The sequence below is a fragment of the Pongo abelii genome, chromosome 7, assembly GCF_028885655.2.
Source record: "Pongo abelii isolate AG06213 chromosome 7, NHGRI_mPonAbe1-v2.0_pri, whole genome shotgun sequence".
NCBI lineage: Eukaryota > Metazoa > Chordata > Mammalia > Primates > Hominidae > Pongo > Pongo abelii.
In genome coordinates, this window is record NC_071992.2 from 22020266 (window position 1) to 22163754 (window position 143489).

The 143489-nt window shown below is 46.2% G+C and overlaps 2 protein-coding genes, 1 long non-coding RNA gene and 1 pseudogene across 6 annotated transcripts; 3 read left to right on the plus strand and 1 right to left on the minus strand.

The window, feature by feature from the left end:
- The first annotated feature begins 3948 nt into the window (after positions 1-3948).
- Positions 3949-28463, plus strand: ATP6V1B2 (ATPase H+ transporting V1 subunit B2). Its single transcript, NM_001133201.1, is given in 14 exon segments — positions 3949-4109; positions 11456-11511; positions 16213-16311; positions 17078-17171; positions 17301-17378; positions 17908-18047; positions 18382-18483; positions 18852-18949; positions 19520-19643; positions 21554-21704; positions 23156-23238; positions 24004-24108; positions 24936-25065; positions 27034-28463. Coding segments are annotated over 14 exon segments (1536 nt in total). The 5' UTR covers positions 3949-3973; the 3' UTR covers positions 27174-28463.
- Positions 28464-36551: 8088 nt separating this feature from the next.
- On the plus strand, positions 36552-36649 carry LOC112134745 (U6 spliceosomal RNA; annotated as a pseudogene).
- A 16343-nt stretch (positions 36650-52992) lies between these two features.
- On the minus strand, positions 52993-110691 carry LZTS1 (leucine zipper tumor suppressor 1). 4 transcript variants are annotated; one of them, XM_063726567.1, is made up of 9 exons: positions 82124-82319; positions 81936-82033; positions 81658-81724; positions 77916-78034; positions 74979-77236; positions 73937-74753; positions 61650-62128; positions 59595-60398; positions 52993-57231 (listed from the first exon to the last, which is right to left on the minus strand). In XM_063726567.1, the coding sequence occupies exons 7-9, from the start codon at positions 61992-61994 to the stop codon at positions 56590-56592; spliced, it is 1791 nt and encodes a 596-aa protein (XP_063582637.1). In that variant the 5' UTR covers positions 61995-62128; positions 73937-74753; positions 74979-77236; positions 77916-78034; positions 81658-81724; positions 81936-82033; positions 82124-82319; the 3' UTR covers positions 52993-56589. The 4 variants fall into 4 exon arrangements, with proteins under 4 accessions (XP_063582637.1, XP_054417280.1, XP_003780679.2 ...); XM_054561305.2 differs by lacking the exons at positions 74979-77236; positions 77916-78034; positions 81658-81724; positions 81936-82033; positions 82124-82319 and adding an exon at positions 110449-110668; XM_003780631.5 differs by lacking the exons at positions 73937-74753; positions 74979-77236; positions 77916-78034; ... (1 more) ...; positions 81936-82033; positions 82124-82319 and adding an exon at positions 110449-110691.
- LOC103891287 (uncharacterized) lies at positions 82397-88532 on the plus strand. The gene is made up of 3 exons (XR_008527797.2): positions 82397-82572; positions 87687-87822; positions 88146-88532. It is a non-coding gene; the product is annotated as an uncharacterized LOC103891287 (long non-coding RNA).
- Positions 110692-143489: the final 32798 nt, after the last annotated feature.

Here is a 143489-nt window from a genome sequence, read left to right on the forward strand (position 1 = left end):
TCAAGTTAGGTTGCAGTTCATCCACAAGGACTCAAATATGGAAGTAGAGAGTCCTTCTCGGGCCATATTTAGTTTGTTTTAGCACCTCTTACCCTTAATATTGTGCAAGCCCCCCCCCCCGCCCCACCTCCAGGTGATACTCTCTCTGTGTGAGTATATGTGACTTTTGGATATTTAATACACATTTCAGAAGAGAAAAAGATTTTTCTCTCCAAATTGCAGCACCAATCATTGACATCAATGCACAATTTCCTGCTTTTTGCCAATGTACAAACATGTTCTACACTATTGCAACTGGTCTATATCTGTGCTAAGCTTTCACTCAATATTATTTTATATAAATAGTTTCAAATACTTGAATTCCACCAGCTATATATCATATTCATGTCAGTATCTATTAAATATACACTACTGGTGCAGTTTACTATTATGGGATGTTTAGGTTACTATTTCATTTTCACTCTGATGAATAGCATTGCCATAACAAGCTATAAACATTTATTCCTTTGGTTAATAATCATATCATTGAGATCATGGAATCAAATTATTGGATCCAAACTGTGTGAACAAGTTTATGATCCCTAACCTATACCAGGTTGCTTTCCAGAAGGCCTGGCCAATTTCCAAAGCCATCAGAAATGAGCTGGTGCAACACTTAGCCCTGAATCCTGCCAACACTTAAAAAAATCATTTAGTTTTCTTAATTTAACAGATAAGGTGGAACAGTGATGCTTAGTTTGAATTTCTTCATTACTAGAGAAACTAAAACTTTTCTATATTTTCCTAAATGTATTTTTCTATGTATATAACACTTCATTTATCCTTTTCCTTCTTACATATTAAGGGGATAATTTTTTTAAACCCAAGGAAAAGCGTTTATATAATATTGCTGTAAATAATTCTAAGAAACTCTCAATTTCAGTTGACTAACAGTTTTGGGTTACCTGCACTTTGCACAGGTACCATCATAAGATCCAAATAAATTACACAATTTTTAAAAATGCAGTTGTCTGAGAAGTTAGAGACGGTGTCAAGTAATACCAACTATCTGGTACAACCATGTGGCAATTTGATTAAACACTTGTGATTCCATAAATGGCAATACCACTCTCCCAATTTGTCAGTGATGCTTACTTGGTGGTTTTCTTTAAGAGTTTCAGGCTCCTTTGACAATCTGATAGAAATCTGTGGGTTATTTCCACGGAAAATATCCATATGCACACATTTTGCACAAGGTTTCACAGACTTCCAAGGGTGCCAAGTTAATAATTCCTGTTTTACAGCAATCTTGGACTTATTTCTATCATTGTTTTTTTCATTTGACATGTTTCTCCCAGCTGCACTGTGCTCCACATCCTCCTTGCCAATCCCCCATTCCATATCTGAGGTTACAGAACAGAAAAGTGGAGGAGAAAGATATAAATGGCCACTTTTTAATGATATCATTATTGCGATGAGTTCTGTGACAGAGCTAAGGCCAGAGTGCTATGTAGGAAAGCCATCATCTGGTTTCAGTCTGTGTTGCTCACCCGGACAATCACAATAGCTTCCTAACTGGTCTCTCCATTTTTCTCTTGCCTTCTTCACCAGTTCATATTTTGCCCAGTAGAACATGTCTCTTTAAAGCCTAATCAGATCATATTCCTCCTTCATAAAATTCTACAATCACTCTAAGAATATAATTCGAACTCCTATCTGCATAGCCTCCAAAGCTGTACATGACCTGGCTCTGCCCTCTCTCCTGCTGCTCTCTGCTTAGCTGTGTCCATTCTAGCCCCACTTTCCTTCTTGTGCCTCAGGACCTTCGCGCTTGCAAAACCCTCTGCCTGCGCCACACATCTCTTAGAGCTTCCCATGATATGCTTTCTCTCTCCATTCAGATCTCAGATGACTGAGAAGTGCATTCCCCGATCACATCATCTAAAATCTTATCTTCATCTTGATCACTCTTTTCTCTTTATCTTGTTTTATTATTTTTCATCATACTTGTCACTACCAGGCACTTTATTTACATGTTTGTTTTCTGACTTTCTCCCTGCAACAGGTATCATGATGACAGTCTTTGTTTATTTACAAATATATCTCCAGGACTTAGATCAGCACCCAATACACATGTGCATTTTCTCAACAGATGTTTGTTAAATAAATGTTGGGGTTACCACTCTCCTTATACACATTAGACCACAACTAATTTCTATTACCAGAGTAAAAAGTTAAAAAAAGTTTTTTTTAAAGTAAAAGCCATGAACTACTCCTAAAATAATAACATAAAAATTGTAATAACAGTCTGATATTCACCTATGAAATTTACCTACCATTGTGAAAAACTGGCATGAGAAGACTAGATTTGTAATTTTTATTAAAAAAGTTGTCATGCATTGTATTTGAAAAAATCAGTACAAACACATGTTAAAGGAGTGAAACTACACAGAAAGATTATTAAATTAAAAATAAAATTTCTCCTACCGTTAACATATTAATCTACTTTACATGGCATTTTGCAATTGCTTTTTTATTTTAAACCTAATAATGTGTCCTGGACTTTTTTTAAAAAAAAACTCAACACTTGAGGCTCCACTGAATTATTTTCAAAAGTTTGAGAAATACCTTTGACTTAATAGGCTATAATTTATGAATGGGCATTTAGACTGTTTCTAGGTTTATGCTATTACAAAATTTTTTTAAAAATCTGTGTATGTATATATACATGTATAAGTCTGTAGACCATATATAATAATATATACCATATGGTGTATGATGTAATGTATTATATATAATGGAAAATATTTGTCACATATGCTGAGTGGATAGATAGATACAGATATATCTACAGAGAGAGAGAATTATAAGTTGCTAGTACCAAAATATTTGAATGAGATATCACCAAATTGTTCTTCTAAATATCACACCAATTGTGCTCCTATCAGTAAAGTATTACAATTCCTGTTTAATTTTACTCGTGCCAACTTTGGATATTAGTTAAACTTAAAAATTATAATCTTCTGGGTGCAGTGGCTAACGCCTGTAATCCCAACATTTTGGGATGCCAAGACGGCAGGATCACTTGATGTCAGGAGTTCGCGACCAGCCTGGCCAACATGGTAGAACCCCGTCTCTACTAAAAACAAAAATTAGCTGGGCGTGGTGGCGGGCACCTGTAATCCCAGCTACTTATGAGGCTGAAGCAGGAGAATCGCTTGAACCCGGGAGGCGGAAGTTGCAGTAAGCCGTGATTACGCCACTGCACTCCAGCCCGGACGACAGAATGAGACTCCCTCTCAAAATAATAATAATAATGATAATAATAATAATAATAATAATAATAATAATCCATTCCGTTGCTCCGGCCTACAGCCTGGGCTGTCATCCAGCACTAGTCCCACTCCTTAGACAGCTTCCAAATCTGCTCTTATTTTTCACACCGCTACGCACATCCTATAACAAGCCAATATATGTTTGTTGAATGGATACATGCGTGAACGAATTGGGTAGGGAGTAAAGTGAACTAAATGATGCCACATGTGTTAACAATCACTGAAACATATTTTCCATTGCTTCTGTTTTTCAAAGTGGTTTTCACAGCTTGAGTTCTCTCCATTCAGCGTCATGAAAGCCCATTCGAAAGGGATATCAGCTGACCTTGGCCTGCACGCGTTTGCCTTCCTCCCCTCACCCCGCTCGTGCGCCTCTCTTTCGGCTGGTTTTCCTCTCTCCTTCCATCTCCCCTCTTTCGCTTGCCTTCCCTCTGCGCCCGCGCCCGCCTCCCAGCACGCTGGTCAGCTCCTCTTGCTCGCAAGCCTGCCTGGCCCCAGCGACGCGAAGTCACGAGCCTGGGGGCGGCCGGCCGCGAAGGGGGCGGGGCGAGGCCGGGGCGCCGCAGCGCGCATGGGCGGAGCCTCGGGCCGCGGGCCGCCTTGCTATATCTGCGCGTGCGCGGCGTCGCTGCTGGGCCAGTCGGGACCGAGGAGACAAGATGGCGCTGCGGGCGATGCGGGGGATTGTCAACGGGGCCGCACCCGAGCTACCCGTGCCCACCGGTGGGCCGACGGTGGGAGCTCGGGAGCAGGCGCTGGCAGTCAGTCGGAACTACCTCTCCCAGCCTCGCCTCAGTGAGTATCAGAGAGTAATACGTCTCCGGTCTTTGCTCCTTAGCCTAGCCCTTTGCTCCCAGTCACCTGCTTACCCAGCGGGTAGGGGTAGGATTTGTTTTTCCCTCCCGCGTCTCCCCTCCGACCCAGACCCACTTGTCTCTTTAGAAGAAGATTTGTCTGTACCTAATATTTCCAGGAGATGGGCTGAGGGCAAGAGCACCAGCGGGAACTTTTTCCTGGGGTTGGTGGGCTCCTGGCTGTTGCCCTACCCCCTCCCCTCCCCAGCTTCCCTAGACTGGAGCCTTCTTAGGCACTTGCTTCCCGTCCCCGAGGGCCACTTCTTGTCGCTCCGATCTTAATCTTACCCTGACTTCATTTGGATATCTAGGGGTCGGGGGAACGCCCCTTCTTCCCTTCCCCTGGTGAGGACCTCAATGGGGTCTTCAACTCCTGCGGAGGGCAGACGGTAGAGCCATCGCTGACGAGGTCAGGCCTTTCGTGGATGGAGGTCAGGCCAGTAGCCAGAGGGAGATGTGGCTTGGTGTTTGGTGGAGGGGCTGCTCCACAGAACGACACCTAGATATCAGAGAACGCTAGAGCTGAAAAGTACCTTGCAGGTCATCCAGTCCAGCCCTATCATTTTACGGGTGAGAAGCCTAAGGTCCTGGAAGGGGTAGGATTGCCATGCTTCAGACACTTAATTATTGGCAGAGCGGGGACTAAAAATCCAGGTTCTTAAATTCCCGCTGGGCCTGTTTCTACCGTTGCCTCTTCATTTACTGACCAGTTAACCAAACTTGGTTGAGTGCAGGGTTCTTTGGGGAAGCCAAGTGGCTTTGCCCATAGGTGGTGTGTGTGCATAGGCTTGTTTAAGTGTTGTGATTATTTAAATAAAAAGACCTTAATGAACTAGGTTTAAGTGGATAGCTCAGCAATTCCAAAAGAAATGATTCTTGATTACTAGGGAATGCAGTTGTGTAGCATCTAACTTCTTCACAGCTTTCTTCGGAACTGGCAATGAGCCCTCGAAATAGACTTTTTAAAAAACTGGGAAAAGCACATGATGTTTCCCCGGGTGGTGAGACTGCATTTTCACTGGTTAATTGCCAGAGTGTCTCTAGGTGGCCGACTGGTTAAAAAGGATTTCAGATGAAGGGTGTTAGTCTGGGCGATCTGAAGCCTGACTAATCCACATCCTGATCTGTCACTGGATCATGTGATAGCACTGCAGTGTGAAGAAAAAGGAAAACATTTGATTCGGTGGATTGCTGAGATGTGCCTTTTACACTGGGAATTGTTCGAATTAGAAAATGTATGTTGGGGCTTATCTGAGCTGAAGTAGCTACTTCAGGAAATCGGCAGATGTTGCATTCTTACGCAAACCTTGGCAATAAATTTATACCTACGAATTACAAATTCTCTTTTATTAATTGCGTTTGTATGCATTGCCTTTCTTTGGGTAGAACAGATAGACATTAGTGGTGCCTCTCAAAAAAGGTTATAAAGGTGCAGTAGTCAGTTTCCATATAATTAATCATTCAGTGTCAATTCAGAGAATATCAACTGAAATAATGTTATTCAAAGTACTCCATGATTAAGATTGTAAACCTTTGAGAGAGATGAATATGATTTCTCCATGGTTTGTACGTACTTAGCCAGTTGCTGAAGGATTTTTCCAGACGTTATTCTTGACAAAACTGTTGTAGCATAGGGCTTCACACCGAACTGTTAGAGGTCAGGGATCCTTTTTATGTCCACGCTGCCTAGCACAGTGCCTGACACATAGAATGTGTCTTGTAATTGTGTAACTTGCAGCTAAACTCCTTGCTTGAATAATTCAGTGGATAGATTGTGAACATGGGTGGAATCAGAGCAGGGAGTTGAAATGCCCGGTTGAGTTGAGTTTCACTTATATATCCGTGTTATTCTAAAAAGCATAAATGATATCATACTTAGGCTAACAACTAACAGCATTTGAATATCTTCTTATTTTGCCATATTTTTTATTCTACTCAAAAGTTTTAATTGCTTCTGAGTAAATATTGATTAACCTCTTAATTTTTGTGGGTTTTTTTTTTTTTTTTTTGAGATGGAGTCTCGCTCTGTCACCCGGGCTGCAGTGCAGAGTGGCGCAATCTAGGTTCGCTGCAACCTCCGCCTTCCAGATTTGAGCAGTTCTCCTGCCTCAGCCTTCCGAGTAGCTGGGACTACAGGCGCACGCCGCCATGCCCGGCTAATTTTTTGTACTTTAGTGGAGACGGGGTTTCACCGTGTTGCCCAGGCTGGTGGCGAACTCCTGAGCTCAGGCAATCCGCCTACCTAGGCCTTCCAAAGTGCTGGGATAACAGGTATGAGCCACCGCGCCCAGCCAACCTCTTAATTTTTGTAAATTGATTGTAAATTTTTGTAAATTGATTGATGTTATCATTTAAGGGGATATGTAATTATAGTTATTTTGTGTGTGTGTGTGTGTGTGTGTGTGTGTGTGTGTTGAGACAGGGTCTCACTGTGTTGCCTAGGCTGGAGTGCAGTGGTGTGAGCTCAGGTCACTGCAACCTCCACATTCCAGGCTCAAGCGATCCTCCCACCTCAGCCTCTCGAGTATCTGGGACTACAGACGGACCCCACTACCTCCAGCTAATTTTTTTTTAATTTTTATTTTTTGTTTTTGGTAGAGATGGGATTTCCCCATGTTGCCCAGGCTGGTCTGCAACTCCTAAGCTCAAGAGATCCGCCCACCATGGCCTCTCAAAGTGCTGGGATTACAGGTGTGAGCCACTGCGCCCAGCCTAAAGCTTCACACTGAACCTTTAGAAGTCAGAGATCCTTTTTGTGTCCCCACTGCCTAGCACAGTGCCTGACACATAGAATGTGCCTTGTAATTGTGTAACTTGCATTTAAACTCAAAAAGTCGTTTTTTGAATGAAGAAATGGAGTAATGTTGACAGTTCCACTGTACAAATTAGATCCTTTTTAAAAATAGCTTCAAGATTATAGGACTTTTAAAAGAAATGGAAAACATATTCAGGCTTGAAATTAGGAAATTATCTTGAGCATTTTAGTTGAATTTCTGAAGTCACAAGGAATGAAAACTTGATTTTCTCTTAAAAGAAAAGATTCAACAACATACATAGAGCTTTCGGGTGCTATATATTTTGAATTTGGTCATCTCCATTTTTCTTGAGACCCTAGATCAACTGGCCTTAAGTTTCTTATATCATAAAGCAGAGCTAGCCCTGCAAAAAGTCAAAATAGGAATCTTCTTGCTTTTTTCCTAGAACCTCTTCTTCAGGTGCTCACTGCTTGTCATGTAGATCTCTACTCTTCTTGTACAAGAGAAGATGATTGCTCTGGGTTTTTGTTTTGCTAATAAGGCGGAGGCTAAAAGACTAGGACACTTATTATTGCAATGGCTGTCAGCTTTTTTTCTGAGTATTTCATAATCATTAAATGGTGTTAGTAGTGTTGAGCAATCTCCTATCCTGCAGGAGGAAGAGGATGTCATCTGATAAAATATGTGCTCCTTAAAACCTGTGTAGATTTTGGGTTTTAGATGTTACTTCATAAATACTTGTCTGGCTCATATGATAGTTCAGAATCAAAGCCAAGACATTTTGGTTGTAAAATATGTTAAGAAGTTAATATAAGCGTGTATCTTCTGTGTTGTCAGAAGTTCTGATTATCCCCCATTCACACACCTACGGACTCAAATTCTTGTTCATTTGGAGAGGAGTGGTCAATATGTAGGTAAATAGAAATATTTAGGTAATTTGCAACTGGGTTTTTGCCTTTTTTGAAGGGCAACTTAATGTCTTTGACAGCCATACTTTAAACTGGTATCTCTGCTTTGGGCTGTTAATGGTAATGGCGAGGAAAGCTGGGTAAATCTAGAGATAAAAGGTAGTGTTTGTTATCATTCTGCTTGGTTTTCTTTGCAGATAGTTTTAGTACCATGGAAAAGAGCTGTAGTTTTATACAAATTGTCTTTTTGTCCCCACTTGTAGTCCAAGTGCTAGAAGCTGTATGATCTCCATACTTTTTAATTGTACTGAAGACTAAGGCCAGAAATATTATAAGGGTCATAGAGTACCAATCCTAAGATTAAAGAGAAACAAAACAGTTAGAAGCCTGGCTCCTCCATTTAAAAACCAACTTATCGGGGCCTTAGTTTCCTTAGGGTGCATCAGCCTTGCCTACTGTGTTAGCCATTTTCTGCTCCTTTTAACAGAAATCCTGAAACTGGGTAATTTATAAAGAAAGGGAATTTGTTTCTTAAAGTTCTGGAGTCTGGGAAGTCCAAAGTGGAGGGGCCGCATCTGGTGAGAGCCTTCTTTCTGGTGGGACTTGAAAGAGTCCCAGGGTGGTTCAGGGCATCACATGGTGAGGGGGCTGAGAATGCGGAGGCACTAGCTCAGGTCTCTCTTCCTTTTGTAAAGCCACCAGTTCCCTTCACATGATAATTCATTAACCCATGAATGGATTCATCCATTCATGAGAGCAGAGCCCTCATGACCCAGTCCCCTCTTGGAGGCCTCACCTGTCAGCACTGCCACATCGGGGATGAAGTTTCAACTTGTTTTGGAGTTTCCGAGGGGATATTCAAACCCTAGCACCCACCTCGTTGTGTTCTGTGAAGACGAAATCAGATAGCCTATCTGAGGATGCTCTGTAAAAGCATGAAGCTCTTTCCAACTATAAAGCTGGGTCCCATTTTTATCTTATTTGGACTATAACATGTCTTAGCTTAGTTTTTATATGTCAGTTGAATTTAAACCAAGCACGTTTAACCTCTGGTTTGTATCGGAAGTGTCTCCTCATTGCCTCATGTTTTTCATGATTATCAATGCAGGAAAACTGCTGAAACACCTCCACCAGATACTCCGTTCTCTACTTAAACTCTTCCAGTAGCTACGACTCCATTGGAAAAAGATTGTTTTGCGATAATGACAAAACATAGACACAGGGAAATATTGCCTGGTGCGTTAAACAGTAAAAACCTGTTTTGCATGGCTAAAATTGCAGGCTTGTGAAATTGTTTTGGGTGGTATCGCTTCATAATTCTTATAAGATACCATACCACAAAAAATGAACCAGTTCAGTTTTAGAATTTGGGCTGTAGTAGAGTCAAAGAATAAGTGGCTTTGGAGCTAGAGTGTACACATTCAGATCCTTGGGCTGGTTACTTGTGTCCTTGGCCAAGACACAATAATTTCTCTGAGAATAATTTTTCTCTTCTAAAACTTAGGATAATGATAGCTAACTAATATGTCTGTTATGGAGATTAAATGAGAATTCCTGAAAAGTACTTACTAAATGTATGTTGGTGTTATCAATTAACTTGCAAGGTTACCTACTGACTTTTTAAAAGGCTGGGTACGTTGTTGCAAATTTAGAGACTTTTGATGAAATAGAATCTTGTCTTCTGTAGTAGAAGTCAACTTGATTCACTGTTTCCAGGAAAAGCTATGACTAGTGTTTCTTTTTCTTGGTCATACTTTTGCTCGTGACTGGCAAAATTTCATAGTTTGGAATGAGCTTGAATTTTAAACATGAGAGTCTAAAGCATTATTGTTGTAGAAATTAGACATATAAAGGAGATACAATCTTGTTGAAAAAATAAAGAGAATTTTAAGAACCCGATGTATTTTACTGATGTTGCATTTTATTCAAAACTGTTTATCATAAATCTCCATACCATATCCCCTCCCTCACCCCAGCTGTTTGGTAAAGGTTTTGGAAAGGTCTACGTTTCTGCATTTCTGAAAACTGATTTCAAGAAAACATATTTTTAATGTAGCTCACTTTCCATTTCTACTTGGCAATTTTAGAAAGCCATTGAAAAAAATGCTGGGAGTCTTTTTAAAATGAGAACAGTGAAGAAATCTTTTAAAGGGTTGGAATTATGTTTTTAAAGAGTATTCAATCATTTTAAAACGGTAGGGATAGTTTTCATAAAAGTGTCAGAAAATGTGGCAAATGGGGTCTTTCTAGTAATCTAGGGGAATGATTAATCCTTTCACATGACCATCCATCCAAGTCGCTTGCTTTTTATCTAAAGTGGAAAAAAAAATACACTTCAGTTGGGGGGGCCTCTTTTGATGCAGTTACAGTACAATTACTGATGTATTCAAGCAAATATGTGGTGTCTGGATTTAAACGTCCTGTTAGCAGGAAAGATGGAAGCCCTGACAGCGCTGTCTGCTCTGTCCCAGCATTTGTACCAGGGCTCTGGCTTCCCAGCCTGAGGCTGAAGGAATTGTAATTTTAAATTCCAAAGCCCCTTGAGTGGACAGACTGGTTAGTAAATGGTTTCCTCATTCTTGGGAGTCCACATCTGTGCCAGGAATCTCTGTGCAAGCTCATTATAAGACCTCCAAAGAAATCAAGCAAGTGAAAAATTCCCAGTTGCTAGACAGCTTCATGTTAATTATTTTAGGCCTTATAGTAAATTTTCTTCAAAACTTTAGTTCATGTATTTTTTTTTCTGTTGTTCTGCTTATGAAATTTAGTGAATTTTGTAGGTGTCTGGTAGAATTACTGTCCCCTGAGTGTTCTTATACCTGATCCCCATTTCACTTGCCATGCAGGTGTGATAGGTGAGGGCTTTGGGTAGGACCTGCTGGGGTAGAGTAGCAGTTTATTCCTAGGGCACACTTTGCAGTGGAAAACAACAGTCTCTAACCTGGCAGTAACGTTTGACTTTTTTTTAAAAGGATACTTTTCTTATCTTGTTTGACCCCCTGGCCTTTCTTTCCATTGCCTACTCCCTCCTTCAAAAGCTCTTTTCCCCTAGTTTTTATGACACCATTTAATTGTGGCTTTTTACCTTGCAGGCTATACAATTTCTCCGATTTCCTTTGTGACTTTGTCACTTCTGCTTAACATTAAGGATTCCCTTTCCTCATCTACTTAGCTAAATGCCGCCTCCTCTATAAAGTTTTTACTTTTCTCCCTGAGGTGAGAATTACTCCCCTGTTTCTGCTGTGCTCCCACAAACCTTGTGCAGGCCATAGTTAGATCCCTTATCTCATCACATTCTAACTCCACCCCCTCGCATAAGACTGAACTTTTGAAGACAAGCAGAGTCTGTCCCTCTGTGTCTTGTTTTTGTATGCTGGGTGCTTACAACAATGACTTACTCTTACTAAGGATTCAAAATATTTTTGGTTAGATGACAGTGGATTATAAAAAGTTGTATAGGCACAGATGTATTTTATAAATGCATTGAAAAATTTTGTAGCTATTTGAGTGTACCGTATTCTAATAGATATGATAACGTAGAAAGGATTTTTGGTAATGCCAGAGAGCTAATTTAAGCTTTTGTGCTATTTGACTAAAACTGACTCTTGTGTATTTCTTTCCAGCATACAAGACAGTATCTGGAGTCAATGGTCCACTAGTGATCTTAGATCATGTTAAGGTAATACCACTATCTGTTTTGGTCTATTTATATAGTTAAAAATGTGGCATTAAGTCCTATTTAGTATACTTTAAATTTTTGTTATGATTTTTAAGCCATACTTTAGACTGAGTGTCAGTCAGTCTGAAGCCCAGATACCCTGATACCCTGGGCTATCAGATACCCTGGGCTAAGCTTTTTACCTGAGCTGTTTGACCAAAATATCCAAGAAAATAATTTCCATAGTATGTTTTCTAGAACAGTGATTGTACATTGGTTATGGGGCTGGGTCAGGGAGAGGCATACAATTACTAGTTTGTTAAGAGAGGTTAATGATGCATTTGTGCTTGGCATGTTACCCCTCTGGAAGCAGAAAATACATTGAGAAACACTTCTTAAAAGAAAGGGTAAAGTGCATTGCCTCTTCTGCTTTATCACTAAGGTAATATCTTTGTGTATGATAAGGTACCTGTAGAAACTAATCTCAAGATGAAACCTAGCGAGTTTACCTCCTGACTACAGTTTGATATGTGCTGCAGATTGATTCAAAGCCATAATCAAACTGAAGTTGTACAAGATTTAGGCAGGTGCCCGTTAACGTTTTGTGAAAGAATGCAGCCTCCTCTTTTGTTTTCTGAGGAAAATATTAGGAAGCTTTGTTTGTTTCTTTATATTTTAATTATTTTCTATATTCTTTGTTAAATAAACTTTTGGACTCATTTTTAAAATATACATTTTTTTAATATTAGTAAGTATATTATTGAAACAGCTCAAAAAATATTTGGGCTCAATTGTGTTAAGTGCTGAGCCCAGTACAGAAAATATAATGGTGGACAAGGAGAATGGGGTCTCCCCTAGTTGAGCATAGTATAGTGGAGATGCAGATATAGTATCAATGTCTAACTGGTACGCGCTGTGAAGAGTCAGTTAGGGTGCTGTGAAAGATGATACTGGGAAGGACTTAGAAACCGTCTCTGAGGAAGTAATTTTAAGAGACCTAAAAAAGTTTCATTGAATGTTACATTGGGTTGTAGTTATAGGTGAGGGAAGACTGGTAAATCACTTTTATGTAGTTGTAGAAAAATCTATTTAGACCATGAGATTTATAGTGATTCATTTTGATTTTAGATTTTGGCTTTTGTTTTTAACATAAAACATACAGGATCAAGGAACAGATAATCTCAGGCAAATTATATCAGAATAGAAGAAGATGTAGCCCTGCTGCCAACTGATTTTGTGAAGTTAGCATATCTTTGACTCCAAACCAGAAAAAGGGTAGTATTAGAAAAGAAAAATAGCTGTTCTCACTTATAAACACAGATTCCAAAATTCTTAATACATTCATGTTAGATATTAGCAAAATACCTATGTAAAATATCAGCAAAAGTAGATAATTTGATACTAGAAAATCTAACAATGTAATTCAACACATTCATGGATTAAACTAGAAAAAGCTTATATTCTTCTCAATAAATACAGAAAAAATATTTGATGAAATTACTCATTTTTTAAAAAGCCTCTTCGAAAATAAGGAATATAACAAACTTTTAAGCTCTTAGTGAGTATCTACCACAACCTGCAGCAAACCATGTACTTAGAAGATTCTATAAACATTCCCATTGAACTCAGTGAAAGGAAAACAACTGTTTCCTCTCTACTGCTGTTCTCAGTATGTACTTCACTTCTGACACCAGATGTGTGTGTTTTTTCCTATAACAATTCAGTTCTTTGGCGAACACCTATTGGATGCCCTGCAATTTAATTCAGTTCTGACACTGCAAAGAGTTGTGAGTACCCCATAGGTTAAGGGCTTAGTCCCACAAGACTGTAGTCCACTTCAGATGCCAATCAAAAGTAGTGGGTCCCCAGGTTACCCACAGCTACTGTCCAACTTGGCTACAGATTGAAGATTCCCTTCTGAAGTTCGATAATTTGCTAGAATAGGTTACAGAACTCAGGAAAACCATTTACTTACTATTACTGATTTAGGGTATATTAATATATTAATATTACTATTACTGAATAAGGGTATATTAAAGGATACAAATGAATAGCCAGCTGAAGAGACGATCATAGAGTGAGGCCGTGAAGAGTCCCGAGCACAGAAGCTTCTGTCCCCATGGAGCCGGGGTGGACCACCTTCCTGGCACTTGGATGTATTCTTGCTGCCCAACCCAGAAACTCTCCAAACACCCTCAGTTAGGATTTTTTTTGAAGACCTAAGCATGACTGGTCAAGTCCTTAGCAGCGGTGATTAGTCAGTTTCCAGTACCACTACTCTGTCAGGAAGTCAGGGGATGGGGCTGAAATTTCCAATCCTCACTCAGCATCACTATCCATCTTTCTGCTAAAAACTTACCCAGTGCTATGGGGAAAAGAATTTAGGGCCATCATCATTTCTTGATAATCTGATTAATGAATCAGAAAACCCAAGTCATCCAGTGGCAGACAATTAGAAACAATGGTAGCAAACAAAGTAGTGGATACAGGATCAGTTTACAAAAATTTTTAGTGTTCTGTATGCCGGAGTAACTATTTACAGAAAACTATAAAACACTGTGAAAGACCATAAAAGAAGACCTAAAATAAGTGAAGATTCCATGTTCATGAAGGAGAAGACTCAATTCTCCCCAATTAACACAATCAGGGAAGAGTAATTAAAAATGAGGATTTTGTTCAGTAATAAGCAGATATAACAGTGGAACAAGATTTAGAGCCCTGAAATCAACTCTTCACACATGAGAATCCGACTGGGTAAATCAACATTACAAGGCCATGGGGGACACTGTGCTGCTCAGAATATTGTTAGGGCAATTGGTTTCCCATATAAAAATGAGAAACATAAAATTAGTTACCAAAAGTTGAGATGAATTAAAGATCTAAATATAGAAAAGGAAACATAAGTCTAATAGAAGACAATACAGAAGACCGTGTTTATGACTTCAGGCTGTTTTCCAAACAAGAAACAAGAGACATAAATTTGTAAAGGACCGCAGTATGTTTTATTATGTAAAAAGTGTTGTGCACATGTATCCTAAAACTTAAAGTATAAAAAAAAAAAAAGAGTGTTAAAACTTTTGTATGAAAAGATACCATAAGCAAAGTTAAAAGACAGGAAGGGGACTAAGAGAAGATATTTGTACAAGGATTAATATAGAGAATCTATAAAACTTCTGTAAATGAATAAGAAGGATTTACTTGATAAGTAAGAAAAGGATATTAATAAGCAATTCATAGGAAATGAAGTCTGACTTATCAGTAATATGAATGAATAATTGACAGTGTTAAGCATGGGAAGTTCCTCAGTATTGGTAGAAGTCAGGAAAATGCAAATTAAAACGATGCCGTTTTTATTAAAATGGCAAAAATTACGTTTAAAAGCATAGATTGGCAAAGATGGAGGGAAAGGATACTTTTTTATATAGCCAGGGAGACTAAATTAATAAGGTTCCTTTGCAGAGTTAATTTGGCAGAAAATGGGCATGGCCTGTATGTGGCCCACCAAATGGCTTTGGGAAATTCTGGCATACTTGTATGAGGAGCCCCATACAAGAATGCTCATTGTAACATTTTTGTGCTAGTGTAAATTTGGAACAACCTAGAACTCCACTGGTAGAAGAACAGCTGAATGAAATGTAGTGTAGTTATCTGCTCTGTTTTAACATTAATTCTAAGGTGCCCATATCTCCAAAGGGTCTTAAACCAATGGCACATCATAGTTTAATTGGCAGGTTTCTCTTTTCACATCACACAAAATAATGATGCATCTTTCAATAAATTATGTTGATAAAATAAGTATTAACATGACAGAATGTCATGTTAATATCAGGTCAAGTGAAAAACAAATTGCAGAAAGATTAGTACATTGCCATTTATGTAAATCACCGAACTTCATTTTTTGGAGACATGTCTTTTTAAAGAGTAAAAATGGATTAGAGGAATATATATCTTGTTAGGAGAACTAGATTGAGGAGGAGACTTAAGCATTATCTTATTATAATAGTAATTATTATTTAGTAACTTTTTTTTTTGAGACAGAGTCTTGCTCTGTCAGCCAGGCTGGAGTACAGTGGCACGATCTTGGCTCACTGCAACCTCCGTCTCCCCAGCTCAAGCAGTTCTGCCCCAGACTCCTGAGTAGCTGGGATTACAGGCCTGTGCCACTGTGCCTCGCTAATTTTTTATTTTTAAAAAATTAAAAATAAAATTACACCATGTTGGCCAGGGTGGTCTCGAACTCCTGACTTCAGATAATCAGCCCATCTCAGCTTCCCAAAGTGCTGGGATTACAGGTGTGAGCCACCGCGCCTAGCCTATTTAGTAACATTTTATTCTTCCCCTATCAATCACATCTGGAGCACACAGTTGATTACACACACAGCCTAGAAAGCAATCATCAGTTCTAGGTGGTGGGAACGTGTTTATCTGTACTTTTCTGTAGCCTCAAAACTATAAAATATGCATGCAGAGGAAAAGCAATACATTTAATTCTCATGTTTTCATGGATTTAAGACCCTTCGTCTGTACCTTATGCTTTGTTTGCTAGTGTATGTGACAGTGATGTTTGTTGTAAGGACTTAAACTACCCGAGGATATTGAAAGCTCTCAGCAAAAACCTGTGTCTGTGAAGAGTAGAGGGTTGCACATTCAGACACAACATGGGAGAGACAGAGCATGTGTCATAAAATGTTGGTTATTGATCCTTTATTTTTTTCTCTTTAGTTTCCCAGGTATGCTGAAATTGTCCATTTGACCTTACCAGATGGCACAAAGAGAAGTGGGCAAGTTCTGGAAGTTAGTGGTTCCAAGGCAGTAGTTCAGGTAAGTTTCAGCTGGCCAGCTGAACTGTTGCCGACACATGCGGAACACTGCTTGTTTCTTTCTGTGATGATCGTTGCATAAGTGTTTTTAGAGTCTTTACAGATTGGTTACCGGCTGCAGGGAAAAAAAATTATTATTGCATGTTTTTTTGCTCAGTGTCACTTAGTCCGATAGCAACACTAGTAAATGGCTTTTTTAAAATGGATAAAATTAAGTAGTCATGTAGAAGGAGAGAGATGAAAAGCAGAATTCACTGATGATGTGATGAAACCAAAAGGATATCTGTCTGAGTTTCTTCCTTTAAATTATCTCATACAGTTCCTAGTTTTAAAATGTTACCTCACTATGGGTAATGGCAATTTTCTGAAATAACATGTTCCTCTTAAAAATAGCCTAAAGCAGGGATTGGCAAGATTTCTGTAAAGGGCCAGAGAGTAAAGCTTTTAGACTTTGTGGGGCCAACTAAATTCTCCTACATGTTCTTCTTTTTCTTTCTTTCTTTTTTTTGAAACAACCCTTTAAAAATATATATATATGTATATGTATATACATGCTTAGCTTGCTTATCGAATTTGGCCTGTAGGCATGAACCCTTGATCTAAAGGTTGACAATTTGATTTATTATCATATTTCTTTGCTCATTATATCAAAAGTAGTATACATTCATGTGTTTTACATTATAAGGGCTGTTTAACAGACAAATAAAATGTAAATGCCCATGATCTAAATTACTTTTACCCTTCTGATTAATTCTTTTTCTTGATAGGTATTTGAAGGGACTTCAGGTATAGATGCTAAGAAAACGTCCTGTGAGTTTACTGGGGATATTCTCCGAACACCAGTGTCTGAGGATATGCTTGGTAAATGGATGTTATTCATTCTAAGCTGAGATCTGTTTCCTTTTAAACATATTTCCATAATGTCTTTTAAAAATTATGAACATTTGAAAGTCAGCATCTACTCTGTCCTGTCTTCTTACTGGTTTCTAGGTCGGGTATTCAATGGATCGGGAAAACCCATTGACAGAGGTCCTGTTGTACTGGCCGAAGACTTCCTTGATATCATGGGTAGGGACAGTAGATGGATTGCTGTGTTTGGGAGAAAATAACCTCTCTCTGTCTTGTACCTTTGCCAGATAGAGAGTGGTTTTTGTGATATCATTTAAAGTAGATAGGCAACACGCTCCATAGGTTATAAATTATTTTATTATTTAATTATATTTTCTTAGAAATTATCGTAAAATTTTATGTATTAATATCTTAAGATACTGTAAAATATCTAGGATATATCTGAAATGTATATGGTAAAACCATGAATTTGAAATTAGGACTTCTCTCTTATTTGCTATATCTTTATTTTACTTTAGGAACTTGAATTCTATTACCCTATGCTTTGTGAGTCTACAAAAGAGTAAAGGAAAAAGTTATTTCAAGTTTCATGTTTGAAAAGTAACTGATTTTTTTTTGTAGTAAAGAGATGCTTTATGTAGTTCTGGTCTTCTGGTGCTTTTTCTTTTCTTTTAATTTGATGGTGTCTAATTTCCTTCATGAATAGTGTGGCAACATGTTAAAATTTTCCTTTTTGGAAATACATTAGGTCAGCCAATCAACCCTCAATGTCGGATCTACCCAGAGGAAATGATTCAGACCGGCATTTCGGCCATCGATGGGATGAACAGTATTGCTAGGGGGCAGAAAATTCCTATCTTCTCTGCTGCTGGGCTACCACACAATGAGGTGAGGACTGGGATCGGTTTGCTATGAAGTTTAGCAGACAAGAATTTCTGTAATGCATCACTGTTACTGAGAAACCGAATAAAGGGTTTTCAAAATAAATACTTAGTGTTATTGTTTGTATAATCCAGTTACCTCACATCTTTATTTCTGCACATGTCTTCTTGCTTACCTTTGCATATCTTTGCAAAAAGTACAAAATAGTTTTGTTGAATAAATCCCCTAAAACATCCTGGTTTCGTTTATGATTACGATTCCAAAAGTTTACGGTTAAAGTTATTTTGTTGTAGAAATGTTATTTTAGATTTCAACTGAATTCTTCTACTTTGTTCATCAGATTGCAGCTCAGATCTGTCGCCAGGCTGGCTTGGTAAAGAAATCCAAAGATGTAGTGGACTACAGTGAGGAAAATTTTGCAATTGTGTTTGCTGCTATGGGTGTAAGTAGAAGTTATTTTTCTTTTAGTATGATATATAAACTTTTGCTTGTGTTATGAGAACATTGTAGTATGCTGTACATATATAGTTGAATTTTTCTTTAGGTAAAGAATTTGCAATCTGGCATTTTGGCTAAAGGACTGAAGTTTGGCATTAAGGACTAAAGTTTGGCATTTGACTAATTTGAAATTTAAGAATAATATTGTTTGTGCCCCAAACCGGCTCTTTGTTCTGTTGGTTTTTGTGAAGACTTTTGGGGTACTTGAGGTTTTAAAAGAAGGAACAATTCAAATCTGTAGCTTGGCTTTCATCAGAAATAAATGTTAAGGATTTTTCTTCTCCCAGCACTGATGAAGTTATTGTTATTTAGGTAAACATGGAAACTGCCCGGTTCTTCAAATCTGACTTTGAAGAAAATGGCTCAATGGACAATGTCTGCCTCTTTTTGAACTTGGCTAATGACCCAACGTAAGTAACAGAGCTATTTCTTTCTGTGGCCCAGACTCGGGATCAAAAGTGTTTCTTAAGGTTGGGGAGGTAAAATGTGGTAATAACAGCATTTGGACCTAGCAATGAGGTAACCCTGTATTTAAAGTCCAGCCCTGCTTCTTGGTCATTATCTGGCACTGGACAAATTACTTAGGTTCTGAAGCTCATAAAATGTGACAGCTGATACTTGTCTCATGGAGTTGTCTTGCATATTAAATGAGGTCATACTTATAAATTACCTAATACACAATCAACTCTCCGTAAATGATTTTTTTCCTCTTACCTCAAAAATCTGGCTTTCATTTGTTTCCTCTCTCTCTGCTTCCTACCTCCCTGCCCTACCCCAGTGCTGAGAAACCATACAACTGAGAGATCTGGGACATTTATAAATAACGGTTAATACCTTACTTAAGAATTTGTAAAGTAACAATTGCTTTACTCTCCTCAATTTATTTAAAACTTTAAAAGGGGAATTGTACTGTTATTTCCAGAATCATTTCTTTTTGGTCTTTTGGTGTGAGTGGCCTAAGACTCAGTGTTCCCTTTCAGCATTGAGCGAATTATCACTCCTCGCCTGGCTCTAACCACAGCTGAGTTTCTGGCGTACCAATGTGAGAAACATGTGTTGGTTATCCTAACAGACATGAGTTCTTATGCTGAAGCACTTCGAGAGGTTAGTTGTTCATGTTTTTCCCTCGGTTAAACAAAATTGGTTAATTTTCAGGATTAACTTGTCGCTTTGCAAGTTTTCATTCTTTATAGTTTTTTGATTCCACTGTTCATATGTTAATAGAAAGCCTTAATAAATCAGAAGGGAAAATACTTCCCTTTTTGTCAACTTGGTAGAAGTGATTAGAGGATAAGATTTAAATGGTTATCCTGTTTATCATACTGTCACTATCTCCGTGGATTAAGAAATGATTGTAAAAGGGAGTAAATAATTCAAGCTGTTTATTCAGTTACTCTTCCGGAAGTTCTGTTTCTGTCCAGACTATTAATTTTTAAACCTTTTTGTAATTCCATTTTTAATGATGTTAATATTTTATAAAGACCCTACTCTCACAGTACTCTCTTCAGCACTTTTTTCTTCAGAAAACCCAGTGTTTATTTAGGAACAATATTAAGATTCTAGCAGGCTGGGCACGGTAGCTCATTCCTGTAATCCCAGCACTTTGGGAAGCCAAGGCAGGAGGGTCGCTTGGGATCAGGAGTTCAAGACCAGCCTGGGTAACATAGCAAGACCCTGTCTCCACAAAAAATTTAAGATATTGGCTGAGCGTAGTGGCACACACACTTGTAATCCTAGTTACTCAGGAGGCTGAGGTGAGAGGATAGCTTGAGTCCAGGAATTCGAGGCTGCGGTGAGCTATGATTGTGCCACTGCACTCCAGTCTGGGTGACAGATCGAGACCTGTCTCTTAAAGAAAGATTATAACAGTTACCCCTAGAAGTTTTAGGGTATTTGTTCTAATACTAGTTACTGAAATTTTGAGTAAGTTACTTTTTTAAGCACATAAAAAGACTTCTGAAGAGACAGGCTTCTTAAAATTCCCTCAGTGCCCTCACCATATCTTACTCTGCTATATTGCTGTTTCAGACTAACTCTAGTCAAGGACTAGTTTTTCTCCCCCATCTGTCACAGACTGATAATTTTGTAAAATGCAATAAAAATGAGTTATTAGAAAAGTGAAATTTTAACTATATATATAATTTACCAATGCAGATTTTAAAACTGTTAGATTCAACAGGCATAAAATTATTCTGCCAAATTGCCCTGAAAGTTTCTAAATGCTTATCTTGCTTTCTGTGTGATCATTGCATGTTGATAACAGTTGGTCTGCAGACTGCACTGTGAGGAGCACTGCTGTAGCACGCTCCTTTGAAGATGCCAGAGTAGCACTTAGAAGTTGCATTTCATAATGCTTTAGGGTTCTAGTTGATTGTAGGTTTACATGCACGCCTATAGTCTGGTATCCATGTCTCTAAGGTAAAGATCATTTATCACCATTCTTATTTTGTGCAGTGGAATGGACTCCTGACTTTGTGACCTTCAGAAATTGTTTAATTTTTCTGACCCTTGATTCCAACTGTAAATTGGAGGTAACACCTTCCTCATAGGGTTGCTGTGAGGATTAAGTTAAATAATGTTGTAAAGCGCGGCAGATGATTCCTGGTGTACATTTCCTTCCCTTTTGACCTTTTTGGGATTAGGTTAGATAAATATGGCTAGTTCCACCAGGTGGAATAAATCTTGTGAACCAAGAATCTTTTCTGTTTTGAAATTAACTTCCTTTGATTTATAAAATTGCAAACAGATTTTCTTGTAGCACACTATTTGAAAACTTACATTATGGCAATAGGATTTTGGCAAAAACCTTCTGTGCCGCATTGTCAACATTTTTGTTACAGAATACTTTGAATTTATGTTGCCGGGAGATTTTTCTAAATCATTCTTAAGGACAGTATTTAAAATGAACATGATGGGATTTTCAACTTTGTACTTTGGCATGTTCAAACAAACATGTTCTAAGCAAGCTTGTTATAATATGGCACGTGATGCTCTTCTCCTTGAACTGCTATCAGGTTTCAGCAGCCAGGGAAGAGGTTCCTGGTCGACGAGGTTTTCCAGGTTACATGTATACAGATTTAGCCACGATATATGAACGCGCTGGGCGAGTGGAAGGGAGAAACGGCTCGATTACTCAAATCCCTATTCTAACCATGCCTAATGATGGTAAGTTTTGGTATTTGGATTATAACACACCTAATCATTTTAAGGAGAGAGAAGACCCATCTACCTTTTCTAGTTGAAGTTATTTTGAGAACACATCCCCTAAGAGTTTATCTTGGTTATTTGCCTAAATAAAACATTTTTCATTTGAAAATTACCCATAGTTATTATCCTATTGTGGAGCAAAAGCAATTTTCTTCATAATTTAAGTTTTTAACTTTATTAGGTACTATTGAGTGCCTGCTGTTTGCAGGACACTGTTCTAAATGTAAAGAATTTTTGAAAAGAATTTGTGTTCTCTACTTAATGTAAGTTACTCAGTCTAATTGGGGATGTTTTTTATGTGTGTGCACCAGTAATTTAAGATGGCCATGTTCAGTGCCACATGAGGAGTACAAGTGGAAAACTCCCCAAAACTTAGAGACAGATTTTTTAACCAAGGGCTGGTTAAAAATGACTTTCCAATGCCTGTCTGCGTGTGTGCCCAGGGTGGCTCGTGGGGTATGACTGTTCAGAATTCCTCTCCTGTGTTGCCTTTTTGTCCTTATTTCAGTTTTTGAACAACACTTTTACAAAATACGGTAAGTTATTATTTACTGTAACTGAGCACTGTTCTGAGTGCTTTATAAATATTCACTCATTTGCTCCTCATAGCAACTTTAAGGCAGATGCTGTTTTAGGCACAGGGAGGTAAAATGATTTGTTGAGATTAGCAAGTGATAGATTTAGGACCCAGTTTGACTTCATAACTCACACTGTTACTCTGTACTGCCTCTGACGTGAAAATGATTTGTTCCAAGGGGGTAGCTACAAAATGATGTAATTTAACAGATTTGGAAATGTGTTGCTTTGTGGGACCTTTTTGGTGCAGCCTGTGTAGTGTTGTTTACTTGTCTGTATGCCTGCGTTTTGTGTGGTGAAATGTTGTGTATCCATCCGACATAGCTTATGAACTAAGAATGTTCTCAGTATACATCAGGTTGGCAAATTTCTATAAGGGAACTTTGGGTTTAAAATGAAACTTTACTTATATTGAGAGGGGAGAGCGCTTACCTAGGGGAGAGAGTATTTTTTATGAATGCAGCCAGTTTACCTCATAGAGCCCAACACACATCTAACTGCTGCAACCAAACTAAACTGGCCAGTATGGTTGCCGCTAGCCACATTTGGCTGTTTAAGTTCAAGTTAACTAAAATAATTGAAATTAAGTTTTTCAGTTTTGTTAGCCACGTTTCAAGTGTTAGATAGCCACATTTGGCTAATGGCTACCGTACTGCACAGCACAGACACAGAACATTTGCAGCATCACAGAAAATGGCTCTAAGAACACTCTTCTAAGTAATGTTATAGGTAGTACAGAGGGACTTCATGTGGGTTTGGTTCTGAGAGATGGCCACCTTAAAACTCATAACCTAAAGATGCCATGCTTAATGCCGACTGTCTTCCTCCGGTAGATATCACTCACCCCATCCCAGACTTGACTGGCTACATTACAGAGGGGCAGATCTATGTGGACAGACAGCTGCACAACAGACAGGTACTGGACGTGAGCAGTGCTGTGAAGCTTGCAGACCTGCTCATCCGTTATTCTTTAGTGATTTGGATTTTGCTCTTAGGAATTGCTTTACTTAGAAAGTATCAACTGGAATTGTTTTTAATATGGTTATAAAATTGTCATTTCTATTATCTTAAATTCTGGTGTCGGCAGAATGCTAGAATTAAGAATTTTCTTAACACTTTTCTTTATTGTGTCTTAAAACGGAGTCACTTATCTCCAAGAACTTTTTTGGGAATTCTATTCCATAATGGTATCATCTACCAATCTTGTTATTAATAGAAAAAAATGACTTTTCCATGCTTCTCTAGTAGATGCTGACTTCTAAAATCAGCTGTTAGGAATTATTGTTATTTTTATTGTGTGTATAATTGTTTAAGTCAGAGTTCAGAAGACCATTTTGACTCGATAATGTGGTAGTACTTACCAAATAGATGTTGAAAGTTGAGTTTTTTAAAATAGTCTTGTGCAGTGTTGCAGATGAGGCTTTTCTGGATTTGATTCTGGAAGGAAGTGCTGTGCTGTGACGCTTTTCTGGATTTGATTCTGGAAGGAAGTGCTGTGCTGTACAGTGTTTTTACCACCTTTTCTCGCCAGGAGGAGACAGTAGGGTTCATCTAGGAGACAAATGCAGCAGCTTTCTGGGATTTAAGTTGTAATAATGAGTTTCGAATGTTTTTTTATTACCAGCAAAACTTGAGTTTTGTACTTAAATATAGTATTTTTTCCCCTCTCATTCTACCCAAGATTTATCCACCTATCAATGTGCTGCCCTCACTATCACGGTTAATGAAGTCTGCTATTGGAGAAGGGATGACCAGGAAGGATCATGCCGATGTATCTAACCAGCTGGTGCGTACATTCTTCTAAGAATGGTGTTTGAAAATATGGATATGTTTCTGCTGTCTTACACCTCTTGTCTTTCACCCTTACCGCTTTTCTCTTCCCCATCCACATGGAATTTTAGTGTAGGCTTGATGTGGAATAATACATAATCATTCATTAGAACCAAAGCAGCCTTTTCTCATAAGGATAGATGCAGATGATCAAGATTAGCTTGAAACCCATGTCTAATGCTATCAAGTTTCCAAATAAAAAGTCAAGCAATTAGGTTGTTTAAATTTTTTATTAGCAATTTTAATGTTAATTATAGAGTATTCCTGAAAGGCTACTCTAACCTATTTCTTGCTTAACATACTAAGCCGTCACCAGAACACTAAAGTATACAGTGTTATGTAGGCTCTGAAATCCTTGATTTTTATACTCATGTAAGATTGTACACTAACACAAATAAAGAAAAATAGTGTGGCCATAAAGTAGAAATGGTAAACTTAGTGATATCACAGATTTTTTTTTAATAGAACTTCAAGATGGATTTCTCCATGGTTTAACTATGAGTTCTGATTTTCAGCTGCTCTATAAATTTTGAGCTCATTAACATATTGAAGAAGTGTGTTTTTTGTAGAGCATTAGGAGTGTCTGTGTATTGTATGCCTGAAGACTCCTTTCTGAGTGAGAATATAGTCCTGGTACTTTCATATGAATTTTATGTGAATTGTTTTTGTAAATTCCTTCTATGGGTTCTTGTGAGGAGAACTAGAGGAGTACATTCCTATATCCCAGATGACTGAACATTTTGAGAGCTTCTCTCTGCTGATGGGGGCCTTTCTTCTCTTTAGTATGCGTGCTATGCTATTGGGAAGGATGTACAAGCCATGAAAGCTGTTGTTGGAGAAGAAGCCCTTACCTCAGATGATCTTCTCTACTTGGAATTTCTGCAGAAGTTTGAGAGGAACTTCATTGCTCAGGGTAAGATGACTGTTGTCTTACAAACATAAAAAGCCTCATATGTAATTTTGAAAACTGCTTTCCAAGCCTAAGAGAATTCTCGTTGGTTTCTATATAGTTATTTCTCTGGTTAGAGAAGAGGCTCTGTCACCTGCCTGCCTTAACCCTCTGGCTTCTAAACATCTTGGGAAGATCTTGAATTGATTTTCCAGTTACTCAGCTACCATCTCACTGTTTTCCTTCTTCCATCGCCCTTCTGCATCTTCCTTCCCAGGCCCTCTGCGGTGCAACTTCATTGCCAGTTCTCCTTGCTGCTAACTTCTTAGCAATGATCTGCTTTGACATTTGGGGCTTGGGACTTTCCTGATTCATCTATATTCATCTCTTTTTCTCATTTCTTACCTTCCTGCCTCTTAATTGTTAATAATCCAAAAAGCTCAGTTACCTGTTCTTTCTGCTTTCCCTCACAGCGTCCACTTTTCACTCTGCTTTGGGCTCTATGATGTGTGGACCTTTACCCACTGTCCAGACTTCTGATTCCACATCGCCAGCTGCCTTAGGAACACCGTTGTTGTTTATGCCACCATCCCCTCAGGCTCAGTGTACTCAGAACCAAAGTTTTTTTTCCAACTGACCTGCCTAGCAGTGCCCTTTCAATTTTTATCTATCTCTGGTATAATCATTGTCCCAGTTAACCCAAGCTCAGTAACTGGGCATTATTCTTAACCTTCTTTGCTTATTGTCCAGTGATCAATTATTTACTAATTTGTGTTGTTTTCCTTTGAAATATTTTACCCTATTCAGTTTTTATTCCCATTATAATACCTTAGTCCTGTATTTCTTAAACTTTAATATGCTTTTGAATCAGCTGGAGATCTTGTTAAAATGCAGATTCAGATGTAGCAGACCTTGGTGGGGGCAGAGATTTTGCATTGCTGTGAATTCCTGGGTGATGTTGAAGCTGCTGGTCTCTGACCACTCTTGAGTCCAAAGGTGGTTTGAGTCCAAATCTTTGTCCCATCACCCTTGGCCATTGGTGCCAACTTTTTCACCAATCTCCTTGACTCCCTGTGTGCCATTGCCAGGGTAAATATATTACTAATTTTGTTGGTTGTCCCTCTACTAAAAAAGCCTGTAATGGTTTTTATGACATAGCATAGGCAGGATTTGCAAGCTGTTTTGCTTGGTCTCTCCCATCAGCCCTGCTAATGCTAGTGATACTCTAACATCGGTGGTTACAACAGGTGTGTTTACTTTGGAATAAATGCATCAGGCTGTACACTTAGGATGTGCACCTTTCCAGTTATATGATACATTATTAATATTCAAATCCCCAAAATATTTATGATTGTTGGAATTTTTTTAATGCAAAACCTGAATATCTTAAACAAAATAAAGTTTTCATCTAGAGAAAAGAACCCAGACCTCCAGCCTTGGAATCAAAGAATAAGATTTATTTGTGGGGATAAGGATGATTCTGCCATCAAAAATGATTTTAACAACTTGGAAAACCACTGACCTTCAGATAGTGATACTCTGGAGAGGGTTGTGTGTATTCAGGTGCTTCACTGGCATTTATGGCCTTCTGAGCATCTGTGTTAGTCGCCTTCAAATTCAGCCTTTTCTCTTTGTGTGAACCTCCTGTGCTAGGGAGACTTTTCTCACTAATCTCTGGACAAAACATTGATTCTAGTTTCCATTGCTCAAGTATCCTACCCAGTTGTCAAATCTCAGATCTGTCTCACCATCCTCTCCCGCAAGACTGCTCCCTGTCTCAGCCCAGCCGTCTCTTCCTCTTCTCTGGTTCCTTATGATACTCACCGTCTGTGCCTTCTTTTCCTCAATCCTTCTCATTTAGTCTTGGAAGCCCCAACTTTTTTTTTTTCAATATCTGTTTAATACACTGCTAGTCATATAACAATACATACTGGATAACACTGCTAAGTTGGAAGTCATTTGCATTTATTAATTCAATCTCAATTTTTTAAGGTCCTTACGAAAATCGCACTGTCTTTGAGACTTTGGACATTGGCTGGCAGCTACTCCGAATCTTCCCCAAAGAAATGCTGAAGAGAATCCCTCAGAGCACCCTCAGCGAATTTTACCCTCGAGACTCTGCAAAGCATTAGCTGCTGCTTCCGCATTGCTCCGCGCTCTTGTGAAATACTGGTTCTGTTTTCTTTATTCCTTTTGCGCTCCCCAGTTCCCACCTTTGTGTTGGAGTTTACCACGTTACCCTGTAATTAAAAACAAAGAATAGGTAACATATTGTGCCAGTGTTGCAACGTTTTAAACTGCTAACAGACCTTAAAATATCCCCCTACCTGGGTCCTCAGTGCTATGTTTAAAGTGCTGCAGGGATGGAGTGGCGTTTTCTTATTGCTGTATGTATTGTACATAGTGGAGTAGTTAGTTACCTGATAACGGTCTCATTATTTGGGTCTCTTAGACCTTACCTCTCAACTCCCTCAAGAGTACCAGTCTCTGAAGTTATAATGCTTTGGTCTCTACATTAGGGGCAAGATCCAGTCTGAAAGAAGTCTCCTTTGAGAAGGGCCAAGATGCTCTTTGCTGAGTGTTTGCTTTCGGTTTGTTGGTGTGCCTGTATTGCTGGGCTGTGCTGCTGCTCGAAGCAGATGGTTTTGACTGTCTACTTGCTCTTTCCTATATAATGAATAGATGAGTGAAAGGAGTTTTCTTTTTCTCTTTAGTACTTATGTATTGGGATTCCTGTGTCTTACAGCTCTCCGTCTCCAGATAATACACAGAATCCTGCAACTTTTTGCACAGTTGGTATCTTCTGGTAGCAGTGAGGCCCCTTGTCTTGGTGATCCTTACTGGGTTTCCAAGCAGAGGAGTCATGTGATTACAATCGCCAATAGAGTTGTTGTTTGGGGTACGAGATGAGAAGAAAGAAAAACCTACAGCCTTTCTACATTCTGACATGCTAACAGTGGTTTAAGTTTCTAAAGTGTTTACCAGATGCTGAAGGCAAGGAGGGGAGCAGAAGCACTTATGTTTACGGATATTTTAAACTGTGTTAGAGAGCAGCCTTTGAAAATCCCCAGTTTGGTTCTGCTTTTTGACCTCTCTCTACCTTTTTAGGGTAATCTTTGTGGCACAAACGATAGCATTTCCAAGCTTTAGAGTTTTCTGAATTCCTGCGCCTTCCTGACGTGAGCCCTGAGCGATCTTCTATGCAGTTCTGCCATGTGTCCTGTTGGTCTCGTGTTCTTTGTTACTTAGGTGCAATAGCAACTTCCCTACTCCGTGCATTCCATCTTTCATGTTGTGTAAAGTTCTTCACTTTTTTCTTTGAGGGGTGGGGGTGGGGGGAGTCAGCATGATTATATTTTAATGTAGAAAATGTGACATCTGGATATAAAATGAAAATAAATGTTAAATTAAATGGAAGTTAACTAAAGTGACTCTGTATCTTCTAACAAGAAAGCAACAAGCAAATATGTAATCACGCATCTCTTCAATTCACAGTTCTGAGCATCATAACCAGGATTGGGAACCAGCCCTTGTGTTGTAGGGACATGGCTTCCAGACTGCCCTTGTCGTTCTTTTCAGTACTGTCCCTTACAGCATGCTGTAGTTTGATCTAGGGCTGAGCATTCCTACAGGTGCTCCCCAGCATTCCTCATTTCAGGCCTTGTCAGGACCTCTAGAGCCCATCTGCTGTGAGCAAAAGAGGGTGCTAAATAGTGAAATACAGCTTGAAGCAAGCCAAAACTTGTTTCACATAAAATCTCACATGGATGTCCGGTGTATAAAGAAACCTGGTGAAAGCACAGGGCATGCTGTCATGGAGCCTCTCATTTCTCCCCACTCCAGTTCAAGGCAGCTTTCAGGAGATGGAGGGGAAAAAGCTTAATCCTAAGAAGAACTGGGTAGACCTGAGTTCTGTTTCTGATTCTGCCAGTACTCTATGGCCTTGCTTAATCATTCAGCACATTCGAGTCTGCTTGTCTGCTTGTATTATGCCTTTTAGGGTCACTGTAAGGACTGGAGATTTTTGTGTGTAAAACACTAGGACAGTGCCTGGTCCATAGCAAGCCACTGTTACTAGTAAACCTTTTTTAAGATGAATTTGCCTTATTACTCTGACGTAATACTTAGGAATTGTTGGTTATGTAGCACTCTTGTTAATTTGTAACTTATTTTTTAGTGAAAACATTTTCTTAAGGAGCCCTTTTATACCAGAATAAGACCTAATGAAAAGACCTGTTACGAAGCCAAGTGTCCTCCAAGGTCAGGCTAACTAAAATGACTCATTCGGCATTTATTCTTGCAGTTGACTGCCACTTCATTGTGTAAGATTTCATGTAAGTGAAAAAATGTTTTCAGACTAATGTCATAAATACCTCGCTAAGATGTTTCATTTTCAGCAAGTGTGGGGGTACAAATCGTCTGAGGTCAACAAAGCATCCTCTGCTCTTGAAATTTTTTGTTACTCTCATAAGGGAAAGTTAGCTTAATTCAGTATTAGGAGCCAACAGAAAATAGTTCCCCAGACTACATTTAAAATAGCATTTAGAGACTACAACAAGAAATACTTGGCAAGGCAGTTCTTGAGGGAAAATTACCCTTTGTGGGAAAACTTAAGTAGAAGGAAGTGGGGTTTTTTTAAATGAAACAGTCATGTTCCTTACTCAGCTACCAACTGTAGTTTTACTTCAAGCCATTTTTCCAGTTTGGGGTTGAACACCTGCCTCACGCTCAGGCAAACCATGTGGTGTCCCCAGCTGCCCCCTCCTCCATATGAAGCCCTGCAATGGTAACAAGGAGCGGGTGACTGATGTTTGGAAACAATGAGAAATCACTTCCAGTCAATAATGGGTCACAGAGCTTTGTATCGTGAGCTAGTGGCAAAACTCGTCCAGAAAACTTAGTAAGTGTTTTTCAGACACATGTGAAGGCTAGGAATTGTGGGACCCTCCCTGAACAGTCTGCCACATTTCTACTTAAGGGAAAAGCAAAGCATCTGACCATGGCTCTCCCTGAGGCTGAGGCACACATGAACAATGCCTAGGTCTCCTTTGTAGGAGCCTGAGGGTCCCTAACCTAGAATCAAGCCCATGGCTGTTTGCTGTGGTTAGCAGCTACAAGTAGTGCACGTGTGATATGACACTGTTCTCCAAAGAATTTCATCTCCAAACTCCTAGAGCATTTTCTAAATCTAATAAATTACAGCATTCCAGGTACCAGTGGTCGTGTAGCCCTTTATCCACAGATGCAACTGGAAAATGACTTGTCCAGGGTCACAAGGGAATGGCAGAACACGAGCTGAAACCTGGGTCTTTAAGCCTGGGCTAGTGCTCTTCCCACAGCACAATGTTAACATCCAAAGGCCACTCCACGCATCAAAATGGTGTTCACAATGTCAGTCTCGCTAGAAACCAGGATTTTGTATTGTGGCTAAAGTTCCGTATCCTGGTGGACAGAATGGTAGCGTGAATGTAAACCAAAGGCCCTAACTATCTGGACCTAAGAACTTCAGGGCTCACACTAAAAAGTTAAGCTTAGGGCTCACACTAAAATGTTAAGCTTTTAGGGGAAGGTAAGATGGAAATGTGTGTACAGACAATAGCCTCCAAATGCATCTAATTTCTTTTCTAAGCAGTGGTATTCTTCATTTCCACAAGAGGGCAGCAGCCCCTGAATGGTGTGGCAATGGCTAAACACTGAGTTCCGGAAACAGACACTTTCGGCTCAGTGACTGGCAATCAACAGTTCACTGAATCAAATAGTGCTTTTTTTGGAGCTGCATGTTAGCCTGGGGACTATAAGGGAACATGCTCTGATAAAAATAAACTGAAATCGGTGTAAGGAGCCCTGTACTGTGGAATCGGGAGGTCGGGGTAGAGAGATGGCAAGGATGATCTGGTCCAGCCCTTTCCTGATAACTGAAGGGCTTTCTGAGCATCTGAAGCAGTGAGATCCAGCTTCTGGTGAAGGTGGGACGGTGTCAGCAGGCAGTCCACTCACAGTTGGGCATCTCTGGTAGTTGGAATAATCTTCCTAAACCAAGAAACTTGCCTCCCTCTAACTTCACAGAGGGGTATCCTTGGGCTGTCCCCTAGGGCTCTCCCAGGTGTTGACCTTCTACCATTCTGAAGATAGTTGGCCACTTCTAAGTCTTCAGTCTAAATATTTCTAGTTCCCTTAACCATCCCTCCCTTTATGAGTTAGGGAGTTACTGATCTCTCTGGTAACTGAACAGGTTTAAAAGTCAGATCTAGCCTCCTCACATATTACTTTTGTTATTGGGTCTGTGCTGTCCATAGAAAACCTTCTCCAAAATCTAGAGGCTCAGCTCATGGAAACCAAGGCCTCTCCCAAGCAGGAAGCTGGAACTGGAGGTGAGCACTGACCATGGGCCTTGGGACCAACTCACAGAGGCTGGGACTCTGATTCAAGCTTAGGTTGCTGGAAACCTCAATATACTCTGACGTAAGACATTCTTTTCTCTGGTTCTACTACACATTTCCCCAGGATCTACTATTCAGTAGCACTCAAGTGTGGCCGTAGCACCAAGGAAGCTTCATTAGTGGTTTACCTACTAGATGTTCATTGTTCCGATAAAACTTGGAAAGTGCAGGTAAGCATGAAGAAGAGAGTTCCATAATCCTATGACTTTGAGAAAATTTAACACTTTATCATATAGAACCTTTCAACAATCATGACTTTACCACCTGCGGCTTTGCCCTTCTGTCTTCTTAAGCCAAAGCCCACGGCAATTCTGGCTGTCTTCTCCTGAGGACCACATATATATAAGATTATGGGAATCATGTCAAGAAGAGATGTGTTCAAGGTGTAAACTTGCAGTACATGAGATTACAAAACAGCCGTGTGGTTTAACCTGAGGGGTCCATTGAAAAACAAAAATAATTTCCAAATAACAAAGTTCTGTTGAATTCCTTAGATTACATGTGCCATGAGGGGAATTGTGGTCCTTTAGCAGTCTTTCTCAAAAGCCTCTTTCTTCTTTTTTTTTTTTTTTTTTTGAGTTGTCTAACTTTGTTGCCCAGGCTGGAGTACAGTGGTGCGATCTTGACTCACTGCAACCTGCAACCTCTACCTCTGGACTGAAGCAATTCTCTTGCCTCAGCCTCCTGAGTAGCTGGGATTACAGGTGTGTGCTACCATGCCTGGCTAATTTTTGTATTTTTAGTGAGATGAGGTTTCACCATGTTGGCCAGGCTGGTCTCGAACTCCTGACCTCAAGTGATCCACCTGCCTCGGCCTCCCAAAGTGCTGGGATTACAGGCGCGAGCCACTGCACACAGGCAAAAGCCCCTTGCTTCTCATGGGTCTGCTGTTGTTTCCTTCAGCCACTTTGGTTTTCAGGGAGGGTTCAGGAAACCATCCTCCACTGTGCTTCTTTCTGGCCTTTGCTATCCCTGTTTCCCATCATGAGACCCCAGGAACTGAAGTGGTGAGGGTGAATCCTGTGAGACGATGAGGAGTGAGACCAGGCTGAAGTGTGAGATGCAGTAGCCCTCCTCCACCTCCACCAGAAGGCAGGGGCGGAATAAGGGCTGAAAGGTTTGTGTGTACATTTCTGGGTTATCCAGAGAGGGAGGGAGAGAGAGAGAGAGATGGGGCCTAGGTGGCTTACTTCTAAGTGCTTCAACAACCTGTGAAAATACCAGGGAGTTACCCATACGTTTTGCTAAGGATTCTGAAAGATAAACATGAGTGTGGAAGATATATAGAAGATATATTTTAAGCCAATAAGGGCTGGCATGAAGAATGTAATAACAGATTCAGTCTACATACCCTGATTACAGAAGAACCCGCCTTAATAGATGATGACCGAAGCACGGAATGTGCACTGAACCATTGAAGGTGATGCAGAGAAGAGTTACGTGTGTGTGCGGGTGTGTGTGTGAGTGTGTGTGTATTTAACAGCTTTACCGCAATGTAATTCACATACCATCCAATTCACCCATTGAAAGTGCCATTCAATGATTTTTAGTATAGTCACAGAATGTGCATCCATCACAATCAATGTTATAACATTTTCATGTTCTCTCCCCACCCCCAAAAGATTGTACCCGTTAGAAGCCACTCTCCGTTTCTCCCCAACCCTACCAGTCCTGGGCAACTACTGATCTTTCTGTGTCCATGGATTTGCCTGTTCTGGATTTTTTTTCTTTTTTTCTTTCAGACAGAGTCTCATTCTGTCGCCCAGGCTGGAGTGAGTGGCGTGATCTCAGCTCACTGCAACCTCTGCCTCCCAGGTTCAAGTGATTCTCATGCCTCAGCCTCTCGAGTAGCTGGAATGATAGGCGTGCACCACCATGCCTGGTTAATTTTTGTGTTTTTAGTAGAGACGGGCTTTCACCATGTTGGCCAGGCTGGTCTTGAACTCCTGACCTCAAGTGATCCACCCTTCTCGACCTCCCTAAGTACTGGGATTATAGGCGTGAGCCACCGCGCCCGGCCTGTTCTGGATATTTCTTATAAATGGAATCATACAGTGCATCTTTCAGTTAGCATAGTGTTTCCCGGGTTCATCCAGGTCATAACACATAATCAGGCTTCATTTCTTTTTATTACCAAATAATATTATATGAATATACTACTTTGTGTGTATCCATTCATTGGTGGACAGACATTTGAGTTGCAACTGCTTTTGGGCCATTGATGCTGCTATCAACATTCATGTACAAGTTTTTGTGTGGATGTATGTTTCATTCCTCTGGAGTATATCCCTAGGAGTGGAATGGCTGGGTCATACGATAACTCCGTATTTAACCTTCTGAAGAACTATCAAACGACTTACCAAAGTGGCTCCCCCGTTTTCTATTTTCACTGGCAGTGTGCAGGAGTGGGGTTTTTTATAATGCCCAATAATCGGATTTATTCTGGAAGCAAGTAGCTTCCAGCTTATTTACTGAGCTTTTAAAGATAAACTTAATGTCGTTTCTTAAGAAAAACCAGGTCTTTCTTTACTGTCAGACTCCAAGTGCTTTAATATAGTTGAAACTAAAGAAACATAAATTTTTCATTCTGCCTCTTAATTGCATGGGAAACTGCACTTATTAAGCATTCAGTTTAATGACTATATGACACTTTATCATAAATATACCCATATTGTCTCTGTTGTTTAACATTTAGCATATTTTCAACTTTTGCTTACACCGTGATGAATTTATTGGTGCATAAATATTCGTCTGTGTTCTGGGATATTTAAGAGACTTCCAAAAGTATAGGACAAAGAATATGAACGCTACCAAAGCTCATTACTTATATTGGCTCCACTGCTTTAAAAAAGATGTATGACAGCCTTTGGTCTCACCATGATTTCATTGCACCTTCTCTAGCACTGGGTGTTCATTCTTGTTAAAACACTAAAACCGGAAACACCTTAATTTTAAGAAAATTTTCTATTAGAGTAACATACATAGAAAACTGCACAGATCGTTAATGTGATAGCTTGATACATTTCCACAAAATAAACACACCTGTGTAACAAGAGCCAAGTTACTAGACAGGACATTTCCAGCCTCTCAGAGGTCCCCATCCTGTCCCCTTTCAGTGACTAACCATCTCCCCTTTCTCCCCAGAAACCGACATCCTGACTTGTAATAGGCAAAAAAAAAAAAAAAAAAAAAAAAAATCCTTGCAAATTTAATGCATAAAAAAGTATACTGTATTAAAGTAAACCAGGTTATCACAGAATTCCAAAATTTTTAAGCCATCTGTATTTCTTGTGGAAAGCCATGTACTTTGCAAAGATAGCTTTCTTCATTTTAAGGTCCCCAAATGGGTGGAGGACAAGGAGCCCACATGATTTCTGCAATCCAGGAAATCTGACTCTGGCCTGCGGCCAGTGTGCCCTGGCGGTGCCCAGGATCCCTCTTGGGCAGCACCTGGACTTCTTTCTTGCCATCTTGTCTACGTAATGATGGGCTTTTTCCTGTCCCTCCTATATCACCAAATCAAACTCCAGAGGATGCCAATCCAAGACTGAAAGCCAGCAGCAGAGCTTTTACACGAGGAATGGACCATTTCACCCAAGGCAGGACACTGCTAAACTCACTACTCTACTCCTGATCAATTTTTCTAGAGGTGGTGAGTTCCCTTTCTAGAACAGGATAGAATAAATATCTTAGGGGGCCATTGCTGTTTCCCCTACAGACCTGTACAGAAGCCTGGGATGGGAAGCTCTGGCTTCTCAGCTTGAGGACAACAGGATCTTTTTCTTAGATCAGACCTGGCACTTTTCCCCAGCTCTGCCTCATGGGCTCTGTTCCTGGTCTTCCCCTTGCTTTGGAAAATACAAATACCAACATACAGGAAGTGACATTAACACAAATTCAAGCAACTGGAGCTCTCTGGGGAGGCATTTAGTACTCTGCTGCTGCCATGTAAAAAGAAGGCATAAGGAATAGAGTTTTCCTCAAGAGCCCAGGAAAGATTCCAAGTGCATTGCTGTTGTCAGCACGAACCCCCATGCCCACCTCAGCCCACTATCCTCTAATATTGAAGATAGGGCAGGGGGAACATTACTGCCCGCTACCTGAGGTTCAGGGAGGCCAAGTAACTGACCCAGATTTAGTGGAAGAACTGGATTGGAACTCGGGAATGCTGAAATCTAGTGGAGATTCCTTCTGTCACTCTGTGTTCCTGCTGTGCAGAAAGGTCCTCAGATTGTGGTAGCCTAACATGGAAAATCATGGGCTTTGGAGAACAGCAGATCCGAGATGAAATCTATGTTCTACCATTACATTATGAGAATTTAGACAAGTTGTTTACTATCTCTGACCCTATTTATCACATAAATGGGGACAATAAACTGTTAAAGATTAAGAGAAAACACTACAAAATATCTACCAGAGTATCTGGGTTTGAATCCTGGCTTTGCCTTTTTCTTATTGATTGCATGACAAATGGCAGAAATGTCATACAGTAGAAATGAGAGATGAGAGGTCCTCTGGGTGAGTGGGGAACTGTTTCATCTCATCGCCTCCATTTCTACATCTCGAATAATATACCTAAAAAAACAAACAAACAAAAAAAACCTAGGGGCCAGGTGCAGTGGCTCACACCTAGAATCCCAGCACTCTGGGAGGCCAAGGCAGGAGAATGACTTGAGGCCAGGAGTTTGAGGCCAGCCTGGGCAATATAACAAGGCCCTGTCTCTACAAAAATAAAAATGAAAATTAGCCAAGCCTGGTGGTGTGTATCTGGGGTTCTAGCTACTCGGAAGGGCTGAGGCAGGAGGATCTTTTGAGCCTAGGCGTTCAAAGTAGCAGTGAGCTATGATCATGCCACTGCACTCTAGCGTTGGCAACAGAACTAGCCCCTGTCTCTAAAAGAAAAGGAACAACAAGCCTTATGTTTTTATGATAAAACGAGTTCACAGCTTTGGGAGATTCAAGGCTCATGCCTCAATGACTATGTCATTTAGCCTTAGTTTCCTTATCTGTAAAGCAATCTGAGCTGGGATTATCTCTGTATCACCGGGTGATTGTAGACATCCAAAGTAGGTGTTCACTTCGGCAGCACATACACTAAAATTAGAATGATACAGAGAACATTAGCATGGCTCCTGCACAAGGATGACGTGTTTAAAAAATTTTTTTTTAAAGAAAAAAAAATCAAAATTAGTTGCAAACTATTTTATCATCTCATGATCTCAGAACAAAGGAAAAAGATTCCATGTCTCCTAGAAGAATTAGTGACCTTAAGTTGCCTTGAGTGTCTAGAGGAAGCTAATGTCTTATGGTCTCTCTCATGTGGCTGATGAGAGATGTTCTGTTAATGATGGTACTGAAGCCAGATGTTAAGTAACTTGCCCAAGTTCACATAGGTAGTGTGACCAGCCTGGCTTTAACTCATAGCTTGTTCTCCAAAGACCGTGGTTTTTTGTTTGTTTTGTCTTTGTATTGTAGGGTAAGAAGGTTATGACCAGGCCCTTAAGTGTTATCAGAGAAATAAGGTCAATGGCCATAAATGTGGGTATCCAAAATTTCTTAGTAGGATGGCTAACCTTAGGGCTACCAGAATTGTATTCCTAAGTAAAACTATTTCAGGAAAGACAGGCTTGGCACTGGCACCCTTTTCATAAGAACAAAATAAAATACCAAATTCTTCTGACCTTGTACTGTCTTCTCTCCACGTCCACCACCACGACTCCTAACCATATTAAAAGAGAGGCCCCCAGAGAGCTGCCCTGAGAGTGGTCGGCATGGCAGCTGGAAGGTCTGATGCACCCACTAACCCAGAGGACCTCTCATTTCTGCTATATGACACCCAGCAACGAGCAGGTCTTGGAGGACAGGGATGGGTAGTTACTAGAGAGCTCTTACAGCCTGAGGACAAGACAAGATCCTGTGGCTCCTGAGGGACCCAGGCAGGCACAAGGAGCAGGTGTCAGCTCCAGAAGCCCTTCCCCTGAAGCTCCAGAAGCCTTTCCCCTGCAGGTCCCTGAGTCTTGGTGGCACAGCCCTGTCCCATCAGGGAGTGAGTGCCCTTCCCCAAGGAGAAGCTTCAGGGAAAGCAGCCCTGGGCATCACCCCCAGGCAGCAGCTGCTCATGCCCGAGAGAGGGAGCCCACCTTCCCCAGCTCTGGCTGCACCCTTAGACCCCAAGGCCCAGCCACCACTGCTCAGTTTGGTCATTGACGATGCCTAGAGATTGTGTCACCAGTCATTCCAGAGCAAGAATGACTTCTCAGCTCAGTGCCCAAAAAAAGGAGAGAGGTCTTGAATCCTAATTCCTAGATAGGTGATTGACCACGTCATGGCATCTCCAGGAAGTGCTAATTTTTGAATAGATTTCTAGAAAGTACCAGATGTGTCCTTCTCAAGCTGTTCTCTCTTCTTCTCTTCCTCTTTCTCCCCCTCCCACTTCCTTTCCCCAAATCCAAACACTCAGGTGCTCAGAATGACAGAGACAGCTGTGCTGTAGCCCTTCGGGTTGGCCGGGGCAGTCTGGGTTTTTTTTGCTAGTTGGAGGACAAGGTGAGGAAGGCATATTGTAATCAAGTAGCAGCAACAGCTTCTACTCTAGAGATTTTTAGGCCCAGAAAGGACTGACTCTCCCCTCCCCTTTTTTTCTTTTGTTGAGACAGTCTCACTCTGTCTCCCAGGCCCAGGCTGGAGTGCAATGGCGCAATCTTGGCTCACTGCAACTTCCGCCTCCCGGGTTCAAGCGATTCTCCTGCCTCAGCCTCCTGAGTAGCTGGGATTACAGGCGTGAGCCATTACACCCGGCTAATTTTTATATTTTTAGTAGAGACAGGGTTCCACCATGTTAGCCAGGCTGGTCTCGAACCCCTGACCTCAAGTGATCTGTCCACCTCGGCCTCCCAACGTGCTGGGATTACATGTATGAGCCACCGCGCCCGGCCTGACTCTTTTCTGAAGCCTGCCCTTGGACTGACCTGGCCCTGAACAGAAAGAAGATGCCCAGCAGCAGCAGCACCATCATGGACCCCAGCGTAAAGCCCTCATAAGTTTCAGGTCTGTGTCAGTTAGTGCATATGGGGAAACTTAGAGTAGCCATAGGCACAGGTATCTGTGTGTCTGAAGAGGCAGCAGTACTTTTAATCTTGTTACAGAAGTAAAATTAAAAGAAAAAACCGCACACACACACACAAAAACCTTGCAACTCTTGCTGCATTTCCACTATTTACCATCAGGTGTCAGTAGACCACACGGGAAGAGGGAGCTTTAAGAGCTGGGTGCTTAAGTCCGTGCCTGGGGAGGCAGCTCCTCCTCCGTATTCCTGTGGATCTCTTAGTGGGAGTCATCCTAGGCACCTCCTTTCCCCGTGTCCGCTGCCCTCGTTCCACCCCTGGTCTGGTCTGCCCTTGTATTCCCCGCAATTCTACACTGTAAGATGCCTTCTGTGTTCTCTGCAGGGCATCCCTCCCTGACTCAGGCTAGCAATGGCCGGAATTCGTGCATTTACTGTGTGCCAGCTTGCCCTTATCATCTGATTTACTTATCAAAACAGCTCTCTGACATAGGCACAACTAGTTAGGCAGATTGACAGATCAGGAAGGGGCCTGGAGAGATGAAGGGCAGCTTCGTGGGATGCATGCATGTGGACTTTACCTGGGCGGTTTCCCCAGAGGCAGAGCCATGGGGCAGAGACGTGAGGCCACTCCTCTCTCCAAATCGTGCTAAACCACTGGGCTTTAAGTCAGCTCACAGGACAACTTTTAATAGTTTCTGCTACCTCATGGCAAAGCTCAAAGGCTGACCTAATTCTTCCCAGCACATTGCACAGGCAGAGAGACAGCGATTATGCAGGAGGGCAGCTTCCTTCCTGCCCCAGAGGCCCTGGCCCCAAGCACACCAGCTTTTTTGTCTTCTCCCAAATAAGTCATACTGGAAAGCTCTCTTGCCCTAGATTTAGGAGAGCAAATATCAGGAGGGTGCTACTTCTTTGGTCACAATCCAGCCGGGTGTGTTGGCTCACTCCTGTAATCCCAGCACTTTGGGAGGCTGAGGCAGGTGGATCACTTGAGGTCAGGAGTTTGAGACCAGCCTGGCCAACATGGTGAAACCCCGTCTCTCCTAAAAATACAAAAATTAGCTGGACATGGTGGCGCACGCCTGTAATCCCAGCTACTTGGGAGGCTGAGGCACAAGAATTGCTTGAACCCAGGAGACAGAGGTTGCAGTGAGCCGAGGTCAGACTGCTGCACTCCAGCCTTGGGGACAGAGCAAGACTCTGTCTTCAAAACAAATCCTACTCTACACTTAAGTCCAGGTTGAGTAGTGTCCCCTGCCAAAAACTATATATTTAAATCCTAACCCCCAGTACCCAGAATGTGACCTTATTTGGAACTAGGGTCATTGTAGATATTAGTTAAGATGAGGTCACACTGAAGTAGGGTGGGCCTCTAATCCAATATGACTGGTGTCCTTATTTAAAAACGGCCATGGGAAGACAGAGGTCCTGTGTGAAGATTGGAGTGATGCGGCTACAAGCCAAGGAATGCTGAAGGTTGCCAGCAAAGCACTGGAACCTGGGAGAGCTGCAGGAAATAGATTCTCCCTCACAGCCTGTGGGAGGAACCAAACTTGCTGACACCTTGATTTTCAGACTTCCAGAACTGTGAGAGAATATATTTCAGTTGTTGAAACCACCTGGCCTGTGGTTCTTGGTTACAGTAACCCACTCGAGCAAAGGAATATAGTTCCTATTCCAATGCCTCCTCTTCAGAGCCATGGGGTCTTCCCTGCGGCAGGTCAGGACTGATGTCCCTGAGGGGCCCAGAAAGGCACAAGGAGCAGGTGCCAGCCCCAGAAGGCCTTTCCCTGTGGGCTCTAGAGTCTCAGGGGCACAGCTCTGTCCCCTCTAAGGAGAAGCTCTGGAGAAGGCAACCCTGGGCATCACCCCCAGGTGGCAGCTTTGCATGTCTGAGCCCACCTTCCCCCAGTCTGGCTGGTCCTATAGACCCAAGGCTCCGGGTGCCAGTGCTGGGGGTTTGTTCACTGGTGATCGGATGTCCAGAGCACTCACTCAGCGAACATTGAATTTCAGGCTGTCTTGCTCAGCCTAGGAGCTATTTAGATTGGCCTTGTTTTATCTCAGCCAAGACAGATCTACCCCACTAGGGCCCTAAAGGAGGCAGGTAGCCCAAGAGGTAACGTGGTCACGGCTGAGAAGGGACAGATAAAGGGGTTGGAGGGAGGAAGAAAGAAGGAAGCCATCCCTTCTTGAGCAAGGTCTGAGCACCAGGAGGCCCGGAGGGGGCTACCTGGTGTTTTTCTGTCACCTGACCTTACCCGTTTTTTCCGGGGACAGGTGCCAGGACTTAACCCTTTCTAGAGGCACCTTGGGTCTTAGTGAGGAAAGAGTACGTTGAATATTATTGACAGGTGTTTTACATACACCTTCTCATGCCCACCCTGTAATGACTGATTCCTGTTTCACAGACGAGAAAACTGAGGTTTGGGCTAGATAACCAAAGTCCGACGGCACGCTAGGTCTCACCACCAGTCTCCATAGCTGCTCCTGCTCTGTCTGGTTCCAAAACTCCAGCTTTTAGAACAGAATCCTCCTGTTTATGGTGTTGGTTTTGACTTCTCTTGTGGAGAAGCTCTGGGGTTTAAGGTGGAGCCCCATGGGTGACCCTAGAGCAGCCAGCTGGGACTCTGTGCCACAGAGGAGACTGGCGCTAAGCATCTTTATCACCAAGGTCACTGCTGATCGTTATCAAAACCACCAAATGCCCCATTCTCCTCCTGCAGCCTGCCCAACAGCCTGGGGCTCCTGTAAGTGAGCTGCTGTTAAACAAAGGGCTGCTCGTGCTGCCCTCCCCCCACCCAGGGCCCAGCGGGGACAGCAGGTATCTAAGCAAACGGGAGCGGAACCGCAGCTGCCACCCAGCACATTAAACACTCTGTTTTCTTAATTCCCCCTCCCTGCTAAGTGCTGATTACCGGGTCTGCCTGGGGCCTGATCCTTCCAGCCACCTGACTTCAGCCAGTGGGGCATCCAGAGAACGAGAGCAGCTGGCGGGTCACACTTCAGGCGGGGCAGCAGATGCAAGACACTGATTATTCTGGGAGGGCTGCACCCAGGGGCCGGCATTTGCACTTCAAAGGGGGACGGGCCCCTGTGCCCCACTCTTGGGACCTGGGTCTATTCTGGGGAAAATCATGTTGCTTTGAGTGAGTTACCCACCCGGGCCCCACCCCCTTCTTAACAGAGGGCGGTTTAAACAACCTCTGGGAGTTCACAGGCACTCGCTAGACACTCCCCGGAACCCTCCCCTGTCTGGCAGCTCTCCTTTTCATGGGGTTTGCTCCTATCTGGATGGAGCAAGAGGGACTCGGGCGTTTAGCAAGCCCCAAACCAGTGCTTGCACCCTTGAATCTCAGTCCTCCCAATGCCCCTTTTTATAGATTGAATTGTGTCCCCCCAAAAGACATGTTGATGTCCTTACTCCCAGGATTTCAGAATGTGACCTTATTTGGAAATAGGGTCATTGCAGATGTAATTAGTTAAGAGAAGGTGGCTCTTAATCCAATAGAACTGGTGTCCTTATAAGAAGAGAGACCCAGAGGGGGAAACACCGCATAAAGACACAGAGACAGGGAAGAGATAGCCATGTAGACAGAGGCGAAGATGGGAGTGATGTGACTACAAGCCAAGGAACACCTGGGGCCACCAGAAGCTGAAAGAGGCGAGGAAGAAATCTCCCCTGGAGCCTTCTGGGGGAAAGGAGCCCTGGACCAAACACCTCGATCATGGATTCTCAGCCCCTGGAACTGGGAGAGAATTAATTTCTGTTGTTATAAGTCACGTGGTCTGTGTAACTCATTATGGCAGCCCTAGGAAACTGAGAGACCCCTGAACTTCGTGGCAAAGCGTCACAAGGATCTCACTATGGCGTGATCCCACCCTGAAGCATGGCTGCGACAACCAGCCCTAGGGCTCACACCCCTCACCCACTCCCCATTTCGCTCCTCCACGCCCCCCCCCACTTGTAATTAAGCCCCAAAGTGACTAAGGAGTAACCAGTGCCCTGAGACCCCATCCCGAAATGGACAGATTGGACTAGACGCAAAGACCACCCCTTCTGTGCCCGCAGGGCAGGCGTTGCTGGCTTCCCTTCCTCTCAGAGCCTCTAAGAGAAAGCAGGGCCCGTCACTGTGCCCACCTTTCCGGGAGATATAAAGCAGGGGGAACCCCACCTCATGCTAACCCTGCTCCCAGCTCCCCCCACCCCCAGGGTCCTGGGGGTCTTCACGGCCTCCATGTGCCTCATTGGGCTGTGGCAGGGAAAGCCCTCAGCTCTCCTGGCCACCTCCCCCATGGTCGCAAGTCTTTCCTCTCTTCTCTCTGTCGAGTACAATAGCCTGGAAACAGCCACTTTCTCTGTCATTTACTGCCTAGAATGGCCTCGCCAGGCAGCCCAAGTCCTTTCTGGATCACCATGACCCTATGGGTAGGAGGAGCTGGGCCCCTGGAAGTCAAGGGGTTTGCTCAAGGCCAATTGGGAGAACTGGCCACGAGCTCCTAGGAAGTCTGACTCCCCATCCAGAGCCCTTCCTGCCCTCGTACTGAGCACCTGCTGGGGCCAGTAGGTGCTGGGTTGGCTTCTGGGACCGATGCATTGAAGGGTAAGATGGGGCCACCTGTCAGAGGTCACCTACAGCTGAGCTGGCTTTCAGTAAGGAGACTGGCTCTTGGACAACCCACAGAACAACTACAAGCAGCCACCTCCACCCTAGCCCTCTTCCTTCACCAGCCCAGACTCTGGCTGGACGCTGAGGAACACTGGAGGCATTCAACCAAGGTTCCTTCTCCCCGAGAGTTTGCTTCCTGGCGGTGAGTGTCCGCAAACCTCTACACAGTTGGCTGTGGGGCAGGAGGAGGTGCGTGAATGTAGCCCATGCTGCAGCTTGGCCCGGGATGTGAGGTTTGGTTTTGATGCCATCCATGGAGGACTTGGGGGTTGGGGACTGGTGAGAGACTCTGCCACATCCATTAGGCTTTGGTTTGTGGGGCAGGGTTCAGAGGCGGGGGGGCGCAGCAATAATGAGTGCAGAGAAGAGGGGAGAGAAAGGAGGGTAGGGGGAGACCTGGAGAGTGACCCAGATTCCCTTCCAGGGTGAGGCTTTCATTCCCCAGCTGTCTAGAGTGCAGAGCTGCATCCCTCTTTGAGACTTGCCCTCAGCTGGAGAGAGCTTCCTGGCCCAGGCACACATCCATCCCAGCTTGGGGAGTCAGCCCAGGCACTGGCTGAGGTGTGGGGTTGGAGTAAGGGTGGGGACGTCAAAGCCTAGCCCTCTCACCCCACCCCGGGTGAGGAGCAGCTGAGCCCTCTGTTGTGACTGGCCCGTGGTGAACTCGCCTCTCTACCCATCCTTCTGACTTCTTTTCCTCAAGGTCTTCCCCAAGGTGTACCCAGAAAAGCTTTCCTCAGACAGGTCTACACCCAGAAACTTCCCTCAGACAGGTCTACACCCAAAAACTTCCCTCAGACAGGTCTGCGCCCTGAGTCCTCATCCACATCGCAGGCACTTCCAGGAGGTTAGCAGGTGCCCTGGTGCCCATGGGGGTGGGGGTGAAATGAAAGAATGGAAGGAAAGCAGCACCTTCCATATGCGGACACCCTTCAGCCCCTCCCACCCACATCCACACATACACACACACACACACACACTCACATCTACCCTTATGTATACACACACATACACACAAATGCATACACACGTACACATATACATAAACACACATAGATATGCATATACAAATACACACACCCACACGCACACACACCTACCCCCATGTATACACACATACACACAAATACATATACATATATACACACACAGACATGCACATATGTACACATACACACCTACCCCCATGTATACACACACACACACACATATACATATATACACACATACACACAGATATGCACATATATATACATACACCATACACGCACACCTACCCCCATTTATACACACACACACACATACCTATACAGATATACACACACATACACACAGATATGCACATACGTATATGTACATACACACTCACACCTACCGGTATATATACACACACATACAAATACACACGTACACATATACATATATATACACAGATATACACATACACATACACACTCACACCTACCACCCCACACACATACATATACATATACATATGTACACACACATACACACAGATATGCACACATATACATATACACATATACACACAGATATGCACAAAATACACATACACACATTCACACCTACCCTCATGTATACACTCACATACACACAATACATACACACATACACATATACATATATACACACACTTTCACATACATACACTCAACCCACCCCCATATATGCATGCAATTTACATAAACGTATACATGCATACACATATATACACGTAGACTCACACCCACACATACACACATGCACTTACGCACACTCACACATACACGTGCAGACATACACATGCATGCGCACATACACTCACCCCCATATATACACATACACACGTATACACAGACTCACACATGCACAGCTATACATATATGCATACACTAACACATACACATACATACACACGTACATACACGGACACACAAAAAAACACATGCATGCACACACACACACCCCTATGAAGCCCTAAGTTTAAAAGACATCTAGAAACTAGAGAAAAAGAGCAGTGTGTGTGTGTGTGTGTGTGTGTGTGTGTGTGTACAGGAAAAGCACATTTGCTTGATAGGCTTTTTCCTTTTCTGAGATAGCTGTACCCTTGGGGAGTCTATAAGTAGGAAAATCCTCGATCAAACTATAATATTGTAAGACAGCAGCAGGAAATTGGGCCTGAGCGTGTACACTGCTCTTGGGCTCAGGAAGCAGGGGGAGGCAGAGGGTAACGGGATTGGGTGGTGGGAGCGGGACTTTGAGTGGAGGACTTGCCTTTGGTTTTCTGCAGCATGAGTCTTGGGTGATGCCAGCTCTCCCTGGAGCTGGCCCATTGGCATGGCTGTGTCCTCTCCCACTTTCTAAGTATAGTCTTGGAGGCCCAGCCAGATGAATGCTGGAGCCAGAATTTCCCTGGAAAGCGTTTGCTTCGCAGAGGAAGGGCCTGGGAAGCTGAGGAAGGAGGCAGGTGAGGTTGACAGTGGGCAATGGCGCTCAGGCCACTCCTTTCCTCTTTCTGAGGAGTGGGCGGGTCCCAGGCAACACCCCTGCTCCAGCATGGCAGCAATCCAGGTGGGCAGAGCAGGCCAAGCACCTCCCAGCTCAGATGGGTGTTTCTCAGGGGCCAGAAGAAACGGTGGCCAGGGAGAGCTGGGCCACTCTGATGCATAGTGTGGGAGGACAGCAGGGTGGCCCTGACCACCACTGTGACTTTTGTCCACAGCTGTAGCAAGGCTGGGAGGAGGAGGCAGCCCAGCAGCAGACCAAGAGCTTGTGCATTGGCTACAGTCAGGCCTGGGGCTGTGACTATCCACTGTTCACAGGACAGTGTAGAATGCAGGGCTGCTGTGAGGGTTAAATGCAAGTGACAGGATTGAGAAGTCAGCCAGCACCCAGCCCAGTCAATGCCAGGGACTCCAGGGCACTTCTTTTCTATTTGGTATGGGTAATACCCGCCACCCCCAGCCTGCTTTGCTGAGCCCCTGGAGTCTCTGCCTGGAAAAGCCAGTCAAGAAAAGGGAACCCTGGACCTTGAAACCCGCAGGCTATGTGTGCACGGCCCCCGCAACCCAAGAGGGGGCCATCTGAGTGACGGGCCGTGGCAGGCAAATCGTTCTGTTATTTTTGGTGTAAGAAATTTAATTTGCTTCACATGTCACTGATTACAACCGCTGTCATGAGCTTATTTACCTCTCAATTAGCTGTAACTGAGGCAGTGGGGGGCAAGGGGTAGAAGGACAATGGTGGGGGCTGCGTGTGTGCATGCTCTTGTGTGTGTGTGTGTGTGTGTGTGTGTGCATGCGTATACGCTCAGGCTGGCACTATGTGGCAGAGCTGAAAGAGGGGGGAGAGGGAAAGAGGTGCCAAAGGTGGTGAATAAGGATTTTAACCAGCTCCCTTTCGGCCGGGGGTTTTGGTCAGTGTCACAGTCGCAGGGTGGCCCGGCCCAACCCTTCTCCACCACACCCCCAGCAAATCCCTCCTTGTTCCTTTCTTTCCCCCGGCTGTGCCCTTGGTCCCAGGGGCATACCCCCATAAGGCAGCCTTCTGGTATTGAAACCTGGAGAGAAAAGGTCTCAGTGAGCTGGGGAGATAGCTCATCAGAATAAGATCAGTTGTTTCCATGGGGTAGAGCTTCGCCAGGCCAAGGGAGCCTGGTGCACCGCTGTAGCTCATCTTGGCTTGAAGCAGGGACATTTTGTTAACAAATACTAATGAGTATCATGTCACTAAATTGTGGTAGTCATAATAAACAGTAGCAATACTTTAACTTTTATTGAGCATTATCTCATAATTGTCAAAACAACCCTCTGAAGCCCAGAGAGTTTAAGCAATTTATTTTTTTATTTTTTATTATTATTAATTTTTGAGACAGAATCTCGCTGTGTCGCCCAGGCTGGAGTGCAGTGGCGCGATCTCAGCTCACTGCAACCTCTGCCTCCCGGGCTCAAGCGATTCTCCTGCCTTAGTCTCCTGAGTAGCTGGGTTTACAGGTGCGTGCCACCACGCCTGGCTAATTTTTGTATTTTTAGTAGACATGGGGTTCTCAACATGTTGGTCAGGCTGTTCTCGAACTCCTGACCTCAAGTGATCCACCCACCTCGGCCTCCCAAATTGTTGGGATTACAGACGTGAGCCGCCACACCCAGCCTAAGTAACTTATTTATTTTTTGAGACAGGGTGTTCCTCTATTGCCAAGGCTGGAGTGCAGTGGCACCATCACAGCCCACTGCAGCCTCAAGCTCCCAGGCTCAAGTGATTCTCCCACCCCAGCCTCCTGAGTAGCTGGCACTACAGGTGTGCACTACCGCGCTTGGCTAATTTTTGTATTTTTTGTAGAGGCGGAGTCTCCCTATATTTCCCAGGCTGGTCTCCAACTCCTGGTCTCAAGCAATCTTCCCACCTCAGCCTCCCAAACTGCTAGGATTATAGGAGCGAGCCACCACGCCTGGTCTAAGTAACCTTATCTCAGCAGCAGAGGAGTTTGGACGCTAACGTGGCCAGCTGATTCTCCAGATAAAGGACTTAACCTCTGTACGTGCTGCCTCTTGGAAGGTCTCAGGTAGAACACAGAAGTGGGCAGCAGAGGGGGGTCTTTTCATAAAGATTGTGATGGACAAGAGGAATCCCTCATTGTTGATGGAGCTAATGTTGATGATAGATGTGATGTTTTATGGAATGCGCTCTGGCCCCTCCCATCAGATTCAAGTTTGCAGAGGTGGGTGTTGGAACCCCATGAAATGGAGAGGCCTGAAAGCCAGCTAAGAGGGCTGGAGATGATTCTGAGGTCAGTGAAGAGCCACTCAAGCTTTTGGGCAGGGCAAGGTTATGATGTCAGCAGCACTGGAGGCGTAAACCGGACTGTTGTGTGTGAATGGATTTAATGGGCCAGAGTGGGGGCAAAGAAACTAGCAGGGTTATTAGAGCTGTCAAGGAGACCAGGTTTGTCATCAACTAGCCGTGTGACCTTTAGAAAGCCCTCTTGTCTTTCTAGGTCTCCCTTTTGTATGTCTATAAAATTGAGATGGTGAGAATTAGAAGATGTCTAAGGTCTAAGATGTCTTGGACATTTTGCAATCCTTTTGATGACCTCGAATGAGCTAACAGATGTAGAAAGAAAAGAGGGTGGTGGGGAGGGCTGTGAGGAGTGGATAGAGCCTGCAGGATCTACGATCTGATTGGACAGAGAGGATGATGGAGAGGCAGGAGTCAACAATGGCTCCAAACTGCAGTGAGAGATAGAGACACCTGGGGGAAAATCTGGATTATACAGTAGGCAGAATAAACTTGTGCTCGGAGCCCCAGTAAACACATCCCTCCCACTAAAACAAACAAAAAATATATAGATAAGTTAGCTGGGCATGATGGCTCATGCCTGTAATCCTAGCACTTTGGGAGGCTGAGGCAGGAGAATTGCTTGAGGCCAGGAGTTTGAAAGCAACCTGGGCAACATAGTGAGATCTCATCTCTACAAAAACATTTTTTTAATTAGCTGGATTTGGTGGCTAGTAGCTATTTGGGAAGCTGAGGCAGGAGGATCACCTGAGTCCAAGAGTTGGAGGCTGCAGTGAGCTATGATTGTGCCAGTGCACTCCAGCCTTGGTGACAGAGACTGTCTCTAAAATATATATATAGATAATTAAAGCTGAACATTTTTTAATTAAGTTACCTAGAAACTATTTTAATTTCAGCATCTCTATAAGAATTGTGCCACTTCACAAAATTTTGTCTTTAATTTCATATGTGAGAAGAACAACGTTTAATGCTTAAGGCTTTTCAAAGGTCTTTATTGGGAGGTGGTGGGAGGGGTTTGTTTTAGATGGAGAGGAAGGTAGACATGTCCAGTGGGTGGGAACAAGAAAAGCTGAGGTTAGGGAAGAAAAGCTGCAAGTCCCCTGGTAAGATAAGAAGGTGTCTGCTGAGGGCTGGCCATGGCGGCTCACGCCTGTAATCCCAGCACTTGAAAGGCTGAGGCAGGTGGATCACTTGAGCTCAGGAGTTCGAGATCAGCCTGGGCAACATAGCGAGACCCTGTTTCTACAAAAGAATACAAAAATTAGCTAGCCATGGTGGGGTGTGCCTTAGTCCCAGCTACTCAAGAGGCTGAGGCAGAAGAATTGCTTGAGCCCTGGAGGTGGTGGAGGCTGCAGTGAGCTGTGATCGCACCACTTCAGCCTGGGTTACAGAGTGAGACCCTGTCTTGTGTGCCTGTGTGCTCGTGGGCACACACACACACACACACACACACACACACACACACAACCATATCTACTGAGACCCCCAGAGAAGAGATCTCTTTTTTTTTTTTTTGAGATGGAGTCTCACTCTGTCATCCAGGCTGGAGTGCAGTCTCGGCTCACTGCAACCTCCGCCTCCTGGATTCAAGCAATTCTTCTGCCTCAGCCTCCCGAGCAGCTGGGACTAGAGGCACCTGCCACCACACCTGGCTAATTTTTGTATTTTTAGTAAAGACAGGGCCAGGCTGGTCTCGAACTCCTGAACTCGTGCTCTGCCCACCTTAGCCTCCCAAAGTGCTAGGATTACAGGCGTGAGCCGCTGTGCCTGGCCAAGAAGAGATTTCTAAGAGAAAGAATTTGGCATGGAGGGTGGGGAATCCAGGTTAGAAAAGGACAGCATGTGCTGTCAAGATAGTGACATCAGGTGATATTTGTGGTTCTCCAACTTTCCTTTCACTGTACCAGTTTCCCCACTTCACTCACTCTGCTCCAGTTACAGCACCTCCAGTTTCTCCACAGACAGCTTATATTACCCTCTTTATTTCCTTTGTAGCACTTATTATAGCGGAAAATTATTTATTTGTTTTCTTCCAAAGTGTAAACTTCATCAGGAGAAGGGACCTCGACTGCTTTGTTCACCTCTGTATTTCTGGCATCTAGAACAGGGCTGGTAAAAAGTAGGAGTCCAATAAATATTTATTGAAGGAATACATGCATGCATGCATGAAATTGTGATATTTCAGGCCTTGTGGCACCTGGGTTGGGGAGATATTTGGGGACAGTGTGACCTTCCTTAAATAACTCAGAAAACACCTGCTGCTGTGAATGCCTGGGGATGATCCCCAACTGTCTCCCTTCTCACAGGCTCAATTGTGCACTGAGTCCGTCTGGGGCTCGATAAAAATATTCTGAGACTGTGCAATGTGTGCGGTGGAGGCTGAGGATTGAGCTGCTTGTTGTCAAGGAAGAAGGAGTCTCTCTCTCTCTCTCCTTCTTTCCCTTTTTCTCTGTCTCTTCTCTCTCTCTCTCCCCTTTCCCTTTTGTTCTATTCTTTTTCCTAAAGTAATAAGCAGAGGGCTGAATGGGGTGGCTCATGCCTGTTATCCCAGCACTTCTGGCGGCTGTGGTGGGAGTATTACTTGAGGCCAGGAGTTTGAGACCAGCCTGGACAATATAGTGAGATCCCGTCTCTACAACAAAACAAGACAAAAAATAAAACAATAAGCATGTTTGGGAGGCTCCAGGAAGGCTGTTTCTAGGCAAGGCTCTGGAGGAAATGGGATCAGGAAAAGCCCTCAATTCTCCTCTCTTTGCCCCCTTGCCTCGCCGCTCCTCTTCCAGCTGGAATGGTCTTTCCCATGGCTCTGTGCTTTTCTTTATCTTTTTTTTTTTTTTTTTTTTTTTTTTTTTGAGACAGAGTCTCACTCTGTTGCCCTGGCTGGAGCGCAGTGGTGCAATCTCAGCTCACTGCAACCTCTGCCTCCTGGATTCAAGCGATTCCCCTGTCTCAGCCTACTGAGTAGCTACGATTACAGGCTTGCACCACCATGCCCAGCTAATTTTTGTATTTTTAGCAGAGACGGGGTTTTGCCATGTTGGCCAGGCTGGTCTCGAACTCCTGACCTCAGATGATCTGCCCACCTCAGCCTCCCAAAGTGCTGGGATTACAGGTATGAGCCACCACACCTGGCCCGCCCTGTGCTTTTCTAGGGTTGCTTTTTTTTTATGCCATTCTGAGCCCTTTGGATGGAGAGAGGCTTGTCAAGTGGCAAGCAAAGGAGCATGCTGATAGGCATTCTGGTGATGTATTTTTATGCCATGTAATAGATCCCCCTGACTTCAGTGGCTTAAACACACGGTCATTTACTGTGCTTAGGGATCTGAGGGTGAGGACTGTAGCAGGGCAGAGTGGGGAACAAAGCTCTGCTCCCCATGGGATCGGCTGGGTCCTGGGTAGTCACTCAGCTGCACTCAGCTGGATACGGGACCTAGCTGAGACTCTGGGACAAGTGGCCCCTCCTACCCTACATGGCCTTTCCAGCAAAATGGGAGGGTGGGCTTCTTATATGGCAGCTTAGGGCTCCCAACAGTATAAAAGTGGAAGCGGGCCAGGCACAGGGGCTCATGCCTGTAATCCAAGCAATTTGGGAGGCCAAGGCGGGAGGATGGCTTGAGGCCAAGAGTTTGAGACCAGCCTGGGCAACATAGTGAGACCTTCCCATCTCCAGAAAAAAAAATAAAAAATGAGCCACATATGGTGGTGCATGTTTGTGGTTCTAGCTGCTTGGGAGGCTGAGGCAGGAGGATTGCTTGAGCCCATGAGGTGAAGGCCTCAGTGGGCCACGATCGCACCACTGCACTCTCCAGCCTGGGTGACAGACTGAGGTCCTGTCTCAAATAATAGAATAAAAGTAGAAGCTGCTAGGCCTTCTAGGCTTAGGTAGGCTAAAACTGGCAGAGCATCACTCCTGCTCTATCCCATTGGTTAAAATGAGTCTCTGGGCCTGCTAGAATTAAACAGGAAGGGGTGACCCAAGGGTGTGATTAGTGAGAGGCATGTTTTAGTGAGGTCAGCAGCCTGAGCCAGGTCTAGGAGGAAGAGAGGGAAGAGTTACCCCAGGTCTGACGTGACCCTTTTGTCCCAAAGCTGGGGCTTATATGTTAATCAGAATTTGGCTCCTGTCCTGGCTCAGTGAGTTGAGCTTCTGTGGGGGCCCCTGCACCCTGGCTCTTCTGCCTCTCCAACCCCCAGAGCTGCTCTTTTCCCATCACAGGTGGGCAGGGAGCTGTGTGAACGCCCGCCCCGGAGACACGTTTCTGGTCTTTTCCTCCCTCCCGCTCCTCTTGTGTCCTACCCTTGCCCCAGGTCTTCTCCTGCCTGCATCTCCCCAGACCCCCCAGTCTACACTAGCCTTCCCCACCTCAGAGGCCTTGTCATCTGCCCCTTATGTGCCCCCTAGGCTGCCTTGCGTTATCAATTTGCTCGTAACATGTCCCTTCTGTCTCCTGCCACCTGAGCAGCAGCCCTCTTGGCCTAGGCTGTGAGCCCGGGATGGTAGGGAAGGTTGTCAAGGGGGTAGCAGGTAGGCTGGCTGGACAGATGGCCATGGTGGTGACTGCACCTGCCCCACCAGGGGGCCCTGGGGCAGTGGCAACTGTAGCCATGCTGGTCGTTTGCCAACAGGCCATATGCAGTAGACCCAGGAGTTGGCTGGTGAGGTAAGCAGCCAGTGGGGCGTGCAGTTTGGGTGGGGAGGGGCTCTCTTTTGGAGAGCATGCTCTGAATCTACATGGACACCTGTCCCTGGGTCCCTTTTCGTCTCATTTCACAGATAAGGTCCCGGGATAGGTGATGGGGGCAGGGGCCAGCTGAAGCCTATCTGACCCCTGGAGCCCCTTTTCCACTGCCCTGTGCCGCCTTCCTCACCCCCGTCACTGGTGGAAGGGATGTCATCTTTCCTGTTCCAAGGGGAGAAGTCCCAGGCAGCTGCCACACCGCAGCGAGGGGAGAGGAGGGCAGACACACGTGGCTCTAGAAGGCGTGAGAAATGGCATTCTTTATTCATAAATAAAAACGTAAAATTGCCACAAATAGTTTACATGGCCAAAAAGTGACGTCAAAAATAAAACGAAGCTGTCAAAAGCAAACCAAACCAAACGAGAAATCACAAAGAGAAAAATAACTATGTACATCTTCCAAATGCTGGTCCGTCCCAGCCTGCCTCTGCTGGGGGCTCCAGCTCTGCCTGCAGGCGCAGCACGAAGGCTACCTTGCACAAGAGGTGGGTGAGCAGCCCCACTGGCCCAGGGGTGCAGCCTCTGTCATGGCAGCACCCACCGCATGATGACTTGAGGTCTGCAGGGAAATCCCTCTCCCAAAGCTGCTGCTCCTCCAGCCAGGCCTGGCTTAGTTTCGGGCAACTGTCTCACCTAAGAGATGGCCCAGGCTGGGGCCAGGCACAGGAGGCTCACTGAATGCCTCTCTGGGGAAGAGATGCCCCCATATCCCAGTCCCATGTGAGCTCAGTGCTATAGGGGCTGTGTGTGCCTGGCAGGAGTTCACCCAGAGAGCTAGGAGGGAACCCAGTGACAGTCCAGTCATTCTGAGGTCCAGGGGCAGAGTCCGATCCTTGGTGAGGTGGTGCGGAGTGCTGCTGTCTCCTGCAGGTGTCCTTTGGGGACAGAGCAGGTTGGTCCATCCAAGTGGGTCAGTGGGTCAGCCAGCAGGCGTGCCCAGAGGGAAGGGCAGGAAGCCCACCCTGTCTGGGGCCTGGGGCCAGGCTCTGTGCTTGGAGGCTTCTGCTGTCCAGAGCCTCTTTCCAGAGAGGCAGAATCTAGCATGGTCCAAGAATAGTGAGGGCGCTTTCGGACAGGGCAGGAAAGAACACCCACAGGAAGGTGAGGTCGCGAGGTCGCAGGACACTTGCATTCTAGTGCCACTGTGGGCCACTCTGGGGCCGGGGCTGGTGGCAGCCCAGGGAAGACATCTGCCACCTTGGACGTTGGACAAGGCCTGGGGGGAACACATCTGGGCTGGCCTGGGACAGGGCCGTGGAGATATGGAGAAGGCTGCACTGCCCTGTGTATGGAGGGTACGGGGACACCATGGTGGAGCACAGCCTCGCGCCTCATGGCCTTCCCCTGGGTGTGGCAGCCACTTCTTCTCAGGCAACGTCTGAGGGCAGAGCGCTGGACTCTGGCTGCTCTTTCCTGTGGTTGGAGGGGGGGGTCTCCAGCCTGGGGAGGGGGAGCCAGCGCTTTCCTCTCTCTCCGTGGGGCAGTCTCACTGGGAGAAAAAACTCAAACAAGGCACAGCCTGGTGGAAATGAAGGAACTGAGGGCTGGGGGGCAAGGAATGGGGCATCTTTGACTTGGGTCTGAACTGTGCCCAATGGAGGGTACTGCCCTCAGGCAGGGAGGGACCTTTGCTTGTGGATTCCAGGTTTAAGCCTAGCTTGGGACTAAGAGCAATGGTTTGAAATTCCAGAAAAGCTCCTCTGTCGTTTGAGGATGGCAGGATGGGCACCGTTGAACCCCAGGGACAGGAAGGTAGAGCCAGCCACAGAAAAGGTGACTCTGGCCTCAGCCCGCACTCAGGGAAGGGCTAGGACCCATGAGGGTGGGGAGCAAGGAGAGAAGCATCTTCCCACCCCTACCTCGGGGTCTCTAAGGGCCAGCGGTGAGCGAGGCAGAAATGGGGACTGGCCTCGGACTCAAGTTCCCAGACGCTCCCCTCCTCATCTCAGCAGGCAGCAGGCGCAGGCATGTGGGAAGGGCTGCTGTCCTGAGAACAGCAGCTGTGGCTACAGTCAAAAATAGAACATGGAACAGCCTGCTAGGTCTGGCTTGCTTCTGAAAAGACAAGAAAGCAAAAAAGAAAAAGAAAGAAAGAAGAATAAAAGAAAAATCTGGCCAGGCACGGTGGCTCACATCTGCAATCTCAGCACTTTGGGAGGCCAAGGCAGGTGGATTGCTTGAGGCCAGAAGTTTGAGACCAGCTTTGGCAACAAAACGAGAGCCCGTCCCTACAAAAAAAATGAAAAGTTAGCCAGGCATGGTGGCGATGGTGGCGTGCACCTGTAGTCCCAGCTAGTTGGAAGGCTGAGGCGGGAGGATTGCTTGAGCCCAGGAGTATGAGGCTGCAGTGAGCTATGATCATGCCACTGCACTCCAGCCTGGGGGACAGAGCGAGACCCTGTCTCATAAAAATAAAAATAAAAATAAAAATAAAAATAAAAATAAAAATAAAAATAAAATCCCTGAACCAAACAACAGAGAAACTCCACCTTTTATCCTTCTCTACCACCGCCTCCAGCTCTGCACATCTGCAGAGAAACCCTGGACTCCCTGGGGCACTGCCCAAGCTCCTGAGAAAGGGACCTGCTCTCTGGATCCTTTAGTCTGGGACAAATGGGGGTCTTGAGGTGGAGGGAGGATGGCTGGTGGCCAGGCTATGCACACTGCTATGTATATGCCTCTTTTTCGTCCTGCTTGGGGCTCTGGCTTCCTGGCGCTCTGAGGAGCCGTCCTGACCTCTAGAAACCCAGAACTCAGCCCTGAAGGTGCTAAGGGGGAAAGGTGTGCCACCAAACCTGGCTGTAGGCAGAGGAGGAAAATGTCCAGATCACATATATGCCATCTTAGTGATATGGGCTCTTCTGGATCAAGCAAAAGCTTGATTCTGGGGAGGGGAAAACATTCCAGAGTAGCCACCGGCCAACGTGAACCAGGTAGGGACTCCCAGCCTCTGGCCCCAGCTGGACAGATGGGGAGGCTCCCCGAGGGCGACTGGAAAGCCACACCCTCTGGTTCACGGTGGCTTCAACCCTCCCTTCGCAGCACCCAGCCCAGGGCCTCAGGGTCTATGGCTTAAAGAAGAGTGGTCACCGAGGTCAAAGGCCACTGGCTGTTCAGAGGCTGCTCAGCTCCCATTTGCAAGAACCAGTAAACAGGGGCTGGGCCCCAGGGGCTGGCCATCATCCGCCACTGGCTCTCAACCCTTGGATTCTCCCTCTGCCCTCCTCTGGCTGTGGCAGGGTCTCCACACTGCTGGGCTGCCTGTCTCTCTCCTCCTTCCTGTGGCTTGCCGGGGCTGGGACAGCCCTGAGGTTTCGAAGCCAGCTTCCCCGCAGCTCATTCCACCCCTACACCTCTGCGGCTAGAGGAAAATAGCTCAGGTTCTGATGGGGCTGGTTCCAAGGCTTCTGGTCATATATGGCTTCTTTCTATTTCCAAGGCATTCCAATGTGTCCGGGAGGAAAAACAGGTTGGGATGAGAAGAGCAGGGGAGCCGCTGTACTTGCTGTGGCCACCTTCCCTGGAGGAGGGGGAGAGGATAGCTATTTTGAACAAAGGCCAAAATTTACGGAGCCCTTAACCAAAGCATACAGACCCCTGGACCCATCTCCTGGGAAAGCCAGAGGAGTCAGGGCCTGAGGTCTGGTGGGCTGCAGGGCTGGTGAGCACTGGGACATCAGAGATGGAAGGAAAGGCCATCCTGCCCTCGCCTCGGGGGTCCTGGGTCTGTGTCCCAGGGAGTGGCGTCTCTCAGACAGGTCTGAATTGCTGAGCAGGGGGGATGCACGGGAGAGCCCTGCCTCCCAGTGCCAGGTCCCCAGACTCGCCTTCCCAGCCCCTCAGATCTCGGTGGCTATGATGTCCTCGTAGGGGATGTCAGCCCCTTCCAGGTCAACCTCCAAGGGCTCCCCGGCGCTATCCCCGCATGCCAGCTGCTGCAGGGCTTTCTCCAGGCGCTGGTTCCGCTGGTACATGGCCACGTAGCTCTGCTGCAGCTGTTTCTGGTACTGAATCACCTTCTCCTTCTCCTCTTTCCACACCAGCCGCTCATGCTGGAAGCCTGAGGACATCTGGTCATGGCCTTGCCGCTCCTCCCGCAGCTCAGCCCGCAGCCGCTCCAGCTCCCGCTGCAGGGCGGGGACGTCCTCAGGGAAGGTGGGCGGCCCCATGTCGCGGGCCAGGGCGGCCTGGGCCCGCAGCTCCTGCAGCTCCTGCTCCAGCAGGTGCACCTTCTCCCGCAGCAGCTCTGCCTCGTTCTTCTTGCGCTGCAGCTCATTCTCACAGACCTCCAGCTCCAGGCCCTTGGTGCGCAGGGCGCCCTCCAGGTCCTGGGTCCTCAGCTCCAGGCCCTCCAGCTTGCCCCGCGTGTCCTTCAGCTGTGCCTTGAGACCCAGGATCTCGCTAGCCTTGGCGTTTACCTCCGTCTGGGACTCCTTCAGCTGCTGCTTCAGGAGGGAGATCTCGCCTGACTTCTGGCACACCTGCCGAGGGTGGGGTGGAGACAGAGTGCCAAGAGGTGAGTGTCCTTACCCAGGGAAGTGACAGCTCAGCTGCCTAAAATAACCAAGCCACTCCGGATGCGGTGGCCCGGTGTTAGGCATTCCAGCCTTTGTCCAATCTGAAAGTAAGCTGGACATTGCTGTGACCTTTTCCCAGGTTATCGAGCTAGGCTATATAGTAAAATGATAAAATAATAATCATCATGTATAATGACACATAGTATATTATTATTGTTATTATTTGAGAAGAAGTCTCGCTTTGTTACCCAGGCTGGAGTGCAGTGGCGTGATCTTGGCTCACTGCAACCTCCGCCTCCCCTCTGATTCTCCTGCCTCAGCCTCCCAAGTAGCTGGGATTACAGGCACCTGCCACCACACCTGGCTGATTTTTGTATTTTTAGTAGAGACGGGGTTTCCTCATGTTGGCCAGGCTGGTCTCGAATTCCTGACCTCAAGTGATCTGCCTGCCTCGGCCTCCCAAAGTGCTGGGATTGCAGACGTGAGCCACCACGCCTAGCCACACATAAGTATATTATTGTAAACATACTTTCACTAATAATTTGTAGTGTTATTAAGTGCCAAGCCATACATTTGCTCATCTATTCCTTACAACCCGATGAAGTAGGTACTATTAGTAATCCTCAATTTACATCAATGAAACTGAGGCACAGAGAGGTTATGATAGCAAACAGCTGGTGAAGTGACCAGCCTGAGGGCTAATATATATATATAAAATATATAAAGTATAAGAGTAGGGATTTGATCCTAACAGTTTAATCACTCCACCCCATTGCCACCATGGCTAATGTATCATAAGCGGTCAAGCTGAGGTTCAAAGCCAGGCCCATGCCTCAGCCATGACTGTGTCACTCCCTTCGTGGCATAAATACAGGGTTGGCCTTGGAATGAAATTCTTGGTCCCAAGCAGGCATCCTGGGTAGGGTCGGATTTTCCCCAGGACTGTGCAATGTTTCACTGAGGGCAAGGGGAAATTTCTACTGTGAAAGGAAATGTGAAGGTGGCTTCCAGGCTTGTCCCAAGAATCCACTCTGTAGAGCCACATGCTCTGGCCTTCATTTACTCTTAAGATTCAGCCAGACTGGACTTGGTCTCCCATGACCCCAGATGGCCAAGATCCAGAGACACATGGGTCTAACCTGCGGCTTCTGTTTTCATCATTGCTCTTGGCCAAATTTTGATGGGAGATAGGGGTGGAAATAGGGAAGAAGAGCAAGAGGAGAAGACAATCATTCTTCATTTGACAGATGTGGATTGGGCTCTCCATCCAAGCCAGCATTGTGGTAGTCACTGGGTACAGCAGTGAATTTGTGATGTAGTCTTTACTCCAGTAGAGAGGAGAGAGGAGGGCTGGGTGCACGCAGGGGTGAGGTCAGAGGGTGTGGGCATAAACATGGATGACAGAAATCAGGCTGACACCGAAACCAATACCATTGGTGTTAAATGGGGGTGATACAGCTGCCAGCAGCGGGCAAGTTAAACTACTGGTTGTTGACTTGCACATAGCCAGGGGTTTGCATGTAGACTGAGATTTGGACTCTGAACTGGGGTGAGGCAGGCACGTGGACAGAGCAAGCTGGGTGCGAGCATGTAAAGAGCCTCAACGATGGACTTGAACTCCATGAGTCATCCAGACCACCGGGCTGGTGAGAAAAGCTGCTTTCCCACTAATAGATGCAGAGGTTATGGGGTTCTCCAGCACGGTCAGGTACAGATGCCTCATTTCCAAGTGTGACCGGGTGAGTGTGTGTGAGTGTGTAAGTGTGTGAGTGGGGGACTCTTTCCTTCCTCTCCTAGGTTTCCATCTCAGCTCACCAAATAGAAGTTCCACTTACACTTCAGCAAGGAGTGGCCACTTCCATCACTGAAACCTGCCACCAATAGGGTCCCTCTTACTAGTGGGTGCGGTCCCTCCCTCCAAAGCAACAAATGCATTCTGTGCTCTCTTGGGCCCCCGGCCCCGCCTGAACTCAGGCACAGCTTGTGCTTCTTCTGAGCCTCCTGGGAGCAGATTGAAGGGAGGTCAGCCCACAGCCTGGCTGGGCCTGGGTCATCTGACTTCCGGCTTCATGATTTAACGGCTCACTTGGGAAATTGAAATATAGGAGCCGTGAGGGTGACGGTGGGGACAGGAGGAAGCTCAGACGTAAGTCGATCCCCCAACATGGTTTGCAGGGAGCCCCTTCTTTGGGTGATAAAACCAGCACATTAGCCCCGCTTGCCTGCGCGGTCTGTGTTTGCACGCTATTGGCCGGCACCAGAAGGAGAAGGGGGTACTGGCTCCAAACCGCTGACCACCCAAGCCCATGAGCCCTGCGTGCCCTCACCTCCCACTGGGTCTCCTCCAGCGCGGGGCCAAAGCTGGTCTTCTCCCTCTCATAGGACCTGAGCTTGGTCTCCAGCAGGTCCTGCTCCTTCATGAGGCTCTCGAGCTCCTGCCGGAGCTGCCGCTTCTCCTGCTGAAGCTGCAGTACCTGCAGGTGCAGGACCTGCTGCGCGCGCTGGCTCTTCTGCGAGGCCTGCTTGAGCTTGCTTCCGCCTTTGGGCTCCGGGCCCTCCAGCTCGTCCCTGCAGCGCCGCGGCCGCTCCTCGTAGGCCAGGCTGGAGGCAAGCTCCTTCTCCTCGAAGCTGCGCTGCAGTTTCTGGAGGGCGCCCTCCCTCTCCAACAGCTTCTGCTCCAGCTCCTGGATGCTGCACTCGTCCGTGGAGATGGGGGAGCGGACACACGAGGGGCCCTTGTCTGCCTTGTTCGAGTGGCCCAGCTTGCTACCTCCGTCGGAGAAGGACAGAGCCTTCAGGCTCATCATGTTGCTGTCCTGGAGGACGATGCCCTGGGTTATGTTGTGGGCGGAGCCCCCAAAACGGCTGGTGGGTCCCACGGGTGTGACCAGTGGGTCCAGCTGGTAGCTGCTGCTGGTGCTGTGTGTGGGCAGGCTGGACATGGAGTTCCGGCCGGAGTCTGACAGCGCCCCAGAGCACAGGCCGGTCTTCAGCTCCTGCTCCTTGGGCTTGTCTGGAGGGGCAGGGTGCAGCTGGTGGCTGGCACTCTCCGGGGAGGAGTGCAGGATGGCTCCTGACCGTGGCAGCACAGGCTTGAAGGCTGTGGGCCTCACTGCACCCTTCTCGGAGCCCTGTACAGGACAAGGACTGCGGTGATTCATGCCTCCCCCGCGCGCGCTTTGCACCCTCCCTCCCCAGGCACGTGTGCCGACCTTGAGCCAATCTGGGCTCTCTGAGCGCATGCAGCACCCCTCTTGGTCAATTGTCTTAGCAGATCTCGCCTGTTGCTTTGAAGCAGCTGAATGTGATCTCTCTTAGGAGGGAAAAAACCCTAATGGTGACTTGGGCACTTTGTTCTATGAATTAGCAACCTGCCACCAGCTTGCCCCAGCCCTCCTGAGGTGATAAATACCATCTTGAGGCTCCTGCTCTAGGTCTCTGTGTGGGGCAGGTTAGGGCATTAGGCTGGCTGAGCTTGCTGTCCCTCCCTAGGCCCATCCCTTCTTCCTGTTCACTGCCTCTTCCATTAAGCCTGGAGCAAGGACACGGACCTGGCCTCCTTACAGGGTTGAGAGGCTTACTCCAAATCACAATCCTTTTTTAAAACTGTAATTTTCCCTGGTAGAGTGCTTCGCAGTTTACAAGCCCCTTAGTTTGAAAAGCTGAATGCTCTATGCAAACATAAGAGGCTCTTTCCTTGTAAATCAAAGCCAGGGATTCATTTCTCCAGGGCAAGGGGCAGAGGACTGAATAGGAAAATTGATTTCAGTGTCCACTCGTGGGACGCACGGGGGCTTGCGCTGGTGTGAGGGCTGGATTTCTCAGTGCCTGGCCCCCTTTTGCCCTAATCTCTGGTAAATGGATGACAAAATTCCAGCCTGTATTCAAAGATGCCCCCAGGCACAGCTTGAACAAGGAGCTAATGCACACCAGGGCGGCAAATGAGAAGACCGCACCCACCCCCGCGAGTCTTCTGGGGAGAGAAGTGGTTAACTCCGGGCCTGCATCCTCTTCATCTGCGCTTCCAGATGAGAACAGGGCTCCCTCTCCTTCCCGAGGCTTGGCAAATGCCTGGATCCTACGTTGACAATCCAGCTACATTTCAGTGGGACTCCAGAAAGCTCACATGTCCCCTGTGCTCTTTGCTTATGGGCTGACCCAAGACTTTTGCTTCAGGGGGACTGAGCGATGCTCTAATTCCCTTGTGCAACCTTTGATCTCTGCGGTGTGGCCACAGGCTTCCGCCGGCACCCCTGCCCCTCTGGCTTTTAGGAGTCTAAATGCTCAGGTCACCACTCCCCCGAACCCCCAGACTCTCCACCCCCATTTTGCTTTCTCCTGCCTTTCCAACCCACTTACCCTTGCCAGCGACCCCCGCTTACCATTTCTAGCTGATTGGAGAAGGGCAGGAGCTTGGGGGGTGTGGACGGGTCAAAGTCCACCCCAGCCTGGCCCCCTAAATCCCCGCTGGACAGTGCTGTGTAATCTGGGTGGTGGGAGCCCCGAGCTTTCTGGCTGACCTTGATGTAGAAGAAGTCTTCGCTCTTGCCCATTTTGGAGCTGGACTTGCCGTGACCGGAGTCCTGGGAGAAGCCAAACCTCAGCAGCCCGTCGGAATACCGGTTGAGCTTCTTGAGGTGGGAGGACTTGCGCAGCTTGTACTGCGAAGCCCGGCAGTGCTTGCTGTGGAAGCTGTGGCCGGAGATGAGGCTACTGACGCTGCCCATGGTGACTCGGGGCTGAGGATGGGGCAGGGCGGGGCGGGGACCTGGAAAGGCTGCGGCAGCAAGGGGCAGTCCTGGCTCCGTGAGGGGACTGAGGTCATAGCAAAGCCCTCACAGAGCCTGCGAGAGCCGTAGACCTGGAAGAAGACACAAGACAGAAGTCAGCGTGGGTGGGAGTGGCCACAGCACAGTGCTGATTCCGACTTCCAAATCTGGGCAGCAGAGAAACACATGTCAGAGCCCAGCACTGTCTCCACCACCGGGTGCTCCATTCCTTCTTCCTTTGTCTGATAATTCAACAAACATTCACTGGGAGCCCACTTCAGGCGAGCCTCTACTCTAAACACTCGGGACCCAGCAAGTGACTAAAACAGTCACAGTCCCTGCATTCCTGGAACTTAGGGTTACAGTGGTGTGGCGAGGCCAGAAGCAAACCAATGTATACTATAGCAAGTGGTACCAGTGCTGCGGGGGAAACTGGAGCAGAGAGGACAGAACAGAATTCTGGGAGGTGGCTGTTTTATGCAGGAAGGTCTTCTTTTGCTAGGGTAGCATTTTAAAAGGCTTCAAGAAAATGAGGGGGCAGCCAGGCATGGTGGTTCACGCCTGTAATCCCAGCACTCTGGGAGGCTGAGGTGGGCAGATTGCTTGAGTCCAGGAGTTCGAGACCAGCCTGTGCAACTTAGAGAAACCCCATTTCTACTAAAAATACAAAAATTAGCCGGGCGTGGTGGTGCACACCTGTAATCCCAGCTACTTGGGAGGGTGAGGTGGGAGAATCATCTGAGCCCCGGGGATCAAGGCTGCAGTGAGCCACAATCGTGCCACTGCACTCCAGCCTGGGCCTGACTCAAAAAATAAAAAAAAGAAGAAAAGAAAATGAGGCGCAAGTCATATGAAAATCTGGGGGGAGAGGGGTTACCAGAAGAAACCCCAAGTATAAAAGCCTGAGTCCCTGAGGCAGAGGGGGCTTGGCTGTGTGAGACCCACATGGGAAGCAGCCTGGCTGGAGAACAATTAGCAAGGCTGGGAAGGAGAAACAGAAAACAGGAGCCAGCACACATCAGACAACAAGGAGGCTGTGCGGCTCAAAGAGCTCTGGCTTTGCTTGGGTTGAGACAAGGAGCCCCTGGATGGCTTTAAGCAGCTGACACCTTGATCTGCCTTAGGTTGGGGAAGGTCACTCTGGCTTCTGGGTGGGGAAGAGGCTTATTGAGGAGACGGGGATAGAAGTGGTGGCCAATTACAGACTAATAGAGCTAGTCTAGGGTGGTAGTTGTGGATTAAGTTTCAGATGTGGTGGTGGCTCATGTCTGTAATCCCAGTATTTTGGGAGGCCAAGGCAGGAGGATCACTTGAGGCCAGGAGTTCAAGACCAGCCTGGGCAACACAGTGAGACCCTGTCTCTAAAAAACAGTTTTCAATGTAATTTTGAGGTTGAGCTGACAGGACTTGCTAAAGGATCAGATGCAGGGAGTGAGCGAAAGAGAGGAGTCAGGGACGATGCCAGAGGAGTTTGGTTGAAGACATTCAGTTTGCAAAGCCTATTTGGCATCCAGGGAGTGATGGAGAGTAGGCAGGAGGGTGAGTGGGCAGCTGCTGGGAACTGCAGATGCACTTGTCAGAGCTGGGAGTGTGGAAGTGGCTATGAGACTAGGTGGGGTCACCAAAGAGCAGATGCAGGAAGACAAGAGAGACCTGAGGATGGTTAACATGGAGCACTTGGCATCTGGAGGTCAGGCAGGTTAGGAGAAGTGAGGAAGGGCAGCAGAGAAGGTTTTCAGGGTGATGAGGATATAGAAGACCTAAGAAAGCCAAGTCAAGAAATTGTTTCCTAAAAATGGTGTCAAATGGCCAGGCGCAATGGCTCAAGCCTGTAATCCCAGCACTTTGGGAGGCCTAGGCAGGCGGATCACCTGAGGTCAGGAGTTTGAGACCAGCCTGACCAACATGGTGAAAGCCCATCTCTACTAAAAATACAAAAAATTAGCCAGGCAAATTGGGCATGGTGGCATGCACCTGTAGTCCCAGCTACTGAGGAAGCTGAGGCATGAGAATAGCTTGAACCCGGGAGGCAGAGGTTGCAGTGAGCTGAGATTACGCCACTGCACTCCAGCCTGGGCAACAGAGTGAGATCCTGTTTCAAAAAAATAACAAGGTGTCAAGTGCTGCTGAAGTAAGACAACAATTAAGAATTAGTCAATGCATTTGGCCATATGGAGATCTTTGGTAACCTTGACAAGAGCAGTTTTGGAGGAATGGTGGAAGGAAGGCCTCACTAAGAGGATTCAAGAGAGAAGGAAGGAGAAAGTCATCACAGCCTTAATGTTGAGAAGTACCCAGCCGACTTGGTGTGCATTCTACTTACATCACCTGCCAGCTATGACATGGAAGGTAAACTGTTTAACATCTTTAACCTTCAGTGTTACAAACTAATTCTAAGATACCCTTAAACTTTTTTTTTTTTTTTTTTTTTTTGAGATAGAGTCTCTCTCTGTTGCCCAGGCTGGAGTGCAGTGGCATGATCTTGGCTCACTGCAACCTCCACCTCGTGGGTTCAAGTGATTCTCCCACCTCAGCCTCCCACGTAGCTGGGATTACAGGTGAGCACCACCATGCCTGGCTGGCTAATCTTTGTGTTTTTAGTAGAGATGGGGTTTTCCCATGTTGGCCAGGCTGGTCTCGAACTCCTGACCTCAGGTGATCCACCTGCCTAGGCCTCCCAAAGTGCCAGGATTATAGGTGTGAGCCACCGGACTGGGCACATTTTTTTTTTTAAAGTAATAGGATAGCATCTAATAATCAATGCTTAAACAATAACAACCTTGTCAGTCACCAGACAGGAGAAATTGGGATGTCAATGCCAGCACATGTGCAGATTCAGGCAAATCTCTAAGTTTAGATCACACAATTTTCAAAGCTAGGAAAGGTTGTGTGATTGTCATGCACTGTGAAGTATTTCTTAGTCAAAAGACAGATAATCCAATTAAGACGGGGAAAGCCACAAGTTTAATAAAACAGGAGATGTGGAAGGAGCCTCTGTTCTTCGCTGGGCTCTAAATTATACCATCCATCCTAAAGGGGCTAAAGAAATCCCAGGTGGGACATGGAGAACTGCATGGACACAGCTGAAAGGGAGCCAGAAACTTTCTGACTCTGTTTTTTAATTTTAATTTTATTTTATATATATTTTTTACAATTAGCAGTTGTGCATGGAGACTGTGACTCTGAATATCTAGGCTTTGATTCAAACTTGCATGATTATCCTGAAGAATAAAGAGGTTATGTTATGAATGAATATGTTCTATATTTTGTTAGGAAAAGCATGACACAACAAAACTTCATCGTGTAAGTTTAATATGTTTTGATGTGAAAAGCTATTATTGAATTGATGGCTTTGTAGACTCGAGGAAATACAATGAAGCAGCCTACTTCATAGGATTGTTATGAGAAATTTAAGAAATACCACCATAAGATAACAGTTCTGGAACATTTACTCAATACTTAGTACATAGTAGGCACTCAATAAATGCCTGACTGTCTTATCGGTATCTGTTACTTATATTGTGACCATTGTCCTTGCCAGCATCCATCATCCCTATGGATCTGGGGAGCCTCAATGTCCACACTCACTTTCCAGAGCTAATCCTTTCCTTCTAAATGCAACCTTTCTGCCTCCCATTCCTGCGAGGTGTGACTTAGGAGCACAGGGTTGCTCTGCTGATATAAACTTGACACTGACAAAATGTGTTTTCATCCCCCTAGGTCATCCATCTCTAGCTTAGCTGACATCTCCAGTTCCTATGGGGCGAAAATACTACTCTGGTCCACATGCAGGGGTGTCATTTTGGGCCAAAAGACCCTCCCATGCTCTGCACAATATGCTCAGCTCCTTCCTTTTTTGCCATGCAATACACATTGCCGAGCAGCTCTACCTGCAGGGCTGTACAGACCAGACCATCAGCTGTGGCATCGGCAGGAGTTTGATTTGAAAATCAATCTCTCTGAGGTTTCTTCATTTACAAAATGAAAATATTAATATTAAATAGGAACATTACGGAGCCGAAACAAAAGAACAGAAGGAAAATACAATGCCTGGCATGTGGCAGGCGGTCTACAGATGTGTGCACGATATGTGTTGCCTTCAAGCCTATGACACTGCTGGAGGCTATCGACAACATGGGTGCATCGGTGCTAAATGGATCTGTTTATGGCTCTCATCCATCTCCGCTCACCTGGGCCTTGAAGGAGCCTCCCAATGTGTCTTTCCCCAGTTTGTTCATTAGACACGTCTGAAGCGTCCAGGTCATAGCACTTCCTAATGGGAACCCTTCCAGGCTTCCCACGGTGTTAGAGTACAATGCGGACTCCTCACCTTGTCCTGCATGTCCCAGGGACAGCCACACTCATCTCTTTCCTGGTGGGTGAACACACGAAGCCTTGACCCATCCAGGAGCCTCTGCACTTGCTGCTGCTTCCCCTGCCTGGAATTCTCCTCCCTGGGCTCTTTACATACATCAGCCTTTCTCATTTTCTAGTTCTCAACTTGACTCTCAGGTCCGTAAGGTGGCTTTCTCCAGTTAATCTTGAAACCGTTGCATCCCTCCCTGATTACTTTCTACCAACCTGTTTATTCCCTACGTAAGGCTTGCTCTCACCTGTACTAATATTATTATTTTTTATTGATTTTTAAATTTTAGAAACAGAGTCTCATTCTGTCATCCAAGCTGGAGTGCAGTAGGTAACAGTGATCAAAGCTCACTGCAGCCTCCAGCTCCTGGGCTCAAGTGATCTTCCCACCTTAGCCTCCAGAGTAGATGGGATGACGGCACATACCATTACTCCTGGCTAATTAAAAAATTCTTTTGTAGAGACAGGGGTCTCGCTGTGTTGCCCATGCTGGTCTTAAACTCCTGACCTCAAGCTATCCTCCCACATTGGCCTCCCAAAGCACTGGGATTACAGGTGTGAGCCACCACACCCGGTCATATCTTATTTTATTGACTGATTGATTGACTGATTGATTTTTAATTGAGACAGAGTCTCACTGTCACCCAGGCTGGAGTGCAGTGGCATAATCTCAGCTCACTGCAAATTTAGGGTTTATTGTGTGTATCTTTACCAGAATCTGAGAGCAAAGGTTTTTGTATCTAGAGCTCCTAGAACAAAAAAAGGGAGGCTAAGGCACAGACTCACAAGGTGGGATGCTGTGGCCCTGGCCACTCAGTGACCAGTGACAGAGGTGGGACTCTAACCCAGGCCCAAACGCCACAATCTCCATGCTAAAATTGCACGCTGCAATTGGGGACTGTAGGTGAGGCCCAGAGATGTTAGGGTTTCTGTCCCAGATAGCAAAGTGAGCTTCCTGGGTTAGGGAAGAGAAAGCCTAGAGGAGGAATCAAAAGCAGACTTCTCTAGCCGAGCTTCATTTCCCTTTTGGGCCAATGCCAACAAGGTTGTAGGCACTCGGAAGCTCTGTCATTCACCTGGGCAGCAGCCCTGTGCTGTGTCCTAGAGGGTCAAGAGGAAGAAGACGGACAATGCCAGGAGCCCAGGAGAGGGGTGACTGAAGAATGGCCACCTCCAGTCCTCCTGAGAGCATTCCTATCCCTTAGCCCAGATACCCAGCTGGCCACTCCCCAGGTCTCGACACACAGAGGAGCTTTGAAGTTTGAGGAAAGTTTGGGATCCACTTGAAGCTAAGCTAATCACCTTTAAGTGTCTAGACTTGTTTCTCTGTCAACTTGGAGAGAGCATTACACAAAACTCAGCTGTGTTCCATCCTGGTTCCCAAATCCATCTTCTCACCTGCCCCTGTCGGACTTGCTGTCTCTGCCCTCCATAAGGACAGGGTCAACAGACACATTTTTATTTCTGGGAAACAAATTCCCATTGACTGGGAGCACCTATTTGGGGTGAAAATAAGAAATCACATAGATGTTGGGGATTCAGGAAGGGGACAGGAAGAGGGAAGAAGGATGGAGAGAATGTAAAGGAACCACAGAGCCTCACACTCCATATGGCATGGTGACCTGCTACGTGAGTTCCTATGGAAGGAATCCAGCTAGAGTTGGACTTTAGACCTCAAGAGAGAAAAAGAGAAAGGAACCCAAAGCAGCTGGGACCGTCCAGCCTACCCTTCTCAGAATCTGGCCCCAAGACCAGTCCCAGCCCTCACACCCCTCCCTGACATGACCTCCCCTCCGCTAGCCCACCTGCACTGTGGGTGGCTGCTCCACCAGGACGGGGAGGGGCCCGGGATATTGCGGAAAGCCCTCACTTTTGAGCGGCTTCTACTCAAAAGTTGTGGGAGCACCTCAGCTGCCCCATCCCCAACCCCCTTCTGCATTCTCCTTCCCAAAGGAAACCAAGGCTCAAGGCAAAGTGACATCTGCCTCTGATGGTCCCTTTCTGGAATGTGGAGACAGAGGCATGGAGTTGCAAAGTGTCTTTCTGGATGCAGAGAGGTGTGAACTAACCTGACTCATCGTCTCATCCCAAACCAACAGTCTGGCTTCCCATGAGTTGAAGCAGCTATGCCTTGGCCCACGCCAAGTCCCGGGTTCTGGCTGGGAAAGGAAGTGGAGGATTCACACACACCCTCCTCCTCCTCTGCCGCCATGCAGTGTGCAGAGGTCACTCCCCCAGCCGGAGATGTTCAGCCTCCAGCCACCCCGCCTCCTGCCTCCTCCCTCCCACTCAGCTTCTGTTATTTCCCCTCCTGCTCCCTGACATCCTTCCCTCCTTCTCCCCATCTCCGTCCCACACCTCCTCCCCTAAGCTGCAAGGAGCAGGGGGAAAGCCCACCAGCACTCAGCAGTGAGATCACAGCTGTGCTGTGCTTCTGGCATCTCTGCAGTCTGCACTTGCCCCTCTTTACCCCATCCATTCCCCCCAGAACTTTTGCCCTTTGCAGGCCCACAACGATGCAAAGTGTTGTGCTGGCCACTCCCCAAGCCCACCCAGCCAAGTGTGTCCTCAATAACTGCTGTGCCAAGTAGCCTGGTGGCAGGACTGAGCTGATGGGGCTGCACTGTGGGGGAACATTTAGTCATTTCTTCAACAAATATTTATTCAGCATCTGACATGGGCTAAGTACTGTGCAAAATGTAGAGGATCAGGTGGGGAAGAGGGGAGGAGAAAAGGAAGGAGAATAGTTAGTGAATGGTAGATAAAAGCCAGAGAGACAGGGAGGACAGGTGTGTGAGTGTGTGTTCATGTGTGCACGTCTTTGTGTGTGCATGTGTGAATGTGTGTGTGTATACGTGTGCATGTGTGTCTACTACTTTAGATGGAGTGGCCAGGAAAGCTTCTGAGAAGATGACATTCGAGAAGAGCCAGCCTGATAAAGTGGTTTTGTAAAAGGATGCCCTTATCAGGAACAGCAAGTGCAAAGGTGCTGAGGTCTGGATGAACTTGGGCTTGGTGTCAGAGCAGCAGTTCTCAAATGGGGGTAATTTGGCAGGACCTGGAGACAAGACATTTTTGCTTGTCATGATGGGGGTGCTACTGTTATTCAGTGAGTAGAGGCCAGCAATGCTGTTAAACATCCTACAATGAATGCATACGACAGCCCCATGACAAAGAATGATTTCACCCAAAACGTCAACGGTTCTGTGGTTAAGAAACTTGGTATGGGGGGAAGAGGAGGAAAATATGAGTTTAAAACCCCAGTTGAGTCACTGATTCAGTGTGACCGTGGACATGCTATGTAACCTCTCTATGCCTCAGTTTCCTCACTTGTAATATGAAGGTAACCATAGTGGCCCTGCCACATGACTTCAGTAGGGAGAGGAAAAGAAGTAGGAGCTTAGAAAGTATTTTGAAAAGTCCCCAGTGCTGGTCATTGTTAGTATTCTTTCTCATTATTATTCCCCAGAAGAGCTCTCTGAGATGCTCCGTTGATTTGAGAAGCACTGCGGGGCTGGACTCCCAGGGCAGAAGCTGGCCTGGCCACAGAGGTCTTAGTGCCACTGCCTACCCCACGACCGCCTTGAACTTGGAAGCAGGCAGAGACTGGGCGGGGAGATGTGGGTCTTCCCTTCACTGGTGCAGAGCCTCGAGGCCCCTCTGGGCTCAGTTTCCAACCACAACACGAGGGTCTGGATTCATTTCAGTCTTTTTTTTTTTTTTGAGCCCTCTTAAGAATTTAATGAGAGCTGTCAACCCCCTCTTCAGAAAAACGCACCCTCCTCCAACATTTTGGCTCTGACTTCTAAGGGTTCCCTGACCCCTAATGCCCCTTGATTGACCTAGTTTAAAAACATTCATACATCCTGCTCTGGAGGATAGAACACCAACTTTGGAGAGGAACAAATAACGTGGTCTTGCATTACTGACTTCACTTTAACGACTCCCTGCTTCCCTCCAGGAACTGGAGAGAACATTGGAAGTGAAACTAAAGCAAATGCATTGCATCCTCTCAAGGCAGCCCCATCCCTCCACACAGACTCCAGCCTGCAGCCCCTCCAATCCCCAAGAGGTGGGCGGACCTTAGACCCCTCAACGTGGGGCGCGAGGTGGAAGAAGGGGTCTGGGTGGTCAGAGGGGCAGGCCCTCTGGACTGGCAAGCGGGGCTCACGGAACAGTGTCTCCTGAAGGCTCACCCGATGCTCATCGGACACCCCACACGGCAGCTTCCTTTTCCTTGTATTTAATAAATTTTTAAGATATGGAAATACATTCAAAAATAACCCAAGTACCCCATGCAGAATGGACAATTGTTAAAATGTTGCCATATTTGTTTCAGAAATGAAACAAACATCTCAGAGTTGGAGTCCCCATTCCCTATTCCTTCTCCCCACTCCCACCCCTAATCTTTCTCCCCAGGTGGAAAATTCTCATGATTTGAGTGGGAACATTTTTGGACCATTAAACATATTTTAACATCTATGAATGCTATTGTTTTTTTACTTTACATAAGTCATATCATGTCATATATATCATTCTGCAACCTTGATTGTTGTATTCAACCTTTTATTTCATACTTGGGATCCATGCATGTTGACAGCATGTAGAGCTAGATCTTCCCATTTACCCGTTGTGTAATATTCCACCTCATTTCTTTTACTATTCCCTACTTAGATGTTTCCATTCTGTTGCAAAAACCCTCTTATATATGATTATTTTTCCACGTGTGAAAGCTTTACTAAGATTTATTTTATTGGGGGTCTCAGAAGCTGTCAGTTTTCAAAGCCTGTTCCTTAAATTGTCCAGGAGAGACGACATCTAGGACCTCTATTAGCCAAGACATCAAAGGAAGGCAGCGGCAGTGAGACAGAGAGCCCCTGAGTCACACTTGGCTGTGTTACCCTGGGGGAGGGGAGGAGAAGTTGCTGTTACTCAGAAGAGGGGCACTGGCAGAAATGAGGCCCAGGGAGGAGCCCTGTGACCAGGTGTGGTGAAGGAGCTTTGGCTGAGCAGAGAGGTTGACCTGCTGCAGGTACAGAGGAGCCCCCTGCTCTGCGGCAGCCTGGAACCCAAGGCACAACCAGCCAGGCAGGACCTCGGCCGTCCTCTGCCCCAAATGCTTCACTACACCCTGAGGCCAGAGCGGAAAAGGGATTTGCCAAGCTCATATCACAAATTCCAGGCTCCAACCCTGTATTCTGTCTATTTGACTAACAGGACAGGGACAACTGGGTTTCATTTCCACCTGAGGGGAAGAGGGAAAGGGGTTAAAGAGCAGCCCCTGATCTACCAGGGCACGTGTGGAAAGGGGGGATGTGGGGTGTGTACGTGTGTGTGTCAGGTTGTCTGATACAAATGGGAGTTCAGCCTGTTGGGCTCATGGTGCTGCTCGAATCAGAGAGGGTCACCCTGTAGGTTCAAGTGCCAGGAAGGCAGAGGAGGCTGCAGCTGCAGTCCCAGGTTGGGGAGCAAGCTGTCTGCAGGAATGGCTGGTAGGTTGCCGGGCAGGGATCAGAGTTCTGTCTGTAGCTCTCTCCTTCCCACTGGGGCGGCATCACCAGCCCAGGGTAATTTCTAATCTTAGCCATGGGAACCACGCCTTCGCTTTTTCATGCTCAGTTCCATCTGTGCAACCTGGAGAACTTCACACTCACTATTATTCATTCACATTGTCCCCCAGGGTAGCGGCATGGCAAGCATCGTGTTGACTGCAGAGAAAAAGAGGAGCAAGGCTTCTCAGAAAGAATTTGCATCTCAGCTAGGCATCGTGGCTCATGTCTATAATTCCAACACTTTGGGAGGCCAAGGCAGGAGGATGGCTTGAGGTCAGGAGTTTGAGACCAGCCTGGGAAACACTGTGAGACCCTCCCTGCCATGTCTACAAAAGATTTTTTAAAAAAATGAGCCAGGCACAGTGCCACAATGCCTATAGTCCCAGCTATTTGGTAGGCTGAGGTGGGATTGCTTGAGCCTAGGAATTGGAGGTTGCAATGAGCTATGATCATGCCACTGCACTCCAGCCTTGGCAACAGAGAGACTCTGTCTCAGAAATTAAAAAAAAAAAAAAAAAAAAAGCAGGGGAGAAAACAACCCCTGAATCTCATCATGAAACCTCAGCTTCCTTTCCAAGAAAGAATACAGCCCTGTTTCAGGCCTGGCTCCCATCTCCCTGCTCTGCGCAGAGGGCAGGAAGTTCCCTTGGCCACAGTTGCTCCTCGGTGCTCAGCTCCCTTGGCCCTCAGCCTGCACAGCTCTTGCATCATCTAACTTTTCAGGGGTGAAAGTCTGTCACCCCATTTATCTTTAAACCCCCTTGAAGGCAGATAGAGCTAAAGCTTCTTTGTGTCACACACAGGGTCAAACACAGTGCTAAGAACATAATAGGTGCTCAACAATTTTTTTTTTTTTTTTTTTGGAGACAGAGTCTCACTCTCTTGTCCAGGCTGGAGTGCAGTGGTGCAGTCGTAGCCCACTGCAACCTCAACCTCCAGGGCTCAAGAGATCCTCCTGCCTCTGCCTCCCAAGTAGCTGGGACTACAGGTATATGCCACCATAACTGTCTAATTTTTAAATTTTTTGCAGAGACAGGGCAGGGCTTGCTATGTTGCCTAGGCTGATCTTAAACTCCTGGGCTCAAGTGATCCTCCTGCCTTGGCCGCCCAAAGGGCTGGAATTACCAGTGTGAGCCATCACAACTGGCCCTCAATAAATATTTTTAATAAAACCAGCTCATAAGGAGGCACAGGGACTACTGACCTAGTTCACAGAAGGGAAGCTGAGGCCCTGGGAGGGCATGTGACTTAAACTGAGGTCTCCACGTATGCAGACACCGAAGCCAAGTCTATACTACCAGAACCCAAATCTGGTTTTCACTCAGACATTCATCACGTAGACTTTGAGACAACTGGTCACCTGGGGGAAGTGCATCCATCCCCTTCCTCAGCAACCAATCCTGTTCGGAGTTTTGGACCAAGACAAAAAAAAAATACAAGGCAGAGTTTCTGTTTTTGAGGATCTGGTGGAGAGATCTGACAGCTATGTACACCTAAACAAAAAGGGTTTAAAAAGCAGCGTGAATTTAACCAAAAATGCAGCTTTCTTAGGAATTTGCTGAGTTAGAGCCAGTTTGTCTCTGCCCCTAGCATGTGAGCGGTTTTTAATTTTTTCTTTTGTAGAAAAGGAGGTGAAAATTACTCTCTTGGCCAGGCATGGTGGCTCACACCTGTAATCCCAGCACTTGGGGATGCTAAGGTGGGCAGATCACCTGAAGTCAGGAGTTCAAGACCAGCCTGGGCAACATGGTGAAACCCTGTCTTAACTAAAAATACAAAAATTAGCCAGGCATGGTGGCGCGCACCTGTAGTCCCAGCCACTCAGGAGGCTGAGGCCGAAGAATCACTTGAACCCAGGAGGCAGAGGTTGCAGTAAGCCAAGATCGCACTACTGCATTCCAGCCTGGGCAACAAAGTGAGATTCCAACTCAAAAAAAAAAAAAAAAGAAAAAAGAAAAAAAGCTACTCTCTTATCTGCCTCACCTCTCAGGCACCCGGGTGGAGGATGCTGTCTGGGCTGTCAGGTCCCCTGGTTTCTGGCATTGTCCTTGTGTTCTTTTCTTCCTGCTTCTTTGTCCCGGGGTGCTGAGAGACTAAGAGTGTAGACCTGCTCTCCATGTTGGGGGCTGGATAACAGAGAGGTGCGGGAGTCGGGCGGGGCGGGGCGGTGCTGCAGTCAGGGAACCAGAGCTCTAATTCTGGTGCTGCCTCACTCCTGCTCTGGGACACTCATCCCACTTACTGAGCCCTGCCTACTCTTACATGTGGTCAGCACAGTTGTAGGTCCTTAGGAGGAAACCACCAGGCATCATTCTTCAGAACTGACACTTTTTTTTTTTTGCTTGTTCGTTTGTTTTTTGAGACAGAGTCCCACTCTGTTGCCAGGCTGGAGTGCAGTGATGTGATCTCGGCTCACTGCAACCTCTGCCTCCCGGGTTCAAGTGAGTCTTCTGCCTCAGCCTCCCAAGTACCTGCGACTATAGGCGTTCATGCCACCACGCCCAGCTAATTTTTTTATTTTCAGTAGAGACGGGTTTCACCATGTTGGCCAGGATGGTCTTGATCTCTTGACCTCATGATCCACCCGCCTCGGACTCCCAAAGTGCTGGGATTACAGGCGTGAGCCACCGCGCCTGGCCCAGACCTCACACTTGGCACACACTTTACTTGCATGTTCGCATTAGGCCCTAGACAAAAAATCCCAGACCGATGGATCTGCTGTATCATCAGGCATACAATTCAGTCTTTCAGGGTCTCCATTTCCTCGTGTGTCAGATAAGCATAGTTGATACCAACGCCACTGTCAATGAAATCACAGATACAAAAAATGCTTGACCAGTGAGGATAGTACACATTGGATGCATTGAAACCAAAGGGCATGTGAAATTATAGATCAGTATGGAAACATGCTAGAATTAGATCCTTGCATTTCTTGAAGTCAAAAGAGCAGGTCCTTTAGGAAGGACTCCCCACCCCCACCCCCACCCCCACCCCCACCCCCAGCCCCATTCCCATCTCACCAGACCTGCCTCTCGGCCTCCAGGAGGGCAGCTGCTCTTGCAGAGATGTGAGAACAGTCCCCAGGCATCTGCCAGCTGGGGCTGGGGGGCCCAGGCTGCACCAGACTGGTGGGCGGGCCTCCAGCCAGCTCCCCAGCAGAGGTCTCCCTGGGGCTGAATGGGGCACGTGCCCAGGGCTAATTGACTCCCCTTTTATGATGATTCTCCCCGTTCCCCCTCCCCCCATACATACTCTGCCCGATTCAGCTTTCCTTATCTGGAATTCCTCCTCCTGTTTGTATTCCTTGTCCTTGACCCTTCCTCCCATTTGCTGCTCTAGATGAGGGGGAAAGGGGTCGGGGGCCAGGGCTGGGGCAGGGGTGAGCCTTTGAGCTAGTTAATCATCTCAGCCCAGGCTGCAAACTTCCCTGTGCTCAGTTTGCAGACGCCTGAAGGCCTACATGAGCAAAGCTCGATACAGATTTTCTGAGTGAATGCATGAATGAAAAAGAGGCGAGAGTGGAGGAGGAAGGGTGTGGGGGAACGTGGGCAACATGGGGAGGGGCTGAGGTTGCTGAGGTGCTGCGGGGAGAGGCTGCTGGTGGGTTGGGAGCAGGGGCCCACGCAGCTCTCAGTTAAGTGCACTTGGATTCCATGGAAAGGCAGAAAGTGAAAGGGAAATCGCTGGCAGGCTGAGTCATTCCATCGGGTCGAACAATCGGAAGCAATTCGGCTTCCCACTGCTCTGGAGGAATCAAAAGCCACTCTGCCGGGCGGGCTTTTGTGCGCAGGTCGTCAGCGTTCAGCTGCTGGGGAGTCTTCCTCCGTCCCGGTGGGCAGCTTGTGTCTTAGCAGCATTGATTGACATTTCTCCCCAGGAACAAGATTACCCACCAATCCCAGCCTGCCCTTCCCCCTTCCAAAAATAAAGCCACAGTTACATGCAAAGCTCATGCAAATTTCACCCTGCTGCTGTTTGTGCTGCGGCTGGTCCCACGTGAGAGAGCAGAAGGCAGGCTCATCCACATTCATGGCTTGGACCCCAGGGCCCAAGTGAGCCGGGCACCGCAGGATGAAGGGAGCCTCTTCTGACGACCCGTGATACAGATCTTAAACAGGGGAGTGGGTGCAATCTCCAGAGGAGGGCTGGGCATCTGGCTAGACTCCCTCCCATCTTACCTGGAGAGACAGAAACTGGAACCTAGGAGCAGATGGGACTCTGGAGGCCAGCATGTTGGGGGCAGATGGCCCCCTGCCTGCCAGATTTTTAACACCCAGAGTGGAGACTAAGTGGGCACCCCTGGAAGGTGAATTTAAAGATCCCAGATCTGAGTCTGAGTGATGAACCGACATGAACCAACAGGGCCTTGGACGGAGACTGAAATGTAGGTTTTGCCCATTGATCAACTCGGTATTCTGAGGCCAAGTTCAGGTTCAGAATCAATGGAAACTGAGCGACGGCATGCATGGGCAAGGAGAAGGGGAGTGGAGCTGCTGTGAGCTCCCTAGGCAGGTTGACACCTGGTTAGCCTTTGGCAAATCCGACAACCCTAAATTGGATGGGAACCCTCAACGGATCTCTGACTTTGTTGGATGCCTTTGTACCTCCCCTGTCTCCAAAATTCTGATCTTCCTTCACCGTCCCCAGGTTCACATTGTGGTCCTCTTGACTCTCTAGACCAGGGTCTTCCATGGAGGGAAGTACAACAGGTGCACGACTCTCCATTTCATGCCAGGAGATGGGATGGGCATGGGAGTCTCTCACTAAGGGGCACCCTCAAGCAGAGAGAGGGCGTTGGGGCCCCTTCAGGGCATTACAGAGGTACCCACCCCCTTACTCCACCTATGCCTGAGGCCTTTCCCGAGCGGGCAGGACCAGGCGTCCCAGGCAGTCAAATGCGTTGGCACCAGATCACAGATGGAACCACAGAACGGAGAAAAGCTGTTAAGGCCAGCGATGCTTCAGTGCACCGCAAGGCCACACAGTGTAGGTGGCATATCCTAGGCCACTCAGCAAGGCAGGGGCAGAGCTGGGCTGGAAGCCTGACCCCCCAGCTCCCTCTCCAGTGCTCTTTCCTCTTACATCGTTCTTTCACAACAGAGCAGGAAGCAGGCATAGGTGGAGGGGGAAGATCATTCTATGCTGAGAGGCGCTGCTACAAAAATACTCCCATCAGACCAAGGATGAAGCCAAGTCTCCCGCCCTGCACCCCAACAGCCTGCGGCTTCCAGTGTCATCAGCCATCAACAGCAGCTGAGGGCAGGTGATAAGTGCTGTCTTTCCCTGGAAAATTAAGGGAAATTTGGAGCTTGTGAGTTTGGATGGGGCAAGAGTATGGCGAAGGACAGAGGTGGCAAGACAGAGTAGAAAGAAGCAGGCAGGCTGGAAAGCCCTCTGCCACCTCTGCCACGCCCGGGAGGGCTCTGGTTTGGACAGGGAAGAGGGAGAACTTAGGACAAGTCTTAAAGACGCTCCCTCCCCTTCTGGCCTTACCCCTCACCCCTACTTCAGTAGGGCTCATCTTTTAGATGTACTAAGTGTGTCCTGTGTGTGTGTGTGTGTGTGTGTGGAGGGGGAAGGGGTGGAACAGGGAGACCTGGTTGATTTCACATTTCTGGGTTTCGGAACCCAGAAAGGATTGGAATCGAGGAAGCCCCAGCAGGAGGCACAGCTCAGATTCCTGACTTTGGGTGCTGGAAATGACCTGGCATGGCACGAAGAGTTTAACCTGGTCCCTCAGGGAGGGCAGCTTTGGGTACCTGGCACTGTCTGTGTGTGCCTGAGTGTATTTTTGTGTGCTCAACAGCATGGGAGTCTGTGTGCACAAGCCAGGAAGCCTGCGGCCATTCCCAACGAGTCTCTACCTGTCCTGAGTTAAAGCTCTCTTGGTACCCTTTGATGTGTCTGGCTGAGGAATTTTGACTTCTGTGTCACCTCTGTCCTGATTCCTCAAGCTCCTTACCTCCTCCTCCAAGGCTTCTCAGTGAGCTAGAGCCTCACATTTAGCACAGGAGCTGCTGAGCCTGGGTTGAGCATCCGGCCATGTTTCCACTCTCCTGGAGCCTGCGGACCCCACAGCCCCTGACAGTGAGATAATTAACCTCTTGTTGGAAGCCCAGGGCTCCCGCAGAGTTGACCCCCAGCTGCCACCTAAGTCCCTCAGCTGTGCCCCCTCTGTCTCCGTGAACCTTCCTGGTGAGTGTTACCAGCCGGCAAGGCCAGAGGTGCTTAAAGAGGCTCCGAAGAGCCACCCGTAGATGCTCAGGGTCACTCCCACTTCCTGAACCTCCTTGCCCTTCTGGCCCCGGTGACGCTGAGTGACTTGTAGGCCCCACTTGCCATCCTCTCGGTTCTTTCCCACCTACTCTTCCCTCTGCCGGGAACAACCTCCCTGACCGTGTCTGCTTCACCAGTGCAGGGATGGTGGAAAAGCGCCTCTCCCTCCCCCTTGCCTTCCTTGACTGTGTCTGAATAAAGCAATGCCAGTCCTATGCTCTGTTAAGACTATGCATTTCCATTGCCTGTGGTTTGGTGGGTGCACAGTGGCTGCTGGACAGACTAGCCATAGGCAAGCCAGGTGAAAGCAGGGCCGGGGCCTGGCTTGATGTGCCTGGTGGGGCAGGTGCAGCTGGGGGTCACCTCCCAGTACATGTGTCAGCATGAGCTTTGACAGGTAGAAAGAACAGTCACTGGAGGGGTGAGCTGCTGGGAGCACCTGTGCATTTTTTCAATATTCACATTTATTGTGCACAGTCTCCGTCAGGGCCCTGTAGACATGGCACTGAGCAGAACAGAATCTGCCTTAATAGAATCATGTCATGAATCATGTCAGACAATGAACACATTTAACTTGGCAATCAAGGTCCGATGCAATCTAAGCCAAACCTGTCTTCCCAGATCATCTCCCATTATTTCAGGCTAGAATGACTGGGCCTGCTTCTTGACTGATCCACGATGTGCAGTCGCTGATACTCTGGGTAGCATCTGACCTCCAGAGTGACCTTACTGGTGTCCCTTGACCACCCTCAAGGGCCTGTCTTGCCTTTTTCCTCCCTGTGGCTTTGCTCATGCCCAATTCTCCCTCCTGAGCCCGACCCCCCTTCCCAGATCAGGTCCTCATTGGTTTTCCCTGCTGGGTGGTCTTTGTATTTTGAAGGGTGCCTTTGTCCACTAGATATGGAACTCTTTTTGAGCCCAGATGCCGATGGGGACCCTAGAATCAAGACCCCCTAGCTGACCTGCGCTTCTCCTGCTCCCTGTTGCATTTCTCAAATCTTATCAATCCTTTGCCACTTACCAAGCCCTGTACCCACCTCTGCTGCCACACTCCCTGCAGACAACTTCATCTCTATAATACAGAGATAAGTAGAATCATTGGGAGGAAACTCCCTTAATTCCCTGAACTCATAAACCTGCAATTGACATGACTGCTGCCTCCTCTGTGCCTGTCACCATGAAACAGAAGTCTGTCTTCATCTCAGACTAATCCTTCCAGCCATGGCATGACTCTCGTCAACGCCAACCTTCTCACTTCCAGTTTCCTATTATTCTCTCCCATGAGCATTTAAACGTGCACAAGTCTACCAATTCAAAAATAACATACAAGCTCCTGGACTCCATTTTCTTCTCCAGGGACCACTGTCTTTCCTCCTGTTCACAGCCAAGCTTCTCAAGAGAGACAGAACATCATACTCACTATTGCTGCTCGATCATTTCTCATTGGCTCTTCAGTCCACAGAGGCCCTGGTTTCTGTCCGCACCAATCCACTAGAACTGCCCTCCGGGATGTTGCTAAATCCAATGGACCTTCCCAATAGTTAGCAAACTTGACCTCTCGGCGGCTCTGTCTCTTTCTTTTTCGGTCTGTGTTTTTTGAAACACTGCTTCCTTGGCTTATGTGATACTGTGATTGCCTGGCTTTCCTCCTGTTGCCCAGGCTGTCCTTCTCTGTCACCTTTACCTCTTTCATTCTCTAAATGTGGATGCTTTTCAGGCTGCATCTGAGACTCTGACCTCTGCTCCTTCTGCACAGCTTCAGCTGCATCCACATGGGGATGATTTTTAGATCGTTATCTGCAGCCAAATCCTCTCACCTGAGCTCCTGCCCTAAACATCCAACTGCTCTTCCCTCGGAGGGGCCGCATCTCACCCTCGCACATCCACAGTGGAATTCTTCATTCTCTCTTTCTTGCCAGGATCCATCTGCCTTCAGCGTGCGCCTCCTTCTGGAATCCCAGTGTTAGTGAATAGCACAACTGTGATCAAGCCAGAAACCGGTCCCAAGAAACCTAAGCAAACCAGGAACTTTTGATTCCCACTCAGCCCTCACCCTACATCTGACCAGCCACCAAGCCCTGTCTCACTATTGCTTCTCCTCAAAACCAGCATTTCCCTGCGATTCCATAGCCACTGTCTTAGTCTAAGTTGCTATCATAGTTCCCTTGGGAAATTAATGGACCTGTTATATTTGTTTTTGTTTCCTAGCTCTCCCAAGGCTACCCTATTGCCCCAAAAATAAAGCCCAAATGTCCTAACGTGGCAGAGAAAGCCTTCATGACTGGGACTTTGTGTATCTTTGTATCTTCATGTCATCCGCCACCACTTCCTCTCCTCCCCTCCCCAGTCCTGCCCTCTATCTATTCTGAGACTGGAGTTTGTAAATCTGTCATTTTCTCCCTCGGACCCTGCCCTAGGTTTTCCCACGCCGCTCCTTAGGCCCAAAGCCCCTGGGACTTTGCTCAGAAGGCACTCTTCCGCTATGAAGCCTTCCCGTGTCTGTGAGGCCCCTTCTGCATGTTCTTACAGTGGGCGTTAATCACTCTGTAGCACAGCTGTTCTCTACTTTGAGCTCTTTCTCAGTAGATGGCAAGACTGTCTTTCATCCAACACTGTACTCCCAGCTTCGAACACAGTACCTCTGGCCCAAGACTCAGTGCTTGTTTGTTGAATGAATGGGTAAGTGTGTGTTTATGCATCATATTTTATTTTGTGGTGCCTATGTTCTACCAGCTAACCTTTCCCAACAGCAACACCATAAAACACTCTACATAGTGGGTGTTTACGAACTTTTCATCCCTTCTCCTCATCCTAGGGAACTCCTTGGAATACACTAGGTAGCTTGCAGCATAGCGGCAATCATCTCCATCCTGGTGTGTGATGGAGGCTTCTCCATGTGGGCACTCATGCCTCAGTGGCACTCTGGCCTGAGCATTGGGTCCAAGGCTGTGGGTGTGTTGGAGTCTGTGGGCCTGAGTGTTAGACCCCCCTTATGTGGAGATAAGATTACAGCTGGACAATGTAACCCACTGGGGCATAAGTGCATGTACCAGTGTCAACACTCCCTTGGTGTTGAGCTTTTCTGCACTCCAAGCTCTACTTTGTGAAAAGAATCTGGGACACAGCACAACCAACTGTCCTGATCTTCCTGGGACTGTGGGAATTTCTGGGATGTGGGATGTCGGTGCTAAATCACCAGGAAAGTCCTAGTAAAGCGAGATGCGTTGGTGGCCCCACCTAAACTGGAAGTTAGGATTTGTACAAAAGAAGATTGAATTAGTTCTCAGTGACCCCTTGACCTAACCCTTGGTCCCTCACTGAGTGGGCTCCCTGGAGCGCTGTGATCAAAAACAAAGATAGAGTGGCTGCCAAGAGACTGTGTGTGTGTGTGTGTGTGTGTGTGTGTGTGTGTGTCTCAATGGGATTACCTCTCAGGAGTGTGATCTTGGCTTCCTGGAGGGAAGTCTCTGAAGGGCAGTGGGTGGGGGACAGAGACTAATGTGTGTGGAAGAGATGGATAAGTCATTAACTGGGGACAGAAAGAATTATGGTTGGGCGCCGTGGCTCAAGCCTGTAATCCCAGCACTTTGGGAGACTGAGGTGGGTGGATCACCTGAGGTCAGGAATTTGAGACCAGCCTGGCCAACATGGTGAAACCCCATCTCTACTAAAAATACGAAAATTAGCCGGGTGTGGTGGCGGGCACCTGTAATCCCAGCTACTTGGGATGCTGAGGCAGGAGAATTGCTTGAACCCGGGAGGCAGAGGTTGCAGTGAGCCGAGATCGCACCACTGCACTCCAGCCTGAACAACAGAGTAAGACTTCATCTCAAAAAAAAAAAAAAAAAAAAAGAATTGTGCATATGGGTTAGCTCCCAGCCTTACTTCCCCCACCTGGGAGAAGCTTTCCTGCAGACCCCAGAGAGAAGTGGGATGGGAGTTGGGGAAGGGCCTAAGCAGGAGGAAAAGTCTAAGAAGGCATAGGTGAGGGAATCCTAAAGGGTAAGGGGCAATCTAGGGGTAGGAGAGGAGAAAGAGAAGGAAACAAGGAAGGATGAGGAAGATGGAAAGTGCTGGTGGGTCCAGTCCTAGCAGCAGAGGGAGGGGTAAGACTGGGACTCCGGAAAGGACCTCCATTGTGATGTAAACGAGTGACTGAGCAGAGAGAAGGGGCCCTGTGGGGAAGGGTGAGGGTGCAGGGCAAGGACAGCAGTAGGAACTGAATGCAGCAACTGTATCATAGCTGCTGGTTATGAGGATCGGATTTCTTTTTTGCAGATGTCACGTGCCGGGGTGAGCTGTTATTAACTAAAAGGAGTCAGGGCTTAGCTGCAAGCAAGGAGGTATGTGGTTGAGTGCATTTCAACATGGGTAGAAGAAATGGTGTAGCCTGCAGAAATGAAGGCAGCTTTTTGGGACTGGAGCACATTTTAATGGGAGGAGAAGTCTATAAAGCTAGTAGCCCCCTAGCTACTCCCCCATTATAACTACTTGCAAAAAATAAAGAAAGAAAGAAAATGTTTAAGAGGCCTTTAGGTTATCAAGAAATAATATAATTCTGGGATAGATTCATTTTAAGATATGCTGGTTTAATGAATGGGTGACTATGATATTATAAAATATATATTTGGTCTTTGACCCCATTTCCTGGCATCCTAAAATCCTTAGAGTCTCCAGAGTGATTTTTTTTTTTTTTGTATGCTAATGGTTGACTGATGGCTGGTAGCTTCAGAATACGGCAGGTCACCAGAAAGACCAAGGCAGGATTAGATGGTTGGGACTTTCAGCCACTGCCCCTAACCTCTGGGGAGGAGAGAGGGGCTGAAGGTTAAGTTGATCACCAATGGCCAATGGCTTAATCAATCATGCCTATGCAATGTAGCCTCCATAAAAACCCAAAAGGACAGGGCTCAGGAAGTTTCTGGATAGTTGAACACCTGGAGGGTCTTGGAGGCTGGAGTGCCCAGAGAGGGCATGGAAGCACCCACCCCACCTCTTCTCCCCCGCCTTTCTCTACGCATCTCTTCATCTGTATCCTTTGTAATATGCTGTACAATCAATCAGTAAGTGTGTTTCACTGAGCAGTTCTGTGAGCTGCTCTAGCAAATTAATCAAACCCAAGGCTGGGGTCATGGGAACTCCAATTTATAGCCAGTCAGTAGTACCGGTGAAACAACTTGGTGAATTAATCTCCAGGTAGGTAGTGCCATAAATGAACCGAATGAGAGGACATCAGATAGTCCTCTGCAGAGCTGACTGTTTTCTTGTTGGTTGGGAAAACCCCACATATGTGGTAATAGAAGTCTTCTGGGTTGATTGTTATGGTGTTAGATCAGAGAAAAACGGTTTGTTTTTTCCCACTCAATATTTATTAAAGATATTCCCAATACTGGACATTAGGATTAAGGGTAAGCATGTCAGAGGCATTTGAACCAAAGCAACTCCATGTTGAATAGGGGCTGGGTAAAATAAGGCTGAGACCTACTGGGCTGCATTGCCAGGAAGTTAAGGCATTCTAAGGCACAGGATGAGACAGGAAGTAGGCAGAAGATACAGGTCATAAAGACCTTGCTGATAAAACAGGCTGAGGTAAAGAAGCAGGCCAAAACCTACCAAAACCAAGATGGCATGAAAGTGACGTCTGGTCGTGCTCACTGCTCATTATATGCTAATTATAGTGCATTAACATGCTAAAATATATTCCCACCAGTGCTTTGACAGTTTACAAATGCCATGGCAATATCAGGAAGTTACCGTATATGGTCTAAAAAGGGGAGGAACCCTCAGTTCTGGGAAGTACCCATCCCTTTCCTGGAAAACTCATGAATAATACACCCCTTTTTTTTAGCATATAATCAAGAAATAACTCTAAGTATATTCAGCTGAACAGTCCATGCTGCTGCTCTGCCTATGCAGTAGCCATTCTTTTGTTTTGTAAACTTGCTTTCACTTTATGGACTCGCCCTGAATTCTTTCTTGAGCAAGGTCCAAGAACCCTCTCTTGGGGACTGGATTAGGACCTCTTTCCACTAACAAGTATATAAGGCTGGTATTAATTCCAACAGGACAAACCAAGAAATGGTTTAAGAACTGGGCCTTTAACTGTGGATTTTCACTTTGTAGGCTAATCTATGACTTGGAGGAAGTAGGGTGGGGTGTTAGAAAATTCCAGCAACTCAAGGTGGGCGAACTGTCCTAAAAGCACCCTTTTCTCCGTTTCTATGCACCATAGTGCTAAGATTCTGGTGCAAGATCCAAAACAGCAGGATTTGTCAGCCTCCTGGCCATTTCCCAGTAGGACTTGCTGTGTCTAATGCCAATTCCAGCTTGGTGCAGAGCTTGGGAACTCTGGGTCTGGAGGGAAGGCTGGGAGCTGGAGAATGTGTGTGTGGAAACAGTCCCATCTACTATGAGCGCGTTGGAACGTCTTGCTCACCACTGTATCACTTAGCACAGCGCCTGGCACATAGTTGTGTTACAGTCGGTAGTCGGGCAGGCATGAGCAGGGCAGGAGAGTCCCCAGCCTGGGAATGTCAGGTGACCATCAGATGGTCAGGCGGTTGTTACAGTGTGTCTCTAAAATAATAATTGGTCACAGCTGGTACCAGGGAAAGGCAGTCTCCCAGTAGGTAGAAACACCTGAAGCTGGTGATCAGCAGCTTCCTGATAAGATCTCAGGAGTTGGGTGTGTGGGTTCAAGCATACGCACTAAGAGGCAAAATGGTATAACTGGTATATTACCTTCCTCTAGGAACGAGACAGGTAAGGGGAGAATTCCTCAAACAAGCATGCACACAACTTCAGTAAACACACGGTGCATGCACAGCATTTGCCCGTCCCAAGTGCTGGCAGGCCACTGTGCATGTGGACAGCCCACCCCAAGGGAAGAATCAGGAGGAAATAAAGCAACCTGGGAAGATGCCAACATAAGACCCCAAGTCAAAGGTCAAACCGTGCACTTGACTCTCTCAAGCCTCCCACCTGGCTGTCTTACAAGCATACTTCACTCCATGTCATTCCTGCCCTGACACTTTTTAATACATTTTCACTCCTGCTCTAAAACTTGCCTCGGTTTCCCACTCTGCCTTATACCTCCTCTGTCTAATTCTTTCTTCTGAGGAGGCAAGAACTGGGGTTGCTGCAGGCTTGTATGGATTTGCCGCTGCTAATATGGAGCTCAATACATATTCATCAAATGAATGAATGAATGGACTTTCTGCCTTAGTTCTCTCCTAGCTCAAATAGATCTTCCACATTGCAGCAACTAGGCACTGCCTTTCTAAAACACAGACTTGACAGCTTCAGGTTCTTTTCCAGCCTCTCCTCTCTCCAATAATTGTCTTAATTTCCTTCCTTGGAGATCTGTACTCACTCCCTGCAGTACATTCATGACCCTTTATGCCCTAGGTGCCAACCCCAATTGCCAGTTTTGTTTGTCCTGTAACCTGTCAGTGCTTTCTCACCATTTCTTCCAAATGCCACTCAGCACATAATGCTCTCATGTGCCACAGGCACAACCTAGAATCTCTTTCACAAAACTTGTCCCTATATCTCTATCCTTCTGCCTGTGAAAACCCATCCTTCAAGGTCCAGCTCAAATATCACTTCCTCCAGGAAGCCATCCTATGTTTTCCTTGCTGCCTTGTCTGTCATTGTACAATGGCAGACTGAAACTCTTAGAGCATTGATTTCATTCTGTTTCTGAAGTAGCCTGTTCTTTATCTGTCTATCCCCTCTACTAGTCTTTGGGCTTCTTGAAGACTAACATTGTTTTGTCTCCATTTACCCAGCTAAACAGCCATCCAAGGAAGGAGGGAGGGAAATCAGAGAGGCTCAAAGAAGTTGGAAGACGTGTTAGTGGGCTGGTGACAGGATAATAAAACATAGCAGACATCTAGCTATTTGCCTCAGAAATTGCTGGACTTTGGAAGGCTGAATTGAGAGAATTGCCTGAGGCCAGGGGTTCAAGACCAGCCTGGGTGACATAGTGAGACCCCCACGTCTACAAAAAATTTTAAAATTAGCTGGGCGTGGTGCCATGCACCTGAAGTCCCAGCTACTTGGGAGGCTGAGGTGGGAGGATCACTTAAGTCCAGGAGTTCCAGGCTGCAGTGGGCTCCAGCCTGGGTGATGGAGCAAGACCCTGTCTCAAAAAAAAAAAAAAAAAAAGAAGAGGCTGAGCATAGTGGTTTATGCCTGTAATACTAGCACTTTGGGAGGCCAAGGTGAGCAGATTGCTTGAGTTCAGGAGTTTGAGACCAGCCTGGGAAACATGGTGAGACCCCAACTCTAATAAAAACAAACAAATAAGCTGGGCATGGTAGCACATGCCCGTAGTCCCAGCTACTCAGGAGGCTGAGGTGGGAGGATCACCTGAGCCCAGGAGGTTGAGGCTGCAGTTAGCCACGATCTCTGGGCGACAGAGAGAAACCCTGTCTCAAAAAAAAAAATTGCTGAATTTGCCAGTGAATTTTCTCTTCCTGATTTCACTTCCATCCCAAGAAGTAGAATTGCTACTGACCGAGAAAACAGAGGCGAAGGAGCCCTTAGACCATCCTCCTACACAGGAGACAGTGAAAGTGCTCTTATTCCCTTAGGCACCACCCCAACCCCAGATGAGGCTGGATTTCCCTCGTTTTCTCAGTGCTTTCTTTCGAAGAATCAGCCCTGATCTTCTTAGAGTAGCCCACGATAAGGGTGCACCCTTCCTTCTGCTTTCATCTGCCCAGTAATAGTGCTAATTGGAAGGACTTTGGCTCTTCCCGCAGCCTGGCTTTGTCAGGCGTTAACAGTCCTCTCTCATTCTTTGGATGTGGCTCGTGTTCCTGCTGGCAGTCTTCCTCAGAGTTCACTTGTCATTCAGGCCTCTGTGAAAGGCCCCCTTACAACTTGCTCATTCACTGTACCTCATTGTCCCTGCCCATTCATTGACATTCATGGGGATAATTCCTCCCGCTGCCACATGCACGGAGGCGCGTGCACATGTGTTCAGACCCCATGTCCCATTAGCAGTGAGAACACTTGAAATAAAAAGCAGCACCGCCTGAATGTGGAACTGCCTTCCCCTTTAATAGCTGGGGAGTCGATTGCGCTAATGTTATTTCAAGAAGTACCAGGAGAATTGGTGGGCACAGCAGAGCAGGGAGGGAGGAAGGGGCAGGGTGGTCCTAACAGTTCCCTTCCTTAAAGCACTGTCAGCGACATGACTCCGGACAGACCCAGCTCTCCTCCTCCCATCCTTCCTCCCTAGATCCAGCCAGTTCTGGGAGCTGCACTCCCTACCTTCCACCTGCACATTAGCCTGGCATTCAAGGCTCTCTAAAAAACCGCTCACAAGTACCTCCCAGACTTACCTTCTACCTCCTCTCTAGGCTGAATTCTTCTCTAACCAGCCAGGTCTATGCCTATGATCTGCAGCTCACACTTTGCTTATCTGTTCTTTCAAATCATTCCCCAGGGCCTGGGTGGCTGCAATGGCAGCAAGAACAGTTGTTCTCCCTGAGCTACTCAGCAAAGACGGTGTCTACTCAGTATTTTTTAACGTAATGGTTAATGGAATGGTTGAAGAAAATCATTACAGAAGCAGGACAAGGGTAAGATTGTGAGATGGGAGAGGATATGATTTGGATGTTTGTCCCATCCAAATCTCGTGTTGAAATTTGATCTCTAAGGGTGGAGGTGAGGCCTGATGGGAGACGTTTAGGTCGCAGGGGTGGATCCCTCAAGAATGGCTTAGTGGGCTGGACACGGTGGCTCACGCCTGTAATCCCAGCACTTTGGGAGGCCGAGGCAGGTGGATCACCTGAGGTCAGGAGTTCAAGACCAGCCTGGCCAATATGGTGAAACCCTATCTCTACTAAAAATACAAAAAAAAAAAAATTAGCTGGGGCATTGTGGTGGGCACCTGTAATTCCAGCTACTCGGGAGGCTGAGGCAGGAGAATCACTTGCACCTGAGGCAGAAGTTGCAGTGAGCCGAGATCGCACCATTGTACTCCAGCCTGGGCAACAAGAGCAAAACTCTGTCTCAGAAAAAAAAAAAAGAATGGCTGAGTGCCCTCCTCACAGTCATGGGTGAGTTCTTGCTGAATTCGTTTGCACAAGAGCTGGTCATTGAAAAGAGGCTGGCACCTCCTCCTCTCTCTCTTGTTCACTCTATTATAATGTGATATGTCTGTTCCCCCTTTGCCTTGCACCATGGATAAAAGCTTCCTGAGGCCTCACCAGAGCTGAGCAGATGCTGGGGCCGTGCTTGTATAACCAGCAAAACTGTGAGCCAAATAAACCTCTCTTCTGTATAAATTACCCAGTCTCAGGTATTCCTTTACAGCAACGAAAACAAAAATGGACTAATACAGGAGATAAGAGAGAAAAGAGTTGGTGGAAGGATGGAGCTATCATTATAGTTGATTCTGCTACCAGCCCCCCAAAGTATAGCCCCTGGCCACCCCCTGACCTTCAGGAACAGGCTCCTTTCTCTCTGATGTTAGGACCTGAACTTCTCTGAGTACTGCAATCCCACCACCAGGCCTTCCAAGACTCACTCTAGTTCTGCCTTTCCATGAAGAGGGCCTTCTTTAGTCACCACGATGGTCCACAGTCCTTTGACAGCCATGGGGTTCTTGGCAATACCCTCACTGGCACTTACAAGGCCCTTCATGTGCACACATCACAATGACTCATTAGAGACTTCATGTTTCAGGGAGGAAGAGGTGGCAGCTCATGCCTCTGTAGCTCTCCAGAGCACTGGTGGGAAAGGCTTGCCTCTGAGCAGCTGCTCTCTGAGCCTGCTGGGCCTCTGATCTGGCAGATGCAGAATGGTGTTTGCTGGCCGTGTGGAAAACAATAGAATGAGTTATCTCACAGATATGACAGATATGACCTGGGGGCAGTTGCTACTGTGCACCAGGAGCATTTGGTGACCAAAAAAGCATAGGCTCTAAGGTCAAACAGATGAGGACTGTAACGTAGCTCCTTCTTGACTAGCTGTAAGAACTGCTACCTAATTGCTTTGAATTGTGGTTTTACCTTTCGCATTTAAGTTGTGCTTGGGCTTCTCCAGTTTGGCATTATTGACAAAGGCTAGGTAATTCTCTGTTGTAAAGGGCTGTCCTGTGTGTGGTAGGACATTTAGCAGCATTCCTGGCCCCTACATACTATGTGCCAGTTGCACTTACTCCCCTCTTCCATCAGTAGTGACCTTTAAAAATGTCTCTAGATGTTGCCAAATCTTCCTTAGGTGGGTGGGTAGGGGGCAAAATCTTTCTCAGTTAAAAATCACTGATCTTTACACCCTGGGGTTTTAAAGATGAGAGGATGTGATAGCACATGGGAGTTGTCTGATGATGTCTAGCATATAGTAGTAGATACTCATACATTTTGGTCCCACTGGATATTTCAAGAATAGAATTCTTTGAATAGAATAGAATAACATAGGACACTTTCTCTTCCATCCTCATGCACCATGGAGCATCCCTGGGGGCTCAGAAGTGGGACGGATGGAGCCTGACTGGGCTTGAGAAGAGCTCTGGAGAAGGTATCCCCACCCAGTGATCTGCCCAGTGGCTTCACTGGTCAGGGCTGAAAAGAAGACATTTCATGGATGCTCAGATGTGTTCTGGAAGTGTCTCATGGGAAATGGATGTTCTGTAGCTCACTATGGTCTGAATGTTTGTGTCCCCCAAAAATGCATACGTAGAAACTTAGTGACCAGTGTGATGGTATCAGGAGGTAGGGGCTTTGGGAGGTGATTAGGTCATGAGGGTGGAGCCCTCATAAATGGGATGAGTATCCTCAGAGAACTACCTTGTCCCTTCCGCCATCTGAAGACATAGCAAGAAGGCACCTGCTATGAACCAGAAAGTGGGCCCTCACCAGACACTGAATCTGCTGGCACCTTGATCTTGGACTTCTCAGCCTCCAGAACTGTGAGAAATACATTTCTGCTGCCTATTTGCTACCTCGTTCATGGTATTTTTTTTATAGCAGCCCGAACAGACTGGAGTCTGTTCTGGAAACCCGGAGAGGGATGCAATTTCAGCAGTTTACATGGAGAGCCACTTCCAAGCAGACAGCCCGTTTCTACTTCAGTTCTTCCTCCACACCTGGTTGTTCTGGGGAGACAGATGGTCCATTCTAGAGGAGGGAATATGAGTTATGTAGAGTAGCAGCTCCTACCAGCAAGGAGAGAGTGTGAGACACACTGCTGAGATGTCAGCTTGGCTGGAGTGCAGGATGGAGGGACTCAGGGTCTTCTGGCTGCAACTTCAGGTCACAGAGGAGAGAGTAACCAGCTGTGGTCACTGCACATCTGGCCTAAACAACTACAACATCCTGCCTGCCCAAATCCAGGCCTCTCTATTCCTTCAGGCCTAGGATCAATGGAAATCTTCCAAGTCAGCAAATCAGGTTTCCGCCAGAGGCAAAACCAACTGAATACAGGAAATCTCAGGGTTGCCCAAGCAATAGATGCTCCAACCCCTCTTTCTTGATGGTGGAGTAGAAATGACAATGGACTGGAGGTCAGACATCCTGGACTTGAACTTGCTCTGCTGGGCCATTGACTAATTGTGTGGTCTTGAGTGAGTCATTCTCTCTGGGGCTTCCTTTCATCATCTCCCCATGGGTAGCTTCATAACCGCTCTTTCCAACTGAGAGGCTCTGGCTAGATCAGCAAACAAACACGCTTGGAGAAGAGAGAAAGGATTGTTGGCAAATGCCCACCAGCAAGTTCAGCCTCATGTTGAGGAAGCACCGGCCATGCCAGGGCCATTTAAAAGGGAGTCACTGGATGAAGGACTGGGCTAACAGGATGAGCACAGCCAAGGCAGACCATCTTTGGGAGACCAGAGCACAGCTGCCCTTCTGAAGATAACCAGGTCAGTGTGGAATAAGAGCTGGGAGCCCGCAGCCATCAGAGCAGAGGTTGAGAAAGGAGGAGTTTATTGTTTGTTTTTGTTTTAATCACAAGATTAGTTAAGAGAAGGTGAAGGCATGCACATTTTACTTTTTTTTTTAATAGAGAGAGTGTTGAGAACCAAAAGCCCAAGAGAGTGTTCTTCACTCGTACGTGTACATTGTCTGTGGAGACCTGTAGACCTGACCTCGGGGTACCAGGCCACACTTTGTGGTTCTCCCCTCTGCATTTGCTCATTTTCACCCTCTCTGCTCCCTACCTTGGGGCCTGCATCATCTCATGCCTAGCATGTAATGACAACCCCCAAGGCAGCTGGCTTACCTGTTCTGTCTCCAACCCATTCTACACAAAGGTCATTCTAAACACAGATTTCAACACTTGGGTCACTTATCTGCCTGATAGCCTTTCCCTGCTCCCATAGCCTATCTCATCAAGACCCATGCTCCCATCCGATAGTCTTAGAAAACCTCTCCATTAAGTGGTGAAATGAAAAGGCCGTGATCGAAACTGATCTTACAACTACTTCCTCATGGGGAGAACTCGGCCGAGCCTCTTTACTCTCTGAGCCCAGTTCCTTATCTCTGAAAATGACATAAAGAGTTCACAGGTGGTGACCTCATAGGCACACAGTGAGGATCAATGATACAATGGATGCAAAGGGCTTTACAAACTCTAAAGTGCAGTACCAACATTCCCATCCATTCAAGTCTCTGCAAGATGGCTTTCTTGTGGTTCTCACATTGTTTCCCTCCGTAGAGATTCTCCCTCCTTTTACTCATCAGGAAAATCCTGCCCTTGTGAGCTCATCAATTTCCACACCTTGACTTCCTTCACTGGCCATATCCTTTAGGAGTGAGCCTGCCACCCTGGCCTGCCTCAGTTCTTTCATGTGTAGATACGAGTTAGTGAGCCCCACTATGTCTCTGGGGCTTACCCATAATCTCATTTACTTCTCACAATAAATTAATACACAAAAACCAACTGAACTTCCATATACTAGCAACGAATAAATCAAAAAAGACATTGAAAAACATATAATTTACAAAATGTGTATGCATGGGAATGAATATAACCGAAGTTGTGTATGACCCCTACACTAAAAACTCTAACGTATTATTGTGATAAATTAAGGAAAATCTATATTAATGCAGAGATATGCCAGGTTCATGGGTCACAGACTTGATAATCTAAAGATTTACATTTTATACACATTGACCTAGTGACAATACAATCACAATCAACATCCTAGTAGCTTAGATACTAGGATGCAAAAGGGCAAGAATAACCAAGACCATTTGGTAAAGAACTAAGCTGGAGGGTGTATGTCAGCAGACAGCAAGACTTAACGGTTAACTAAACAATGTGGTATTGATACAGGTAAATAAAATTGACCAATGGAACCAAATAGAATTCAGAAACAAACCCAAATATATAAGATCACTTGACTTATGAAAAAGGAGACATGGCAGGGCAGTGAGAAAAAAAATGCTGCTGGGTCAACTAGTATCCATTTAGGAAAAAGTAAATATTGACTCCTACTTCCTACCACACACAAATATTTCCAGATGATTGTAGATACAAATGCAAAAGGTAACACCTTAAAGCGTCTAGAAGAAAACCAAGGATAGTATCTTCTTGACCTTTGGATAGGCAAAAATTTCTTGGTCAGGTCATTAAAAAAGCACTATTCTAGAGTAAAAAATATTAATAAATTAAGAATTTCTCTTCATCAAAGGTCTCAACTTGGAATGAAAAGGCATGCCATAGAATAGAAGGAGATATCTACAATACACACACCTGAGAAAGAACTCATATCAGAACATAGAAAACAATTCTTGTAAATCTCTAATAGAAAAATAGAAACCAAATTTAAAATGAGCAAAAGATTTGAACAGGCTAGGACATGCTAATTGACAAAAATAGGACATGCTAATGGACAAAAATATATAAAAAGGTACTCACTGTGAATACTGATTAGGAAAATGTAAGTTAAAATCATAATTAAATACCTACTGCTAGGCCACTATTCAATGGTAAAATGAAAAAGTCTGATAATACCAAGTGCTGGTGAGGATGTGAAGCAAGTGAAACTCTCATACACCACTGGAGGGAGTGCAGACATGCTCAGCCACACTATGAAAATGTTTGGCTGTGTCTATCCAAGTTGAACATAAGCCCAGCGATCCCACTGGTAGATGTACACCCGGCAGAAATGGCCACATGGTTCACTTAAAGACCTAGCAGTTTTGTGCGTAAGAGTCCCAAACTCAAAATATCCGGAAACCTAAATGCCTATGTACAGTAGAATGAATGGGCTGGGGTTCATGTGTAGAGTGGATCCCAGGGAGCAACGGGCACTAACGACAGCACTGCTGCTACAATCACAACATGGACCAGTTTCACAAAGGACACGTTCTGTGCAATTCCATTCAGTAAGATGTTTAAAAAGAGGTAAAAATTATGGTGTCAGGATGGGGAGCAGTAGGGATTAGCAGAGGAAGACAAGGGGTTTCCGGAGGGTACTTTTAATGTTCTCTCTTGACTAGGCTTCTATTTATGTGAAAAATTTGCAAACTTGTCTAGTTGTTCACCTATGGTTTGTGCATACCTCTGCATGTATATTATACTTCAATACTTTGATTTTAAAAGATTATCACAATAATCCTACGAGGTGGTTCTTTCTGCCCAATTTACCAATCAGGAAACATGTCTCAGAGAGGACAAGAAAGGTGTTCATTGCCAGTCACTTGGAAATGAGAGGTAGAGCTAGAATTCAAGCCCACACTATGTGAGTTCCTAAACACCATCTCCTGACTTTACACGGAGTAAAGTCCACCCTTTCACGGGGCCCAGCTCCTCACTGGAGCTTCGCACCCTGGAAGGCAGGGACTCTAAACTCCCACATCTTTGCTGTCAGCACAGGGCTGGACACTGCTGCTCAGCACATGCTCAGCAAGAAGTAAAAGGTGAGAGTAAAATGTAAACTCTTGCCCACCGCGTTCTTCTTCCGCTCCCACCCTCTACTCTCTTTCTCTTCCTGGCTTTACAGAGGGTCTATGAGCTTGCCCTGGCTGTTGACCCTGCCTCGCTCCTCTGCAGAATCTGTGCCATCTTCAGGGCAGGGAGGTTACAGCAATGCTCACAGAACTCAGTCCAGAGAGAGAAGAGTGAATGAAGGGGAGAAAGAATGCTGCTGCCCGGGCCCAGGCATGGTGGCTCACGCCTATAATCCCAACACTTTGGAAGGCTGAGGCAGGTGGATTACCTGAGATCAGGAGTTCGAGACCAGCCTGACCAACATGGTGCAACCCCCATCTCTACTGAAAATACAAAATTAGCCAAGCATAGTGGCACATGCCTGTAATCCTAGCTACTTGAGGGGGCTGAGGCAGGAGAATTGCTTGAGCCCGGGAGGTAGAGGTTGCAGTGAGCTAATCGCACCAAAGCACTCCAGCCATAAATAAAAACAAAAAATGCTGCCCAGCTTCTTCCCCTTCCCTAGGCCAGCCCACCTGCAGATGGGCCACCCCCAAGCAGAGGGTGGGATCCTCCACTCCTTTGCTGGGAGTGGGGAATCCCGACTGTGGGTCTGCCCAGCCCCCACCTCCTGCCTCTTCCTGCCCCAGATGCAATCCTGTCTCCTGCTCCGTCTCAGCCTTACAAGCTCCTTCTCCTTCTCAAAGAGGAGTGAAGCTTTCCTGGTGTTGTCAGCTCAGCCGAGCAGAGCTTGTCTTCCCACTGTCTCCCTCCCTCCCCCACACAGCTGGGGGATTCTGAAATCACCGCCTCGCTGCAGAATCAAGACCTGGATGTTGTCAGGAGCCTCTGCAAAGGCTGACTGCCAGCATCCCACGTCTCAGGAAGTGGGTGGCCACTGCTCAGGAGAAGCTGCCTGGAGACAGCCTCCCTTCCCCACCATCACCTCTGGCCAGAGGCGATGCCCAAGTGGAAACAGCAGCGCCCAGTCCAGGGCAGGGAGGACACAGCTTCCTCTTGGGCTTCCATTCACTGCATGTGTCCTGTGCAGTAGGTATGGGACTATGTACGACACACACACGATCTGGTGCATGCCTCACCCCAACCCCGAGAGGGGGCACTGTTACTACCCCAACTGATGGATGCAAAAAAATGATGCCTCAGGTTTTATATCTGGCCAGTGGCAGTACCTGGCTTCAAACCTAGGTTGTGGTCAACAGCAGTCCAGCAATACACACACACAGGCATCGAGCACATGGCTCTCCCACCACTGGGGCCCCTGGCACCCCTCTCCCCACAGCTCCCCTGCTCCTCTAGAACTCACCCCAACTCTGCCCCCAACCCTGCCTCCCCTCTGCCTCCGCTGCGTCTTCCAACCCTCCCCTCTGGGTTCAGGTAATCCCTTCATTTAATTCTCTTCCCCCAAGTCTTGGGCCACCACTTCCATTTCCTTGTCTGTAAACTGGAGCTATGTGTAGTACCCACCTCATAGGGTTTTGGTAAGTATTGAGTAAAATTTTATTTGTAAAAGAAGGATATAATTAAGAGCTTAAAAATACTAGCTGGTTTTTTTTGGTTTTTTTTTTTTTTTTAGACATATGGGACTTGGTGACTGAAGACACAATGGGATTGCTTGGGTTCAAACTCTTTTTACATTTGTTTCCAACTTCACAGGGCCATGGGCTCTATTTCTTCTGGCTGCTTATCTAAAGAACTCACAACAGTTCCATTTGGGGCCTTTAGAGATTAGATTTAGGAAAACAGATTTGTAATCATGTATCAGTTGTTTGCAGGAATTGCTCTTAAAGTGCTTGGAAGTCACCGATCTAACCAACAGATGAAAAATTTCCTGAGGACAGACCCTCCCCTCTGGAGGCATCGTTCTATCATTGGGTATGGATGTAGCAGATTTGCCTGCAAAGGCTGAGCCTTCCCTGATCCTTAGGAGAAGTGGGCCAGGAAGGCAGGTGGCTGATCATGGGGGTCCTCCTGCCACTTCCTCCTGTGGAGTTCTGTCCTGCTCCCTCAGAAGCTCAGGTCTGGGCAAAACCCTGAGACCAGCACTGCAATTAAACCACATCCACAACTGGCAGCTGCCAGAAGATCCCCACCCACCTCCTGGTCCCTCAACTGCTCCGGGGTCAGGCAATGGAGCACAGTTCTCAGCTGCTGGCAGGAAAGCAGGGAGGGCTCTGGGTTTGTGTGGCCATTTCCTCTTGTCTCCTGTCCTGGGACCTCCCTAAGACCCTCCCGGGTGGAGGCTTATTAAGCAGAGACCCTATCGCAGCACCATGATTTTCAACTCTTGGCAAGCTTCCCTAAAAGCATTTTATGCCAATGCGAGTGAGGCTAATTCCAGGCTGCCTGAGTTTAACAAGCTCCCCATCTCTCATCAGCTCCTGACTCCTCGAAGCAAGGTCAAGTGGGAGTTTAATAGCTGTTCCTGGGACTGTGCAGAGGGCAGCCCTTTGAACTCAGTGTCTCAATTCCACAGGTGGGAGGTTCCCACCACTGCGTAATTTCGAGAGGGAGGGCCGAGACTGCCTGGGGGGAAGTCCCACGGCTCCCTGGTTCCAGGCAGCTCTTTGATATCTCCTGGAGCACTCCTGATCCTACAACCAGACAGCTCTCAACTGAACTGACACAAGTAACAAACTCAGCATCCCCTCTCCTGGGCATTCCTACAAGCCATGCGAGCCCCGTGTTGGTGGAGACACTGCCTTCTCCACTGCAGACACCAACAAGTTAGAACGGAGAAACTGTCTATGGCCCTACCACCCTGAACACGCCAGATGTCATCTCATCTCGGAAGCTAAGCAGGGTCGGGCCTGCTTAGGACTTGGGTGGGGGAATGGAGAAACTGCTGGACTTTTGATGATGCAGGTTTTAACATCGGATCTGAGCCCTAATAGCTGTGTGTCTCAGCTGTCTGGGCCACACCATTAACAGGGAAAAGTTCCCTCCACTTAAAGAAAGAAAAAGACCAAGAGGAGAAGGAAGGCAATGCGGAGCTCTCCTGGAAGGTACATTAAATCATTAAATGCCAGCCTGCCTGTTTCACGTAGGAGGACTCGTATATGTGTTCCTGGTAGGGAACGTGTGTCCAAAACACCAGCATCTTCTTCTCAGCCCACCCAGGCTGCCCCCATCTTGTTTAATGACGTTTAGGCAGAATAACTATTTCTCCAATTTTCCAGTGCAGAATTAGACTCTTTAACTTGACTTCTGCGTTTTCCTATGTGAGACTCAGCCGGATCTATGTCCTCTCCCACGTGTACAACCCCCATAAACTGAACTAAGAGAGAAGTTTCATTTTATTTGTTTTTCTTTCTCTCCCTTTCCTGACCTTACGTGCTACATAATCCAGAAAATGATCCAGATGGGAAAGACATTGGCTTTGAAGCAGGAGGAAGGAGGAAGGAAGAAAGGAAAGGAGAATAACCCCACTTCTGTCCAGCCACTGACCTTGGGGAGAAATCTCCCTCCCCTAAAGTCTGTCCCATGCACGGGCTTGAGATGGTATTGTGGGGTCCTTCCCGAGGGAGGACAGAAGCCCAGCTGACTTGGATGGCCTCCCAGCCTTCTCCCCTCAGCTCCTCCACTCCTGCACCACATCTGGCATAAGCCAATCTGAGCACAACACCCACTTTCAGCACTGAGTCCTGACCTCAGGACACTGAATGTTATCACAGCCGCCCATTCTACATAACTTCATAGGCTTTCAATCTATTTTAACGTAGTCAGACTGACCACATAGATGGAGATCCAGAGTGATCAAGGTACCAATGACTCCTTCCCATACTGTTTCCAGTTAAACCGTCTCCCTTTGCCAGAGTAAGCAGATAAGAGGGTAAGAAGGTAGCTCCACAGGCAGCACCACCTGACCCTAAAGTTGTCCCTCCCTGACCCCCTGGACACCTGCCTCTACCAAGCACTCGTGACCCTCCCACACAGGCAACTCAGTCTCATGCCCGGTTTCCTCCCTTTGGAACTGAGGGGAAGAGGGTAAGACTAACATTAACTGAGCTTCTACTATGCTTCATGTGCTTTTACTTCTACTGGCCATGTAATTTTCACAAAAATTCTATATGAGGCACAACACATTTTATAAATGAGAAAATTGAGGCTCAGAGAAGCCAAGTGACTTGCCTGATGTCACACAGCTAACAGGTAGCAGAACTAGGATCTCTCTCACCATTGTTCCATCTGCGATTGAGCACCCTTTCTGCAGAAAGTAAAGATTGCCTTGCTGAGAGACCTTTTGTCTCCATGCTGACTTTTATTCACGGCACCGATTACCTATTTGTAACACATTTTACAAATGAGAAAATTGAGGCTCAGAGAGGCCAAGTGACTTGCCTGATGTCACACAGCTAACAGGTAGCAGAGCCAGGATCTTTGAACACTGATCTATCTGATTCCCAAAATCATGTTTTGTTTTTTTTTTTGCCACTGTCCATTCCCCAAACTTGGCCTCAGGATCAACACACAGGAAAAACCTCATGCCTTGTCTTTAGAACTTACCTGCTCTCTCCACCTGCTTCTGAGACTGCCAGCCAGGTGAGGGTGAGTTCCTCTGGGAGACAAGGGGAGCCTGACCTGGGTGGAGGTGTTTCCTGAGGAAGGCCCTGCCTCCAGGGGTCCCCTCTCTGGAAACCTCATGGGACACTGCTACAGCTTTGTCCCCTCCCTTGGCTCGCCAGGTTTTTAGAAAGCAAGATGAAAACACCTGAGTGGGTACCAGGCTGAGGAATCTTCCAGAGGAAGGTGGGAGATGCTGTTCTGAGAGTTTCATGGCAGTAGGCAGAGGAACCCCTGGCACCCGGTGTGTCTGAGATTGAGGGGTGTCCCACCTCTTCTGTCCTGTCACTGACATCCCATCTGGCATCAGGACACGTATCTGCCTCCTGTCTGGAAATCTCTCCCTATGTGGTGTCGCTCTATGGGTGGCTAGGCCTGCTGACTGGCACCCAGCAACCCTTCCGTTTTGTTTGGGTTTGGCTTAAGCTGTGCACATATGAGAGAGGCAGAGAACTTGCTTTTCAGTTTTGAAAGTACCGACTGTTAGCAACTGCGACCGGCACAGCCTTTGCTGTCACAGAACCCTTAGGACAGAAAAGGCAGAGGAACAGACGGAAATAAGATGCCTCAAGCACTCAGAGAAACAAGACAGAAGAGTGGTGAGAAAAATACAGAGCGCTGTATCAGCTGTTGCAAAAGTCCAGGGGCTCCTTTGATTGGGGTAGGGAGAAAAATCCATCAAGACTGAAAGCGTCTCTCTATTGCTATGTTCTTGTATGCCCCCTGGGGCAAACCTGCCTACCATTGAGGTCTGAGGGTCTGATGAATTCTGCTGGCTCTTCAGTCCTCATCCACCAGCCCCACAGCACGTTAGTAGAAAAAGCCCTGATGTGGACCATCAATCCTGGCTCTGCCATGTCCCTCAGCCATGGGACCCTGAGAAAGTCCCTTCCCCTCTCTGGGCCTCTGTGTCTTCATCTACATAAAAAATAAAAGCCCTCTGTGATTTCTTTCAGGTCCAAAGCAGGGAGGTATTATCCATGTGTCCCATTAAATAAATAATCCTGGACCCAGCATCTTGACCTTGGATTAGGAACTTCTCTCTCTTGGAAGCCTCGGTCACCCCAAATATTCCCGGGCTACAAGAGGTCTCTGGGAACCTGTGCTATCAACTAGGAGATACGAGATGAAGATAGGTATTCTAATAATGGTATTTCTAGAAAGAAGTCTCTCCACACTTGAATCTATTCTATATTCCATTGCTAGATTCGCTTTCTAAAATCAGGGTGGGCTCTAGGCCGCCCCTCTGCCTCTGACTTCTGTGGTTCCCTGCTGTCTACCAAATAGCATGCACTCTCCCCAGCTGAGTATGCAAGGTGGGTGTGCAAGGGCCTCCTCAATCTGACTCCAATGTGCCTGTCTAGAAAGGTTTCTTTCCCTACCACCTGCTCTTCCCTATCTTGGCCACCCCTGCACTTCATCTGCCTGGAAATCACACCCAGCCCTCGGGGCTCTTCTCCAGCTCTGTATCTTCCAAGAAGACTCGGTGCTGATTCTGTTTTGTAGAATGATGTTTTTCTGGATGTTTTGTCTCACCCCTAATACCAGACAAGTGACTCGTTGTGGCAGGGTCTGTGGTTGCTCATCTTGCACCTGAGTGTAGCACAGGGCTGGACATGAACCTAGCCTTCTGTGACTTTAAAAGGATGGAGCTGAAATAGAAAGAGATGGGGCACGGTGGCTCACGCCTATAATCCCAGCACTTTGGGAGGTTGAACTAGGGAGATTTCTTGAAGCCAGGAGTTCAAAACCAGCCTGGGTAATGCAGCAAAACCTCATCTCTACAAAAAAATTTAAAAATGGACCAGGTACGGTGATACCCACCTGTGGTCCCAGCTACCAGGGAGGCTGATGTGGGAGTCCAGGAGTTCGAGGCTGCAGTAAGCAGGGATTGCACCACTGCACTCCAGCCCGGACAACAGAGCATGACTCTGCCTCAAAAAAACAAATAACAATAATAAATAAATAAAGAAAGAAAAAAGAAAAAAGAAAATGGAAAGAACTGGGTTCCTGGGGTGTGAAATAAAAGTTCTTGGCAGTGAGTATTGGTGTGTGTGTAGGGGAGACAGGGAGAGGATATGGATAGAGTGGTTTTTAAGCATCCTTTCAACCCTGAGGTGTTGCGTTTGCATGTAGAGTATCTGAAGCTTTTTCAGCACAGGCTTTTTTTGTGTCCTGACAAATCTTAGGACCCTAGAGTTGGAGGTCCTGTCTGCGGCTCTAGTATAGAAGTAAGTCCAACATCAAGAAAAAGTTTCTGAGTCAACAAATGTCTGAGGTACTGGTAGAAGCCCAGAGAAGCCAAATGCCTGGTGCCTCTAGTTTGACAGATGAAGAAATCCTGTCTTGGGAATAGCCACGCATCCTGCCCACACCTGCCCCACCAGCCACCAGCCGGCTGCACAGCCTTTGAGCAGGGCCAGCTGCAGGCCTGGCAAGGGGAGGAGCCGAAGGCAGCTGGGGAGTCCTTCCCAGGCCTCCTTCAGGGGCCGGCTCACTTTACAGTGCAGGTGGAGGCTGGGGGCTCCGCCTGGCTCCTCTCGTTTTCCCCACCTGCCTGCAGTGTGGTTTGTCTGCTGGCGCCACGGAGGCGTTGGGGCTGGGGGAATTTGATAGGCAGGGAGGGGGAGGCTGTCTCCTCAAGATATGTGTGCCGCCCAGTCCATGCTTCCCTCCCTCCTCCCCTTGCACTGCGGAAATGCCCTTTGGGGGTGGCGGGGAGCAGGGAAGAACTGAAGCTGGAGTGTCTGAAGGTTGCAATAAAAAAGGGAAGCTACCCAGAGTGTGTAGATTGTCCTTCTGGACCTCTGCTGGGGATGACCATGGGAGACAGAGAGGAGGGCAGACCCCACACAGGTACCTACAGACACCAGGCATGGGGCTGCCTCTCTGGAAGGTCAAGGGCAGCCTCAGGGCTCATCCCCATATCCCACAAGAGTCTCCCCGCCTCCCTAGCTAGGGAGGCTTCTGTTCTTGGCATTTTCCTATTATCTCCCCCAAGCAGAGTGTGGGAGGCAAGGAGCCTGGGTTGGGGGCCCCAACATGTCCCAAGCTGGCTTGGGATGGCATGAGTTCCCTTTCTAACCTCTCCCTGGGTGCCCAAACAAATGTTATCAGTGACTCAGAGAGCCTCCTGTCAAGGTCAGTCTGCCCTGCCTGACGCTGTCACTGCTGCCCGATGTGAGAACCGATTCTGCTTCCTACCTCCTGCCAGCCCCGGCACCATGCCTGGGCATTGGGCAATGGATGAGCTATCAGGAGAGCCCATGTGCCAGGTGGAGATCACCCCCAGCCTTCTGCATGAGGACCGCAGGTCTCTTAAGTTTCTGCTTTCCTGGCTGGTCTGTTCTGCAGTGTAACCCTTTCCCTCCCTGGAGTTTCCCACTGAGATTGCAGACCAAGCCCTGTAGGTTCCCTTGTGATTCCATCTCCTCTTGCTTGCCTGGCTTTCCAATTTCTGTGGCCCTGGAGTGGCACCGAGAGATCTGAAGTGGCTGGGTAGAAAGAAACACCGTGGGCCTTAGCGCCATCCATCTCTGCCATTTGGGACTGAGCCCTAGACCATTCCCAGGGCCTGGTGCTATATATCAGATACGGGACACACATTCTCTTTCAAGGGGCTTATAACCTATGCTGGGAGGGAGGATAGAGATAAAAAGCTAAACATGAATACATGGGAACAAATGCTCAAATGGGAGTGACAAGTACGTTGTACACTGTAGAATTCAAGGAACAGGGAGTTCACACAGGGCAGAACCCTTCTCTTCCCATGGCTAATGTCCTTTCCTGCCTCCAGACCAGGGGTGGGAAGACACTCAGTAGCAGGTGGACCCCTCTGTCTCCTCCCGCTGAGCCAGGACCCACTCACCTATAATTCCCCCCCAATCCAGTGTCACTGGGGTCACCAGGGAAAGGTGCTGGCAAACCCCAGGCCTTGTTTCCCTGCCTCCTTCATGCTGTCTTCCCTCTTTCCCTCTCTCCCCTCTCCTTGCATGTCTATACTGAAGTCTCTCTCTTTACAGCAGGAATATAATGTTCAGCTGCCTTACACCCACTCTCTGAATGCTGCCAGCGAATAATGACTAAGGTGGTGGGTGGAAGTACAGCAAGTTGAGACCAATTTAGCAGTCCAGGGTGCCAAGAGGAGGGTGATTTAGCAGCAAATGGCTCTGCAGCAGCAAGAATAGTGAATATGCCCCCCAAGCCAACAGGCCAGGGAGCCAAGTGCACAGCCCTGCCCTGATACCTTGGGCAGGGATGGCCTCAGCCACCTGAGAGGTTATTCCATGAGGTCAGATTCATGCACAGGAATAGGAGGGTTTGAGAACAATGCCCACTCCCAGCCCCATCTCACCTCCACTTTCAGCCTCCTTGAGGGGCCCCTGTTCTTGTACCCCGCTTAGGCTAAAAGTCTCACCTAGACTGGCCCATCCTCTTCCTCCAGAGGATCTGTAACCCTGATGGGTTCGTGGCCACCCAAAGACTGCCCCAGGCATGGTATTGGGGAGGGGCTGCCAGGGCTCACCTCAGACCATGCCACAGATTGGCCAGCCCAGGTGGGCAGAGGTGTGGATCTCCCGGGTTCTGACATCTTGGGAGTCTCTGAAGATTCATGTAATGTGATGTACTTGGGCTTGTGAGTTTGGGTATCACAAGAAAGTACGTCTCAGAGGGAGAGAAGATGAGAGTGGATGAATGAAATGGATGCGTGTGTGTGCGTGTGTACATGTGTACGTGTGCGTGTGTGCATGTGTGTGTGCATGTGCTCTGGCACTGGCCTGAAGGCAGCCCTATCTTCTCCCACAACGATTAACTGACATGAAGCACATCTATTGGTGATCTCCATGGGGCAGCTCTTTGCTGTCTTTGTTCCAGATGCTGGATGCAACCCACATCACATCTGTTCAGACACCGATTTGGCCTGTCACTTAGGAAGAAAAATCATCTCTCTGCTGGATTGATTAGATCAATTAGCTTTAGCTGTTAGCTAACACACACATTCCCTCTCTGCTTGTCTTCTGTCTCTGTCTTCCGCCTCCCTTCGCTCCCCTCCTTCCCACGATGCTCCATCCAATTCTCTTCTCCCCTGGGGGCAGCCTCCATGTGTGATTGGAGTCTGGTTTCCACAAACTGCTTGAGCTACCATTGAAGAGACTGCTATCCCATTTTTGTTCAGAACGTACTTGCTCACGGACAAGGTGGAAACACTGAAATATATTATGCAATTAAGGTTGGTATTCCAATGAAATGCCATTAATTCAAATTCTGTGGAGGCAACATTTGCTCTAATTTCAACATGGAGTGGACTAAACCTTTTGAATTGACAAGCTATAAAGAAAGAACTGACATATGATAAATTTCATTCTCTAAAGCAAATGCCAAGTAGACATTCCATTATCCTAGCTACATCCTAGTTTATTGTGTTTGTTTGTTTGTTTTTGAGACAGAGTCTTGCTTTTTAGCCCAGGTTGCAGTGCAGTGGCGCGATCTAAGCTCACTATAACCTCCGCCTCCCAGGTTCAAGCAATTCTCCTGCCTCAGCCTCCTGAGTAGCTGGGACTACAGGCGTGCACCACCCTGCCCAGCTAATTTTTTATATTTTTAATAGAGATGGGATTTCGCCATGTTGCCCAGGCTTGTCTGGAACTCCTGACCTCTGGTGATCGGCTCACCTTGGCCTTCTAAATTGCTGGGATTACAGACATGAGCCATCACGCCAGGCCCTAGTTTATTGTTTACTGAGCTTAACATATATGCATCATAAGCACTTAGGGAAAAGGGAGATGGGGGGTGAAGTGAGCACAGAAAAACTGAATAAGATTTGAATACCCTCATCGTGCTTGAATTACAATAAATACAAAAGTAACTGCATTCTTATAATTTTAAAAATCTCTTTTTCCTGCATATTAAACACTTGCCAACAATTCGATGAGCCTAAATCCATTTAATTAGTGAACCCCAGTGACTTGGTAGTTATAGCCCAACATTGGGAATCAGAACAGCTGGTGTTCAAATCTCAGCATTCCTCTTAAAAATCTTGCATAAACTCTTTCACCTTTCTTTTTTTTATTTTTTATTTTTTATTTATTTTTTGAGACAAAGTCTCACTCTGTCACCCAGCCTGGAGTGCAGCAGCGTGATCTCCACTCACTGCAACCTCCACCTCCCAGGTTCAAGAGATTCTCCTGTCTCAGCCTCCCAAGTAGCTGGAACTACAGGCGTGCACCACCACACCTGGCTAATTTTTGTAGTTTTAGTAGAGACAGGGCTTCATCATGGCGGCCAGGCTGGTCTTGAACTCCTGAGCTCAGATGATAAGCCCACCTCAGTCTCCCAAAGTGCTAGGATTACAGGCATGAGCCACCGTGCCCAGCCCTCCTTCAACTTTCAAAGGCACACTTGGTTTCCTCATCTGCCAATGGCAATAGGAATCTTCTCACAGAGTTGTTGTGAGATGTAAATAATAATAATAATAATTTTATTCCCCTTTTTAAAGTGTAAAGTCCTGTACAAGTAAAAAGTGCTATTGAAATCATTATTAAGGAAGTCTAGGGATGGTAGAAGTCAGTGTCCAGCAGGAAGCAAAAGTGTGAGGCTGGGTGCGGTGGCTCACACCTAGAATTCCAACACTCTAGGAAGCCAAAGTGGGAGGATCACTTGAAGCCAGGAGTTCAAGACCAGCCTGAGCGACACAGCGAGACCTTATCTCTACAAAAATTAAAAACAATTAGCCAGGTGTGTTGGTATGCACTTGTGGTTCCAGCTACTCGGGAGTCTGAGGAGGGAGGACTGGGGATCACTTGAGCTTAGGTCAAGATTGCAGTAAGCTGAGCCGTGATCACATCACTGCACTCCATCCTGAGAGAAACAGCAAGATCTTGTCTCTAAAAAACAAACAAAAAACCAGTGGGAGAGACACAGGATGAAAACTGCAGCAATACAGAGGGCTTTGCCAAATGGCAAAGGGAGCTAACTAGCCGTAAGCTCACCAGCTATGCTCGACTGTAGCTGACACATCCCCATCAACTTCTCCAACCCTGGGAGGAGGGGATCTGGAGGCTAATCTGCACACTGGCTGGAGGCAGTGGTGAGAGGTGAGAGGTTGAAAACCTCGCATTTTTTATGCACCACCTCTGTTTGGTCTGGGTGGCTGGCCAAACCCAGCATAAGGAGGCAACAGACTCTGGCTAAGGTTCTTGGAAGAGAGAGGCCTGTCTCCTCAGCTCTCAGCTTGCATCTTGGAGCCATGAACTTGGCTCCTGCTTCGCTGACTCCCTTCATACCCTCCTCAGGTTCAACTTCAAGGTTCAGTTCACCGCCACCTCCTCCCTGGTAAGGAAGGTTCTGGCTCACCTTCCTCCTGCTGAGAAACTGCTGTATTCAAAGTTAGTATTTTAATTGCAAAAACCACAATTACTTTTGCACCAACCTAATACAATCCAATTTTCAACTTACTTGTCATTGGTTCAGGTGTGCCAATTCTTCTTCTCAATTGTCATCACAAATTTTAGTCTCAAAGCATTATTTCGTCTTTTTTGCTGTTATTCCCCACTCCCTGGCACCTCACACGGATAAGACCTTCAATAAATAGTGAAATGCAGAGTTTTTCAAACTTGATCAATGATCTTTAAAAGGAAAACTTAAATCACCATGGACCCCTGAGAACACAGGTAGTAATTCCAATATGAGAAATAACAGGGCGATGGAAAGGAGACGGAAGGAGAATCAGTTGACTGCATGGCCTTGGAGAAATCATGGCCAGATTACCTCCCCAAACATGGTAGCAATTCACACTCTCAATTGCAAGTCTAGGAGTGTCCATTTCAGGCTTCAAACTGTAGCAGCACAAAGATCTATTCAACAGCAAACTCAAAGAGCTAATATATAAATCACCTCAAGATTCCCCAGGCAGTTGGATACTTCTTTGTTGGCAAAATCCCAGAAACATCTCATCATTGCTCTGGAACCATCTGGCCCCTGGGGCTCAAAGTGCAGGATTTTAAAACCCCAGGTCTAGGTCACACCTAGAATGGTTCCCTTCTATAACAATGCTTATGGGTTGATTGACCTGGAGATAGAGTGGGTGGGGGTGAGGGTTCCCTCGGACTCCCGAACTGTTGGTGGGGCCTGAGATGGCCCCATCTAGGGAGAGGCCTTGAAGGAGCTGGCCCAGTAACAGAGGAAGGAAAGTCAGTGGCCACACTAGCAAAGGGCACCCATGCAGAAATCCACTGTTGGGAACGGTGCTCCCTGCCAAAGGTCTCTGAGAGCTCTCGTCTTTCCCCTTACCTTAGTAAACAAGCATTTACTAAGGGTGTACTCACAGTATCTACTGAAAGCCAACACTGTATTTTTTTTTTGAGACAGAGTCTCTCTCTGTTGCCCAAACTGGAGTGCAGTGGTGCGATCTCGGCTCACTGCAAGCTCCACCTCCCAGGTTCACGCCATTCTCCTGTCTCAGCCTCCTGAGTAGCTGGGACTACAGGTGCCTGCCATGATGCCCGGCTAATTTTTTGCATTTTTAGTAGAGACGGTTTTCACCGTGTTAGCCAGGATGGTCTCGATCTCCTGACCTCGTGATCCACCCGCCTCGGCCTCCCAAAGTGCTGGGATTACAGGCGTGAGCCACAGCGCCCGGCCGCCAACACTGTATTTTGAGCTGGGAACTCACGATGCAATCTCTGCTTCTAGGAATTTTGTAGACTCCTCAGGAGCCAGTGGGTAAATGCCATAATATACTGGTATGATGGTAGGGACTCCGAGGAAGGTACCTGACCCAGAATTGACGAAAAAACAGGGGAAACTTTCTTGGAGGAGTTGATCCCTATGGTTAAAACCCACAATGGGGCTGGGTGTGGTGGTTCCTGCCTGTAATCCCAACACTTTGAGTGGCTGAGGCCAGCAGATCACTTGAGGTCAGGAGTTCAAGACCAGCCTGACCAGCATGACAAAACCCCATCTCTACTAAAAATATAAAAAATTAGCCAGGCGTGGTGGCAGGCGCCTATAGTCCCAGCTACTTGTGAGGCTGAGGCAGGAGAACTGCTTGAACCCGGGAGGTGGAGGTTGCAGTGAGCCAAGATTGCACCACTGCACTCCAGCCTGGGTGGCAGAGCAAGACTCCTTCTCAAAAAAAAAAAAAAAAAAAAAAAAAAAAAAGTGGAAGCCGGTTAAGTGGAGAAGGTAGAGAGACCAGGCAGGAATATTCTACGCAGAAGAAATAGTGTTTCTATGTTCAAAGGTAACAGTATAACATGGACAGAGCCAGTGTCCAGAACCTTACTAAGCTGATCTCAAATCCCTGCCCCTCGGTTTTGTAGCCTGGCTAAATTACTTAACTCTCCTCATCTGATAATTATACATACCCCGCAGGGCTACAGTGAAAATTAAATGAGATAATGAAAAAAAAGTTCCGGGCACACAGTGTATTTAGTGGCTGGTATTAAGTGTTACGGTATTACCCATTACACTTGTCTATAAGGTGCTTACCCATAGGTTTGTCATCATTACATTATTCATCTTCCTAGTCTCACTGCCTAGCCCAGAGCCTTGCATTTGGTAGGCGCCCAATGAATATTTATGAAATGAGCGTTGAATAAGCGCGAAGGCATATAAATAAGTTTTCAGGATTAGAAAGCCATTTATATACGTCTGGAGCCCATGTATAGCTTTGCTATACACGCTGACCCACGGCTTCTCAAAACTGAAAGGCACATCTTTCCCTCACACACTCCCAAAGCATTGGCTTTCCCCAGCGCACCCCACGCAGCAGCACTCCTTCTATGACAGCACCCCTGCCCCACATCGACCCAGGCACACAAGCTGGGGGCACCTCCTGCAGATACACAAATGCACAAGCTGAACTGCTGAGACAGGTTTACCTCATGAAGCACACAGCCGCTGCTATAAATGTTAAATAACAACCATCTTCAGCACATCAAATGTCCCGCCCTCCCTTTTGCTTGCATATAGACACCCACAGAGATGCCCTTTCTTTTTCTACTAGTTTTCTTCTCTTCTTAAGCAGAGTGAGCGCCCCACACTCACATCCACCCAGCTGAGACCTCTTACTAGGACTCCCAGTTGCTCCGTCCCATTAGCTGTGGGACCTCAGGGAATGCCTTTCCCTTCTGATGCCTCCGTTTCTTCACTGGCAGGCACAGAGAGCCCACCGCACCAACCTGATAGTTATGTTGTGAGGATAAAGGAGATAACATATGAGATAATGTCTATGATGAGCAGAAAGCGCCTCCAAAGAAAAGTGCTGGATAAATACAAGGTGTAACGCCACGCCTGATTAGCCTGCATGCTCTGCCCACAAACTCCTACCCACAGACTATGTTCCACTCCATTCTTAAACACAAACACCTTTCCCGTCTGTAAATGCTATCTCTAATACCCATATGCGCACACTCTTCAGACACCTCCATTCTCCCTCTGGATGCGTACAGAAAATTGTTTTTGAACTTAGAGAAAGCTCAGGTTACAAACACCCTCTTGCCGGTACCCGCAGACTCTTCTCAAGGTCTTCGTGCAGGAACTGCCAAGCAGATAGCTCATCTCTTTGTGGCTGGGCTCCTGGGCTCCCAGCATTCCTATTAGGCTGCACTTCCAGCAGAGTGTGGGATCCTTATTAGGAGCAGCGCCTGCCCAGCACGATCCAGAACTCAGTGCCTCCTCAGTAGTTTCCCAGCGCCCGGGACCAGAGAGTAGAGGGGCTGATGGCAGCGGGACGGTGTAGAGGGAATAAGCCTGACAGGAAACGCTTTAGGAGGCCAGATCCCTAAGCACTTCTTATTCCTGGGAAATTGAGAACTGCGAAGCTAACAAGTCTGGAGCACTTTCCCAGGCCTGACATACTCGTGGGCGAGCACAACACTCATTTGCTCCACAGTTCAAACCTTTCCACCTGGAGCACGAAAAAGAGACATCACCTGGCCCTTGGTTTCTCGGGGGTGCCTGTTGCTGCCGAGCTGCGACCTCTGAAGCCTCTCCAGCCAGAGCAAAGCCTGTGGCAGGGTGGAGGGGTGAGGTCTGGCTGCCTAGAGTGGCGGTGGAAGAAGTGAAGGTAGTGTGGGGCTGTCTGTGTGTGCATGGTGCTTTGACTAAATTCCTGAATTGCACATCCAGGACCGACCCCAGGAACCTGCGGCCCCAGGGAGCCACTTAGACACTCCGATTTACCACCTTCCTCTCTAACCACCTCCGCCCGTGTGACTTATTCCTTGAGGGAAACCTTTCAAATCTCTCGCTGCATCGCACCGGTGTCCTCCCCACCGGTGTGGACACAGCTCATCTGCAGAGTTCCAGGCGGCGAAGTTCAGCCGTCCGGCCGGACCGCCGGACCCTCTTCCTGCTGCCCCTGCCCCTGCGGCCTCGCGTCCCCACCTCCCACTTCTTCACTTCCGACACCAGTGTCACCTAACACTGACGTCCCCGCCAGGATCGGCATCGGGGCTGGGAACAGACGAACCCCGTCTGCAGGAGACACGGAGACAAAGACAGGAGGACAGACGCACAGTCACCTCCTCCGGGCCGGGCCGGAGAAGCGGCGCCCACCCTGAAGAGGGGACACCCTGACAGCTCCACGCGGAGACAAAGGCACCTCGACAGCCACGGACACAGACAAAGACCGACGGACGCGCGGACGCACGGACGGGGCCGGCCCGGCGAGGGGAGCGCGGTTTCCCGCAGCCAGGGCAGCAGACCCTCAAGGGGCGAGGAGACCCCCGGCCACCGCACCTTACCTGCCCCCTGCGCCTCGGGCGCACTTGAGATTTTTTTTTTTCCCAGTGTTTCCCGGTGTGTTCCCGTCTCTCTCTTTCCAGAGCTGCTGAGCGGGCCGGGCCGGTCCCACCGCGCGGGATGCAGCTCCCGGCTCCCACTCGCTGGCCGAGGCGGGCAGAGAAACTTTCGGCCTCCCAGCCCGGCCGCTGCCAACCCGCCAGCTCCAGGCGCGCCGGCCTCTGCGCGGGTCCCGGAGCCGGGGCGGGGTGGGGCGGGGCGGGGAGGGGCGGGGCCGGCCCGGGGCGGGGCCAGCGCCGGCGCCGCTGATTGGCAGCGAGCTGCCGGCAGCCTGGTCTGTGCCGCTCGGCGGCCTTTGTTCCGGACTGACAGCTGGGGCTGCTTGCGACCTCGCGGCTCCTTCGCGCCCGCGGCCTGCGCGGGGTCCCGGGTCCAGTCTCTCTGCTCTCACTTCCATCAGCCCCATCGGGCGACCCTGCCCCCTCAGTCTTCCTTTCTTGCCTGGCTCCCTTTCTCCGATTGTTCCTGTCTTGCTCTTATCGCATCCTTTTTTCCCTTTCATAACCTGAAATTCTTACTCCAGTTTTTTTTTTAATCCATTCCTTCTCCATTTCTGTGTATGTTCCCCTTTCTTCATTACCCCTTCCTCTTACTCGCCAGTTTCTTTGTATTAATACCGTCTCTCCCGCTCCCGACTCGCACTAAAGGGCGTGTGTTTTGTTCAAGGACCTCACCCAAGTGAGGGGCATTGCAAACCACACCAGGATTACAGACTAGAGTCCAGAGCACCGAGACTCCCACTCCCAAAAACATTTCAAAAGCAAACTTTTCCAGCTCTGAGGGAGCTGAGTTTCAGGTGAAAGCAGAGGCCTGTTTCAAGTTTATAGCTATTACTCTCACCCAGTCCCCTTATAATACTATCATTTTCTCCACCACCCTCACTTTTAACTTCTAGCAATTGAGCCAGGAGACAATTCAAGCTTACAAGGTTTTGTAGGACAAAGAGTCAGTTAACCGGAGTGCTAGGTGCTGCATGAGGCTTGGGGGCTTGAGGGTGCACTGAGGCTAATCCGCTAAAACCAGGCTTGGCGGGAAGGTGGCAGCTCTGCCCAAGGAGTGTTAGCCTCACCTTGAAAGAAGCGCGCGCGCGCGCGTGTGTGTGTGTGTGTGTGTGTGTGTGTGTGTGTGTGTGTGTGTTGGGGGAGGGGTAGATGTAATGGATTAGGATTGACACAGCCGATCTCTGATTATAAATAGCATGCGGAGCTGGCTCATGACTGTAATCCCAGCACTTTGGGAGGCCGAGGCTTGTGGATCACTTGAGGTCAGGAGTGCCAACATGGTGAAACCCCGTCTTTACTAAAAAAAATAATAATAATACAAAAATTTGTTGGGTGTAGTGGCGGGAGCCTGTAATCCCAGTTACCTGGGAGGCTGAGGCTTGAGAATTGCTTGAGCCTGGAAGGCAGAGGTTGCGGTGAGCCAAGATAGTGCCACTGCACTCCAGCCTGGGTGACAGAGTGAGACCCTGTCTCAAAAATAAATAAAGAAATAAAAACAAACAAACAAAAAAATTAAATAGAATGGTGGTGGCAGGGTGACAGCTCAAAGGAAAACAAGCCATCTCGTTTCTGCCACACCCCTGCTCAAAACCCTGTAGGGGAACCTCACTGCCTTTGGGTGTTGACCCTGAAGACTCTGACCTTCGAATCTAGGCTTCCTGAAAGATGGCACAGCAAGGGTTTAAGAACACAGACAGGCTTTGCTGCTTGTTATTTGAGCCAGTACCTTCCCCTCCCTCTATCTCAGTTTTTCTTTCTTTCTTTCTTTCTTTTTTTATTTGTGAAATGAGGTAACAAGTCCCCCAGTGTAAATTCCCTGAAGGCAGGAACTTGTTCTCTTTTATTGGTGGCTGAGGGACTTGGTCTGTTTTATTCATAGGTGTATCCCCGACACCTAGAACTTGCCAGGCAACATAGTAGGCACTCAATATGTATTTGTTAAATGAATGAATTTTTCATGTATATGTTTGTTCTGATGATTAAATGAAACTCACTGCCTTGTGGTAAGTACATACACATGGCAGTGATTACAAGCAATACTACAATTTCTAAGTGTCAACCCCAAAGGCTACTCAGCCTTTTCCTGAACATCACCTCCTTTTCCCCACCTTTGTATACACCTGCCCCTCAGTCTGAAAAGCTTTTCTCCTGCTCTTCTAACTCTACCTCTGAAAATGTGAGACAAAATATGGAACCCTTACTCACACCTTCTCTTATCGTCCTGGGCAAAATAATGCCTTCTTTTTCTAAAGCACCATGCTTCTTTGTGTTCCATTCATTGACAGAGAACATGTATTTTTGCTTGCTCGTGAGAGTATCTCAAGAATTTTAGCCGAATGAGTTAATATCGATCAAACATTCCAGTGCTTTAAGGAAAGAGCAGACTCTTGGAAGGTAGATTAAGGGATCAGGTGGGCTCCACACTTCAAACTCATTTTGGCGTCTTCAGAGGTGAGATTCCATGGAAGAGACAAAGGACTCTGGAAGTCCACTTTCTGTTCCGGCCCTACCGCTGACTATATGCTCTTGGACAAGCCATGTCCCTAATGAGGCCTCAGTTTCCTATCTGGAAAGTGGATGGTTTGGAGTCCCTGATGAGACCTCAGTTTCCTATCTGGAAAGTGGATGGTTTGGAGTCCCTGATGAGACCTCAGTTTCCTATCTGGAAAGTGGATGGTTTGGATGAGAAGATACTCCTTAAGGACCCTCCTCAGCACTGACACCTTTGTCAGTGACATTGTAGGTGAAAGCTGGGTATGATGTGCAGCCTTTCTGGAATGACTGAGTCAGGCAAAGGGTATGAGCAGTGTGTTGGTTTGTGTATGAGGGGTGGAAATGGGATACACTATGGAACAACAGAAACACCCTGTGGAAGGGATACTTTAGAGACAGAATGCATAGAGAGTGGGGGTGGAAATGAGAAGGCAGAATGGAGGAGACCAGTGATGGACAGCACAGCATGTGTGTATGTATTATGGTTCCGTATGTGTGCATGAAAGCCTCAGGAATGTGGTCTCCAGCAGCACAAAGCCATAATTAGCTCCCTGATTCAGCAGTTGGGTATGGTAATGCAATGGCTGGGTGTGTCTACCCCCAACACCATCGGTAGTTTCTCAGTGTGGCTCCTTTTCTTCCTTGTCTAGTGAAGCGGCGCTGCCCTTCCTTAGTGTCTGGGTTCCCGAGAGGTGTCTTATGTGAAGCTCCTGCATCCCTCAGGCTCTCCCTTGCCTGAGTCGAGTCTAGAAAGCTGGGTCACCAAACATTTCTTGTAAAAATCTCCTACTCTCCTCCTCTATTCATCACCTGAGATACAGAGCATCGTGCTTCATCTCTAGGACCTAAGATTGGCCACACTGGACCAGACCCATAGACCAGTTAAGTCAGCAGCTTGTTTGGATTACAGACAACTCTGCCTTCCTCAAGGTACTGTCACCTATCACAGTTTAATTAATTGCCTGGCTTCTTGTTTGTCTGTTCAACTCTTCTGTAAGTTTCTTGTTCAAAGATCATGTCTGTCTTAGTCAACATTGAATCCACACAACTCAGCACATTATTGGTACAAAGCAAGCACTCAAAAAATACTAGAATGAGTGCTATGAGGGGAGGGCGGCAAGATGATGTTTCAGAGAGATAAATTGACTCAAATTCAGAAAATCCGCATGTATTCCTACTTCTTCCAATCTGCAGTCTTCTCACAACCTTTTGGAGGCTTAGTTTGCTATCAGTAAAAGAGGCCTAATAACATTTTCCCTATCTATCTTTTGGCAACAATACAAAATGAAAAGAATTAATAAAGTCAAAGGTGTTACGAAAAATACAAAATATCAAATAATTTTTAAATATTATTTCAAGTCTCAAAATCCAGGGCCTTGCGTTAAGAGAAAAGAAATGCTGTCTATATTTAAGTGAGGTTGGATAATCTCTAAAAACCGGTGAGAAAACGTGAGCCTAGACCACTGAGGAAAGCTTTAAGGAATCAACTGAGGCCACTACTGGTTTCCCAGTGACCCCAGGAAAGGACCAGGAAGACCAGTTTTTCTGCAGCCAGAGCCAATGGTCCCATGACCTTAGAAGATGTCTTACCATCCCTGTCTTTTTGCAGGGTAGAAAACAGTTCCTGTGGAGTTGCTTTGAATGTGCAACTTTTATAACAAGAATTTTCATTCCTTACCTGTAGGTCTCTGACCACCTTGAATCTCTTATCTCTGGGCTTCAGGAGAGTTGTCTCTGAATTGGAAGGACCATCTGTTTTTTTTTTTTAATTAATTTATTTTTTTTTATTTTTTTGAGATGGAGTCTTGCTCTGTCGCCCAGACTGGAGTGCAGTGGCGCAATCTTGGCTCACTGCAAGCTCCGCCTCCCGGGTTCACGCCATTCTCCTGCCTCAGCCTCCTGAGTAGCTGGGACTACAGGCGCACGCCACCATGCCCGGCTAATTTTTTGTATTTTTAGTAGAGACGGGGTTTCACCGTGTTAGCCAGGATGGTCTCGATCTCCTGACCTCGTGATCCGCCCGCCTCGGCCTCCCAAAGTGCTGGGATTACAGGTGTGAGCCACCACGCCCAGCCAGGACCATCTCTTCTCTGTCTTCTCTGCATGTTACAAAGACCAATGAGATAAAATGAAAGTAGTATTTCTACTTTCCTCGAAAGTGCTGCATGACTTCAAGAAATTGTTAATCATCATCATCACTAGCATTATTATTCATAACTTCATTCTAAGTCTTCACCTGTATTCAGATTAGGGAGACCAGAGAAGTTACAGAGAGAACAAATAGCCTTAGATGCTCTGGGAGAACTTGCTGACGTACAATTCCTATTCTACGATGACCCCTCCCTACTAAGACACTCAAGTTATATCAGGAAATACGTCCAGCCTACTCTTTCAGTGAAAGGAAAACTGACTCAAAGTGCAAGACAAGAAATTGACCCAGCTTCACTGGAGCTAGGACATCAGGGTTTAACGGCACGTGCCTCCTACCTGCCTCAGAAACCTTGTAACTGACACAGGGCCTGAATGTGGTTTGATTTGGGCAGTGTTGACCACAAGCAGGCAGCCTTCTCCTGAGCATAGAATATTGAGACAGCTAACTTGGCTAATGCAATGAGAGGGCTCAAATGGCGCTAACGGGCTGCGAGCATGAATCGGCTTTGTTTAGGTACCAGCTGGCAAAGCTCATCTGAAAATTAAGTAGCAAGCCCTTTGATGTGTAAACTCAGGGTTGAACTAAATTACAGAGAAATGAGAAGGAAGTATTTTGAGTTGACTCCCTCGCTCCCTCTTTTTCAAAAGTGTATAATAGACTATTTCTTTCCTTTCCTTTCCTTCTTTTTTTTTTTTTTTTTTTTTTTTTTTTTTTTTTTTTTTTTTTTTTAGACAGGGTCTCACTCTGTTGTCCAGGCCGGAGTGCAGTGGTACAATTTTGGCTCACTGCAACCTCTGCCTCCCAGGACTCAGGTGATCCTCCCACCTCAGCCTCTCCAGTAGCTGGGACTACAGGCATGTGCCACCACCCCTGGCTAATTTTTGTATTTTTTCATAGAGACAGTGTTTCGCCATGTTGCCTAGGCTGGTCTCAAACTCCTGAGCTCAAACAATTAGGTCACCTCAGCCTCCCAAAGTGCTGGGATTACAGGCGTGAGCCAGTGTGCCCGGCCAACAGACTAGTTCTAATTTAACATCCAATCTCTGAAAGGTCTGGCCTATCACTTGTTCTGAAATTTATCTCCTCTGTGGTTTTGACAAGTTTGTCCAAAATTATAAATCATGAGGATGTTTCCATGTACACGTAACAGAAAAGCTTGACTCAAAATCCCTTAAACAATAGGAAAAAAACTCATAAATTAATAAGTTCAGAGATCAGGTCCCAGGTTCTTTTGTACCTTGGCTTCCCAGTGGCATCAGGAATCAGACCTCGCCATGTCTCTGTTCTGCCATCCTCAGAGCATGGGCTTGGATTGCCCTTGGGATGGTTGCTTCATGATCACGGGTTGAATCTCTTGGTCTAGTCCGGACACCCAGAACTAGCAATGGGCTGAGGAATAAAGGACCTTTGTTCCTGCATCTCTTTTTCAAGATCAAGGAAACCTTTCCCAGAAGGCCTTCAGCTGACCCTAAACAGCCTGGCCATGTCATCTAGCAGTCATGGGCACACTCAGTAAAATTACCCTGATTGGCTTTGACCAGTCCTTTGCAGTAGATAGATATTGGAACATACCTGTGTAGCTCACCTTTGTCTTCAAGAAGGGGGAAGGAAGCCCTGTAGAAAACTAACAGCCATTGCTTGCCTATCACATACCACACCTTTGCTGGACATTTTACATACAGTATCTTACTTAATAATCACAGAAATTATTATCTCTGTTTTCCAGATGAAGAAACTGCAGTTCAGAGTGGCTAAACAATTTGCCTCCAATCCCACCACTAGTAGTGGAGGAGAAAGAATTGGAATTCAGGTTTATCCACACCTTTTGCTCTCTCTAGTCTTCCAGGCTGTCTCTCCAGAGTCTACTCTTTTCAGCTGTACCCAAGGCTGGAGACCACCTGCCCCAAATGAATGAGATCCTTCTAGGACCACTGCAAGCGCAAGGCATAGGATAGCTTCGCCTCTAACATCAAGTTGAAATGGCTGTGTTCAGCTTTCCCACACCCTCACCTTTCCAACACGCACATCTCCTACGTCACCCCAGAGCTCCACATTGCCTCCCCACCATCAAGGCCAAGTCCATATCCATCCGTGTCCTGGCCCTCCTTCAAGCCAGATGGAAGTGTCTTTCAAGGCCCTCGCCAGGTCCTGACCCACCCTCCTTAATCTCCCACTCCTGCCCCATTGAATGAAGTTTCACTGAGCAACACATACACATCCTACTATTCATTGCTTTATTGCGCACTGTAACTTAGGTGCTATTGTTTCAGGTGAATGAAGCTCATTTTCCTACTGGATTTGAAGTGCTCTGCTCAATGCTCAGTACATAATAGGCACTCAATAAACATTAAAGAAATACATGAGTACAAAGACCACCTCTTATTTTTCTATATCTTTAATAACACTCCGCCTGCTGCTGAGCACATGGCTGGTGACTAATGGACTAATTGACTTGGGGCTAATTTCCCCCCAGGGCTAAGGAATGGCACGCAGACAAAGAAGCTGGCATGGCCCTTGTCAGTTCTGAGGGAGGTCTTTTGAAAATGGGCCCTGTCAAACTCACATTTGCTTGTAGCCCTAAACTCATTTAAACAAATAGAGCATATGAGATCATGACTTCTGGGAAATCATTTAGTTCCCCTATGGGGAATGCTGGCATGCTCATTTCCTCTCCCCAGGGGGGAGAAAAAAATAGCAGAGGCTTTGGAAACCCTGTGTGCTGCAATTTAATTTACACATTTACTCAGTGGTTTCTCAGGAAGCGGCTCCAGGAGTCCTAGAGGAGAGGATGCCGCACACAAAGGGCTAGGGAGATCAGAGACTGGTTGTCTGGGGCAAGGGACTGCCCTGGGCTTCGGGTCCTGCTGGCCTGCTTGGTTTTCTAATTGAATCCTCCAGGTCACTGCCCCTCTCAATGAGCATCTCCACTCTTCTCTCATGTCTTCTGGCATTAACTACACTGCCTTTACTCTGCATATCAAATTTTATAGGTGTTGACCATATATTTTGCTTTTATTGCCAAGACTGACTGTAGTCTCCAAAAGATGGACTCAATCCAATCACTTAATTTGGGAGGAGCATAAGGGGGCAGGCGGTTGCATAAGGTCATCACTGAGGTCAACACTGAGGTCATTTCTAGTGTTTTCTCTCTCTCTCTCCTTCCTTCCTTCCTTCCTTTCTTTCTTTCTTTCTTTCTTTCTTTCTTTCTTTCTTTCTTTCTTTCTTTCTTTCTTTCTTTCCTTCCTTCCTTCCTTCCTCTTTCTTTTTCTCTCTCTCTCCTTCCTTCCTTCTTTCCTTCCTTCCTTCCTTTTTTCCTCCTCCCTCTCTTTCTCTCTCTCTCTCTCGTTTGTCCATTTCTCTCTCTCTCTCTAGTTTGTCCATTTCCCTCTGTCACCCAGGCTGGAGTGCAGTGGTATGACCAGAGTTCACGGCAGCCTAGCTTCCTGAGTAGCTGAGACTACAGGTGCTCACCACCACACTCAGCTAATTTTTTGTAGAGATGGAGTCTCGCTGTGTTGCCCAGGCTGATCTCGAACTCCTGGCCTCAAGTGATCCTCCTGCTTCCGCCTCCCAAAGTGCTGGGATTACAGGCATGAGCCACTGGGCCCGGCCTCCAGAATTTTCTGTCTCTTTTTCCCCGGTTTCTAATAACAGCAAAAAAAAAAAAAAAAAAACAGGGTTTGTGACGGTAGCCAGTTTGAGTGGTCCATCCAGAAAGGGCTCTTGGTAATTGTTGACTAATTTTGCCTTCAGGGTTCAATGGAAACAATATTGCAAAGTAGCATCCGTTTGGTTAAGGTTTCCCGGTCATTGTGCCTACCTCACAGTGTTGCCGTGTGCAGGTTAAATGGGCTAATACTTGTGCAGAGCTCAGGACAAGGAAAATGTATAGGAAAGCTCTTAAGTGTTAGTTGTGGTTGTTCTCTTTGCCACCTCTCCCGCAATCATGAACCCAGAGCTTTTTCTACCCTATTTCTTCTAATTAGAAAAGGTCTCATGATTTGGCCTGAAGCCCATTCAGCATGAGGCAGTGGAAAAAAACATTTGGAGTCTATAGACCTGGAGTGGAAGACCTCGGTTGGAATTCTACTCTGCACTTAGCAGCTGAGTGACCTTGGCGTAGTCTTTTGCCTCCATAAGCTTAAGTTTGTGCCCTCTTGAATGATATTAACGATAATATTCCACAGGATTGGACGCAGGAAAAACATACAACAGACTAAAATCTATCACAATCCTCGGTGATAGTGATTGCTATACAATAGAACGCTTAGACTAACATCTACCACACTTAGACTAACATCAAGGATAGTGATTGCCGAACAATAGAAGACTTCCCACTACTGCGAAGGACAGTGACAGTGAAATGTTGCTTCTTTCCCAGCTACAGCCCTACCCCTTCCCTAAGGTCTTTTCATTTTATCAATGGAGATAGTCAATTAACCTAAATGAATGAGGCAGCATTGAACTTCCTGGCATTAGCAGTGGGCGGAGGAGGTACTTGGTTGGACAGTGGAGCGTCATCTTGTCCTTGAAACCCCAAGGTTAGGTACAGCGCGGAGCTGGAAGGCAGAGAGCGAAAGCCCTTGCTCCAAGTTAGGAGAGACAGCCAGGGGAACCGATCCAAAATGGCAGCTTGAGAGGAAGTAGCCGGCTGCCTGTTCTGGAACCTCTCGGAGCAGTGTTTAGAATGTTCTCTCTCATTAATCCTATTTAAAGCCCGGCTGCTGAGAGGGGAGGCGGGGAGTCTTGTTTCAACTTGCAGCGGTGAGGTTCCCTGCCGCCACTGCCTCTGCTGTTGATGCAGGGCTGAGCCCAGTGCTGGGAGGGGCAGGGGGCTTTCTCAGGGCCACTGCTGCTGACTCTGACAGCCCCTCAGGAGAGCTGCTTAGGCATCCCCTCGCCTCAGACCTGCTTCTGACTCGCCCGACCCTGACCCTGAATTTTGTTGCGGGAGAGGCTGTTTGCTAAGAAGGCAGCAGGTGTGGGCTGGCCTGCCGGCTGGTGATGAAGAAATGTTGGAGAAAGGTGACTCTCCATTGAAGTGCCGTGGATAGTGGGTAAAAAAAAAAGCGGGGGGGCTTTTGTGCAAGAATGTTTTCTGGGAAATTCCCTCTCCCTCTGGGCATGGGGAGGTCTCTAGCTGGTTTTGAAAACTAGGAACAAATATTCCCAGCCTTCCTCTTTGAGGTTCTCCTGGAAGAGCCAGATCTAGGGAACTGGGGCCTCCCTCACCTTGAAGGGGAAATGTGTGAGTGAACCTGCGATGAATAATGTAGAGCCAGCGTTTGCAGAGAAAGAATAGTGGACAATATTTACCTCTGTGGCGTTATTTCTGAGAGGCCGAAAAGAGACTTTTTCCCCCCTAAATATTTCCCTGTAATTGATAGTCAATTCTTGGGGTTCATCTATGGGCAGGTGTTATCTGCAGACCGGAGCTCTTGGGCAGCTCTGACATTTACCGGCTGCATGATGGTGGATAGGTCATTTACTGTGAGCTGACTTCTCTGTAAAGTGGAGAGAAGCACCCTGCTCCTGTAAGTCACTGTGAACACATGGCAGATGCATTCCTTTCACTAGGGAATCTCCTCCTCTCTCGTGCAGATTTTAAGCCTCTGGCTGATACTTTTACCCAATATTCCCATTTGCTTTAAGGGTCAAACACTGAAATTTTTAACAGAGACAAGCTTGCTGTTCCTTGTTTCTTCCTCTTGTTTTGGGGACAGTCTCACTGTATCTGCTTCTGACTGTCTGGGAAGGTACCGTGGAGACGGTCCCAGCCTTTCTTAGCAAGGATGGCCAGTGATTGAGAGACTGGTGTGCTATAATTATGAGAGTGAATTGGGGATAGAATCGACCCCCAGGACAGGCAGAATCTTCCAGTGGCATCTGAAGATTTTGTAGCAAGAGTAATTTGCCAAGAGGAAGCCAAACTTGGGTTCAGCACCGGTCAGGCCCGGTGATCCTTGTGCAGGCTCCTCAGGGTTCTGTAATCTTGTTTTTTCCTCCCAGTAAAATGGGGATAATAAAACTCATCTTGTGTTTCCATTTGGCTTGCATGAGGGTGACAGGAGACTGTGAATGAAAAGCTGAAAACGTAAGGTAATTTAGGCTCCTGGGATTGTCGGCTCTCCTTGATAAATGCCCATTTGGCGGTGCTCTTGTTATCTTGAAGAACGGCCAACTTCACTCTGATCTGCGTTAAACTCCCACATTGCCAGGCACGATCCTCATTGCCTTGAAAGCAGTAAAGCGGTTGGGTAGAAGATGCTATTTTAGGACTTAAAACTGAAAAGCAAAAAAAAAAAAAAAAAAAAAATCAATGTGAGCATAAAGGGATAATTTAACAGGATTGTACTCATGAGGGAAGGGAAGAGATATTGTATATTAACTTCTAGTTGAGTGGAACTTGACATTTACGCAGCAAGTTAAGTCACCACAACTGAAAAATAAGTTAATAGCCCTATTATCACTAAGTAGGGAAAGAGAGAGAGGTTAAGGGAAAAATATTCTTGTTTTGGACTGACAGAATCTTGGCCTGGATATCAGGGGATGTGTCGTTGTGAATTTTCTCTTCTCCCTGAGGATCAGAGACTTAATATATTTGTAGAGCACTTTATACGTTCAAAGTCCAAACAGTCTCTCATTTGATCTTTGCCAACCTTTTAAGGCAGGACAGACAGATGTTAACTATCCCCACTTAGCAGATGAGAACACTGAGGCTCAGTAAGATTAAGTCACATACCTACAAGTCACGGAATGAGGCAGAAATCACTTGTTTCTTTGGTTCCCATTCCTGGCACCAAAACTGAAACACCCAGCCTGTAATTAGAATTTCACAGAATCTGATGAGGCTAAATGTCTTCTTGTCCAACATCTCACCCAATGCAAGAATCCTCACTACCAGGCAGATAGCAGGTGGTGTTCCGAATCAGTAGGAAGACGTACATTAACAAAGAACTCACTACTTTATGAGACAGATCATTCTAATTTTTTTACATCTGTAAATGTTGAGGGAGTTTTGATGAAATGAAAACAAAAATCTCTCTCCTAGTAATGTTTACCCATCAGTCAGTGGTACATTAAATGTTGAAGCCGGGACACATCTTAGAAATGATGCAATGATGGCTCAGGTCTAAGTGATGGGGTTATCATGAGTGGGTGGGTGAGCTCAGGGCTCTGCCTGCCAGTCTGGTCTTCTTAGCCCGACGACACCAGGTTAGTTCTGCCCACCTGAGCAACCTTGATGAGCCTACTTTCCACCTGCAGACATTTGAAAACCACAATCCAGGCTGGCCGCAGTGGCTCATGTCTGTAATCCCAGCACTTTGGGAGGCCGAGGTGGGTGGATCACTTGAGGTCAGGAGTTCAAGACCAGCATGATGAAACCCTATCTCCACTACTACTTAAAAATATATATATATATATATAGCCTGGTGTGGCAGCATGCGCCTGTAGTCCCAGCTACTCAGGAGGCTGAGGCACGAGAATCACTTGAACCAGGATGGTGGAGATTGCAGTGAGCTGAGATTGCACTACTGCACTCCAGCCTGGGCAACAGGACAAGACTTGGTCTCAAAAAATAATAATAATAAGTAAAATAAAATTAAAAAATAAAGAAAACCACAACCCAGTCTACCTTTTTAGAAAAAAAAATTTTTTTTTTGGATTCAGGGGATACATGTACATATTTGTTACATGAATATATCACGTGATGCTGAGGTTTGGGCTTCAATTGAACCTGTCACCTTAATAGTGAACATAATGCCACTAGGCAGTTTTCCAACTCTTTCCCCGACTCTCTCGCCCCTCTAGCAGTCCCCAGTGCCTATTGTTACCATCTCAGGGGAACAATAAGATGTCCCATGTGTACTCGATGTTTATGTTCATGTATACCCAATGTTTACTTCCCACTTATGAGTGAGAACATGTGGCATTTTATTTTCTGTTTCTGCATTAATTCACTTAGGATAATGGCCCCCAGCAGTATCACACTGCTGCAAAGGACATTATTTCATTTTTTATGGCCACAGAGTATTCCATTGTGTCTATGTACCACATTTCACATTTTCTTTATGCAAACCACTATTTTTTTTTTTTTTTTTTTTTTTTTGAGACAGAGTCTGGCTCTGTCTTCTAGGCTGGAGCATAGTGGCACAATCTCGGCTCACTACAACCTCTGCCTCCCAGGTTCAAGCAATTCTCCTGCCTCAGCCTCCTGAGTAGCTGAGATTACAGGCTAGTGCCACCAGGCGCAGCTAATTTTTTGCATTTTTAGTAGAGACAGGGTTTCACCATGCGGCCAGGGTGGTCTCGAACTCCTGACCTCGTGATCCGCCCGCCTCGGCCTCCCAAAGTGTTGGGATTACAGGTGTGAGTCACTGCGCCCGGCCTCCAATCCACTATGGATGTGTATGTAGGTTGATTCCACGTCTTTGCTATTGTGAATGGCACTGTGACAATCCTGTCTGCTGCAGTTTCCTCCTGTCTAAGTTTAGTGTTCCCACTTGACTTCATCCTTATTGTATGATGTGATTTTCTTATTCATTCAACAAGTACTTCTGGAGAACCAACTCTGCTCAACATGCACTACGCGCCAGGAATACAGTAGCAAACATTCAGGTGTGTCCTTGTCTTCATGAAGCTTACAGTCTGGTGGGGAATGTAGTCATTGAACAAATAAAATAAGTTGTGGTGAATGTAATGCTGGAGGAGATTAGGCGAGGCAAGTGTTATGCTGTTGGAGGGACGGGGACATCTAGAAGCCGTATTAGGGAAGGCACCCAATCTGTGCTCCTACTAACCATCCTTGTTGCTTATGTACCCACATGCCATCTCGTTAAGGTCTCTTTAATGTGTGGGCCCCTGAAAAGGATGTATCAATTCAAATATTTGTTCAAGGCAGAGAGCAGCCATTCTCCTCTCTTTCTTTCTCTTTTTGCACACACTATACTTTTGTTAAGGCACGCTAAGGCTGAGTTTGCATTTTCCCCAGATACACAGTATTGCTGGCTTCTAGTAGCTTGAGCTCACCTAAAATCTGTGTGATCTGCTGTCCAGTCAGATCTGATCTGTTTCATGTTTTTGGTGGCAATGAAGCAATCGACAATTTACACATATTATATTTCATCCTTTTGGTTTGGCTCAAAATTCTAGTCTGTAACAATCTCTTTTTGTCTCTGTTTCTGTTAACAAAGATATGTTTGCAAGAACTAGAAACATGCTCAGGTTATCTGAGTTCATGGGAGTTTATTGTAAAGACAAGAAAAACTTCTGCAGACTCCCAGTGAGGGCTCCCAGAGAAAGGACTATTATTCATAAATGAGGAGGCGACCTCAGCAGCTGCAAAAAAGAGAACGGCCTTGGGACCTGTCTACCACTGAAGTATTCTGCCTCCTTTACCTCTTCTTCCTACTCTATTCTCTGTTCTTTTTCCTCCTCCTTTTTTTTTTTTTTTTTTTTTTTTTTTGAAACAGGGTTTCAGTCCTGTTTCCCAGGCTACAGTGCAATGGCCAGATCTCCGCTCACTGCAACCTCCACCTCTCAGGCACAAGTGATTCTCCTGCCTCAGCCTCCTGAGTAGCTGGGGCTACAGGCATGCTCCAACATGCCCAGCTAATTTTTGTGTTTTTTTGTAGAGGTGGGGTTTCTCCATGTTGCCCAGGCTAGTCTCAAGCTCCTGAGCTCAAGTGATCTTCCCGCCTCGGCCTCCCAAAGTGTTGGGATTGTAGGTGTGAGCCACTTCGCCCGGCCCTCTTCCCTCTTCCTTCTCTCTGTGGTTTCTATTCGTAATTTCTTCCTGTTGCCTTTTCCTTTTTTTTTTTCTTTTTCCCTTTATTTTTTTTTAAGAGACAGCATCTCACTGTGTTGCCCAGGCTAGAGTGCAATGGTGTGATCATAGCTCACTGCAGCCTCAAATTCCTGTGCTCAAGCGATCTTCCTGCCTCAGCCTCCTGAGTAGCTGGGACTACAGGCATGAACCACCACACCTGGCCTCTTCCTGTCATCTTTTATTTTCCTCTTTCCACTTCTATACTCTTCTGTCACCTGTATTTGCTGCTTCTGATGCTCAGAAGATCTGACTGAGTCAGCTATCTGTGTTAAGAATCATGTTACCATATAGTCCTGGCTATTTGGATCAGGCACTCTCTCTGTCCTGATCAGCTATGGACAGGGCTATGGCATCGTGGGAGAGCTAGCACACTCACTGGCACATAAAGAATCTCTCAGAAGAGAGATGTGAATTTTGAAACAGGGTCTCGTTCTATCACCCAGGCTGGAGTACAGTGGCATGATCACGGCTCACTGCAGCCTCCACCTCCCAGGCTCAGTCAATCCTCCTGCTTCAGCCTCCTGAGTAGCAGGGACCACAGGCATGAGCCACCATGCCCAGTCTCCTAAAGTGTTAGGATTACAGGTGTGAGCCACCGCACCTGGCCAGAACATAGACTCTTAAATACACTAAAAGTGTCTGAGTGCTTCATAATTAGCTCCTCATCCATACAGGGATTTAGTTTATTTAAATGTTTGTTTTAAGTTTCTTGGATTTTATCCTTCTGTGTCTCCATTTCAGACATGGTACCTCCTTTACAAAATAAGTAGTTTTCATGTGTGTGCTGAGAGCCAAAAATCACGATCCCAGCCACTTGTCACTTGAACCAGGAGAGATTTATTACTTTTAATCTAAATGATGCCTGTTATAATAGGTATGTCTTATGCATCAACAAAGATGTTCCCAAACTTGTGGTGGAATTGGCAGTCACTTGGTGTCTTGCCGTATACCTTATCTTTTTGTCTCTACATTTAGCCTTTGAAGGGTAACCAAAAAGGAAGACTCAGAGCTGGTTCTCTGAAGGGATGGAGATGTATGCATCTGCGGTCCCTGCAGTCAGCTATTCTAAGATCTGCTTTTTTTGACTGAGCTTTATAGTATCTTTAGGACTCGAAGGCTGCCACTCAAAATCATACCTCACCAAGGGTCCATTGGCTACTCCCTACTTCAAACATGACATACAATTCATCTCTGAGTCGCTTGCAAGCCAGGAATGAAGGTGAAGTCAACTAGCGCTAGCCTTCATAAAATCTCCCTTTGGCTGTAGACATTAAAACATGCATTGAGATCGGTAAAGCAGAAGTTCTTTAAGTATGAAATTTAAGTATGGCTGTGAAATCAATGTGTCCCTATTGTCTGTGCTGTGATATTCAACGTACAGAGGCTTGTTAGAAAATGCAGCGTCTCTGCTAGGTTTGATGGCTCAGATCTGTAATCCCAGCACTTTGAGAGGCTGAGGCAGGTGGATTGCTAGAGGTCAGGAGTTTGAGATCAGCCTGGCCAAAATGGTGAAACGCCAACTCTACTAAAAATATAAAAATTAGCTGCACGTGGTGGTGTGCTCCTGTAATCTCAGCTACTTGGGAGGCTGAGACACGAGAACCGCTTAACCCTAGGGTGGGGCGGAAGTGCAGTGAGCCAAGATTGCACCAGCCTGGGTGACCTTGAAGTCTGAGTGTCAGAGCGAGACCCCATCTTAAAAAAAAAAAAGAAAAAGAAAGAAATGCCACATCCCATGCACCTCCCCTACCCGTAGAACCAGAAGCTCTGAGGATGGGGCCGCCAATCTGTGTTTTGTTTATTTCTTTATTTTTGAGACAGAGTCTTCCTCTGTTACCCAGGATAGAGTGCAGTGATGCAATCATAGCTCATTGCAGACTCAACCTCCCTGTCTCAAACAATCTTTTCGCCTTAGCCTCCTGAGCAACTGGGACCAAAGGAATGCACTGCCACTCCTGTCTAATTTTTCTGATTTTTAGTAGAGATGAGGTCTTGTTATGTTGCCCAGGCTGGTCTCAAACCCCTTAACTCAAGCAATCCTCTCACCTCAGCTTCCAAAAGTACTTGGATTGCAGGCATCAGCCACCATACCTGACACGATCTGTGCTTTACAAGCAGCCTGGATGGTTTTGTGGCACCACTGAAGTTTGAGAATCACTGCTTTTAATCTGAGAAATCAGGGCCATTTTTACTTTTGCAAATATCACTAATCAAAATAAAGGGCAAAATAAATGTGTATTGTAGATGTTTATAATGACAAATTACACAATTGTGTGTGTAAGTTTATATAGACTTATATATTTATAATTTCATGTATATATGTACTTATTATATATTGTGTATTATATTAATATAATTCTCATAGGTACATATATTAGTGTAAGCACCTGAAATAGACCTTGTGAACTACATGCAGTTTGAAGATGATCTTTTGGGGGTTAAAAAAACACCATTTTTTTTTACTTTGCACTCAGAATCAATTGATCAATAAGACAAAGAAACAATGGAGGTGCATGAAAAATCAAAACTCCACGTTTATTATTCACAAAGACTAGGTTGGAAAATGTGGCTTGAGTCGGTGGGAAAGTACCCCAAGAAGCCCTCCTGTGAGGAAATGAAAATCAGGAAAGCCACACATCACATGGAAGGAAACATCAAAAACAGGTACAAAGCATTTCTCCTTAACAAACCCTGGATGCTTAACCCACAGGGTTTAGCCATGAAGCTGAGGGCCAACTAAGAATATGTCTCTCTCCATCAAGGGTGAAGATCAACACTCAATCAGGGTAGTCCAGCTTCCCAGCTTAGTCCTCACCTCCCAGGTTTCAGCTACAGCACTGTTGGACATCTTCCTGGTGCTTCTACAGGACAGTTTAGTTTTTCCCTAAAGGCTCTGAAATAAATCATAACAGTCCACTGGTTAAATAAACCCCAAACTGCTCTGTACCCGAGGTTGAAACTGACTCCCCTTCCCATCCCAAATTATGTCCAACCCCATTTTTCAACATAGTACATCAGAAGTCCTTGAATAAAATTGAGTGATCCACTAAGATCTTCTAGTTATAAACTGCATGAAGACAATTCAGTAATAAAATGCCAGCAATTTCAGAACACCCCAGATTCAAATATAAATGCCTCTCATTATTGAGTTCCCAAGGAGAATTCAAAGCTCAAAGTCTAAATTCCCTTGCCAAGTCAAAGTTCAAAGAAGCTAATCTCCATAATCAAATTCACTTGCTTGTGTGAGTTAAAGTTCAAGGAAATTAAAGTCTGAAATTCATCCTCTTCGATTTCTTATTCTGCTCAGACTCATCCAGAAGAGTTCAGGATGGCTGGGTGGAGCTGGGATTCTTTCAGCAGCCTCAACCTGGATTCTCATTAGATCATGTAATCCTTGCTGGGCCTTAGGAGTTTTATTAATACAATGCCAAGTCTTAGATACCTCACTTTTTTTTTTTTTTTTTTTGAGATGGAGTCTGGCTCTGTCGCCCAGTGGCGCGATCTCGGCTCACTGCAAGCTCCACCTCCCGGGTTCACGCCATTCTCCTCTCCTGCCTCAGTGTCCCGAGTAGCTGGGACTACAGGTGCCACCACCACGCCGGGATAATTTTTTGTGGTTTTAGTAGAGATGGGGTTTCACCGTGTTAGCCAGGATAGTCTTGATCTCCTGACCTCATGATCCACCTGCCTCGGCCTCCCAAAGTGCTGGGATTACAGGTGTGAGCCACCACGCCCGGCTGCTTTTTAAAAAAATTTTTTTTTTTAAAATTTTTTTGAGACAGAGTCTCACTCTGTTGCCCAGACTGGAGTGCAGTGGTGTGATCTTGGCTCACTGCAACCTCTGCCTCCTAGGTTCAAGCAATTATGCTGCCTCAGCCTCCCGAGTAGCTGGGATTACAGGCATCCACCACCAAGCCCGGCTAATTTGTATATTTTTAGTAGAGACAGGGTTTCACCATGTTGGCCAGACTGATCTCAAACTCCTGACCTCAGGTGATCCATCCACCTCAGCCTCCCAAAGTGCTGGGATTACAGGCATGAGCCACCGTGCCCGGCGGGCGACACCTTATTTTTAAAGAGCTTGATCATTTAACAGGACACATAAGATGATCACAGTTAGAGACTTTCCATACACCTACACCCCCAGTTAAGAAAATCAGCCAACTTTTAGCACTTATCTTAGGTAAAGTTGCATTCTCAGACTCTAATACTTAGCGCTGTCCCAGGGCCATTCTGAGGGCAGAGGAACAGACAGAGGAGACCTTGGTTTCCACTTCACCATCATGCCTTTCAGTGGATGTCAGTTGTCCGGGATCCACATCTGAAGAACTTAACCTCAATTGGAAGAAATCTCCTAGCAAAAGGTTAATTTTGGCACTACACATTATTTTCAGCACTATAAATTTACCTAAACTGGGGCGGGACTCCATCTGTGTACACCGTCTGCACTGTATGAGAAGGACATCGAGATGCTTGCAGAGCTTGCAAATTCGAATTTACATTGTCTCTGTAGCCCTGAGTTCTGGAATTTCAGTGCTTCATTGAGGAGTGAGCCCTGATGGGTAACACGCCTCCATTCTATCAAGTGAGCAGATATTTTCAGTTCTGGGCCACAACAAGGGCTGCCACTGATTCTTGTTTTGGAATTGTTTAACAGCAAGAACCTTCTACAGAAGGTTTTGACCTCATGTCCACATTTTTTTACGCTGGAAAAATTACCCTCTGATGATTCTGGTGAGGAGCTGCTATGGGATTTTAAACGCTTTGCCTCCATGACCCAGAAAGAACGAATTTTTCCACCTTGACTTCTCAAGGCACTGCATTTTCTAGACTTCTAAATTCTATACATGTCTTGGACACATTGCCACAGGACCTGAGCAGTGCCCAGTGTCTACCTACAATACATGAATTACCTTGAAAGTCACCTGGAAATACTATTATTTTATTTTTTGTTTGCATCTTAGAATAAGCCTCATGAATACAAAATTACTTCTTCCAGAGGCCCCTCCTTGAACCTGAATGTAAAATGATACTCAGAAAAGCAAATTTGGCTCTGCCAACTTTGGCCTGGAACTAATAATTTGTTTTTTTGAGTCAGGGTCTTACTTTGTTGCCCAGGCTGGAGTGCAGTGGTGTGATCTCGGCTCACTGCAACCTCTGCCTCCTAGGTTCAAGTGATCCTCCCACCTCAACCTCCCCAGTAGCTGGACTACAGGTGCATGCCATCATGCCTGGCTAATTTTTGTATTTTTTGATAGAGATGGGGTTTCACCATGTTGGCCAGGCTGGTTTTGAACTCCTGACCTCAGTTGATCTGCCTACCTCAGCCTCCCAAAGTGCTGAGATTACAGATATGAGCCACTGTGCCTGGTCCTGGCACTAATAATTTAAAATTAGAACCTCAGTAGTACCCTGTAACAAGCACAGAACTAAGATGCCTTGCTTTTTAAAAGGAACTGATATTGCTCCGCCCTCTAAGGACTGAAAAGATCAAATCCCATCTCAGCCTAGCCTGGGATACAGGTCTAAGCTGCTTCTGCATAGTAAATTGTAGCAGGCTGCATGGACACTACTGTTTCTGTGTTGAGGCTAAAGTTGACTTAGTAGGCTGGTGTTTTCTCTGGCCAATCATATGGCCTGAGTACTTTTGCTTAAGGCAGGTACAACCTGAGCAGCATTTGCTGGAAGCTGCCCATAATTCAGTCCCTTTTTTTTTTTTTTTTTTGAGATGGAATCTTGTTTGGTCGCCCAGGCTGGAGTGCAGTGGTATGATCTTGGCTCACTGCAACCTCCGCCTCCCGGATTCAACTGATTCTCCTGCCTCAGCTTTCTGAGTAGCTGGGATTACAGGTGCCCACCACCATGCCTGACTGACTTTTGTATTTTTAGTAGAAATGGGGTTTCACCATGTTGGATAGGCTGGTCTCAAACTCCTGACCTCAAATGATCTGTCTTCCTCGGCCTCCCAAAGTGCTGGGATTACAGGTGAGAGCCACTGTGTGCCTGGCCCATAATTCCATTTCGACTCTACGGAAACAGCCTCTCTCCAGTGAACAAAGCCATTATAAGCTTTTGCTCGGGGTGCAGTAGTCAAAAGCCAAATGCACAATGGCTAAAAATCTAACTGGCTCAATATAAACCTCCACAACCACCTAAGGCCCCAGGGGCTTGCCCAGATCAATACCCATGCACCCTGGCCCTACCAAAAAACCTTTTCATGTGTTATTTTGGTTTCAAAACTCCATTTCCTGTTGATATGGTTTGGCTGTGTCCCCACCCAAATCTCATCTTGAATTGTAGCTCCCATGATTCCCATGTGTCGTGGGAGGGACCTAGTGGGAGATAATTGAATCATGGGGTCAGTTTCCCCCATACTGTTCTCAACAGTTTTATAAGAGGCATCCCTTTTTGCTTGGTTCTCATTCTCTCTTTGCCTGCTGCCATGTAAGACCTGCCTTTTGCCTTCCACCATGATTGTGAGGCCTCCCCAGCCACGTGGAACTGTGAGTCCATTAAACCTCTTTTTCTTTATAAATCATCCGGTCTCAGGTATGTCTTTATCACCAGCATAAAAATGGACTAATACACCTGGCTTAATTCTCAGTATTCCTGACCCGTGCAACAAATGATGGTGTCTCTGAGTGTGCTCTCCATCAATGGCTTTCCCTTTCTCTACCTCAGTTCTGATACAGATGAAAGCAAAGTCTTTTTTTTTTTTTTTTTTTTTTTTTGAGACGGAGTCTCACTCTGTCACCCAGGCTGGAGTGCAGTGGCGTGATCTCCACTCACTGCAAACTCCACCCACCACGTTCATGCCATTCTCCTGCCTCAGCCTCCCGAGTAGCTGGGACTACAGGTGCCCGCAACCACGCCCAACTGATTTTTTGTATTTTTAGTAGACACGGGGTTTCACCGTGTTAGCCAGGATGGTCTCGATCTCCTGACTTCATGATCCATCCGCCTTGGCCTCCCAAAGTGCTTGGATTACAGGCGTGAGCCACCGCACTCGGCTGAAAGCAAAGTCTTAAGACGTGGCTTTACATCTTTGGGCAAGTATGCTTCCTAACTCCTTAAATTAAAAAACTGCTGCTCTCCATAGGCAGCTCACTCCCAAGATGAAAAAGGGAAGAACTGAGCTGAGCTGAGCATCTTCTGTTTCTTCTCTTCAAATTCATGAATCCTGTTAAAATATACTTTTTCCCCTGGAAAGTGAGAAGTCCAGAGAGTCCAGGAGTGTCACACCTTCCTATGTAAGAAGCATCTTGAATGAGGGGGATGTGCCCCCCATCCATGTGGAAAAGGTTGCTTTAAATAGGAATGTAAGAATGGTGTTTGATAAATCTACTATGCAACAGAGTTCCCAAACTGGAAGTCCATCCCTTCTTTCTCTAAGTTTTGCTCTATAGATATGTGAAAAAGAAACAAACCAACAAAGCCCTTTACATTGTCATGCTTGCATTTTGTAAGCTTTAGTTTATCTTGACTCTAAACTTTTGCCATTCTTAGCACTGTTTAATTGGACTCTGAAGTATTTAATCATCTGAATGGTTTTTTGTTAACTCTAACAGCAACACCTATGGCTACCTAAATTCTCACAGGTATCTTGTCCTTTTCAGTGATGTGATGTAACCTGCTCCTCAAACAGGATGGTAAGCCAGTCAATTGATTTTCAGCATAGGTGCCATGACATTTAATAAGGGAAAGAATAGTGTTTTCAGCAAATGGTGCTGGGGCAACTAGATATCCACATGCCAAAAAATAAAAATGGATTTGGACCCCACCACACACCATACCAAAAAAAAAAAAAAAAAGAAAGAAAGAAAAACTCAAAATAGTAGATTTAGATGTATGAGCTAAAACTGTAAAACTCTTAGAAGAAAACAGGTAAAATATTTATGACCTTGGTTTAGGCAATGATTTCTTAAATATCTGAAAAAAGATATCAGAATATTCAGAATATATAAAGAACCCTTACAAGTAAATAATAAAAGGACAAATAACTCAATTAAAAAGTAGGCAAAGGATCTAAATAGATATTTCTCCAAAGAGGACACAGAAATGCCCATAAATACATGAAAGAATGCTCAATATCATTATTCATTAGAAAAATATAAATCAAAATGCAATAAAAGGTCTAGGCATGGTGGCTCACACCTGTCATTCTAGCACTTTGGGAAGCCAAGGAAAAGGGATTACTTGAGCCCAGGTATTTGAGACCAGTCTGAGCAACATAGAGAGATCCCATCTCTAAAAAAATTAAAATTAAAAAAACTAGGTAGGCATGGTGGTGCACGTCTGTGGTCCTAGATACTCAGGAGGCTGAGGTAGGAGTATCACTTGGGCCCAGGAGGTCGAGGCTGCAGTGAGCCGTGAGTGCACCACTGCACTCCAGCCTGGGTGACAGAGCAAGACCTGGTCTCAAAAAAAAAAAATTTGTTTAAGTGTTAATTAAAAATGCAATAAGATACCACACTCACTAGGATGGCTAGGAAAAAAGACAGATAATAATAAGTGTTGATGAGAATACAGAGAAATTGCGATCTCAAACATTGCTGATGAGTGTAGCCACTTTGGAAAACAGTCTCGCAGTTCCTGAAAAAACCTATTTATAGAGTTACCATATGACCCAGCAATTTCACTTCTTTTATGTACCCAGGAGGAATTAAAAGTTACATCTATACAAAAATTTATGCATGAATGTTCACAGCTACACTATTCATAAGAGCCCCAAAGTGGAAACAACCCAAATGTCTATCGACTGGTGATGGATAAACAAAATGTGGTATATGCATACCATGGAATATGACTCAGTATAAAAAGGAATGAAGTGCTTGCATATGCTACAACATGAATGAACCTTGAAAACACATGCTCAGTGAAAGAAACCAGTCACAAAAGACCACATATTGTGTGATTCCATTGATACAAAATGTTCAGAATACACAAATCTATAGAGACAGAAAGTGGGTTAGTGGTTGCCTAGGACCAGGAAAACGGGATCATTTGAAGGGAAATGGGGATAGCCTACTAATGGGTACAGGGCTCCTTTTTGGGTGATGAAATATTTTAAAATTGATTGTAGTGATGGCTTCACAATCATGTGACTATACTAAAAATCGTTAAATGGTACACTTCAATTGGGTGAATTACATCTCAGTAAATCTCTTAAAAGACAAACAAAATGATACAAAACAAAAATGCCTGCTTCTTGAAGGTAGACATCATGTTTGACACTTCTTTGTGCAATGAGAATGAGTAAAGGAATGTACCTCACTGATTTTGCACTTGATTGAGGTCCTCCAGCCATTCAAGTCTTGAGAGCATTGAAAACAATAAAAGGGTCTCCTTCTCCGTGATGTTTCTGAAGACTGCACAGGGCAGAGGAGAGTTCACCTCCCCAGGCAGTTTTCTTAAGGCACTGGGGGAAGGCTGGGTCCAGAAATACCAACAACAGCAACAGGCACTGGAAAGCCGGTCCCCTTCCCTCTATGCCTGTGGCTGTTGGATAGTCTGTCCCCATTGGATTTTACCTCACAGATCTGTCCCTGTCCCTGGTGGTCCCTTCTTATTGTCGTTGCCCACCATGGTGTGGGAGCCCTGTATAAGTGCCTCGATCTGCAATTATGTCTGGAAAAGTTAGGAAGCTTCCATGAACTCTGAGCACGAGTTCTCAGAAAGTCTGCTAATTACTCTCAGTTCCTGGAGAATCTCTGCCCAAGACTTTTGTCTACAGATGCAGATGCGGAAGACAGATCTTACCACTTTGTGCTGTTCCTTGACCTAAAGGGTGCTTCTGGGAAACAAGCTCTATCCTGTTCCAAAGCTGAAGCTCTCCCCTTGCTGAACCCAGACTGGATCAATAGCCTTCGCCCTTATACTCCCTCCTGCCTCGGTCATCATCTTCTCCCCTCCTCCACCCTCTTTCTAGAGCTTCCAACTTCTTTTCTGGCAAGCAGTATCAGGAATAGATCAACACAGAATTCGAAATTAGACAAACCTGATAAGCATCTTCCCTCCTCTTCTTGCTATCTGTGTTAACTGGACCAAGTCACTTCACTGCTCTCCACCTTTATTAGAGAGAATTATAGCTCCCTGGAGGGCGTGGGTAGTGGTGGTATGAAGAGTTAAGGAGATAATGCAACTAAAGCATTTAGCATGGTGTCTGGCCCCTGGTGAGTGGTCTGCAATTGATAGCAGCTGTTCTTATTTCCTCCTTTGGGCAGAAAGCTCACCCCAGATAGCGTGGTGTGGAGGCACCCTATTGTGCTGAACCCCCAGCCTCTTGGCTCTGCTGTCAGGCATGGTCCCGTGGGGCTGGACTTGTAACATCTTCCTCCGCTTTTTTTGGGAATCGTCTCCCCTGCACGTTTTGATAGGGTAGAGGCAGCTCGCCCAATTGCACAAACACGCAAAACAGTAACTGTGGCCCCTCAGAGTTTGGGGCTTCTGGATTCGTTACTGGGGTGGGGGCTGGAGAAGAGGAGGGAGGGATACACCGTCGCCACTTCCTTTCTTCCCTCTGCCCCACGTCTTTCTGTGAAAGAGTGTTTAGTTCAGGACACTCATCTGTACCCTCCAAAGCATTCAAATCTGAGGAAAAGTCCGTCCACTGACTAATGACTGATGATGTTGGTAAGATATATATTTTTTCTTTTGTTTTAAGAGATGGGGTCTCACTCTTTTGCTATTTTTTAGAGGCTGGTCTTGCACTCCTGAGCTCAAGGGATCCTCCCACTTCCACCTCCCGAGCAGCTGACATTGTAACTGCATGTCCCTGTGCTCAGGTTGAGGATATGTTGACATGTTTAAATGCAATGCATGAATGCACTGAGGCCCCTTGGTCATAAGCACTTTCCAGCAACCTCCATCCCAGGCCTCTCCCAGCCCCCACACACTCCAACACAGCCAAAGTGTTCTTTCTCAGGGCTGGTGACCTTGTTTAAGGAAGCCGAGGCATGGGGTTCTCATCGAGTCCCCTCACAGCTCTAAAGCCCTGGGCGTTCGATGTGTTCTCATGTTTTCTCATAATGCACAGTACTTGACTAGGGCTCAGTAAGTATTTCTTGACTGGTGAGTCAGCGTGGGCTACTTTCCCTCTCCTTCCCTGAGAGCCCAGCTGAGTACGGAATGAAAGAGAAATGAAATAAACATCTCAGGCCCTGCAGCACTCATGGGTATTCACAGCGCTGCTGTGAGTCAGCGCTGACCCTTCTTTGTCACCGTCCGAGGCACCGGAACTAAGAGCATAAACAGAGGCGGAAGAGGAGGAGGGTTGGGAGCGGTGGGATTTGTCCCTGGATAATGCTCTATCAAAACCCACAACTTTCAATCATAAACTTCCAGTGCAAACGCTTCTGAAGCCAGACTGGTTTCTGTGCTCTCATGTACAGTATCACATTCGATCCTCTTAACGCCCCCGCAAGGGAGAGCTTTTTGCAAGTTAAAATTCAGTGGGAGCCATGAGCAAGTCCCCAAAAGGATCTGGTTTAGCTTATTTTCAGGCAGACTTTTGCTGCATTGGAGAGTGGCGGCATGTGTTCTGTCTAGTCAGATATAGGGCCGGGGATTAGAAAAACCGAGCAGATGTTGCACCATTAATTGTCTAGGATTAGACAGTCTGGAGGTTCAAGATTCAAACTTCAGTTTGCAATTTTGCCCACAGGTATTTAATGAAACAAGGCATTTCCTTGGGGGCTTACGATGGAATTTAAAGCCCCCAAGGGTTTTACATTTAAGCTCGAATTTAAGCTTGAATTTAAAGCTTTTCCTAAATGCACCAAAACCAGGATAGAGAGAGGTTAAGTGACTTGTTCAATGCACTGCCTTAAGTTAGCGTCAGTGGTAAGACCAGAAACAAGGTTTTCTGTTTCCTAATTCAGGATTCTTGTCAATTCCTCCCTGTCTGGGCCTTAGTTCCCATATAAAGCCTATGTGTCGAGACTATGGAATACTTGCTGTCTTTCCTTAATGGAAGGGGATGATGAGGCAGCCTAAAGCTTAGACACGACTCAGTGTTTTTCAGCATTGAGGATGGATCAGACTCAAAGGAATAAAGATCCAGTCACCTTTTTTTTCTAAGACAGAGTCTTGCTCTATTCCCCAGGCTGGAGTGCAGTGGCGCCATCTCTGCTCACTGCCTCCACCTCCTGTGTTCAAGTGATTCTTCTACCTCAGTAGCTGGGACTACGGGTGCGTGCCACCACGCCCGGCCAATTTTTTATTTTTTTATTTTTTGGTAGAGACAGGGTTTCACCATGTTGCTCAGGCTAGTCTGGAACTCCTGAGCTTAAGTGATCTGTCCACTTTGGCCTCCCAAAGTGCTGGGATTCCAGGCGTGAACCACCATGTCCGGCCCCAGTCATCTTTCAAGGTGAGCTTTGAAGAACTCTATTTCCAAGTCTTGGCAAATAGCTCATGCAGGATTTTGTTGGTCTGGTTACTGCCAATTTTCGGTAGCAAATAATCCCACGCAATAAATAATTCTTTTGGTTCATGTCTATGTCATGTTTGATGATGAAATAACATATATGTTTGCACTTGCATTTGAGGAGACACATTTGCACCCTTAGCCACTAAGCTTGCATGGTTATTAATGTTTCCAGTGTGTTGATCTTGGTTTCCTAATCAGATGATAACTTTCTGGAATGCAGAGACTATTCCTTAGATTTCTTTGTATTTCTCACAGTATCCACACTATTTTGTATTGTCAAGTGCTAGATTTTGTCATACAGTAGATGCTTTAAAAATATGAACAAAATGGGCCAGGCGTGCTGGCTCACACCTGTAATCCCAGCACTTTGGGAGGCCGAGGGGGGCAGATCACGAGGTCAGGAGATGGAGACCATCCTGGCTAACATGGTGAAACTCCATCTCTACCAAAAATACAAAAAATTAGCTGGGCATGGTGGTGGGTGCCTGTAGTCCCCGCTACTCAGGAGGCTGAGGCAAGAGGATGGCCTGAACCTGGGAGGCGGAGCTTGCAGTGAGCTGAGATTCACTGCCCTCCAGCCTGGATGACAGAGCGAGACTCCATCTCAAAAAATAAAAAAATAAAATAATTAAAAAAAATAAAAAAAATGAACAAAATGGATTATAAAGAATTGAGTGAGGCTAAGGCAGGAGGATTGCTTGAGCCCAGGAGTTTGAAACCAGCCTGGGTAGCATAGGGAGATCTCATCTCTGCAAAAAAATACAAAAATTAGCTGGGTGTGGTGGTGGGTGTCTGAGGTCCTGGCTACTCAGGAAATTGAAGTGGGAGGATCACTCGCCCAGAGGTCGAGTCTGCAGAGAGCTGTGATCACAGCACTACACTCCAGCCTAGGGGACAGAGTAAGACCTTGTCTGAAAAAAAAGAAAAGAAAAGAAAAAAGAGAAAAAACAATAGAGAAAAAGCTGAAATGAGTTCTTTTGTGTTTCACTATCAACTTTCGCCAATAATTCCACTTCCGTATCCTTCTCTACCTCAGACATTCCGAACAGCAGTCCAGCCACCTACAAACCAACTGTTAAAAACCCTGAGCTAGCTTGGAGAACAAAAAAGAAAGCTTTGGGCTATCTATGGAGATTTATTGAATGAGAAAAGCTAGAGTTAGAAGACGCCATTGAGATCATCTAGCTTGATGCTCCCTAAACTTTTCTCCTGGTAACAAAGCAGAGTAGGTGTCTCCCTAGGAGTGGCATACATTTCTTTTAATCTGTGTGCTTTTTCTGTAAAAAATCATGTCTCTCTACCTACTGTCCCTCTCTAGCTACTGGGTTATAGGGCCATCCTCCAGAGAGCTTTCTCATCTTCACTAATGCACCAGTGGCCCCCTCTATCAGGCTGAGTCATTCAGGTGGTCTCCAGCAAGAATTTGGAACTCAAACTGAAACAGACTGGAAGGTAGAGCTCTAGAAAGAAAAACCCAGGACTCAAAGTGAGGGCTTCAAAGTTGCCCGGACTCCACCATTACCAGTGCCACTTGTTCAGACTCTGAGATGCCCCAACATCCCGCTGACACTTCACTTGTAGATGTAAGCTAGCTTGATTTGATCTATCTATTCTTTTCCATATACACCCCTTTTCTTACTTTTTTTTTTTTGAGACAGGGTCTTGCTATGTTGCCCAGGCTGGTCTCAAAATCCTGGGATCAAGTGATCCTCCTGCCTCAGCCTCCCAAAGTGCTGGGATTACAGGCGTGAGCCACTTCACCTACTCTTGTAGGTATATGCTCTTTAACAGATATGTGTCTGTTTTATACTCAGTTCTCTTATTACAGTTATCTCCATAACTGCAAGACTGGGCTTAGTGGCTCATGCCCATAATGACAACGTATTAATTTAATGAATGAGCATCCTTTGCCCATGATTAATTTAGATATCCTGTGAATTTAATAATGTAATACAATTTGCTCAACAGTCATTTGCACTAAAATAGAGTAGAAGATGTATCAGGTTGAACTGCTTGAAATTCCTGGTATTTGACTATTTTTTACCTACAGCAATTTCATATGATTCAGATTAATGTATCTCAAGTTAACCAGTAGGAACAGCAAGGAATATATGGTCATAGGCTACCTAATGACATTCCAGTCAACAATGGACCTCATATACAATGGAGATCCCTGAAGATGATAAAGAATTCCTACTGCCTAGTGACACTGTAGCTGTCCTAATGTAGCGCAACACATTACTGAGGTGTTGTGGTGAGGGTGATGTAAATAAACCTGCCTCACTGCCAGTCATATGAATATATAGCACATACAATTATGTACAGTACATAATAGTTGATAATGCTAATAAACAACTATGTTACTGGTTTATGTATTACTATACTACAGAATTTATTTATTTATTTATTTTTTTTGAGATGGAGTCTTGCTCTTCGCCCAGGCTGCAGTGCAGTGGCGCGATCTCTGCTCACTGCAACCTCTGCCTCCCGGGTTCACACGATTTTCCTGCCTCAGCCTCCCAAGTGGCTGGGACTACAGGCATGTGCCACCATGCCTGGCTATTTTTTGTATTTTTAGTAGAGATGGGGTTTCACCATATTGGCCAGGCTGGTCTCAAACTCCTGACTTTGTGATCTGCCCACCTTGGCCTCCCAAGGTGCTGGGATTACAGGCGTGAGCCACTGCGCCTGGCCTATACTATAGTTTTTATCCTTGTTCTAGAGTGTACTCCTTCTGCTTATTTAAAAAAAAATAGTTAACTGTAAAGCAGTCTCAGGCAGATCTTTCAGGAAATCTTCCTGAAGAAAGCATTGTTAGCCTAGGAGAGTAAAGCTCCACGCCTGTTACTGCCCCCGAAGACTTTCCACCAGGACAAGATGTGGAGGTGGAAGACAGTGATATTGGTAATCCTGACCCTGTGTAGGTCGAGGCTAATGTGTGTGTGTCTTAGTTTTTACAAAATGTTTAAAAAAAAGAAAGAAAAAGACACAGAATAATGATAAAAAGAAAACATATTTTTGTACAGTTGTACAATATGTTCATGTTTTAAGCTAAGCATTATTACGAAAGAGAGCTGTAACTCTTTAAAAATTTTAAAAGATTATAAATTTTATAAAGTAAAAAAGTTACTGTAGGCTAAGTTTAATTTATTATTGAAGAAAGAAACATTTAAAAAATTAAATGTAGTATAGCCTAAGTGTACAGTGTTCATAAAGTCTACAGTCATGTACAATAATAACCTGGGCCTCCACACGCACTCACCACTCACTCATGGACTCACCCAGGGCAACGTCCAGTCCTGCAAGCTTCATTCATGTTAAGTGCCCTATACACATATACTATTTTTTGTCTTTTATACCATGCTTTTACTGTACCATTTCTGTTTAGATACACAAATACTTACCATTGTGTTCTAACTACCTGGAGTATTCAGTACAGTGCCATGCTGTTTGTTACAGGTTTATAGCCTAGGAGCAACAGGCTATACCACACAGCCTATGTGTGTAGCAGGCTATACCATCTAGGTTTGTGTAAGTGTACTCTATGGCATATTATGTTTCCACAATGCCAAAATCACCTAAAGATGCATTTCTCAGAATATATCCCCACCATTTAGTGATTCATGACTGTATTAGGTTTCCAGTTTACCATTCATTCACTCACACTCTCAATAAATATTTCATTGAGCACCCTTACGTGAAGATCAGTTCATTAGATGCTTACAGAGCCACAAAGCAGAGTCAGATACAGACTCCATGCTCAAGGGGTTTGCTGGGATGGTTTTAAAATATAAGGTAGACAGTGATACGTATAATAAATAAGATTAAGTACTATGAGAGAGGAGAGATTTCTTGTAGCTAAGAATATGAAAAGTTTCATGAATGTGGTAGTCTTAGAGTGGGACTTTTATGTTTTTAATGTTCAAATTTTCAGCATAAGGAAAGTTTTCCAGAGAGGTGGAAAAAAGTATGAGCTGGGAGAGGGAGAGAAAGCCGGGAAATTATGATTCATGCACAGTAACCAGAAATTAATGCTGAAATGCAGTGAAGGAGAATCATGGGAAAAAAACACTGGAAAAGAAGGTTGTGGCCAAATTTAGGGAGAATTTTATAGCAATGAGAAATGACAAACGTTTTCCAACTAGGCAATAACATGGTTAGAGTTGAATTATAGGAAACGTGACCACACAGCATGAGGAGGTTGAATTGGAATGGGAATTACTGGTGACCATGGTCCAGGACTAAGGTGATGAGGAAGTAGGATAAAAGCAGTGCAAGGATTTGTTGAGGTTTAGTCTGGTCTAACCAGGCCAAGATAACCACACAGTGTGAATTCTCTTTGATATTTCAGAAATGAACATTGGTGGTATCACCTTCATTCTATGAGATCCTTACAGAGAAGGCAGTTACGATGACTTGCTTCCAACAGGCAGCCAGCGTGTTCTAATTTGAAGTAAGGAGTCAGTCCGAAGGACTTATGATGTTAAGCAAAGAAAAATAAAAATTTTTGGACTCATTTTATCTCACTTTCACCGAATGAAGCCTGAGCTCACTTCTTCTATTTGCTCTTGGGCATTTGAAATCAGGTGCTTGACAGATATTTGAAAACCAAACAGTGTACAGAGAATTTTGAAGTTTTAGCCAAGAAAAGCTCTCTAGGTAAAGGAGAGTGGCAGTAAAAGCAGCCCTGAATTTTCTCCCTTATATTTCATATAGGGGTTTTCATTTAGTCCTGTTGGAGGAGGCATAGTGGATCTCTGGAGCTCTCTGCTGTTCAAATCTAGGAGGATTTTGTGGCTTAGTTTACAAAACAGACAAAGATTTTCACATCTGTCCTTTTTGGAATAACTGAAATCATGCATACCTTTCTGCTGTAAACAAATGGAAAACTGGAAAAATATATGAGACTAAAGTTTTTGCACATTGGAAAATAGGTAGCATAGAATTGTGGTCCTAAGAGAAATGAAACAAATAAGGTGAGCCTGATAGGCATACCTGGAGTGGTGTTTTGATGGTCTCTGCCATCATGTGGGAGCAGGTTGAGAGCAGGAAGGATGAGTGACAGTAGTGGCTGCTAGTTAAGATGAGTAAAGTATATCTTGCATGACCCATGTAAAAGCCTTAACTGATGCAGCCTAGCAGTAGAGTGTTGCATCTAAAGAACAATTTAACAGAAAATCAAATTCTTACTGACGGCTTCCAAACTCATTCAAGGAGATATAAGTACAGTCTAGAGACTCTCTTATTAATATGCTCTGTCTTCACTTATTCTCTACTGCTCAACAACTCCTGGACCCTCTAACCCAAAAGATCTTCTTCTTCTCTGTATTATCCTGTCTCCATGTTCTACTCCTTCTATCATCTCTCAATCTGGCCCTGTTCTTCAGAAAACTCTGCTCCAAATAGTTGTCCCTCCAGCCTCCCATCATACAAACCTCCCTAGGGAATGTGTTTCATCATCTTTGACTGTTTTTTATTTCTAGAATCCAAGGGTGTGGATTTTTTTTTTCTTTTAATGTAAGAAAAAGGGCAAGAGGCTATTGTGGTGGTGATGGTGGTGTGAAGGGATAAGTTTCTGAATCCCTACGCAGACATCTTAAACTCTGCTCATATGTGTCAGCTTGGTTATTTGGTTTGATGTTATTTTAGGCATTCATTCTCTCTTTATTTTTTATACATTCTTGGGTCTTTATAAATGTTAAATATTTTGTAATTTATCATTTATGCTCTTGAGAAAAGTAATATAATATTGATAGAGGAAAATTTAACATTGAATAGGAAAACATTGAAGATATGCACGCCTTTACCAATTTTAATACTAGAAGAAAATCTTGAAATCATTTCCAAGTTGTGCAAAAATTTAGCCAGATGTTTCCATACCCACATTCATAAAAGTGATGTATTAGAAAGAACCTCATGTCCACTGATACGGACAATATCACTGTGAAAGGAGATCAGTAAAATAAATTCTAGTATATACTATCTAAAATAATGCTGTGAAGTACTTCTTGATGACAAGGTTTAAAAGTTTTATAATATATGTTAAATAGTTGTGGAAAACCATATGACTAAAATAT

Bases quoted from the DNA above. Each gene is read 5' to 3' on its own strand.
- LZTS1 (XM_003780631.5), bottom strand. From the start codon at position 61,994: ATGGGCAGCGTCAGTAGCCTCATCTCCGGCCACAGCTTCCACAGCAAG. The intron at 60,399-61,649 runs GTAAGCGGGGGT...TGTCCTGTACAG, and splicing joins TCTCCAATCAGCTAGAAATG to GGCTCCGAGAAGGGTGCAGT. The intron at 57,232-59,594 runs GTGAGGGCACGC...CACCCTCGGCAG, and splicing joins TGGAGGAGACCCAGTGGGAG to GTGTGCCAGAAGTCAGGCGA.